We start from the raw sequence: 144179 nt of genomic DNA, 5'->3' as shown, positions 1-144179 counted from the left end.
TAAACAAAAGCTAATAAACATAGAGGCAAAATTTTTTAAAAAAATGAACAAACTAAATTGAAAATCAAGATCAAGTTGAATTTATTATCCCTGATATCTGAGGGTGCTTCAACATACACATGAATCAATCAGTGTGACACATTACATTAATAGAATAAAAGATAAAAATCACATGATCACCTCAATACATGCAGAAAAAGTATTTAACAAAATTCAAAATCCTTTCATGTTGAAAACTTTCAATAAATTAGGTGTAGAAAAAATTTACCCCAACACATACATACAAAAAAAATACTTAAGTAAAGTTCATTACTAACATAATACTCAATGGTAAGATGTTGAAAAATCCACTCTTAAATTGACAAAAAAATGCAAGGATGCCTGCTGTCTCCTCTTCTATTCAACGCAGTGGTGGATGTCTTAGCCAGAACAATTACCCAAGAAGGAGGAGGATCAGGAAGAGGAAGAGGAGAAATAAAAGACATCCATGTTTGAAAGGAAAAAATAAAACTATCTCAGTTTACAAATGTTATAATCTTATATGTAGAAAACCCTAAAGATTCCAAACACACACACACATGCACACGCACATTATTAGAACTAATAAATAAATTCAGCGAAGTTGCAAGATATAAAATCAACATACAAAAGTCAGTTGTCATCCTAAACTCTAACAACCTATCTGAAAGGATACTAGGATGGCATCAAAGATAATAAAATACTTAGGAATAAACTCAACAAAGGAGTTAAAGATCTATACAGTGAACTATAAAACATTGATGAGGGAATTTTAGGGGAAAAGGGGAAGGGTTTACAGGAACAAGTATAAAGGACACATGGACAAAACTAGGGAGGCTGGAAATAAGAGGGAGGTGGGGGGAGCACTGTGGGGTGGGCTGGGATGAAGTAAAAGACAGAAAACTGTACTTGAACAATAATTAAAATAAATGTTTTCAATAAATAAGTAAATAAACATTGATGAAAGAAATGTTAAAAGACACAAGTAAATGGAAGACATCCTGTGTTGTATTGCAAGAATTAACATTGTTAAAATGTTCATACTTCCCAAAGTAATATACAGGTTCTATGCAATCTCTATCAAAATCTCAATGACATTTCTTGAAAAAATAGAAAAACAATCCTAAAATTTATTTTATACCATGTAAGACTACACATAGTCAGAGGAATTCTGAACAAGAAAGACAAAGGTGGAGGTATCACAAGGCTTTATTTCAAAACATATTACAAAACTATAGTAATCAAAATAGTATGGCGCTAGCATTAAAAAAGGAGATAGAGACCAATGAAATGGATATAATCACTCCATGAATGGTCAACAAATCTTCAACAATATTGCCAAGAACTTACAATGGGAAAAGTAGTCTGTTCAATAAATGATGTTGGGGAAATTGGACAAACACATGTTAACCTTAAAAATCAAAAGTAGGAGGCAACAAGTGTTTCAGGCAGAAATCCAAACAGTGTTCTGTTGTAGGATAAAGGCAAGGAGTGTTTATAATAGAAAGGAAGGAGAAAAATAATTACATAGTAGAAGAAATGAAATTTTTATGAATGCTAATAAGCTGTTATTCTTTAGATATACAAGGCTATTTACTGATTCTAAAGAATGACTTTAACTACCATTCCTCACAGTCAGTTGGTATGCTTTTCTGTTAACTTTACAGTTGTTGAAAACACAATACAGCTGTGGCCCAGTCCAAAGGTTGCTTTGGCCAGTTCAAACATTCCAAAGGCTCAAGGAGTCAAGACATACGATGCAGTTGCTCTGGAACGACTGCCCAACTCTGTCTGAAAGTGGTTCATCCTATGCCAATTTTTCACACATGCAGAGGAATGAAATGAAACCTTATCTTACACTGTACACAAAAATCAGTTCAAATGACTTAAAAACTTAAATGTGAAACCTGAAATAATACAACTCTTAGAAGAAAACAAAGAAGAAAAGCTTCTAGATGCCTGACTGGGCAACGATTTCCTGGATACGACACAAAAAGCACAAACAACAAAAACAAACAGAAGAGGCAACCTGTGGAATGGGAGAAAATATTTGTGCATTCTATATATGGTGAGAGGTAAATATACAAAATATATATATGAAACTCATAAAACTCAAAAGCAAAAAAACTGCAAATAATCTGACTTTAAAATATGCAAAGGATCTGAACAGATATTTCTCAAAAAAAAAAGACATACAAATAGCCAACAGTTATACAAAAAGGTGTTCAACAGCACTAATCCTCCAGGATTAGTCTTGTTGATAGAAGATAACTAGCAGAGTCATTTTTAAAAGGCAGCGTGACAGTGCCTATACAGTTTTAAATGCTTATGTTTTGACACAGCAAAGTCACAGTATAAATTCATCCCACAAGCATTGTTATCCATGTCAATATTTACAGATTATCTTTGTAATTTATCACCAGGCACCAACCGAATGCTATTAATGTTATTGTCCCCCTCCTACATTAAGTAATTAGCTTACAAATTAGTGTTTAACTATTTCTAGTTTCTTAAAAGTCCATTTAAGTTCTGTTCTATTTTGAATCAATACTTTAAAAAATCATGAAGACTTTTGAAATGATTTTTCTTTAATTTCGTATGCCACCAATATTGATGTCTTGGCTAAAGCCCCAATCATTATGACTAGTAAAAATATTCTCTCGACTGTTTTTTCTTAACTGTTCCTTCTTTGGTACTAACAGATCTCTACTTTCCTGGTTATTGCTCCCTTTCTCTCTCTGTCCCTTCTCGTTCCATTCGGGTGACCCTGTCCATCACCTAGATACTAGTATCCCTCGGGGCTCTGCCCTGGGCTCTTTCTTTTACATCAACATATCCCACCAGGGTATTAACATCTACTTCAATAGCATCAGCTTTCTGGATAAGCTGATAAACCTTTAATCCATATAAGTAGGCCAGATCTCCTTAAACTGGTAGTGCTCACACTGCTTTAAACTTGACCTACAATAATAATTTTGTACATTCTGTAATCACATTTTCACAACGTAAATTTTGTACATTGTAACCTAGGATACTCATAGTTAAGAATATAGATAATCAAGACAGAGAAATTGATAAGGAAAGAGAAATTTTATTAGTTAAGATACAAGTTTTACTGCTTCAACAAAGAGATCTCAAAACGCAGTGGCTTAAACAAGAGAATTCCCTTTTCTCTTAAACGAAAGTCCAGTCTAGATGATTCAGGGACCGAGGCTGTGTCTTGCTCATCATTCTGCCTTCCTTGTCACATGGCTCCCATCTGATGGTCTCTGGCAGAAGCTTGCACTCAGCCATCATGTCCGCACTCCAGCCAGGGACAAGGAAGAAAGGGGGAGCACAAAATCTAACCCTTTTTAAGTCCTGAATTGAAAGTTGCATACATCACTTGTACTCACACTCCAGTCACCAGAACGTAGCCATACCCCTTCCAGAGAAAAATAAAAGACACTCTGTGCCCGGAGAAAACTCAGCAGTTCTATTATTAAAAATCGAATTGGAGAAGAGGTAAGAGGACACAACCAGCAGTTCCTGCTAAAATTATGTGAAACAGATGTTTCCAAAAGTCAGTATTTTCACTTACCCTTTTCGATACACTGTATTTTCTATTTTATTATATTCTGTTTCATTTTTTTAAATCTTGGTCATGACTCACTGATCATGATATCATAACTCGCTGTAATGCTGACCCATAATTTGAAAAACATTGCTCCAGGCTGACTATGTCAAATATAGTGACCAGTAGCCACAAGGCAATTAGGTGCTTACAATGTGGCTAGTCTAAATTGATGCGTTGTTACTACAGAATCCACACCAAATATCAAAGACTAAGTACAAAAAAAAAAGTAAAGGATCTCATTAATAACTTTTATATTAACTAAAGGTTGAAATTATAATATTTGGGTATGCTAAGTAAAAGAGAATGTTAAAATTATTGTTTCTTTTGTTTGTTTAATGTGGCTACTAGAAAAAGTTTCATAGGAGGCTCACATTTATTTCTATTAGGCAACACTGCTCTAAATTCTAGATGAAAATGATATACTCTGTATGAACATTAATTCTTGAATATTCCACAGAGATTCTAAAACAACTTTTTCTAACCATCAGCCCTCCGTCCTTCTGTTCCCATCCTGTGTTTCCTCTGCTTCGCTGACTCAGTGAAAGGCAATACAGTTCACTCCATAAACAGGCAGGAAAATTGAAAACCACGTTCTCCTTTACCCATCATGTTCATATATTCATGGTAACTATAATTTTACCTTTATATATAATATATATCTGTCAACCTATTTTCAAACTTATTATAAATACCCTAGCTCAAAATATTCTCATCACTCACCCATATAATTGTACCAATTCACATTCTATCTCCATGATTTTACACGATACCTAGCCCTACTAGGCTCTAAAATACTTATTCTAAAAACCTGGCTGATGTGGCTCAGTGGATTCAGCATTGGCCTACGGACTGAAAGGTTGCCTGTTCGTAGTCATGACACACGCCTGGGTTGCAGACCAGGTCACCAGTCGGAGGTGTGTGAGAGACAACTGATCCATGTTTCTCTCCCTCCTTCCCCTGCTCTCTAAAAATAAATAAATAAAATATTTATTATATTTAAAATATTTAAAATGAAATAAAATAAGTCCAATAGTTGGATAAAGAAATGGATGGAGAGATAGAAAAAATAGTTTATATGATTAAAGACTGGTGAGGAGCAGCATGTTTCAAAGTCAGTAACAAAATGTGTATAGTATATGGTAAAGGCCACTGGGCTCTTTGTTAGGCACAGTAGGTCAAAGCTTGTTGTTGAGGTCTGCTGCTTCTCCTCTCATCTGTTCAATTTTTTAATACAGGAAAATGTTTTCAATTATCATTCTTCAGGGACTGGCTCTTCATCTGCAATCCATTAATATCCCTAAGGTCAAAAACCTATTAGCTTAGTCCAGTATCATTTCCATAGACGACAACTGAATTCTGAAACAGCTTCAACATTTAAGGTTGGCATATCTAAGGGAAAACTTGCAGGCTCACAGTAAAATATCTATTTTGAACCTATCCAGTATTGTGTAAATTGTAGCTTCCCTTACCAACTATTCATTCGAAAGATGTAAGGAAAGCCATAAAATGTGCCATGGGGAAGTGGAAGGCAGAAGTAAGAGAGAGAAGGGGCTTAAAAGCCGGTTAGCTGCTCTATAGTAAAACCCAGAGAGAGTGAGTACTTACAGGAATGCGGATTTTATCCCTCCAGGAATTCTATTTAGCCTGACAGTTTGGCCCACCAGGAATTAACCTCCACCCGTAATTAAGCCCCTGAGAGCAATGATCTTTCCAGAGAATGTTCAGAGACCTCAACTTTGTTTAGACACCTGGTGTGGGAGGAACTTCCTGTTTGCTCAGAGAAGCAGCATAAAGCTTAGTTGCTCTCAGGAATGCTGGGTCCCAGACCAACGGCAGGGAGTCGAGTGCAACGCAGTCTGGCTTCCTCCGGCCCCTTCTCCTGCAGCATGGGGAAGAACAAACTCCATCCAAGTCTTACTCTTCTCCTGCTGGTCTTGCTGCCTACGGATGCCTCAGTCTCTGGACAACCGTAAGTTTCCCACAGAGCATAAACTTAAAGACTCCTTTCCTTACTTTTTTTTCTGCTTTGAATTGAAATATTCTGCAGAGTAACCACTTCTATATCTGTTTTAAATTTTGGCTTGCTTTTTTAAATTCATCTTTAAGGAAGAAAAAGAATCTTTTCCTTTATTTTAGATTCCTCATTATCATTCATCTCCTCTATGAAACTGCCATCTTCTTACATCTAAGGTTTCTTCCAATGGTGAAATTTCATAAATCTGGTTTATTCATTCTTTACTTATTCTTAATCATTTTTCTTAAATTCTCTGGATCTCTGAATCTCTAAACTATCTATCTGGGGATATACTAAGACTTTCTAAGGGGCATTAAAAATGATACTTTTAAAGGAATCAATTTTCAGATTCTCACATTCATACTGATCTGCTTGAGACCATGGTATTTGTCCTTTCTTACTTCCCCTGTCTTAACTGCCCATCTTCCACTTTATAAGAGAAAGAAAAATCACTGTCTCAGTCAGATGTTACCATGGAGCATTGTCTGGAGTATAAGTATCTTTTTTAAGTGTTTTATTGATTATGCTATTACAGTTTTCCCAATTTCCCCCCCTATATCCCCCCTCCACTCTGTACTCCCCAACCCTCCAGCACCCCCACCTTAGTCCATGACCATGGGTTGTACATCTAAGTTTTTTAAATTCTCTGTTTTTTATACCATTTTGACCTCTCCCCATCTATTTAATGAATGCCTACCAATTATGCTGCTTCTTCTCTGTACCTCTTCCCCCCACTCCTCTCCTCCCCCTCCCCAGTAAAAACCCTCCATGTGATCTCCATTTCTCTCATTCTGTTCCTGTTCTATTGTTTGCTTAGTTTTTGTTTTTGTTGTTTTACTTTCTTTTATTTTTTTCGGTTCATTTGTCGATAGTTGTCAGTTTGTTGTCATTTTACTGTTCACATTTTTATCTTCCTTTTCTTAGATAAGTACCTTTAACATTTCATATAATAAGGGCTTGGTGATGATGAACTCCTTGAACTTTACCTTATTTTGGAAGCACTTTATCTGTCCTTCCATTCTAAATCGTAACTTTACTGGTTAGAGTAATCTTAGATGTAGGTCCTTGCCTTTCATGACTTCAAATACTTCTTTCCAGCCCCTCCTTGTCTGTAAGGCTTCTTTTGAGAAATCAGCTGATAGCCTTATGAATACCTTTGTGGGTAACTGTCTCCTTTTCTCTTGCTGCTTCTAGAATTCTCTCCTTCATTTTAATTTTGTTTAATGTAATTATGATGTGCCTTGGTGTGTCCCTCTTTGGGTCCAATTTCCTTGGAACTCTTTGGGCTTCCCGAACTTCCTGAAAGTCTATTTCCTTTGCCAGATTGGGAAAGTTTTCCTTCATTATTTGTTCAAATAAGTTTTCAACTTCTTGCTATTATTCTTCTCCTTCTGGCACCCCTATAATTCAGATATTGGAATGTTTCATGTTGTCCCAGAGGCTTGTAAAACACTCTTCACTTTTCTGAATTCTTATTTCTTCTTTCTGTTCCAGTTGGATGTTTATTTCTTTCTTTTGTTCCAAGTTGTTGATTTGAGTCCTGGTTTCCTTCCTGTCACTGTTGGTTTTCTGAATATCTTGCTTTATTTCATTTTGAGTATCTTTCATTTGTTCTTTCATTTTTCGACCAAGCTCAATCAGTTTTGTGAGCATTTTGATTACCAGGGCTTTAAATTCATCAGATAGGTTGGCTATATCCTCCTCACTTAGGTCTCTTTCTAAGGTTTTGCTCTGTTCTTTCATTTTGGCCCTCTTTCTTTGTTTGGGGCTCCCAGTAACTTGTAAGAGGACAGGGCCCTAGGTATTCACACAAGCAGGGCAAACTTCATTGCTATGCTGCGGCACTGCCTGTTGGGGGGGACCAGAGAGTGAACAATGCAACTCCCCTGCTTGGTTCTAGACCCACTTTCCAACAGACTGTCATGTGAGAATGGGAGTTTCTCCCACTGAGGCAACTGCCATAGTCCACAGCCACCTCTGAGTCTCAGTTTCCCCTTAAGTCAGCCCCACCTGGGCAGCCTGCCACCAGCTGCCTTGAGCCCCGCCCTTACAGTCCACCGCCTCACTGAGGGTTCTCTCCATTGGCCACTTTACTGGTCTGGATGTTCTGTTTGACTTTCTTTAATTCCTTGGTTGTCAGAGTTCCATGCAGTTTGATTTTCTGGCACTTCTGCTTGTTTATTGATTTTAGATTGGTTGTTATCCTCCTTTTGGTTGTGCAAGGAAGCAAAGGGTTTCTACCTATGCTTCCATCTTGGCTGGAACTCCTGGAGTATAAATATCTTTAGAGTGCCAAAGAAAAGAACAATTTGAAATACTGATGTTGATTGTTTCATTTGTCGCTTACTTTTATGTGAATAATTTTTCATGGCACTTACATCTATACAAACCAAAAATATGACAGACCTTGTTTAATTCTTGCAATAGGGAATAACCACTAATTGATATATTAAAAAGTGCATCATTCAATTAAAGATGTGCTTAAAAACATTTTGATTTTGTATCTAATGTGTATGTATTATAATTTGAAATATGTTTATTTTGTTTTGATCAGTTGTATATGAATAAGACTTTTGAAAATAACTGAAACCAGAAGAAAATGTTCAACATTTGCAACTTTATGGTCACATTAAAAATTTTTAAAGATTTTATTTATTTATTTTTAGAGCGGGGGGAAGGGAGGGAGAAAGAGAGGGACAGAAACATCAATCAGTTGCCTCCCCAACCAGGGACTTGGCCTCCAACCTAGGCGTGTGCCCTAACCGGGAATTGAACTTGCAACCTTTTGGTTCACAGGCTAACACTCAATCCACTGAGCCACATGAGCCATGGTTATCATCATATTAAATTTAAAGGAAGAGTTAAAGTTAAATTTATATACCCTCATAGATGGAGAATAGATGACAGCTAGGGGGGCAGTGGTGAAGTTAGAGCGTAGAGGGATTGGGCAAAAAGGAAGAAGGACTTATGGACATGGACAACAGCGTGGCGATAGCCAGAGGAAAGAGAGTTGGAGGGATGCAGAAGAGGGAAAACGGGGGATAAATGGGGGTGAGAAGCAACTCCACTTTGGGCAGCGGGTGCATGATGCAGTGGCAGATGTTTTGTTGAGTTGTACACTTGAAGCCCACATGGTTTTATTAACCACTCTCACCCCAATAAACTCAATAAAAAATGTTTGAAAACTACAGGGTCAATAAAGGTTTATATAAGGGTATTGGAAATGTTCATATTTTGCTGACTAGTTACCAAGACCAAAAATTTGATCACTAGAAGACCATTTCTGAGTGGAGCCATCGTCTAGCCAGGAATTGAAAAGCAAATATTTTAAATGCAAACATACAGGGTTATGTAACACACTAAGATTTCATTAGTTGTTTACCACAACTGAGACTTTAAACCAATGACTCACTTGCCTTGAGTCTCAGATTCCACATCTGTAAAGTGGAAAGTAAGTGCTCGCCATGCCATTTTCTCAGATTTTGTGAATATATATATATATATATATATATATATATATATATGATATAGATTAAATATAGATCTAAATATTCAATGAAAGTGTTATCAATTGATTTTTCTCAGTGTCTCACCTGAGAGTTTGCATGCTTTCAACAGCAATCTTAATGTAAAAGAGATTTATAACATCACTACATATAATTAGCATACTTTTAATTTAAATTCAGGTGCTTACATTTTAGACCTTCTTTTCTATTTTTATTTTTTCTTTTAAATATTTTTATTGACAACTGTTACAGTTGTCCCATTTTCCTACCCTTTATTCCCCTCCGCCCTGCACTCCCCTTCCTACCCGAATTCCCCACCCCCTTAGTTCATGTCCATGAGTCGTACATGTAAGTTCTTTGGCTTCTCCATTTCCTATACTAGGAAAGTTTATTTTGGGGTTTCTTAGAGTAACCTCCCCCTGTCTATTTTGTACCTACCATTTATGCTTCTTATTTCCTGTACCTTTTCCCCCATTCTCCCTGCTCCAGCTCCCTGCTGATAACCCTCTGAGTGATCTCCATTTCTGATTCTGTTCCTGTTCTATTTGCTTTGTTCGTTTGTTTTGTTTTGTTTTTTAGCTTTGGTCGTTGATAGTTGTGAGTTTGTTTTCATTTTACAGTTCATATTTTTTATCTTTTTCTTTTTCTTAGATAAGTCCCTTTAATATTTCATATAATAAGGGCTTGGTGATGATGAACTCTTTTAACTTGACCTTATCTGGGAAGCATTTTATCTACTCTTTCATTCTAAATGAAAGCTTTGCTGGATAGAGTAATCTTGGAAGTAGGTCCTTGCCTTTCATGACTTGGAATACTTCTTTCCAGCTCCTTCTTGCCTGTGAGGTTTCCTTTGAAAATCAGCTGACAGCCTTATGGGTAGTCCTTTGTACGTAACTGTCTCCTTCTCTCTTGCTGCTTTTAAAATTCTCTCCTTATCTTGGATAATGTAATTATGATGTACTTTGGTGTATGCTTTCTTGGGTCCAACTTCTTTGGGACTCTGAGCTTCCTGGACTTCCTTTGCCAAAGTCTATTTCCTTCACCAGATTGGGGAAGTTCTTCTTTGTTATTTTTCCAAATAAGTTTTCAATTTCTTGCTCTTCCTCTTCTTCTTCTGGCACTCTTATGATTTGGTTATGGGAACATTTAAAGTTGTTCGATGGTTCCTAAGCCTCTCCTTCTCTTTTTGAGTTCTTGTTTCTTCATTCTATTCTGGTTAAATGTTTCCTCCTTCCTTCTGGTCCAAACTGTTGACTTGAGTCCTGGTTTCCTACCCTTCACTGTTGGTTCCCTGTGCATTTTTCTTTATTTCACTTTTCGTAGCCTTCACTTCTTCCTGTATTTTGCGACCATCCTCAACCAATTCTGTGAGCATCCTGATTACCAGTGTTTTGAACTCTGGTTCTGTTAGGTGGGCCATATTTTTTATGTCTCCACATGCTTATTACATAGTAAGGGGCGGAGCCTTAGGTATTCACCAGGGCAGGGCAACCCACATCTCTGTGTTGTGGCTCTGTGTTGAGGAGGGGTCCAAGAGGGAGCAAAACCACTTGCTCAGCTCTCTGCTGGCTTTCAGTTACCTCTGCTGCTACCCACAAGCAGATTGGGCTCTTCTGGTGTTAATTCCCAGGTGGGAGGGTTTGTGTACATTCTAGAACCCTGTGGGTCTCTAACAAACTCTCCTATGAGGCTGGGAGTTTCTCTTGCTGCTACAACACCCACAGGTTTTTTTCAGAGGTTTTGAGGCTTTATTTCTCCACACTGGAATCTTGGATTGCTCGATCTGTCTTGCTCCTCAGTTGTTCCTCCTCATTTATCTGCATGCAAATGTGGAACTGCCCACTCCACCAGCCACCACCCACCCTGGTTCTCCAAACACTGCCTTGCCAGGAGTCTTCTCTGCCTGGCTGCCCATCTCCACACCTCCTACTGGTCAGATGAGTGTTTCTTCTTTTACTCCATGGTTGTCAGACTTCCATACAGTTTAATTTTCTGGCAGTTCTGGTTGTTTTTATTTTCAAATTTGTTGTTGCCCTGCTTTTGGTTGAGCAAGGAGGCACAGTGTATCTACCTATGCCTCCATCTTGTCTGGAAGTTCATTTTGGGGTTTCTTAAAGTAAGGCAAACCTGCAGATTTTAATCTATTGAAGTCTCACTTCACGCAAAATGTGCACTGATGTGGCACTGGTGATGACAAAGAAATAATTTTCATATACACCATTCAACAGCAAAGATTAATTTCATGCTTATCAATATATCCTCTTTTGATATAGAACTAATGATAGTATAAATAGTTTTTATAGAAAATAGTGCTTCTAATAAAAATGCCTCTGCTTGTACACTCTCCTCTAACTGGACTTCCCATTTCCAGGCAGTATATGGTGCTGGTGCCCTCTCTGCTCCACACTGAGACCACTGAGAAGGGCTGTCTCCTTCTGAGCCACCTGAATGAGACAGTGACTGTAAGTGCTTCCTTGGAGTCTGTCAGGGAGAACAGGAGCCTCTTCACTGACCTGGTGGCAGAGAAGGACTTATTCCACTGTATCTCCTTCACTGTGAGTATGACTGTTTGACTTAATATACTTGGTTCTATTGGTCAGGGCCACAGGGATCCAGAATTCAGTCAAGATAAGGCTTTAGAAGCTGGCAAGGACTTTGGAAAGAAATCTAAATGTAGCAGAAATTAAGAGGCTATGCAGGAATTTCCAACCATGGGAGGCAAATATTTATAAGCATATTAAGAATTAACTTAATGATCAAAGAAAATTCCTACTAGCTTAATAAAGCAAATGAGGCCAATATTCAATATAAGCACCCAGTAGTGGGCTGACAGGAAGATATCACCCCATATTCTTTCTAAGAGTGAAAGTTGTAGAAATTACCATGAGCAAATGTCCACTACCTTTTCAGTGTCGCCCATATGTAAAACCCTTATAACCTATAGCAATAAAATGGTGTAGTTTTCTTTCTCATAGTCTAAAATGCTCCTGTGATGCCCTTTTGGTACATAACAAAAACTTGGCAAAGATCAGTGTATAATTAAATCAAGACTGTACTGACTGATCCGTAAGGTGATGTGACTCTTGATGACTTTTCTTACTGGTGTGTTCTCCTCCATCTTCTGTTCTGTCTCCCTCCTGGTAAAATGACAGAAGTAATTCCTCTCCATACCAATTTTCCATGATAAGAACTAGGGAGTGAAGTTAAGTAAAAGAGGCAAGATCTCCAGGGAGGAGTGGAACAGGGATGGGGGAGGAAACGTGGAAGACTGAATGAGCTCTTGGGATTTCTTCTGTATTTCAGATCCCAAGGTCTTCATCCTCTGAAGAGGTTATGTTTCTCACTATCCAAGTGAAAGGAGCAACCCAAGAATTCAAGAGACGGACCACAGTGATGGTTAAGAACCAAGAGAGCCTGGTCTTTGTGCAGACAGACAAACCCATCTACAAACCTGGGCAGACAGGTACAAAGAGGCCTACAGTCGGGACAACTTCAAAGAGGAAAGATCCTCCCTTACATATTCCCCAGTCTAAATCCCTGTAATTCTGGCTCCTTAATAAACTTTTCTTACTAGCCTATAAGCATGGTTTAAGATTTCTGGGACTGATGGAAAATATTTCTGTTTCAGTAATGTTTCGTATTGTCTCGTTGGATGAAAATTTTCACCCCCTGAATGAGTTGGTGAGTCTCCTAATATCTACACAGAATCATTATTTTCTGTGTTACTTGTTTTTGGTATTGGGGGAGGACCAGGGAAAGAATCTGGTGTCAATAACAGTAATTTTTAGCATTACAATAATGTAAGATCCTTATTTTATTTTTAAAATTTTGTTATTCATTATTATTATTTTTGTTGTTGTTTAAGATACTGCAGTTGTTCCCACTTTCCTCTCCTTTCCATCCCTCACCCAAACCTACCCTCTTTCTACCCCCAGCCAATCCCCACCCACATTGTTGTCCATGTCCATGAGTTGTGCATAAAGGTTCTTTGGTTAATACTTTAACCGTCTTTCATTCCTTCCCCCCATCCCATCCTTTCCCTCAGCTGTCAGTCCATTCTATGTATCTAAGCTTCTGTTATTATCTCATTCGTTAGTTTATTGTATTCATCAGATCCCACATAAGTGAGATCATGTGGTATTTTTCTTTCACCGATTGGCTTAATTCACTTAGCATAATTTTCTCCAAGTCCATCCATGCTTTTGCAAAATATGAGAGTTATATCTTTTTTTTATGCTGCATGGTATTCCGTTGTGTAAATATATCACAGCTTTTTTATCCACTCATCCACTGATGGGTGCTTAGGCTGTTTCCAAATCTTGGCTATAGTAAAAAGCACTGCTATGAATATATACTTAGTGAGTATATATATTCATAGCAATATATATAATTTTATTGGTGTTTTGGGAATGTAAGAGCCTTATGTTAAACAGTAACGCTGGTCAAGAGAACACTGAAGTCTTTCTGTCTTTGTACTGATACTCAGGCAATCGTAAGTTTAAGTCACCCACTTAAACTTACTCTTTAGAAAGTTACCAGTTAAGTAAATTAGAAAGATGTATTAAATTAACACACACCCAAATCCTCAAATAAATTAAATTCAAATAAGTCCTCAAAGATTTAGAATTTTGTCTAACATACCTACCAAAGCCTCTTCACTGGGGTGGTATACACATTTCAGTAATGTCAGTAAATCCCACTCCTAATGAATGTAGCCAATTTAATTCTTATCGTTATTTATTAACTGCTTATGATGATTAATTAAAAGTTCTATAAAACTTAACCTGTTGTCTCTGTGTGTTTTATATAAAGTAAAGTTACTTTATATAAAACTGTCTTGCTTATAAATCAAAGATGAAAACATCTGTGAACAATTCTAAACTCCTTTCTTTCTCTTTTGTCTTTCAGATTCCACTGGTATACATTAAGGTAAGCAAAATGAAACATTCCGTAATTACATGTCAAGTAATCAACTTAGGGAAAATGTTCTTATCTGAGAGATTCTTACCGTACCCCAGAAACTTATCGTTAAGGGAGAAGCCTTCAAACTCACAGAGCTCACATGGTTCTAACTCATCTCCCCTCTCCTCTCATTATCACCACCCCATTTTCCTCTCTGATCAACACAGGTTTCTGGTATTGTCGCCAGTGCTCTCAACTCTCTCGTAAGTTTCGATTACTGTATTTATAGAACCCTAAAGGAAATCGCATCGCACAGTGGCAGAAACTCAACTTAGAGAGTGGCCTCAAGCAGCTGGCCTTTCCCCTGTCATCAGAGCCGATTCAGGGTTCCTACAAGGTGGTGGTACAGAAGGAATCGGGCGAAACGACAGAGCACCCCTTCACCGTGGAGGAATTTGGTATGGATTGTGGAAAGTCACGGAACATTTTTCTTCATATTTAAATTTTCAGGGCCTAGGGTTTGAGCTTACTTGGAGTGTTTTCATTTCCCCTGGCTGAGATTGGGCTTGGAGTAGAACCAATTGTATACCAAACTCCAGTGAGGACAATGATTTGTGAATAGGACTTCCTATAACTTAATTATTTATATAGCAATTTTTAATCTCAAAAAGTGTATACTGTACTTGTTTTAGTGGAATTTTCCCTTGTTCATTAAGGTTGCAGGGGTCTGTCTTAATCCTTCAAGCAGTCTCCATTTGAGAGGAAAATAGAAATACTAGAGAAGAGAGCTGCCTGTTCAGTGGCCAAAAATATTATTAGGGAATTATTACAGATAACATGAAAATAGTAATTCCCCTAAATTTGAAACTAATCCCAAACCTTCTTCATCTCCAATCAACAGTGCTCCCTAAGTTTGAAGTGAAAGTAGCAGTGCCAAAGATCATCACTATTGTGGAAGAAGTGGTGAACGTGTCCGTGTGCGGCGTGTGAGTTTATACTTTCTTAATCTTTGGAGGGGAATCATCTTTAAAAGAATCACCATTTGGGATATTTTGGCTAGTTCCTCTAGGAAAAGTGGCAGCACAGATCCTTTAAATAAATGAGAGCATCCCATCTCTAGAACTTTCCTCTACTATTGTTTTCCTGTTTTCCCTTCTGATTTTCTTTCATAGTCTTACCAGCATTATTACAACTCATGGCACAGGCACCTGTTCCTGGAGAGACTATGCTGCTAGGATTCTGGAAGTAACAGAGTTGCATGCGTGCACACACGTGCACACACACACATAAATAGGGTGGTATCGAAGGGTAGTGGCTTTGCTTTCATTGGATTATAAAGGAAATTCAATCCGTAACAGATTATTTACCTGACCCCATGTACATGGTACAAAAATAACTTAGATTCAGAATTTGTTGTGGTAGACATACAGAAATCTCATCTAACTCATCAGTCTACCTAAGGCATGTTACATACCTCTCCCAATATGGTCCTTTTCAACTTTGAAAATTTATGTTCCCAGGAGCTTACGTTCCTATCTCCAGTAGCCCAGCAATAGCACTAGCAGAAAGAGCAGACAGTGATGTAGCCAGTCCTGCTTGGGTAATGTACTCACTATTCAACTGGGTCCCTGCCCCAGCACTGTCTCAGAGTGATAGCCACCAAGTTCCTGGTGCTACATACCTGGTGAGCCAATGCTCTTACAAAGAGAAATCTAGATGAAATTTTAAATAGGGGAAACAAATACTTTGGAAAACACAGCAATTATCGATGATATAGTTAGGGCACAATCCCTTTTTTTTTGTAAAATATAAACAAGTAAAATCCTATGTAAACTGAAATGGGTATACATGGGGAAAGGATGATGGCAGAAGAGATGCCACCATATTAATAGTTTGTATAAAATTGGGGATGTTTGTTCCTTCCCTCTGTTTGTTTTGCTGGTGTTGGTTTTTCTTATAAGAACAGGTGGGGCTTTGGTAATACAAAAGGTAGTATTTAAAGATGAAACTGAAAATTAAAAATTAAGAAAAAAAAAGACATCTTAAAAGAAGACGGGAGAATTCTAGAAGAGAAAGGCCATTCCTTACCTGTGCTCAATACTGTCTGAGCCCTGCAGATGGGAGGTGCAGGGAGTAACTACACTGTAGCTAAAAGAGGAAACATAAATACATGGAAAATGTGTATGTTCAATGTTTGTTTTGATTCATTTGTCAATGTCTTATGACAGATACACATATGGGAAACCAGTCCCAGGACATGTGACTGTGAGCATCTGCAGAAAGTATAATAATCCTTCTAGCTGCTATGGTGGGGAGTCGCAGGCAGTCTGTGAGAAATTCAGTGAGAAGGTAGGTGGAAAATGCTTCTAGACACTAACAACTAAGGTGCTGTCAATAAGCAGTGAGTTACAACATGGTGCTAACTCAGGAAGAGAGCAAGTTATAAAAGAATTCTATGCTAGCCTTAATTGTTTTAAAAATAAGTGAATTACCACAATAGGAATTATTTATTTCTTACAATTGTCCATTGTGGGTGTTCTTGGTGCACCAACCACACAGAAGGGTGGACGCTGAGCCAACTCCAATACCTGGCATCCAAGCCATCTTTGGCATCGCTTGTATGAAGGAAGGAGAAAAAACATACCTCTTAACCACCTTTGCTGGGAAGAGTGTCAGTGTTACTCTCTGAGCAAGAACTTGTCATGTGGTCTCACATAGGTGCCAGGAAGGTAGGAAACACAGTCCCCAAATGGGTTGTCATTTTCCAGCTATCACTGTCCACAATGGAAGCAGAGCCAGACTTTGATGAAAGGTTAGCTGCCTGTTATAGTAAGATTACCCCAAAATTTTTAGGACATTTCTAGCACATTCACTCAAAAACTAAGGCATATACCTGTTGCTTATAAACTAGATACAGTTGTGAAATGTGATAATAACCAATCCCTAGAGAATAAGAATTGTGTTCTTATAGGAAATACCTAGGTTTGGTTGATCCTCCAAGTTAACTGACCACCAAGTTAACTGACCACCAACCTGTCTAGTATTATGGTATTGTATTTTATTTTACCCCCTCCTAGCTAAACAGTGAGGGCTGCTTCTCCCAGCAAGTAAAAACCAAGCCCTTCCAGCTGAAGAGGGAAGGGTATAACATGGAACTTGAAGTGGAAGCCAAGATCCAAGAAGAAGGAACAGGTTTGTGTCTCACGTGGGTCTGAGAGAAAAGGCAGTGGGCACTGATGTATTCTCTTTGCCAATGTATGAGTTGAGAGGAGAGAGGTAGTATAAGAAGTTCAAGGAGGTCATCCTTCCAAAAACCTTTTTTCCTCCCTTTTTTTCAGAGGTGGAGTTTACTGGAAAAGGGACCAGTGAGATAACAAGAATCATATCCAAACTCTCATTCGTGAAAGTGGACCCACACTTTAGACAAGGGATCCCCTTCTTTGGACAGGTGAAATATTTTTCAGTTCACAAATCAACCTGTGTATCCATCACTTAATAAGCGCAACATATTTGCTAAAACTTTACCCGATTATGGTTACCTGTTGATTAATAGAAGCAAAGGTATAAAACCACATTAAAATGAATCTGCTCCTCTGTAAATTTGTATATGACATCCGTGAAGTCATTCTAGAGTACCAGCAAAATTAGAAAGGTTTTTTTTTTCATTTTTGGAAAAGCATTGTATGACATCACTGAATGTCCTTTTCATGATTTACTAGGCAATCTTATATTTTTATATTTTCTCACGAGAATCTCAAAATTCATGGTGGCCACATACATTACCTTCTAACACTAACTTCACATGGAAGTGAGTGGGTTGGTAGTTTTAATTTTGATTTTGAGGCATATGGCATTCTACCATACCTAGTATTTCCTTCATAGATAGTGTATTTGTAGTACTTCTTTATGACAGCAAGTACTTTTTCAAAACACAGTACACACAAGAGTGAAATACTGTTATTTAAGGTACTCAGCTTTAAAATATATGTTTTCTTACAGGTCTACCAAAAAAACCTTCTATTGTTATTTTTCTATTATAAACAGATGTGCAGTGGACCTTTTTGACTCTAGAAGCCCGAGGTGGTGGGTGCATGTATCTCTGTATAATTCCTGGGCATCATATTCTTAATGGAAATGCTGTAAGATTTCAGTGGTGGAAAGTGTAAAAGACAGAGGGACTAGATGCAACAAATGAGCGGTGCAGTGCATTTCAGAATGTCTTGATTATGTTATGACAGCAAACCAAAGTCAGAAACTTTGGTCACATCCTAAAATGAAAGTATATTCCATGTTTTTAAACTTCTCAGAGGTACACTGTATATTTTTGGTAATGTATTCCTGCTAAGTAAGTATTCTTTTAGTCATAAGACTCATCAAAAGAGGAAAAAGTCAGAACTTTGTGCTTATCCTTATCTTTGTATGTGCAGCCAACTGCAGTGACAAAGATCATGTTAATCAGTTACAAACCCTGACCCCAGGCTGCTGCTTTGCTTCTTCCCACTGTGAGAAGTAGCTTATCCTGAAAAAGAATCACCATCTTCATGGTCAGAACTAGACTAATTACCTGCTGAGTTTAATACTAGCAGCAATGGGACTTCAAGTTTTTATTAACACCGTGCGCTTCTCCATTTTACATTTTTTCCATGGAAAATGCCTCATGAAATCTACCTCACTTCCAAAACATTGAAAATCTGTGTTGAGAAGCAGATATCATACATAAAACAACCAGAAATTCACACCAGACAATGTACTAGTTGCTTACTTGTGCACCTATTGTACTTTAGGACACTAATCCTGAGAAAGCTAGTTGTCTGCCACACAATAAGAGAGGCTCAATTAAATCTGGCTAATGGGTTAAAATTTTTCATTCCTTTATTTTCATTCTTGTGCTCTGTGACTCCCCAAGAAAAATATATGTTACACAGCATTTCCAAAATATCCACAGAATACATTCTTCAGTACACCCTATTATGATCCTCATCACTCTCTACCTTTTTACACTGCTTTATTTTTTAAATTTTTAAATTATAGTTTACATTCAATATTACTTTAGTAGTATTTTAGTAGTGTATTGCTAATACATTTAGTAATGTATTAGTTTCAGAAGTACAGTATAGTTTTAAAGAGCAGTCTCCCTGATATTTTAAGCATCTACCTGGCCTCATACAATGTTGCTTTATTTCTCTTCTTAAGACTGATTGCTACTAAATTAGTGTATACTGTTTATGCATTTGTTTAATATCTGTCTCTCACTAACTGTAAGCTCGATGGTAGAAGGAACTTTGTTTACCGCTATAGTCGCAATGCGTGAACCATGTTCAACAGGATGCACTCCATAAATATTTCTAATAAAATGAATTTGCTTGGTGCCTGTTGGGGATTAGCCATATAACTGATGCACAGCTTTTAATCTTCAGGTGCGCCTAGTGAATGGGAAAGGTGTCCCCATGCCAAACGAACTCATCTTCATCTCAGCAAATGCTGCTAACCATTACTCCAATGCCACCACTGATGCGCATGGCCTGGTGCAGTTCTCCATCAATACCACCAACGTTAAGGATTCCTCCCTTTCTGTCAGGGTAAGCTTGTAAAGAAGTTACCAGAAACATGAAGTAGCCTCAGGAAATGTTTGCAACCTAAAAGGGATGAAATTCCCAAGTTGTGTCTAGCCCTATGGAGAGAAAGGAAAAAAAACTCTAAAAACTAGAAACCAAATCAAGATCAACTTTGAAAAAGTTTATTGAAAAGAAAGCAGTATTGTTATGTGGTTAGAAGTGTGAGTTCTTTTTGTGTACTATTGCTGGGAGTATAAAATGGTGCAAATGCTATGAAAAACAGGATGCCAGTTCTTCCAAATTAAAAACAGAACTACCATATGATCCAGTAATCCCAATTCTGTGAAGATAGCCAAAAAAAACTGAGAGTAGGGCCTCGCCAACATATCTGCACACCATGTTCATAACAGCACTGTTCACAATAGCCACGAAGTGAAAGCAACCCAAATATCTGAACAGATGGATGGATAAACAAAATGTGGTATATACATGGAATGGAAGAGTATTCAGCCTTAACAAGGAAGGAAATCCTGTCACATGCTATAACATGGGTGAACTCTGATAACATTATGTTAAATGAAATGTTCAGTCACAAAAAACCAAACAGTGTATGATTCCACTTATATGAGGTATCTAAAGCAGTTGAAGTCATAGAAATAGAAGATAGAATGGTGGCTACCTGGGGCTGGAAAGAAGGAAAAAATGAGGAATTGTTGTTTAATGGCTATAGAGTTTTAGTTTTGCAAGATGAAAAATTCTGAAAATCTGTTGCACACTACTTAACACTACCAAATTGTAGACTTACAATGGTTAAAATGATAATTTTATGCTGTGTGTTTCTTACCACAACTTTTTTAAAGATATAGCTTCCAAAATCAAATAAATTAGATTAAAATCTTGGTTCAACTCTTTTTAAGAACAAATAACTAAAAACCTCCATCCTTCAGTCTCTTATCTGTAAAATGAGTGCAGTATTGGTACCAGTTAAAGATACTATGTGTTAAAGCACCTGGTAAGCCCCCTTTAACTGCTAAATATTGTTACAGTAAAAGCCCATTTTTAACATCATTAGCATTTAGTTTTAATTATATACACTCCATAAATTATTGTTCTTACTTTATTTCTGCCCTGCAGTTCTAATTTTCTCCAGACTCTGTCCTTACCCATGCAATCTGTTTTGTATAGCATACAGTCCTCTATTCATCAATGGAGGTATAGCTATACATTTATTGATATATGGCTGCACAATAGGTATTACATAAAAGAGTAATGAAAAACCCCTGCCTCCTGGAATTTTTCATATAAATCTAAAAAAGAATAAATAATATATTTTATTGATTAATCTTCAAATAGCAGGCATAAAAGCCTATACTTCTAATAACTGAAAATTAAATAATTACTCATTTATCCCATCAAGGAGTATCTTGAATACTTTCTATGTTCTAGGCACTGTCTTGAGAAATGAAAATGCTATTTTTAAATGATCGCTCTTTTTGATGAGCATTTATATTGCTAGAACATATATTGATATACGAACAATGTAGTTTGTTGACACGGGAATTCACTCATGCCACTTGGGAGGTGAAGATGAGGGTAGGGGAAGCCTGAAAAAAAACTAATGAACAATTTTATACTGAGAAAAATTGAAATACAACCCAAATAGTGCCTATGAACCTTAAGAATCCAGAATCACAGGAAGCATGAAAAAAAACAGCCTAAGACAGCTCAGGAGAAGTGGACTTCAGCCAATTCACCAGCTCGACTCTTGAACCAGAATACAGCATATATTCTCAGACTGCTCGGGGTGCAATACTACATTTATTCATAATGCCTATTTGAAACTCATCACAAATGAGGTGCTGATTTTCTGAAATGCAAGTCTTCGGTTTTTAGAGATTATTTAGTCTCCTGAAAGAGGTTTCATAGCTCCAGTGCCCATAGTAAAGTGGCCAGAGAAATGTCAAGCAAGCTAATCAGAGCAAAGGTTTTCTCCTTTTATGCTCTTCAAAACTATGAATACCAACCCAAGGAACCCCTTTGGTGTAAAGGCATAAACCATGCCTGAAATATAGATAAACAAAGGGGAAGGGGCTTTCTCTGTCCCTTTTTACTGTGAGCAAAAGATTCCTAGGTACCAATTTAGGCAGTACAGTCAACTAATGCAGTTTTGTGACAACATGGATTCTATGTGAGATGTAACCTATAAAGTAATATTGTTTTTCTGATTCTTTAGGTCAAACACAAGGATCACAGCCCCTGTTACAGTTACCAATGGCTGTCAGGAGAATATGAAGAAGCTCATCACACTGCTCATCTTGTATTCTCTCCTAGCAAGAGCTTTGTCCACCTTGATCCCCTGTCTCGTGAATTGCCCTGCAGCCAAACTCAGACCATCCAAGCATATTACGTTCTGAATGGACAGGTTCTGCAGGAGCTAAAGGAGCTGTCATTCTATTACCTGGTGAGCAGAAGGCCACTGCATTGGCTCATCTGTAAACAAAAGCCCTCTGTAGAGCAAGGATTCCTGAAGTTCTTTAGAAAGTCTGTTTTTCTTTTGAAAGTTTGACTTCTTTTAGGCCTACTAATGCCAGCAGGGGTACTAGAAAACAAGCATATCACATGTAGGGCAAGACTTAAGAAGCTTTTCATTGCCTTTTTTTCTTTCTTTTTTTCTTTCTTCTTGCAGATAATGGCAAAGGGAGGCATTGTCCGATCTGGGACTCACGTACTGCCAGTGGAGCAAGGAGACAGTGCGTATTTCCATAATCCACATTCCCTCCCCACCCTGACACGTTCAGCCTTATGTTGCAGAAATGCCAGGACTGGTTTAGAATAAAGGGAAATTTTCCACCTAACACCAATAAAGAAGTTGAGAGGAGAAAGCAATGTTTCTTTTTTTCACCCAATATTTTTTTCCTTCTGTGTATTCTGTTCAGATTATTTAAAATGTAGATGTAGTTTTTATAATCCATGCTTATCCAAATTTTCAAACTACAAATATTTGTGGACCATCTTCACAAAATGACATTTTGAAACTGTTTTAATCAGTGTAGAGAAGGTAAAATTTTATAGTGCCTTCTGTATACTAGGTTTTCTGCAGATTGATGTATATTTGTATATTTTTCCTTTTTAAAGATAGTTATGACTCATGATGAGTCTGACTGAACTGGGCTCCCCTCATGAACAAATATGGAACAATATAAATCTCTGATGGTTTCTTCTATTCTAAGAAAGTCTAAAGTCGCACTTACTAGAAAACTGTTAGTGAATTACTCTTTTGTTGCTTTTTCACAGGAACACAGAAGCACCATAATTAGACTTACAAAGTTTAATGCAACCTCTAAAGAATCTATGTAGACTCCAAAAAATAACTTCCAAAGAAGCAGTGTTCTTAAGAAGAATATTATGTTCATAGAGGATTGGAGAAGATATAAGGATAAATGCAGTGTGTTAAACTTTTAATATTGTAACATTCAACATCAGGGTCTATTTCTCTTTCCTAATGTGAGGTCTGGATCAATGGCAGCCAAGAAGGGCTTCAAGAAGGCATTTTCCCCTAAAACTAGAGTTCTTAGGGGCAGTCATCCATTTGTTATATATTGTTTATATTACCCGTACTATTAGAAACAACCATTAACCAGACCAGGCTCCTAAAATGGCTGCGTGTAATAGAAACTTTCGTGTTAGCCCTGGGGAGGCGTCTAACCTATAATCACCTGGTCATTGTCTCTGTGCTCCAGTGAAAGGCCATTTTCCCGTGTCATTCCCTGTGGAATCAGACATCGCTCCAGTCGCTCGATTGCTCATCTATGCCATTTTACCTGATGGGGAAGTGGTTGGGGATTCCGCGAAATACGAGGTTGAAAACTGTCTGGCCAACAAGGTGGGTGCTCCATCCCATAAATCTTTTAACATTAAACTGGAAGTTACTATCATAATTAATCATTTTCTTCATTTGAGCATTGGGACCCGAGGAGTTAAGGGAACTTCGCAGAGGATTTCAGCAAGGTAATGGCAGAGTCACTCGACTCTGTCACTTGACTCCTAGTGCAAAACTCTCGTGCATCGTCTCTTCCCATATGATATGATTCAGAGGACCTTGTTCCCTTCTTCTATGATGAAATGTTGGGAAATGTGTAAGTTTTTAAGATGACTAAAGAGCCAAAAGAAAAATACAAGAGTATCTAGACTACAGCCATTTGCTTTCTACCCTGTAGTTAACGAACAACTTCATGTATCAAAGGTAAACATGGCATCTCAAATTTAATAAGTTATAAAAATAATTAGATGTCATTATAATAGCTCCACCAATTCTTGGGAAAAATCAAAATGAAGTGTAAGGGACAAAAAGCGGCAGGTCTCACACAGTCCTCACCCCCGTGAAGTCAGTGATTATGCATTGGATGTGAGCAGCACGCAGAAAATGCTGGTGCCTAGACGATTAAATCAGGAAAGTTGTTTCTCTGGTCTGTCTGATCTCACAGGTGGATTTGAGCTTCAGCCCAGCACAAAGCCTTCCCATGTCACTCGCCCACCTGCGCGTCACCGCTTCCCCTCAGTCCCTCTGTGCCCTGCGCGCAGTGGACCAGAGCGTGCTGCTCATGAAGCCAGAGGCAGAGCTGTCCCCGTCCTCGGTGAGTTCCCCCAGCCTTGGGTCAGGAGGGGCAGATAAGGGTCTCCAAGCAAGAAGAAATGCCTTTCTGAGGCGGACAGGATCTGGTACAATTATATTTACCTACAAGTGAATAGTTTTGAGCTCTTTCATATGTACTTTGAATTATATCAGTTGAAATACGGGATATCCCGAGATGAACACAATTTCTGAGGGAAAATGTTGTATTGTTTCTGATGAGTAAAAATTAAGAAAAATGAATTACTGTATGATAAATGACATTAATAAATGAATTCTTTTAACATTGGGTTAACAAGAAATAGCAAAAGGGTATGCTGGAGTGGAACTATAAGAAACTGTTAACAACGTGTTCTAATAGTCACTTGCTCATATCTTCAAATGTTCACTCTGACACCAATTGAAATAGCTTTTTACTGATGTTTTTTACCATCAAACTTTTACAAAGAGAAATTTGTATTTTTACTTTCCTAAAAGAAAACGTATAAGAAGGATTACTTTTTAGTCCTTCCAGTGGAATTTAATTGAAAGTATTAGAATACTTCTTTTTGTCACTTTTATTGTATTTTTCCATTACCATTTATTCCCCTTGTACCCCTGTTCCCACCCCCCGACTATCTAGAATACCTCTAAGGAAAGAATTGAGTGCATCTTAGTAGTGAGAGTAAGAGGATACATGGGAAAATAACACTGATGTTTTGCGTTTGTATAATAAAATTTTGTAGTCCTAAGAGGGTTTTTTTTATTATAACAACCCCAGTGGGTAAAAAAGGCAGAAAATCCCATTAACATAATAGTAATTAAGTAAAAGCTTACAGGTATTTAGTAGTAGACCTGGGTTGCCACACTAGTTCTTCTCAACCCTTGATAATGTTTTACTAACGAAACACTTTGCTCCAAATAGCATAAGCCATTCATTCAACACATTTATTTAGTGCCTACTGTGTTCTAGGTGTGCCTACTTTGTGTTGAAGTTTTGGTATCTAGTAGTGAACTACTGGAAAGACAAAAAACCCATGCTCATGTGGAACTAACATTTTCATAGATTAGAAGGACAATAATTATATAAAATGCTCTGGAGGAAAATTAGCGGCGAAGGAAGATACAGAATAGTAAGAGATAGCTGCCTTTGAGAAGCTATCTAATTTCATTACATCACTCACTTTGCTGATCTGTTCTTATCAATCAGTTTCATGTGAATAATACCTAAGAAAATACTATGCTGTTTATATGTTTAACAGGGATATATGTTTATTCATGTACCTATTTATAATGTGTCCATTAACTTTATCACATATACACTGAGTCAGGTGCCAACCTCAAGGTAGAGACAAAACCATCATATCATTCTATCATCTGAAAGCTTTGTACAATGTCTCCTAACAGTTATATTTCATTCTAGTATGGAGTCTAAGATTTGTCTCTGAACTATGTAGCAAAGTATTGTGATCCTGGCTTAGGTGGGAATATTTTAGTGTTTTTTTTCCTAAAATTGTTAAGCATTTTCAAGATTATCTTCTCTATAAAATAGGAAAGCAATGGAGACACTCTAGCACTGATGGTGATTATTCTTTTTTTTTATCCTTACACTTAAGAAAAATAAGCCACAAATAAGTGTGTCCTTTCGTCTTTGCATTCATTCAGGTTTATAACCTGTTACCAGTAAAGGACCTCACTGGTTTCCCAGCGAGTTTGAATCAGCCAGAGGAAGACAGTGGAGACTGTGTCAGCCACCAGGTCTATGTCAACGGAATCGTCTATTCCCCAGTGTCCAACACAAACGAAAAAGATATGTACAGCTTCTTGCAGGTAAGTTCCTTGTATTGTAGGTGGGGGGTCCTTAGGGTTTACACAATATTTTATATTTTTTAATTATTTTTAATGGCTTCATATCAGAGTTGCGAGTAATGGGATATAGAGAGGTAAAGTAACTCATCCAAGGTCATTAAGAATAGCAGATCTACTAACAGCAAAGAGCCAGTACTGTGACTTTCTGGGCTATTAATCAACTTTCCTTTTATTTATTTATATATATCATATATAGAAAATAATTACTGTTCAAAGTGTTTTTAAAAAGGAGTGAAATTACCTCTATAAGTATATCAATGTCCCTGCTACAGATCTGCCCATTAAAAGTTTAACATGAAACTAATTGGATTGTTTATTGATTTCAATTTTTAAAAGTATGTGCCTATATATTTTTTAAACTATTTATGTACTGAGTAGGTGATCATTTTCTTCACAGGATATGGGCTTAAAGGTATTTACCAACTCAAAGATTCATAAACCCAAGATATGCATACACCATCCAGTCTATTCAATGATGAGTTCTCCAAGATTATTATCTTATTCAGGTAAAATAATAATAATAATAATTGTCTAATATATTGAAACAAATGAAATAATTTTAAGATAAAATGTGATAAAATTGACCCCAAAAAATCTTGTGTTTAGATATATTAAGGTCTTGCTCAAAGTCACATAGCAACATAAACCCCAAAGTTCTAACTGTCAGGGGAGCAAACAAAAGTCACACTGTGAACAGTGTTAGAACACAGGGAAAGTTAATTCTGATTGAGAAGTCAGAAAAGCCAGCCATAAAGAATCCGTATCTAGTAAATAAAGATATGTGGACTTGAGAAAGTTTTAGGCATATGATCTGTGTAAACAGAATGTTCATAAGTCAAGACCACATTCTACTTCCAGGCAAGAGGGGAGGTGTAGGTAGACACGCTTTACCTCCTCAGGCAACCACAGAAAGAATTTCAACTAGATCTCAAAACAAATAACACCCAGAACCATCAGAAAATTGAGCTGTGTAGGAATCTGACAACCAAAGATTTAAAGAAACAACATTCCTTCAGAAGAGTTGGAGGGGCGGCGTCTCGCAGACAGAGAGGTGCAGAGATGCGGTGTGCTGTGGAGAAGCAGCAGCAGCCACAGAACAGATGGTCCCACACTCACATGTGGTGAATAAAAATGGGGAAGCACTGGATCCCTGGGCTGTGCGGTCTGACCTTGGAAGTGAGCGATCCCAGCTCCAGGCCAGACCACACAGCCCAGGAAGCCAGTGCCAGGAACATAAATCCCCATAACTTCTGGCCGTAAAAACCACTGTGGATTGAGGTGATGGAAGAAACGGCTAGATTTCCAAGAAACTCTATTTAAAGAGCCCACATGGACTTAGAACAAATACAAACCCTCCAACTCTGGGATTCAGCACCAGAGCAACAGCTGGAAGGGCACCAGTCATATATGGGAAGTGGGCAAAGTGACTGGACAAGGCGAGTGCCAGGCAAGCCTCCAGAAGCCAAGCAGCAGCATCGTCCCCTCTCTAGCCTTCTTGCCACACAAAGGGACAAAGCAAGGAACTGCGTTGCCCCATCCTGGCAATTACCTCATTATCAGACAATTTACAAATGCCTTTTCTACAATAGGCCATGCTACTAAAACAGGGAGCAAACGCAGTTCTATCTAATACACACAGGGAACTGCCAGATTGAGAAGACAAAGAAATCTGGCACAAATGAAAGAACAGAACAAAACTCCAGGAAAAGAACTAAACAAAATGGAGATAAGCAACCTATCAGATGCAGAATTCAAAACACTGGCGAGTGGGATGCTGAAAGAACTCATTTGGTACAGCAACAACATAAAGGAGGAAGTAAAGGTTACACTAAGTGAAATAAAGAAAAATCTACAAGGAACCAACAGAGGAGGAGAGGAAGCTGAGAACCAAATCAATGATTTGGAACTTAAGGGAAAAAATAAGCATTCACCCAAAAGAGCAAAAAGAAGAATTCAAAAAAATGAGGATAGTATAAGGATGCTCTGGGACATCCCCTTCAGTACCAACATCTGAATCATAGGGGTGCCAGAAAGCGAAGAGAAAAAGCAACAAATTGAAAATTTGTTTGAAAAAATAAGGAAAGAGAACTTCCCTAATTTGTAGAAGGATATAGACACACAAGTCCAGGAAGCACAGAGAATTCCAAACAAATTGGACCCAAAGAGGACCACATCATACTTAAAATGCCAAAAGTAAAAGATAAAGAGAGAATCTTAAAAGGAGCAAGAGAAAGGCAGAGAATTACCTACAACACAGTTCCCATAAGACTATCAGCTGATTTCTCAAAAGAAACTCTGCAGTCAAGAACAGACTGGCAAGAAGTATTCAAAGTGTTGAAAACAAGGACCTACATCCAAGGTTACTCTATCCAACAAGCTATCATTTAGAATGGAAGGACAGATAAAGTACTTCCCAGATAAGGTAAAGTTAAAGAAGTTCATCACCAAGCCATTATTATGTGAAATTTTAAAGGGACTTATTTAAGAAAAAGGAGAAAATCAAGACTATGAACATTAAAATGGCAACAAATTCACAACTATGAACAACTGAATCTAAAAAAGCAAGCTAAACAAACAACCAGAACAGGTACAAAATTGTAGTTGTGGAGATTATTTGGAGGGTTATCAGCTGGGAGAGGGAAGAGTGGGGGAAACGGTACAGAGATTAAAAAGCATAATTTGTAGGTACAAAATAGCAGAATGTTAAGAATAGTATAAGAGCCCTGGTCGGTGTAGCTCAGTGGATTGAGCACGGGCTTGCGAACCACACGATCGCGGTTCAATTCCCAGTCAGGGCACATGCCTGGGTTGAAGGCTGGTTCCCTGCAGGCCAGTTCCCAGCAGGGGACGCACAAAAGGCAACCATACATTGATGTTTCTCTCCCTCTCTCCTTCCCCCCCTTCCCCTCTAAAGATAAATAAATAATAAAATATTTTTTTAAAAAGATTTAAAAAAAAAAAGAATAGTATAAGAAATGGAGAATCCAAAGAACTTATTTATATGCATGACCCATGGGCATGAACTAAAGAGGGTCATTGCTGGAGGGAAGGGTAGAGGGGGTAAAGGGGGAAAAATATATTTGATTGATCTGTAATAGCATAATCAATCAAATATATTTTTTAAACACTACATTCTTACCAATCAAGTAAAGAAGCCCCTAATGTTCCCAAAACATTAGCCAATATTCATGTTAAAATCACACTCATTTGTCAGCGATACGGGCTACCTCTTTGATGAGTGAGTCAGATAGTAATCAAGCATTTGCTTATTGTCTGAGATTGTCAGATCATCGTTAAATACATAATACAAACTAAAGAGTTTTTCAAAAATCAAGAAAAACATTCAATGAGAATCAATTGGCTATGTGGAATTTAAACATCATTGTATATTATTATCATTATTATTATTTATAAATTATATTCTGTAACCCTTTATCACATTTATAGTTAACTTATATATGTATGTGTGTGTGTGTGTATATATATATATATATATGCACAAATATTTTTCCAGAGAGCTCGTTGTTAAATATTTACCAGCACACCATTAGCAGAAGGTAAATAAAATGAGAGATTCTAACTCTGTTCTTTTGACATATAAGGAAATAAAAAGCTTTTTAAAATATTTTATTCTTTCATTTCTATGAAATATTTTTCAAAGCCATTGTCATGATGACATGATTTTTTTTGCTCCCACAGAAAAACATACCAAATGAAAACTTTAACTCCTGCCCTCCTCCCACCCCCATGTCATAGAAATCTCCCCTTAGATAAGGTGCAGTAGCCTTTCTGCCCCATGAGCAATCCAAGCCACTTTCTGCCTCTGGGCTTCTATGTTCTCTGTGATTCTCTTTCCTCATCTCACTCTTATTCTAATCCTTATGAAGTCAGCTAAAACATTGCCTCTTCAAAGAAGCTTTTCCCTAACACCCACGTGTCCTCTCCTGGTTCCTATTTCATCGCCCTGTTTCTTTCTTTTGTAGCACTTATTACAACCTCTTATTAGCTTGATCTTTATATTTATTGTTTCTGCCTCCATCCCTCACCCACCATAGATGTAAGTGCATTGGAAAGTGGCTATGATGGTTCTGTAGTCCATGTTTCAGAGCCCCTCACAGAGACTGTGCGAAAGTACTTCCCTGAGACATGGATCTGGGACTTGGTGGTAGTAGAGTAAGTAACTGCCTTTTTATATAAGATACAATAGAGATTCCTCAAAATTTTTCCATTTGTAGCTAATTTGTCACCGTCCACGAATTTTCTTTTAGACACATTGCTGTTTTCAGGAGAAGTTGAATATAACTGCTTCTGCTATGACATCTCATTAATATAATTACATCAGTGCTAAGAAATTTTGCATAAATTTAATCCAAAGATTTCCAGAAAAATAGGCATAAGGACTAAATATAACCAAGCACTGCATAGGTTAACACTTAGAAGAGATCCTTCATGGGTCGACAATCTTGAATTAAGCACAGAATCAGTCAGACCAATGATATACAGTAGTAATAGAGCTGAAAATTATAAATCTGCCCTCAGTGGAACAGTTTTTAGAGAGGAAAATATAAGAACAATCTCAAGTTACAAATTTAGTTTATAATTATATTGTCTTTACTAGATTCAGATATAGACTGAAATGGAAAACAAGAGGTGGAAGAAAAGTAATTATATATTCCTTATTATATATTATATTAAGCCTTATTTATACTCATTATTGGCATTTCTTCTGAGTGCATACAAATTATGATAACTGAATTGTTTATAGGGTTCTGTTCCTTGAAAGGATTTACTTAAATGCTTACTTTCTGTTCTTCACATTGCTTACCGTCCTCCCCAGCTCATCAGGTGTGGCTGAAGTGGGAGTAGCAGTCCCTGATACCATCACTGAGTGGAAGGCAGGGGCCCTCTGCCTGTCCAATGACACTGGACTTGGTCTCTCTCCTCCCGCCTCTCTCCGAGCCTTCCAGCCCTTCTTTGTGGAGCTCACAATGCCCTACTCTGTGATCCGTGGAGAGGCCTTCACACTCAAGGCGACTGTTATAATGTACCTTTCCAAATGCATCCAGGTAAGAATTTCTCTCTCCTCAATTAAACACAAGGTTACTTAAATTACAAATTTCATTCCAGGAATATTAACAAACTCTTATGTATAAAATGTGCCCACCAGAGGAAGAATACTACCAGATATTTATAATATATGCATATTCATCACTATAGTTGCTGTTATCTCCAAATACCAGATTGCAACTTAAAATAAGTTTCTGACTCTTTCTTTTCTTTCAATGATTTTTAATTGAATTTATTGGGGTGACATTGGTTAATACAATTATATAGGTTTCATGTGTTTATTCCTATGATACACGATCTATATATTGCATTCTGTACCCACCACCCAAGCTCGAGTCATCTTTCCTCACCATATATTTAGCCCCCTTTACCCTTTGCTACCACCCCATCTGCCCTTCCCTCTGGAAACAACCATGCCGTTGTCTGTGTCCATGACTTTCACAAATGAGTGAGATCATATGGTTCTTAGCTTTTTCTGACTGACTTATTTCACTTAGCATACTATTCTCCAGATCCATTCATGTTGTCACAAGTTTCTGGCTCTTATCACAATCTTCTAAAGTTAGGAAGTTTGTATCTTATGAAGAGTTCTGATATCGACATCAAAATTATTAGGTTCCATTTATATGTCTTAAATTCTTCAAGGTTTCAACCTCTATATTTTCATGTATTTAACTTTTCATGTATCATTCATTAAAAATTATTTGTGAGCATTTTATTTCTGCTGAAACAATAACAATAAGATTTATAAATCTTATACACTCTGCTGGGAAAGCTTGGAGAATGGTCAAGATTCCCGGCCAAAGGAATCTCATCATCATGACATTTCCTCACCTCTGGTCCCACCATATGAAAGACCAGACTATACCAAAATACTAATATTTAGGGTTCAAATCTACCTACAAGGTCTTCAGAATTAGGCAACCTGAAATCTAACCCTGTCTCCAAAATACTTTATTACAAGCCATTCTCACTTCGGTCCCCTTCTTCCTCTGATCTCTTACCTCGGTCTCATGTGTGGTTTCAGGTCAGTATGCGCCTAAAAGCCTCTCCTGCATTCCAAGCTGTCCCTCTGGAGAAGGAAGAAGACTTTTACTGCATCTGTGACAATGGACGACAAACCATATCCTGGGCAGTAACCCCAAAGTCATTAGGTCAGAGACAGAGTCCTAGGAATTACTCAATCCTGTTCAAAGTTTGTATAGCAGAGGGATTCTTATATCCAGTTCTACTACTCTCAGGCAGGGATGCTTTTTCTCCCAGATAGTAGAGTGGTTTGCTTTGTTTCTTATTTTAGGGTGTCTAGAAGGATGTTCCTATTTCCCTCATCTCCTTACCACCTTGGATACTCAGTGTCATTATTCTCTAATTTATGCCACTTTCCATTTCTGGTCTTGTGTTTTTATATAACCCAAGAAAGGGGGGGTACAGAACATTTATCAATCTTGGAGTTTAAGGGTATGGAAGAAAGGGAAGATGGTGCTCATCTCTACTGACCTGTTTTTTTAGGGAGTGTGAATTTCACCATGAGTGCAGAGGCAGTGGAGAGCCAAGAACCGTGTGGGTCTGAGATGGCTGTGATCCCTACATATGCAATGAGAGACAAAATCATCAAGCCCCTTTTGGTTGAAGTGAGTAAGCCTACCCATCTGGTAGGTCGCAATGTGTTCATAAAAACAGCAGTGAATCCAGTTAAGGTTGTAACTGTTAGGTAAGACGGGCTAAATAATATATGATCATAAGATCTTTCATAATCTTATTTTATAAATATAGATATCTGTACATGTCTCTATCTCTGTCTTTCCATCTCTTTTTTCTCTTAATTTATTTTCTCATTTTTTCCTCACTTTTTCATCTATCAACCTTTCTCCTTCATATTTGTTTTACTTATAAAGTTTATTTATATAATACATTTGAGAAATCAGTTCCACTTCTGTTTACTGTCAAGAAGTTTGGGGTTACTCTATCAATACAATTTTTCTGCAAGTGAATCTGTTCTCACCTCTGACTTTTCTTTTTTTCCACACAAAGCCTGAAGGACTAGAGAAGGAAATAACATTCAACTCCCTGCTTTGCCCATCAGGTAAGAATCAGCCTTAATAATTAAAATAACATTGACTAAAGTTTGGGTAACATATGAAAATCAAAGAATTTTATATGTTATATCTACACATAACCCTCTAAGGCCAATAAGACTCAAAGAACTTGATGGTCCTCATTTGGCAAATGAGAAAACTGGTCTTAGCGAGGCCAGGTAATTTGATCAGGAGAATACCCCTAGCTCATCCATTATGAATCTTTTTTCTGTTACAGCATCTGTGCAACCACCAAAATGTCTTTCTGACCAGTTATGTATGATGTGGTTATAGGTAAAAAGTGGGTGGAATCAGAATATTGCCAATGGGATATTTCCTTTAATACTTAGTAATACAATATATGGATCCTAAATTCAGGTTACCCCACCACTGAGTTTTTCAGAACCTACAGTATGTTTTTTTTTTATTGACCCGCTCTCACTATAGTTAATTTTCTTTCTTGGAGAAAACTAAGAACCTTTCTCACTTCTCTCACTCTCTCTCTCTCTCTCTCTCTCTCACTCTTGTTCAAGTACAGTTGTCTCCATTTCCACCTCAACCCCAGACATCCCCACCTCCAACCCTTGATCCTACCCCGCTTTGGCTTGTCCATGTATAAGTCCCTTATACATGCAGAGCCAACAGCATTTGATAATGGGACCATGCTATTTCCCCAAACCAAAAGCTGTTGCAGCCTATACTGTTACTGTCATGTCAGTATTTGTTTGATGCCAAGCCTGTACCTAATGCTCTCTCAGTCATTTGCCAGGGACTGAAGAAGCTTACAGTAAAAGATACAACTTTACCTTGCTGAAGAATTTTTTAGTCTAAAGAGAAACTTTTATAGAAATTTAGCACACTAAGAAATTTATCAACACAATGTGTTCTTACCTCAAACCAATGTCAAAACAACATCCTATATGTGCTTCTGGCCTTTCTTTGTCTATCTACCAATTTCTGTCCAATGTCATTTTTATATTGTCAAGACTTCAAATGCATAAAGCATTTCAAACACATAACTGCCCGGTTGTTTAGTTTTCTTTCTACATTTAAGTGAACTTAGTGTTATCACCAAAGCCTTTTATCATGGTTTCTCCTCCAATTCTGAGTTCTTTGTTTTGATTTATCTCTTGTGTGTCAGAGCTAATCATCTGGCAGTTTTATTAGAATTAACTTTAATTACCTATGTGATACAGAAATGCATTCTCCTTTGAAAGTAAAACAAAACAGAACTTCCTTTTACAGGCCAGTATCATGCCCTTATATTCTTATTCAACACTTCTGTGACCTAATGTATAGATGAATTTGTGTGTTATGATTTATGTATATGGCATGAGGTTCATAAGTTTCTTTCTATAACTCCCTGTTTTTAACTCATCAACTGGTCTTGAAGGGTTTCCCATGTTAAATTGTAAGTCTATGTAATTCCTCCAAGTTCCCTTTAATTCCACACTGTCAGTATCACAGTTCTGCCTGATTTCTCAGGCACCCCTTGTGTGTGCACACAAGTACACCTAAAGCTGATACCAAACTGTGGCTTTCCTGTTAAAAGGCAGTGTATGTATATTCTTAGTTTTAATGGAATTAAAACATTCTCTCTTTTTATTACCTAAATTTATATTTCTACCACTTTACATTCCCTATGATGATCACCATCATGTTACCATAAAAGTTTTCATTTTAACCAAATATTTGGATGAAACAATATATTGATGTTTTAACATATTCCTCTAGTCACAATGAGGGTGAATTTATTTGTTCATATTTATGAATTGTTTTTATATCCTTGACCCTTCATGTTGGAGGAGTCGGTCTTTTCTCTGATTCAACTATACGACACTAAGTCTTTATCTATTGAATATCTTACCAAATATTTCCTTTCAGTTGGTAATTTGTCTTTTTACTTTATTTATGGCATCTGTTTCCTTACAGCAATGTGTTTTGGAGGGTAATAGACATATTTGATATATGAATAATATATTCATAATTAGTATAACCATGTATGTACCATATTTCACTGTGTATAACACACTCCCACATATAATGCACATCCATGTTGTTGGCCCAAACTTTCAGGAAAAAATCTTTTGTGTTAATTTTTTAATTCAATTATTTACTTAGTTATATTTAGATGCTTGTTTTTTGTGTTATAAAGGAACTTTAGTATTTATTTTTGAACATAGTATGGTACAAGAAATTTTATGTAACAAATGATTACAAAACACAAGAACAGATACAAGGTATTTCAGGTACTTCCCATGTATAACGTGCATCCTTATTTTTCCCTCAAAAACTTGGGCAAAAAAGTGCACATTATACACAGCAAAATATGGCATTTAATACATAATTATATTATATATTTAATTAAATGATTGAATTTAAATTTAATTACATAACCATATGTGATTAATATAATTTAAAAACATACAGAATTAATGTATACAACTTAATGAGTTTGGAGACTTATATATATACCATAATCTATACCATAAGCCTAACCAGCATGTCCAAAAGTTTCCTCCCACTCTCTATTTATTATTTTTTACAATACCTTATATTAAGTATAAAATCTATCCTATTAGCAAAAGTTTAAGTACAAAATGCAATATCGTTAACTGCAGGCACTATGCTGTGCAGTACATCTCTAGAACTTACTCATCCGGCATAACCAAAACTTTGTACCCTTTGACAAAAGTCATATTAATTTAATGAGCAACAGATTAGCATGAAGATAAATATAACATTTCTCTTTTCTTCATATAATTCATAAGCATTAAAATGGCAATAAATGTATGCTTATTGGCAGCAATTATTTTATTAATTTTCAATGAGACAACACTATTCTTCTTCACCCACATATCTAGAGTCTCCATAAAAATACTATCTTCATATTTGGTGAAATTTGATAGAAGTTAAGACAGCATGTATTGTAGAATATAGGAACTTGTGGGATATTTTTATTTTGCTTCTGTATACATAAGATGTTTTTTTCACACAACCGTTGAGTAAGGAGGTCGGGGATGAGCATTAAATATATCACCTTGTGATAATCATCTCACGTTAGCTGTACGATGATATCAGGGGCGCTTGAAAATGTGTAGACTTTTGGACTGAAACTTTACGCATAGGGAGAACAAAATGGTTGGGGAAGGAGAAGTTCAAGAAATCTTCGAATCCTGTTCATACACATTTAAGATATAAAAATCTGGACTATTGAGACAACTTTTCAGAAATTTAAGTATGAGGCATAATTCTGACTTCTTGGTCTTAGCCATCTTCAGGAAGGTATATAGCAGAAATAATTTTAACTGTGGCTGCTTTGTTTTTTTCTCTAGGTGCTGAGGTGCCTGATCAATTATCTCTGAAGGTGCCACCAAATGTGGTAGAAGAATCTGCCCGAGCCTCCTTCTCAGTTTTGGGTGAGTCTCTAGCCCCATAGACTACGCTGTACTGACAGTTTCTACTATGTTTTTCCATAAATACTTTCTCAAAATAACAACTGTAATTGAAATTTCTTTCTTCTCTCCCTTTTAAGGCTTATTTATTGATTCCAAACATACTTCTGTCCCTGGAAGACTTACCTTTCCTAAAAATCCTCATTTCTTTACCTCAGCTAATAATTTATCTCTTCTTAACGATTCTGATAGGTTATAATCTCTCCCACTCCCTAGGAGACATATTAGCTTCTGCCATGAGAAACACACAAAATCTCCTCCAAATGCCCTATGGATGTGGAGAACAGAATATGGTCCTCTTCGCTCCTAACATCTATGTTCTGAATTATCTAAATGAAACACAGCAACTGACTCCAGAGCTCAAGTCCAAGGCCATTGGCTACCTCAATACTGGTGGGTGATCGACTGAGTGAGTGAAAACTTCAGTGTTACTTTAACAATAGATTGGATTTCCCAATAAGCTTGCGTTACTTATCAATACTATTATACATTAGCTTGCCATACTATGATTGTTCTTATGATAAGACAGTTAATTTTACGGTAACTACCCAGCATCCAACCTCCAATAAAATATTTAGGACTCAGAACCTTCCAACGTATGAAAGCATAATTTAGGAAATATCACAAGAGAAACCAAAGCATTTCAGTATTTCTCTGGCTGCAGCATATAGGACCTTTCATGCTGTTTCATTAACCTTCCATCCCAGGTTACCAGAGACAACTGAACTACAAGCACTACGATGGTTCCTACAGCACCTTTGGGGAGAAACATGGCAGGACTGCAGGCAACACCTGGTAACAGAAAGAGAGTTTTTTGAGCTCCTATTTTTTTGTACCAGCTCATTTACATGTATTATCATAATTACATTTACCATAACCCTAACAGATGCATATTATTAAACTTATAATTGGTTATACTAGATACATACACAAAGTTAACAGTCAGAAAAGCTAAGGTCCAAATACATGTATGGTATACTTATTCCCAAAATTCATACTGTTAATGGTACATCAAGGTCTTCTTTCTAAAATGACTATTTTTTTTACTAAAATAACTCCCATTACCATGAGCATTTTAATGATATGGCCAATGAACATATCATATAACTTCTAGATAAACTATGTTCACTTCAGATTATATTATGTTTTTAGAGCATATTCAATTTAACTGAGAATTCACCAATGGGAGGAAAGACGTGAGAGGGCCCAATAATATGAAACAGTTTTAAAATCTCCAAGGCAATCCAATATTAAAGGGTATTGTTGCATGTAACAGCTGTGTGAGGAGATTCTTCCATCTACCAGAGGAAATCTGTACAGAGAAGAAAGATTTTAAAACTTAAATAATTATTTCAAGTAATAGTAGAAGTACTTAGACTCTTTGTAGCAAAGAGGAAGTGAGTCCACCAGGAAATTTTAGCTCTAGCAAATTAATCCAATAGTCCAAAGGAGATGAGAGCTGTACGTACACAAGAATTCCTGTCAGGTGATTTATATCAATGTAAGAAGTGTCCTGTGAAGCCTATGGCTGCAACGTGCTTGTAAAACCAATGATGGGACAGCACAAATACCATCATCCCTTCTTCCACCCTCAGGCTCACCGCCTTTGTACTGAAGACTTTTGCCCAGGCTCGAACTTACATCTTCGTTGATGAAGCACACATTACAGAAGCCCTCACCTGGCTGTCCCATAAGCAGAAGGACAATGGCTGTTTCAGAAGTTCGGGGTCACTGCTCAACAATGCCATTAAGGTGAAGTGTTCTCAGAGCTTTGATTCTTTGATTATGGTGTGTATGAGGGTGAGGAGAGGAGGTAACAGTGAAGAAGTTGTTTAGGGAAAGTATCAGAACAAAAATAAAACCTGGATAGCACCAAGAAAGAGGGGATGGCATTTAGGTTGATTGTGATCATTTGCCCCTGGGGATGAGTAGAAGTGAGGATATATTCCATGAAACCGCAAAAAACAAAGAGCTGATTGGGAGCCTTCTCCGAAGTAAAACTGCTCAAATCTCTCTCACACTCACATCTGCAGGGTGGAGTAGAAGATGAAGAGACCCTGTCTGCGTACATCACCATTGCCCTTCTGGAGATTCCTCTTCCCATCACTGTAGGTACCACCTCCTTCTCTGCTGAAGCATAATTCCAGGCGCAATGAAACTACTGACCTCCAGTCTGAAATGTCACTCTACTGAAGCCAAGTGTCAGCTTTCCTTCTATGCAATGCAGTGCTTCCCAGATTAATAAAGAATTTGGTCAATCCATTGCCAGGGGTGTCCAACCTTTGGTATCTCTGGGCCACACTGGAAGAAGAGTTTTCTTGGGCCACACATTAAATGCATTGCAACATGTAATCACAAAAAAAGTCTCATAATGTTTTAAGTAAATTTACGATTTTGCGTTGGGCCTCATTCGTAGCCATCCTGAGCCACATGTGGTCCATGGGCCACTTGTTGGACACCCCTTAGACTTTTCTGGTGATGCTCCTAAGCTATTGATTCCCTGACAGCAACCCCCCAAAGACCCACACACATAGTGAATTCTAAAGATATGGCTTATATTCCTGCCTCATAAGTCTGAGAATAAGAGATAAAAAATACTATTCTCTCTATAAGGATGAGAATAGATGGACAAATGCATTTGAAATCCTTTTTTATCTCCTGAGCTGCAATCTGTGTGTTCACCTGGGAATGCTAGCCTCCTGTTCACGTAACTCGGTTCCCTTCTTGTTCACCTTTCACAGCACCCTGTTGTCCGCAATGCCCTGTTCTGCCTGGAGTCAGCCTGGAATTCAGCAAAGCAAGGACGCCAGGGAAGCCATGTCTATACCAAGGCACTGTTGGCCTATGCTTTTTCCCTGGCAGGTAACCAGGAAAAAAGGAGCGAAGTACTCAGGTCACTTAATGAGGAAGCAGTGAAGGAAGGTGAGAGCAAACCTGAAACCCCCATCCCACATTCTCCGTACCAAACACTACTATTGCAAAAATCCCCTATGCCTACCTCCTGTGATCCCTTTCTTCTCCCCTCTCATGTCTATATCATTATACACTAACATTTCTCAGTCAAGTCGCATGTCAAAAGATAAGAGGCAGTATACTGTGGTAGTGAGAAGGTTGGCCTCAGGACACCAGCTCCAAAACACGCTGCCTATGTGCCCCTGAGCTAGTCATTTCACCTGTGTTTCAGTCCCTTCATCAGTAAAATGGGGATAATACCTCGTAGGGTTTTGTTGTCAGAGTGAAATGAGACAATACATGTAAAGCGGTGGCTAGAGTATATGGCACATAGTAGGTGCTATAAAAGTACGAGCTACTAAGACTAAGATATCAGTTCTTAATAGATACAGAACCCTTACCTGATGCATCATATCATCTTAAATATAAGGAAGGGTTGAAGAAAGTAACCCCATGAAAAAATTCTGGTGTTATACGCTCATTTTACAATACAGGTGATGTTGACAAATCTTTTCATATTCACACAATACTTCTATGTAAACAATAGTCTATGTGGAAGGCAGGGGTCCAAGAAAAAGAGAAATAAAATGCAAACAATAATAAGAGATCCAATGAAACATTCTGCCTTTCTCCCTTGACAGTGCCGTTAATGATTTATTCTTAAAAGTGCACTGGAAAATATTTCAGATACATAAAATTGTGTAAAGAATAATTAGCAAACATCTTTATACCTCCCTTCCCAACTAAGAAATAAAATATTACCATTGTAGGAAAAATTCCCTGTGTACCACTCCCACTACCAAAGGGAGTCATTATCCTGAATTTGTCATCACAATTTCTGTTGAGTTCTTTAATATTTTTACTGTATTTGTATCCCTAAATAATATTCCAATTTCTTACATTTTTAATCTTTAGATAAAGCAGCATCATACTTTTGAGAATTTCTGCATCTTCTTTTCTTATCTGTTTGTCTTTCGTTTTTCTGAAGTTCAGCATTATGCCACCAGAAGTCCCCTATATGGGTGCCTGTAACTCTAGTTAATTAATTCTCTCTGCCACATAATATATTACCATATGCAAAAGGTCATAATTTATCTGAAGAGTCTCTCCTTGTGGATATTGTTTCTTCCTTGTCGCTATAACAGGGCAATGCTGCAGTGACCACATACATGTCTCCTTGAGCACGCATGTGAGTTTCTCGAAGTCATACTTTGAGAAGCGTCATTGCTGAATGGTAGGCTAAGCACACCTTCCCCCTGTTGGATATTGCCATATTGCCTTCCAAAGAGAAGTTTATTTCCCACAGCAGTTAAACAGGTTCCCATTATTTCACACCCTTGTCAATATTTGGTATTTTAAGAATCACTCCATTTTTTTCCAACCTAATGAGCATGAACTCCATTATCTTAAGGGATCTGTAATCTTCACAGGAAGCCTCCAGCAGGGGTGTCCAACGTTTCAGCGTCTCTGGGCCACACCAGAAGAAAAGTTGTCTTGGGCCACACATTAAATACACAAACACTAATGAAAACTAGTGGGGAAAAAAAAAGTTTAAAATAAACTCATGGTTTTGTGTTGGGCCACATTCGTCACCATCCTGGGGCGCTCGTAGCCCAGGTTGGAAACCCGTGCAAAGGCAGGCTTTATAAAAAACTTAACAAACCTCAGAATAGGTCTGGGGAATGTCAGAAATAAGAAAGCATGACCACCAGTGGGAGCAGTTACCCTGATCTTTTGCTCTGTCACCAACCCAGCAATAGCAGCCGTTTGAAAAGTGAGGTGGCTGTGGGCTCTCTGACTCCAGCAACATCTTCTTCCTTAACCTGGCTGAAACAAGCCATGGTCATGTTTACAGAGAAGAAAATCATTTCGATAAAGTTCAAGAGGGTATCATAGGAATGCCGCCCTCATTTCAGCTCTGGCTTAGGTACTTTCCCCTTAAATTAAGTGTGAATATGTAGTCACTTATAAATCTGTCTTTCTCACCCCAGATAATTCTGTTCACTGGGCACGACCTCAGAAACCTCGGGCACCGGTGCAGTATTTTTACCAGCCCCAGGCCCCCTCCGCTGAGGTGGAGCTGACATCCTACGTGCTCCTCGCTCACCTCCTGGCCAGCCCTGCCCCGACCTCGGAGGAGCTGACTTCTGCATCCCAAATTGTAAAGTGGATCACGAAGCAACAGAACTCTCAGGGGGGCTTCTCCTCCACTCAGGTTAGTACAATAGTTTCCCAGAACCTCTTACTTCACCTTTAGATATAAGAAGGTTCGAACAAGAGAAAAACATACCCGAGAATAAAACATAAAGGTGAGAATAACTTGAAATGAGGAAAATATTATTAGAATTCAGGGAGAGTGAGAAATAAAGAAAAATAAAAGTCAAAGAGAGCTACAAAGAAAAGGCCAGAAATTCTGTGCCCATTCCTGTGTTATTATCACAGTGCCTTCTTCCCAGTAACAACTCTGCCCCCTACAGCAATAACGGGACACCTCTCTCAATAGCCATAGCAGAATGAATTTAAAGATCTGTCAATCTTTTGGAAGTTATAGGAGGTTCTTTCCAAATATTCCCAGGAATACTACTCAAAACCCAATAATCTCTCCCTGAAAATTCCTTCATTCTTAGGTCTCCTTTAACTGGTTTATTCCGTAACAGATACATTTTATGCTTCTTCTGTCTAATTATTCATGGAAGCATAAAGAAGTATCTTTGTTGATCCAACCTCCTGAGCCTAACTTTAGGTATGAATTTTATACCTAAAAAATTCATCAATATGTGGAGTTTATCTTCAGGGAGTTTAGGTGTTAGCCTATACCCCTGTGAAAAAATGGCGTTCCATCCTTTCCTCGTTGTACTTGATGTTTTGTTTCTCCATATGAATGAAAAAAACTGAACACTGTTGTTAGAATAGTTAGTATTCATTTCTTATAAATATGATATATAAAGGATGTCATACACATTCAGTGTTGATGAGAATTGAAAGTAGGAGCATAAATAGGTGAATTTAAACTTCCAGTAAAAAAGGAAAAGACAAATAAAAATGTCAACATACCAAGGAGATCATTATAATTACTGTTAATCATTATTTTCTTTGGGGAAGCCGAAACATGACCCTGACCATGGCTGCAAAAAACACTGGGCTCTTTCAGGGCACTGACCTCCACAGCAGAGCAGAATTTAATTTGAGGGCGAGAGCCTGGCTGACCTTTGGCTGGGTGGTGGCAGGTGTGACCACAGCTGTGCAGTGCTCAAGTGCTTTCGGAGTGGCAGCTGAACTTGTTTTCATTCTTTTTCTCAATATGTATATTGAAAGTGAAAAGCAAATTATATTATATAGATCATCTAGATTTTAACATGCAAAGTAATTAATACTTAGGAATCATCCAAAAGAAAAATGCACAGTTCTAACTAAGCTTTATAATATTTCTAAGCTTTATAATATTTCTAAGCTTTATAATATTATAATATTTATAATACATTTATACTATATAATATATATATCAGGCAAACAGCTATTGCCAATAAATGATTCCCATTCACATATATCTTCTACATTTATATCCCATGTATATTTATACAGAGAAAAGGACCAATTTTCTGGGAAATAAAACAAGCTTTAGGGCCTACAGCCCAAGGCAGATGTGTGAATGCTACAGCGCTATCATCTATTTAAGGATTATAACCAGTATTGAAATTAGAACTCCAATATTTAAGAAGTGAGGAAAATACAAAATAGGAACTCAAAGCCCCTCGGTGGCCACTAACATGGGCCTCTGAGGCCTCAAAGCTTTATCACACTTAAGAGGTTCTCTCACTTGTCTCTCTCAGGACACAGTGGTGGCTCTCCATGCTTTGTCTAAATATGGAGCCGCCACTTTTACCAGGACTGGGAAGGCTGTACAAGTAACCCTCCAATCTTCAGGGACGTTTTCCACAGATTTCCAAGTAGACAACAACAACCGCTTGCTACTACAGCAGATCTCGTTGCCAGAGGTGCCTGGAGAATACAGCGTGACGGCTACAGGAGAAGGGTGTGTCTACCTGCAGGTGAGACTCTCGGGGCAGAAGAGGGCAGAGGGTCAACAGTAGCCATTCTCACCCTGGCTGGTGTGGCTCAGTGGATTCAGTGCCAGCTTGCAAACGAAAGGTTGCCAGTTCGATTCCTGGTCAGGGCACATGCCTGGGTTGTGGGCCAGGTTACAAGTAGGGAGCATGTGAGAGGCAACCCTTTGATGTTTCTCTCATATATGAATGTTTCTCTCCTTTTCTTTCTCTTGCCCTTCCCCTCTCTCTAAAAACAAATAAATAAAATATCTTTAAAAAATAACCATTCTCACTGAAAAGTCCTAATTCAGGAAATGATGGAACAAACCAAAAAGAGTTGAGGAAGTTGGGAGAAATACCAGGGAAGGGAGAAACAAGATTTTTGTCTTTGATCTTCCACAGACATCCTTGAAATACAACATTCTCCCAGAAAGAGAAGAATTCCCATTTGCTTTGGAGGTGCAGACTCTGCCCCAAACTTGCGATGGACGTCGAGCCCACACCAGCTTCCAGATCTCACTGAACGTCAGGTAAGACTGGCTTAACCGAGTCACTTAATTCTGAGTATAACAACCAGTCTTCTCCTGGACCTCCTCACTAAGCAGAGCACCGAAGTGGCAAATGTTTGCACTACATTTATCAAAAAAGTGGTGTGTTCTCACGTTATTACAGGATTTCTGTGATGAGGTTTATATTCTACATCCCTTACATCCAGAATCTATTATTGTCACACCTCAGTATCTAAAGGTTATTAATTTCCCTCAATAATAACTAAAGAAAGAACATCCCCCTTGCTTTTGATCTGAATTTCTGATTTCAGTACAATGAAATGATTCATCCTAATTTTATTCTACTATAATGAAATACTATATTATTCTCGCCCTATCCAGAACAGGGATGAGGAACTTTTTTCATTTTTTTTAAAGTTCTCAGTTTGTGAATCCTCTCATGAAAAATCTGCATAATCACCACAGATCAAGTCACCGATGACCTCACTCCTTCTGTTGTCCAATCTCCAGCCAAGTGGCAACATTGGCCTTGTCATTTCCCCCTGACTTTCTTTGTCCTGGTCTTGCATTCCTTTCTCTGTCTCACGAGGTCTTCTCCTCATGCAGGCCATGTCTCACAGGTCTGTGTTTGGGTTCATTTTTCTTTGTGCAATTCAAGGAATCATAAATCAATCACGCCAAAGCCAGTTGTTTTGCCACCACGCAAATGGGTTCTGAGTCCAAGGACAAAGATGACATCTGGTGACACATTTTGGCTAGTTTTACCTGAATTTCTGTCTTAGGTAGTGTTTGCCTTCCCAGGGTGCGGGGTGTCAGTGACCATTTGTTTCCGCTGAAGTAAAATGTTGATCTGGATATTGTGTCCTTCACGATGGTGGCCAGTCTTCAAGCAGCAAGGGAAGGAAAGTGAGATGAGGAATTCTTGAAACACATAAATAGAAGGCTTTAGTTAAATCAGAATGCTTTAGTTAGAATCTAACTAAATTCTTTAGTTACAATTTCTACTGGCAATAATTAAATATCAGATTTATATGCCCAAAAATCAGCTTAGGAAAATATATATATATATACCACAATATTCAAATAGCTATAGGACTTACAAAAACTATGTCTATTTTCCCACCATCTTTTCGTGCCACCATAATGGTGTGCATGAATGTCCTGGCTGATACTCTCTGAGTATCAACAATGCTGAAAAGAGAGGCAAATGCCAGGTTCTTACTAGGCTGTGCTCCAAAGTCATTGTCTGATTTCTAACTATGATTATGAAGCATGGATACATGGACAGATAGGAAAAATTGTTGTGAACTGCCCAGGCAGGATAAACAAGTGTGGAGTAATCAGCCCCAGATCTGATGTGCAATTCAAAGATCCGGAAAAGTGGCAGAACAACCTGCTTCCATCCCATCACTTTGGTTTCGTTACACTGACAACCTCAGTGAGCATCATGGACCGTGAAGAAGGAAGACGAACACACACAGGCAGGAAAACCCTGGGATTCTGTTTGTAGGGATATAATACATACATGGAAACAAAATGCCTCAATGGACAAAAAAAGTATCTGTTCCCAAGAATATTATAACCTGGTTGGAGACAGTATTGAGGAAAAAAGTTAAGATAATGTACATGTAACAAAGAGCTGACATAGAGGAGAGGTCTCATGCACAGTTATGCATCATTTGTAGGGCTTTCATGAAACACACATCAACAGAGTCCACACATGTGAAATTCTAATTCGTCACATCTAAAGTAGGCCTGCTCTCTGTGGCTTTAACAGGGTCCCTGAAGGATCTAACACAGAGCCAGTTTTCTGAACCACTTGGGTAGGATACTTAGGAAAATTCCCATGTACCCTTCAGGGCTGCTGAGTGCTTACTGTAGAAAAATTTTTTTAAAGACTATTTAATAACAAAACCCCAATTCTCCCTTTTTTCCCTGGATCTTCAGCTACACTGGGAAGCGTCCTGCCTCCAACATGGCGATTGTTGATGTAAAGATGGTCTCTGGCTTCTTTCCCCTGAAACCAACAGTGAAAATGGTAGGTTTATTATGAGCTGAGGATTCCCTATTTTGTTTGCCGTTTTATATATCTCCAAACTAAGTAAATGTAAATATTATAATCTTATTAAATGGGCCTCTGTGAAAGACTGAGGTACTTTCCCCAAATGCAGAAATATAACAGCATGTTTTTGTTGGTGCCCACCATGTGCATAACACACTGTTAGAAGCCACGCCTACTAGGGAAAAAAATCTCAGCAGGTTCCTACTTTCATTATCTTGAAAGTAAAGCATCTACATATGAACCAGTGAAAAAATATGAAGACGACAGATTGATATAAGTATTACAGAAGTTCAGACAAAATGAGATTGCTTTAAGTTTGAGCAAGCAAAAGAAGAAAAAAAATCACCTTTATTAAGGAATAAAATGTGAATTAAACCTTGAAATAGAGGTAACTCCCAAGTTTAGAATATTTAGTTCTCTTTTCTTCAAATAGATCAACTGTACACATAGGCCGTGATTTTTACTAATATTAAACCCTGCATCCCAATTACCTTTTATTTTTAATTTTACCACATTATTGCCTTTAGTTCCAAAAATATTGGAATAAACATGACCCTCGGGTTTAATTTGGCAATAAAGTTCTTCCCTCTGGGCTTCCCCAGAGCTTCCTTCTGTTCATTCCCATCCATAACATCTTACTTTTCTTCAGCTCGAAAGCTCCAACGACGTGAGCCGGACAGAAGTCAGCAGCAGCCACGTTCTGATTTACCTGGATAAGGTGAGAGCCCTGTCACTCTAGTTGTGAAAAACAAGGAGGGGATCTGAGAAGTGAAGAAAGGCATTTTGGAGACATTACTTCCATGCTGAATACTTGAGAATTCTAATATTAATCCCCATAAATGTTCTCCTCTTCTTCTTCATATATGTTTCACCTAGGACTATGTAAAGAAATGGCTTATTATAATATCAGGGTATGAATATTTCTAGGACCCCACCAGCAAGAAATTCTCCACAAAATGTGCTTACTATGTCCTCAAGTTATCTTGAAGACAATGAGTAATATAAGACAGTAACATGGGATTAGTCAATTATTATATCAATAACATCAACAATATAAAAGGGGAAAGTACTGTCAATCTCAACAAGGACTTAAGTCATAAAGTAGTAAGACCAGTCTACCATTAAGGTAATGTAATTTTATAGTTATGTGCTGTAGTACAGTTTATTCTTTTAGAGATTGATGAATATGTCATAGTTTATAACTTTATGAAATTTAAACAAGGCTACAATGATTGACCTTTTATATTACTTTTTGAGTCAACACAAGTATTTCTACAAGATAAAGAAATGAAACTACGCCAAATCTCTGGAAATTCAAAAATGAACATAGCTATTCAACCAATAAAAATCATATATCATTCACCCCTATGAACAAAGTCATATAGTAGCTTCAATGGGAGTATATGAATTGTTTTAGTTATTTAAGAAGCAATTTTTAAAAAAAGAAGCAATTTTAGGGGGGTTCTTTTACTCTGGGAGCTCTCTAAAAATTTAAGGACCCTGCTAGTTGATTTGTAAACAGTTTTTTTTTCCTCAAAAAGCAAATGAATACTTAAAACTCATTCCAAGAAAAGACAAGAAAGCTCATTTATTTCCCTTTTGCTTTCTAGGTGACAAATCAGACACTGAGCTTGTCCTTCAGAGTTCAGCAAGATATCCCAGTAAGAGATCTGAAACCAGCCATAGTGAAAGTCTATGATTACTATGAGACAGGTGAGTGTGAGCAACTTGCACATAAAAATTAAATCCTGATCACAAAAATTTAGATTTCAGAAATCTGTAGGGGCAATTTATTGTATTAACAGGTCTCATAGCTTTATTTTGCTTCTATCAAGTCTGATTCTCCTCTCTTTGTCCTCTCTCCATACATTGTAGAAACTGCCTATAGTATAAATATATCAACTAATAAGAAACATCTATAGGATATTTAGTGCCCTTTTCTTAAACTAAATCAACTATACAACTAATCTAATATTAGATTTAAATAAGCACAACACTGGACTGTTCTTCAGAAGTGTAAGGTAAAAGAAAACATACATAACTATATTTGAAAAGTTGGCAATATAAGGCAGCTAGCAATATAGCAAGTGAATGATGCTGATGTTTCTGACACAATACAATTTTCCCCACAATATCCTGTGACTGCTCTGTGACCCATAAATGTTTGCTAGCCCTCTTACTTCACCCAGTGATTTTCTTTTTATTCAGGTGAATTTGCAATTGCTGAGTACAATGCTCCTTGCAGCAAAGGTAAGCAATTCACACTCCTCCCTAATGCAGTAGGAACCCCTTTGTCTTGTCCCTCAAACCTCCTCCATAAAATTCTAGCTCAATATACTTCATAGGCATGATTTTGCTCCTAATGCAACTTATTATAGAAAAATGCATTTGTTTGCAGAGGGCCACCATCAAACCTCTGAAAGTTCACAGGATTGCTCATTTGATAATCATAAGTAATGGATCTTGTTTCCCACTATACTGATTGGTTTCATAGGTGCACTGTACTACCCAGATCTAAGAAAAGGAATCATCCCTGCTCAGGAAACCAAGTCCATCTTAATTTTCTATTCTTTCCACTATCACAGATCAAGGAAACGCTTGAAGATGACATCAATGATGACTGATTTGCTGGAGCCCCTGATCCTCAAACTCAGGTCTCCATGGAAGAAAATAGTTTTGGTATCTCCAAAGTCTTAAAGAATAAACCTTTTTTTCTAGTCGATTTCTATCACTGTATCCATAGCCATTCAATAAACACTTATAACATTTCCATGTGAAACAGAGTTCATGAAATAAAATCCTGAAAGAGAGTTTCATAGCACTCAAGGGCTGAGAGACTTCAGAACTGGAAATGTTACAGTGAGGTTGCTCTGAGTGGGCTTCATGTGGGAGTTGTAGGGAAAAGAAGAAAAGATTAAATTGTGTACTAAAAGTGTGTAAAATGTGTTTGGTTATGGGAATACCCTAAAAAAAGTCAAAGAGTGGATTTTATAGGAAAATGAAAGACTGACTGAACTACAAAAGACTTTCCACACTAAAGGGAAGTAATGAACTACAAAATGGAATTGGTTACATTGGGACACAGCATAATTAACTGGGACATGATCCAAATAGGGAATTGTGTGTCCTCAGTTAGAACCAAAGCTACCATTGACTAATATATATAGTCGGTTAACCTTGGGTTTCAGATTCAATAAAGGATGATAGATTGAGAATGTCAAAGGGGCGATACATACAGAAGAGAGTTTTCTTAGAAGAAAATATGTGGTATTCAAAGCCCAAAGTGGAGTATCTTTTACACTGGAGCATCTTTTTTCTGAGAAGACATGTCTCAGAGCTGAATAAACATAATCCATGTCAATTAAGCATCAATACAGAACATGAAATAAAGAAATTAGGGGTAAGGCTAAAGGAAATAAGCCAAAGGATTATAGTAAAATCTGTTACTTTTTTTCTGTGTTCATATGGAAATCATGACTACAAAGGGTATAGTTGCTGCAAATCATTAGTTGTGTCTCCCAAACCAAGATTTATTCCCAAGACATTTATGTTTTATGCTATGATACAAAATTGAATAATGTAGGAATCCTCCCTTAGAGAAACTCATGCAGAGTAAAAAAAAAAAAAAGGTAATGGATAATTATAATATTACATGATAAGTACAACTATCTATTACCACCCTGAACCAGAGATAAAATGACCTCAAGTTTTGAGGTACCATCCTCGTTCTGATATGACCCTGGAGAAGGGGCCTAATTATAATTTAAAATGGGTGCGCCACCAACCTGGTGGCATGGGAATTTTGTAACTAAAATTAGGCAGGATTATAAAGGGTGATGTGTCTTGATAAAATCTAATTTTTTGAATTTATGCAAATTCTTCCTATAAAAGTACATGGAAGCAAGACTGGGAATAAGAGATATGTGGGGGTCAGTTTATCAAAAATTTTATGTTTTATTTTTATTTTTATTTTGAAATATAATCATCTCTTGCATTTACTTATATGTGGCTTCTCATCAAATTTAACTTTCCCCACTGGGCCAGTTGGTCAGAGGCATCCATTTGCCTCAAGGAAGTTTGGTGGTTATGATAGAAATTCAAAGAGGAAAAAAGTAGAACACTTGAATCTACCTTGGAAGAATAAATGACTTAAATTTACTTAGCTCCAACTGATAAATCAAAAGTTATTGCACAGATTACGGCATAACAATTTACTGTATGAAAGGGGTGGCAAGAATTCAGGATACGATATTAGGAAACATCTAAACAATAGCGAAATCTGTAGTTGAAACAGAATGAGAAAGCATAGTATATACCAATACAGAAATATATCTAAGATTATGTTATGAGAAAACTGTACAGCACATAACAGGGTACAAACTATGGACTCTTTTATGCAATAAAGGGGTGGAGGCAGAAATAACCTGTCCATGTGTTTATATTTACATAAAGTAGGGCTGGAAGGCTACCTACCCAGAAAAAAGGCTACTGAAAAGTGTTTACTCCCCTCTAGGAACAGGGAAAAGTAAGTGGAAGTTTTCAGTGGTGAGAAGAATGCTATTTCCTAAATACCATTTTAAATTATTTAACTACTGAGACATATGAACATATTTACTATCCTGAAAATTAAACTAAAATCCAATTTAAAAGCTTTAGACTAAGAAATATTGAATTCGGTACCTTCCAATTTGTACAAGGAGAAAGAATACTTACTCTATAAAGTACATTTAAAGATAATCTTACCTCATAATCTTCACTTCATCTTCAATCCCAAACTCTTCATGTTTTGTTTTGTGAAAAGTATTTTTCTCCTCTTGCTTCTCTTTTTCCTTCTCTGATTCTCTTTTGAGTCTTCTTTGACCCTCCTCCTTTTCCCAACTATCTCTTCTTCCTCATCCTTCGTCCAATAAGTTCTTTAAAATCAAATAGCACACATTTACTCTGATCCGTCAAATATTTCTACAAAGAAAATAAGACATCCAAGAGATGATGGCAGACTTTCATAATTCACTTCTTTACATATTAATTAAATAACAATAACACTATTAAGTCAACATCCTGAGACATAGGTTAAGACATCTTCTTAAGATCTCACAGTCTTGTTATGATAGCTGTCGTTTACTTTAAATAATTCAGCATAGACAGTGTGATATTAGTAGGTATGTTTAATCAGTAGAAGCTAGTGCTCTGGAATGTGGGCCTCAGATACTTTTAAAGCACGGCCAAGTTTCAACCATTCCTTAAGCCAGTTCTCAGAGAGTGATCTCCAGATAAGCAGCATCAGCGTCACCTGGGAACCTGACAGAACAGCTCATCGTGGGAGCCCATCCCAAACCTACTGAATGAGAAACTTTATGGGCAGAACTGAGCAATCTAATTTCATTAGCTCTTCCTGCGCCCCGCATGCACCTTAGGAGAACCAATGAGCTACGCGTTAGGCCCGAGTGTCACAGCGCTGACTGAGCATCGGAATCACCTGAGGAGGTTTTGGTTTGTTTCATTTCACTAACCCCATGGTTCCATGCCCAGACACTCTTCTTTAATTGGTTTACTTGGCCTGATATGGCATCTAAGCAGCACCCTTTATTTTGAAATTGATTCTAATGCACAGACAGATTGGTTGGGACTGGTTCACCATGGGTCTTCAAACAAGTCTGCATATTACCCTATAAGTCACAGGAATCCAATGTTTTATTTCCAATTTTTGTAATATTTTTTACCTGATTTTTTAAATTAAATGTATTGGCGTAATATTGATTAATAAAACTGTATACGTCTCAGGTGTACAATGTATCATAGGACAATCATCTGTACATTGCATCGTGTGCCCACCATCCAAAGTCAAGTCTTCTTCCATCCCCCATATATTCCACCCCCTTTCCTCTTTACTCCCCCCACCCCCTTTCCCTGTGGTAACCACCATACCATTGTCTGTATCCATGAGTTTTCGTTGGTTTGTTTTTCTTGTGTATCTACCAAAAAAATGAAAACATTTATTTACAAATATATAAACACTCCTATGTTCACGGCAGCACTTACTCACTGTGGCAGAGACATGGAAACAACCAAAGCATCCTCTGATGGGTGGGTGGGTGATGGAGATGGGGCACACACAGACAATGGCACACCGCTCAGCCACAGAGGGGGAAACACTGCCGGTCGGACGGCGCGGATGGAGCTGGGACTATCGTGCTAAGTGAAATAAGTCAGGCAGAAAAAGTTTAGAACCATATGACTTCACTCATGTGTTGTATATAAAACTGAGAGTGACAAATGATCGATGAAACTATTTAAAAAGGAAATAGTGGAATGATCAGATTTGATTCAAGATGGAAACAAGTAACAGAAAAGGGCTAGAATGGTAGAGACAGGTGTCAAGGAGACTATTACACATATTTCTCACCAAAAAATAAGGCCCTGTAAATAGGCCGTGAGTATATTACACCTCTTAAAGCTGTATTCTTTCATTCTTACCGCTAAGGAAAAGCCAAAATGCTTTGCACCAATATGACAAGTTCTAAGCCAAAATGAAATTCTACAGAGAACTTTAAGCTACAAGCCTGCTGCAGACAGGCTCAGTGTCCGAAGCACCTTTGATTCTGGAGTCCACTGAACGCCCTAATGGACTCTAACTGGCAAGTCAGGTGAACATTAATGTGCGCATCTGAGCTGGAAGTAGGATGAGAAATGAGAAACTACTAAAATAAGCTGAGACACAGACTGGTAAGATTTCAAAGCATAAACACTGATGCATTAGAGAAACCTAGCATGTACTAGATTCGTGTTTAAGATCCTAAGCACCATTTTGGATGTTGTGCAACTTTTTTTAACGTGCTTTCCCTACACTTGCCCCTGCTTTGATGACCTAGCAGGAGTTCTGAGACGCCTTTTTCATGTGCAATAATGACAGATAGCCAGAGGACGGCAGCAAAGGCTAAAAATAAGAGTACTGCTGTTTTATTATTTTTTTTAACTTGTAAAAATTTTAAAAGTTAGGCAAAGGAAAGAATGAGAGGAATAAAATAATCATGGAAACTTAAAAGAAGAAGGAGATAACAGAATACAGTACCTAGTACCAATTGTCCTTAGCTGTGGGCAGAGTAGTACTCACAATTCTGGGAATAGTTAGCTGACGAGGGTGAGGGTGAAGCTGTTTTGTTTTGTTATTTTGTTTTAGAATCAGTGTGTTCTGTAAGAAATAATCCATTCTTTGTTTTCTACAAACAAACTGTGACTCTAAACCACAGCACCATGGGACTAGAGGAAATTCATCTGATATCCTGGGGTTTTCCTATCTGGTGACCTAATAGGGGATCAGGGTGCTTCATCCCACCCCACTGCCATCACCTGTCTGTAGTCCACAGGACCCTTTCAGATCCTCCACTCCGTGGCCTGCTTGTCACTCTTGGTGACAGGAACCTTTGAGCCCACACAAGTGGCTGGGCCTGGCATCTAGCCTCCCGGATGCTCTGGGCAGACCTTCCCTCTGAAGTCCCCAGGGAATCCACTGATCTCCTGCCCAGCCTGCACACACTGTCTTAGCCCAAGTACACATTTGAATCTTTTAGCCAGTGTAATCATAAGCCTTAGTCTCTTATTTGGCTTTTTTCCTTCTCAAATTCTGTTATTCCCCTGTTTGTTTGTTTTTTATTAAAAACCAGGAACTCTGCCTCAAACTTCCCTTGAGGTTCATTTCTTTTGGATTTTCTTCATAGACAATCACGTAATCTGTAAACAAAGCCAGTTTTATTTCTTCTTTACTGTTGGGTATATGTTCTATTTGTGTTAGCTAGGACTTTCAAGATGATGTTGAATAGCAATAGTTAGAGAAAGGATATCTTTGTCTTGTTCCATATTTTATGAGGAAGTGTCTAGTCTCTCACCAGTAATATAATGTTAGCTGTAGGCTTTTTCTGTAGATGTTCTTCGTCAAGTGGAGGAAGTTCTCCTGTATTTCTAGTTGGGTGAAAGTTTTGATCCAACTTTTGAATAAAAGTTGGATTTTATTCAAATGCTTTTTCTGCATTTTCTGTACTTATCCTGCTTGGTGTGCTCTGAACTTTCTAAATCTGTGGGTCAGCGTCTGTTAATACCTGGAAAATTCTTAGTCATTATTACTTCAAGTACTTTTACTCTTCCTTTCTGTCTTTCTTCTCTTTCCAGTATTCTTAGAACATGCATGTTACACCTTTTGTAATTGTCCCATAGTTGTTGGATATCCTGTTCTATTTTTTTTTTTCAGTCTTTCTTCTCTTTCAGTTTGGGAAATGTTCTGAGTACCCTGACACATGCCATTGAATGACTTCAATCTCTCCATGTTTCAGTCACCGAATCATTTAATAACATGAAATTGGAATTGGAACTCTGATTATCACTTGAAACCCTCAATTGACAACTTCTGGTAAGAGCAAAAGAGTGTTAGCATGAAGCTCTGCGCAGTGTTGTCGGCTTGGCCGGCAATCCTAGAGGCCATAGCGAGGCCCTTCTAGGACACGCGGTCTCACCAACAGCCTCATGATGTCACACACCACGAAACTGTGTATGAGAACACAGAGTCTGAAAGTGACTCAGAAGAATTTCACTCTACATGGAAATAAGTTTTGGCAACACTGAGTACCAGAGGGGAGCGTGGGAGGCAGACACAGAACAGAAAAGCTAACTGACCTTCTAAATAGATCATGACTATTCAATGACAGGACAAGAACTATTTAGGTTGAACCATATAAAAGTACCATTTTTGTAGATCCAAAACAGTCAAACAGTGAAAAATCTCCCAATTTCCAATCTAATGCTTTCTACAGACCACCAAGGAAAGATTTCCTTACATGTGTAACCTAAAATGGGGGGCATTTAAAGAAATAGAAAAAAATGCCCTGGCTGGTGTAGCTCAGTGGATTGAGTGCGGGCCTATTATGAACCAAAAATAGAAAAAATGGATAGCATGGCATTTGTCTGTCCACTAGTGTGGGGGGATTTCAGTCACATGTTATTCTTTAAAGACACAAATAACCTGGGAACCTAGCACTGTGTCTGGGACTCTGTGCCGTGTACTGAACATATGTATCTGTGATCATGAACCATTCCAGAATGATGAGATTATCACTAGATTCTTATTACTAGAATCTATCACTAGATTCTAGAAAAATTAGATTTCTAATTTTTCTCCTTTCTCTCCTACTTTCCAAAAAGTTCAATTCCCTGTAATCAAATGTCACCTTTTTATTAAGAATATGATACGTTTCTGTTTTATCTTTTTTTGCTCTTTTCTTCACTAATGAGGCTCCTACTACTGATATTTCCACTTTCCTTCTTACCCAGTGTTAACAGGTTCTCTTCTTTCTCACCCACCCACTATCATTCTAAAACTAGTGTGCATAACTGGCAGTGACCTTGAATATGGTGCCTTGGAAATTTTGCTAATTAAATGATCATATGTCTCTATCTTGAAAAAGTAGTGACCAAAGGAATGACAGGCCAGAAATGAACTATTCATATCTAAGATACAAATAATGCATGAATTTTTCTAGAGTCAAAATAATAAGAAAATGTTCTTTCCTCTAGTGATTGAATAGAGGGTTCTCTACCCTTCGGTGGCTCTTTAGGAAAAGACTGAAGAATGTCTTTAACTCAGTAACCTCGGAAACAGCCTGGGGAGGAGTGTTTGACCTGTGACATTATCCCTGCAATCACTGGCTTTGACCACAAGATGAAAGTTAAATCCAGTAAGTAGATTATTACTCGTCAGTTCTTAAAGTGATGACTCAAAGAAAGAGAAGAACCAGAAGAAAAGTTAGTGTGATAGGGGGAAAATGCTTAACTTTTTTTAAAAAAAACATAAAGTTATACATGTGCAGAAACCAAAAAAGGCCACTTGGTTAATTCTCAATTTCTTTGAATACAAATTGATACCAGAAAACCTTCATCCAATCCAAAATGTCCATCTTTCTTTGTTGTGTCTTTATCTGCTTTTGGGATTAAGATGATGCTGGCCTCATAAAAAAGAGTTTGGGAGTCTGTCCTCATCTTGGATTTTTTGGAATAGTTTGAAAAGGATGGGGGTTAGATCTTCCTTAAATGTTTTGCAAAATTCTCCTGTGAAACCGTCTGGTCCAGGGCCTTTATGTGCTGAGAGTTTTTTTTTATTGCTGCTTCAATTTCACTGGCTGTGATTGGTCTGTTCAGGCTTTGTGCTTCTTCTTGATTCAGTTTTGGAAGTTTATATGTTTCTAGAAATTTGTCCATTTCACCCAGGTCTTCAAATTTCTTGGCACATAGTTGTTTATAGAAATTTCTTACCATCCTTTGTATTTCTGTGGTATCAGCTGTAATCTCTCCTCTTTCAATGAGATACCACTTCCCACAGGTGAGAATAGCCATCATAAACAAATTGACAAAAAACAAGTGCTGGAGAGGATGCGGAGAAAAGGAACCCTAGTGCACTGTTGGTGGGATTGCAGACTGGGGCAGCCACTGTGGAAAACAGTGGGATTTCCTCAGAAAACTAAAGATGGAACTGCACTTTGACCCAGCAATTCCACAGCTGGCACTATACCCTAAGAACCCTGAAACACCAATTCAAAAGAACCTATGCACCCCAATGTTCATAGCACCACAATTTACAGTAGTCAAGTGTTGTAAGCAACCTAAGTGCCCATCAGTAAATGAGTGGATCAAAAAACTGTGGTACATTTACACAATGGAATACTATGCAGCAGAAAGAAAGAAGGAGCTCCTGCCTTTAATGGCAGCATGGATAGCACTAGAGAGCATTATGCTAAGTGAAATAAGCCTGGTGGTAAAAGACAAATACAATATGATGTCACCTATAAGTGGAACCTGATCTACAAAACAAACAAGTGAGCAACATTGAACCAGAGACATGGAAATAAAGAACAAACTGACAGTGACCAGAGGGGAGAGGGGAGGAGGTAGTAGGGGAAAGAAGGGGAAAAGCCAAGTCAAGGAACATGTATAAGGGACCCATGGACAAAGACAATGGGGCAGGGGGTGGGGTTGAAAGTGGGAGGTCAGGGCGGGTAGAGCAGAGGAGAGCAATGGGGGGAAATGGGGACAGTTGTCATTGAAAACTGTAAAAAAATAAAATAAAATGTGTAAACTCCAAAAAATGTCAATCTTACAACCAATTCAAAGTTTCTTCCTATAGTTCCCTTAATTCTGATTCTCGTTTCCACAGACCAGCAGGTGGACAGTAAGGCAGCCCTCCAACCTCAGAAGACAGCGGATTTGAAGACAAGGAGCAAGCCTATCGACCATTGTTATCTGGCTATTATTTTGTTTGTCAACTTGACTAGGGAACAGTCCTGCTATTCAAACACTAATCTAGATGTTGCTTTAAAGGTATTTTGTAGATGTGAATAAAATCTATAAGCAGTTGACTTTACGTAAGAGAGATTATCATAGAAAATGTGGGTGGGCTTGATTCAATCAGTTGAAAGGTCAGAAGAGCAAACTTGTTGCTTCAGTGATAAAAGTACACTTCCACCTGTGGACAGCAGCTTCCGCCCCTGCTGGAGAGTTCTAACCTGGCCTTCCTGACAGCCTGCCCTCTGGATTTGGGACTTACCTAATGAACTCCACAACTGCATAAGCCAACGCCTTGCAATAAATTTCATACTATATATACCACCTACTGATTCTGCCTCTCTTGTTGAACTTTGACTGATAGAATATTCGATACTAATTATCTCTCATGAGGCACTTCTGTGGGTTTTAGGAGATCCCACACTCAGATACAGCACTGAGAAATTTCTGTACAGCATCATTTCCTGACACAGTTGATGTTCTCTCTGAAAGGCCTCTTAACGGTACCTTAACTCTCAATTTATGGTGGAATATTTCACACCTGACTTCTTCCTTCTAGGATCTCCTCTCCCACTGGAAGTGATGTTGGATGAAGCCCTTTGTCGATCATTCAAACCCCATTAACTCCTGCTGCTTTGGGGTCAGGAGAGCTCATATACCTATTCAGCAATAACAAAAAGGCAGCTAACACTCACCGCTGCTACACCTTTTTACTCCATCTTTAGGGGCAATTTCTACTAGCTTCCCACAATTAGACCTCTCTAAGCAACATTTGGAAAGAAAGTTTTATGCCTTCCACAGTCAGGGACTTAGGTCAAGTTCTTCTAAGCACTCTCTTGTTCTCCGGTCAGCCTCAAATCTACGAGTTCCTATAGGAGAGTCACACAGAGACAGGGAGTAAGATTCTGGGTCCACCTCCAGCAATCAGTGTCCCGAGTCTCCCAGGTGCCTGCCCTCTGGCTGCACCTCTCACTTGGCCTGGCTGGGGGTGGGCGGGTGGGACACCCCAGCCAGCTCATCTCCCACAGTCCTTCACAGCATTTGCCTGTCATCAGTCTTTATTTTGTCCTTCTTTGGGCTGTTGGTAATTGTCCCTAAATCAGCTTGGAAAGGCCTGTGTAGTATGTATAAGGACTCTCTTTAGAATATAAGACTTCTCATCATCACCCACTATTTTCAGCTTTAGGTCTCAGGGGAAAGTTTGCGACCACAGAAGTCAAGTCTGTCTCACAGTCTCTCACTGTCACCCCTGGTTAGGTTTTGTCCTCTCACAAAGTTGGTCATTCACAAGAAAGCTTCCATCCAGAATTTTGTATCTTTAAAGAGCACCCCCGGCTGTTTTAGTCTCCTGACGATGTTTCTCGTGTGGCTCTGCTTCTTGAATCCAGGGAGACTTGGTGAGTCAGAGCCTGTCACTGCCGTGCACGGCTCCCGAAGCCTCCTGGACCGGCCCTCCTAGAAGTGAGCACTGCACGCATTTCAGTGTTTCACCAGCAGAGGCGCCGATTTTCATCTTTCCTCCCACAACAATGCCAGTTCCAGGTAGTGCCTGATGCTTCTACGCTTATGCCTTTCACTAAGGTCAGTTGTCTTATACGCACCCCCACCCAGCTAATTTAATTTTAGAATGGAGAATGAAGAATTTTAAGTGACATAAAACCAAGAATTCATAAAAGAAACGATAGTGAATTTGACATGAAAAATCCAAAATTTCTGACTAGAAAAAAAATCATCATACACAAGTACGCTGAAGAGAAAAATGACAAACTAAGACAATGTGTTTGCAGCTTGTATCACACTCAAATGGCTATGTATTTAATGCATAAAGAACTTTTTTCTTATGAATTATTTAGGAAAAGATTAATCACCCATTTTTTAAAAAAGAGAAAGGCTATGAATTGTCGGTTCACAAAAAAGGAAATACAAATTGTTCCTAAGCATGTGAAAAGATGCTTGCTATAATTCTTCATAGGAAAAATACAAATTGAAATCACAATGAGAAAACAATTTTTACCTCTAAAAACAGCAGAGATCACAATGTTTGATGAAGAACTGCATTTGGTGAAGATGTAGAGAAAATGAAATACCAGATGGTGCTGAATGGAGTGCAAATCTGGAGATTAATGCAGAGCAAACTGATATGTCTACGAACATTCAGAAAGCACAAAATTAGGCCTGTGGAGATAAACAGTGCATCATTATTTGTAAACACAAAAGAGAGGAGTTATCTAAACTTGCATTAACAGATGACTAGCTAAATAAATCCTAAATCCACAAACTAGGATTCTACTCATCCAGCTAAAAGAATGTGGCAGTTCTAATGAGTGTAAACAGAAAGATTCAAGGTGCACTATTCTCTGAAGGAAAAAAGTAACATTCAGAACAGTGCAAACTTGAGTTAAGTGTGCGCGTGTGTGTGTGTGCTCATGTACCTAACTGTTTGTGTTATGAACAGATTATGTCTGGGAAATAACACAAGAAGTCAACAGTATTTTTCCCTAGGAATGTGACTGGGTAAGCCAGCAATCGGAGGACAGAACAGAAACTCTGTTTTCACTGGCATATCCCTTTATAACTTTATAATTTTATACTGTGAGCATGCATGTCTTCAGGACATAGCAAATACTAATTTTAAGGGAGCAGCCCATGAAGAAGAGAACCACAGACTATGACAAGAGTTTCCAAGGAACCAAACAGGTAGATGTCACCAGAGTAAGGAGACTGGCTACAGTACGTAGAATGGTCATAGAGTAGGGCTGAACTTCGGCTCAGAGAAGTTAAGCATTTTGCCTGAAGTCACACAGCGATAATTAGAAAAATGATTTGAATACAGATTTGTCTTACTGACTCCAGCACTGGTCCTGCCACTACATCTCCATTGCTCTCAAGTGGGCAAAATATTTTGTAAGAAAAAATATGTATAACATGTGACCATCCTAGGAACCAGTGTAACTACTCTTTCAGGAAAGTGAGCATTCTATTCCTGTCACAGCAAGGCAGCATTTAGTTGGTTACAAGGCATGCAGGATCTCGCAGTCAGGGAAAATTACTTAAACAAAAATCAGAAAGAACTAAAAAAAAAAAAGTACTTTGTGCTGGCCCTTACAAGAAAGAGATCTATAGAATACATTCTAGCCAATCCGTGGAGAAATGTCACATATATAAGTGTTTGGGACCAAATTGGTGAGGGCAGCTCCAGGCCACCACAGCCATTGTGTTAGCTAAAAAAAAGGCCAAAACTTTAGATCATTCTTAGCATCCAATAGTGAATTTGGAATGTATTTGGAATATAGGGTCAGTGACCTCACTGACCCTATAGCCATGCAACCAAACAGGTGACCTTTTTGAAGACAGAACCTGTTTTTAGGGCAAAAAACAAAAATGCCACTTTTGAGAGCAGATTTTAACAGACAGGACGGGAGAAAGGAAAAGAGGGCACATCAGATAACCAAGGCACCGATGGACCACCACAACTGCAGCCCACTCCCATCCCATGGCAGCCAAACCGGACCGCCCTCCAGCTGGGCAGGCGCCCCCGGAGAAGCCCACAGCGCATGTGCAGACTCTCACAGCACTGCCAGCCCGGAAGAACTCCTCACTGACATTCCAGCTGGAGAGTTTGGTCGGAGAGTGCAGATTGAATTCTTTTTTTTTTTGTCTTTATTGTTTTCTAGTTACACAGGTAAAGGATAACAACATTGTCATTTTTTAATTTTTATTTGTTTGTTTTTTTAGAGACGGGGAAGGGAGAGAGAAAGAAACATCGACGTGCAAGAGATACATTAATTGATTATCAATTGGATGTCAGTTGGTTGCCTCTCACACGCCCCCAACCAGGGACCTGGCCTGCAACCCAGGCATGTGCCCTGACTGGGAATCAAACCAGCAACCTTTTGGCTCACAGGCTGGCACTCAATCCACTGAGCCACGCCAGCTAGGGCAAAAGATTTTCATTTTAAAATGTTTGTTCCACAAGGAAGGAAAAAAAAGAAGAAAGAAAGCAAACAGTGAATTAATTTACTCAATTATTTCAATATTGATAGATATTTGAACTGTTCCTAGTTTTTCCTATTGTGGAAGTATACCAAAGTCCTTTGTACATGAATCTTTGTGCACTTGTACAAACGTTCTTTAGAACTGATTGCTGGCAGTAACAGGTGTGTACACCAACCAGGCCAAAAGCAGTGCCCAGCCTGAGTCAGCAGGACGCGCTCCTGCCTGGCCGTGCCCCCGGGCCACACTCTTGTGAGGAGCACGGTCTGACCCATCTCTCACTGCCCTGTCGGGACAGCCTACGTGGTGTGCTCAGGGAATCCTTTTACACTGGTATTATTAACCTTTGTGTAGAATATTTTCACACCTCTTTGCATTAACTGAAACCCAACTTTCCCCCCCCCAAATGTAATGGTTATCACGTTTGCCTAACCCAATTATTTTTTCAAAAAATGACGTCCTCTTAAAATGTGGCTGCTAAATTTCCCACAAAGTGGAAAGGGAAGTGGAAGTGGTGAGAAGAGGAAAGTCTGCATCTGTGCTCCTGCGTTCTTGTTGTTCCCTTTGCTGATTTCAGACCGTTCTTTCTTCAGCATAGAAAAATGGCTTCTTAATGCCCCAGCTGGTGAGGCTCAGTGGACCGAGTGCTGGCCTGTGAACCACAGGGTCACCAGTTTGATTCCCAGTCAGATCACACGCTTGGCTTGCACGTTGGGTCCCCAGTAGGGGGCACGCAAGAGGCAACCACACATTGCTGATTCTCTGCCTCTCTTCCTCCCTTCCCCTGTCTGAAAATAAAGTAAAATCTTTAAAAAACCTTCTATAAAGTATGGCTCCTTAAGTAGATAGTTATGAGGGTTTCAAAACATTATGAGTATAATTAATGCCACTGAATCGTACACCTAAACATGGCTAAAATGATCAATTTTATGTCATGTATTTTAGGCTCCTCCGAGGCCTGTGCCATCTGCCCACCCCAGATCTGCTCCTGCTTGCCACTGTCATCCTCACACCTGCTTCTTCCTTCAAAATGATCCAGGACTCCGGTCCAGAGCTCAGTTATCTTCTCAACTCCAAGCTAGACCCACACTCAAAACAGCAACAACAAATCCATGATTAAAATGTGAAACAAAATAGTAACAATGTAAACATTAGACAAAGCATGAAAGATGTGTGTGATCCCAGGTAGGAGATTCTGTGGGGAGCACCAGAACCCACAATTGGGGAGGGAATGAGAGATTTGACTTTATTAAAACTTGAAATGTGTGAATAGAAAGAAGAATATGTAATGTCTAAAAACAAATGATAGAGGGAAAATGCTTGCAAAAACAGATATTTCAGAGGAAAATAGAGATAACTGAGAAGATACTCAAACACACCAGAAGTTAAGAAAATACAGACTATAACTGGGATATGCCATTTCTCCCCACCCTCGTGTAATAACAAGAAGCCAAACTTTAAAACCTTGAGAACATGTGGAACTGAGAAGAGGAGCGGAGGGGGTCCAATATTCTTATCCATTGCTAGTGGAGGTAAAATTGCTGGGTCTTTTTGTAAATAATCAGGTAGCATCTGGTAACATTTTCGTTGTAGTTGTTGTTGCTTCCATTCAACCCCCACCAGTCTCCCCACCCCAACCACTCACACCTCCCACCCTCAATCCTACCCCCCTTTGACCTTGGGTCAACACGTGACCTTGTCCATGTGTCCTTTATACATGTTCCTTGACAAATCTACCTCTTCTTTCCCCCGTTATCCTGCCACCCCACCTCCCACCCCTCTGGTTACTGTCAGTTCATTCTTTATTTCAATGTCTCCAGTTATGTTTTGCTCACTCATTTGTTTTGTTGATTAGGTCCAATTATGGGTGAGATGATATGGTATTTGTCTTTCACCACCTGGCTTATTTCACTCAGCATAATGCTTTCCAGTTCCATCCATGCTGTCCTGAAGGGTAGGAGCTCCTTCTTTCTTCCTGCAGCATAGCATTCCATTGTGTAAATGTACCATAGTTTTTTGATCCACTTATTTATTGATGGGCACATAGGTTGCTTCCAGCACTTGGCTATTGTAAATTGTGTTGCTATGAATATTGAGGTGCACAGGTTATTTTGAATTGGTGTTTTGGGATTCTTAAGGTATAGTCCCAGCTGGGAATTGCCAGGTCAAAATGCAGTGCCATTTTTGGTTTTCTGAGGAAATTCCATATTGTTCTCCACAGCAGCTGCACCAATCTGCATTCCCGCCAACAGTGCACTAGGGTTCCCTTTTCTCCAGCACTTGTTGTTTATTAATTTGCTTATGATGGCCATTCTGACAGGAGTGAAATGGTATTTCATTGTGGTTTTAATGTGCATCTCTCTGATGGCTAGTGATGCTGAGCATCCTTTCATATGTCTCTGGGCCCTCTGTCTGTCCTCCTTGGAGAAGTGTCTGTTCAGGTCTTTTGCCCATTTTTTAATTGGATTGTTTGTCTTCCTGCAGTAGAGTTTTGTGACTCCTTTATATATTTTGGAGATCAAACCCTTTTCCAAGGTATCATTGGCAAATATATTTTCCCATATAGTTGGTTCCCTTTTCATTTTGCTGTTGTTTTCTTTTGCCATGCAGAAGCTTTTTATTTTTATGATATCCTGTTTGCTTATTCTTTCCTTTATGTCCCTTGTGGTAGCATTTTTAATTTGGCATACGTTTCAGCTCATGACTCTCACTTTTAGGGATATACTAGAGAAATAGGCTACATGAATAAAAATGCCCATCCCCTACACTGTTACTCCCAAATCTTTTTCTACCCAGCATGTTCCTCACTTCAGGATCCCCTTCTCTTTGGGTTCTTGTTTACCTCTGGCTAATTTTACTTCCTGACGTGTTTTTTCTCCCCTGAAACCACCCTGTAAAATGTCCTTCCTTGACCTGGCTGGTGTGGCTCAGTGGATTGAGTACTGGCCTGCAAACCAAAGGGTCACCAGTCCAATTCCCAGTCAGGGCACATGCCTGGGTGCAGGCCAGGTCTCTGGTGGGGGTTGGGGGTGCATGAGAGGCAACCATGTGGGGGAGCTCCATCCTGCAGAGTCCTCCCAGCTGCCATGGATGAGAATAAAGAGTTGTCCTGGACGCAGTCTTCTTGTCCCGGCGGGAAAAGGGGTGGCAATTCCCTCTAGTGGAGAATGCCCCAAGCTCTTCTCTGAAACGTCTTTTATTAGGGTTGGGAAGTACAGGGGGATATAGCATGCATGTACAGTTTATAATCAATGTCCAAAAGGCTATAGTCATAAAAAGCTGACACTATCTATAGATAACAACTAAAGGAACAGAAATCTTTTCAGGTCGGGATCACGGGAGACATGCAGATACCCGATGGCTGTAAAGGCATATACCATGAAGTAGGGAGTTTCACTGCTTATGCCTTGAATTCAGACATCTGGGTTATACCAACAGGGCTTACTGCTGGGCAGAACAGGCTTCAAAGGACCCAATGTACATCTCAGGCCTGATTCCCACAGGAACCCTCAGTGTTAGAGTCAGATCGTGCCTGGCACCTGCGTTTTTACCCAGTTTTCCAGGGAGACTTACCAGCCCCTTTCAGAGCTTGCCCTCACAGGGCTGCAATTTCTGAATGGTCCCCAACACAACGACACATCAATGTTTCCCTTTCTTCCCCTCTCTCTAAAAATAAATAAATGAATTTTTTTTCCAGTGTCTTTCTTATTAAAGAAAAAAATACCCACCCATCACCATTCCTGCCATTTGACTTCACTGTTACTGCAACTAATCTGACACAGGCTGCTGCCAATAATCATGCAACTGCACAGACCGAAATCAGTAAAACACAGAGGCCTCCTGCCGCACCTGAGCTCTCCGTGCTGACCAGCAACACTGTCTCCAAGCAGAGGTGTCTCTTCTCCCTTTCTAAAACTTCCAAAATTCTGACCTTCGTACATCCCAAACTTATCACTTCCTCCTTCATTCGTAGCATGTGCCTTTGTCTTTTATTTCACTGAGAAAATGGAGTTTGCCAGGTAAGAGCAGTCTACATGTTCTTCCCTCTTACTTTCAAATATAGCAGGATCTTTACCCATCCTCCCCTCTTCCCTGGGAAGGCGACGCTCTTTCTACCCAGGTTAGTTATTCCGTGTCTGCTTTGGTCTCACATTCATTCGTCCACTGCCTCAAGGGTCTTGGTCTTGTGTTCATTTTTAATCTCTCCCTTTCAATTGAACCTTTTACCTCAAGTTATAAACATGAGCTATTTTCTCATATATATGTGAAAATATATTGACCCTGAGTATAACCCTCTATTTAGATATTATCTCTTTCCTTCCTGCTATAACAAAATTCTTAAAAAAGACTTCAAAGCTCATTTTTTCCACTTCCTTACCTCCTATTGATTTCACATCTGTCACCAGCATACTGATGAGAGCTGATGAACGGCGACCTCTCTATGGTTAATTTTACTGAATACTCCTCTCATTATGTTACTTTACCTCTCTTTAGCATTTTATATTGATGAATGCTCCCTTCACCCTGAAAATCACTCCCTCCTCAGCTTTCATCCCATCATTTTTTTACCCCTTTATTTCTTTCACCATCTCAGTATCAATATGGAAATGGAGACTTTATCATCATCCAAGGTTTGCCTTGAGAGAAGAGTGTCACTAACCAGCAAGGGAAGGATCTGTGTTCTAGCTGATTCACTGTGAAGAATCTGAAAGACCTTCCCCTGAGTAAAATCTCACCATCACCCTTCAAGGGCAGAGCCAGGTGTGGAAAGTCTTCATGAACATCAGAAGCATGTGGTTCACTTCACCTTTATTTGATGAGAGTTAGAGAAATTGGCACTTTAAATCATATATTGCTAGAGAGTTCAAATTAGTAGGCCTACTTGAAAGTACCCACTGACCTAGAAATTCCCACAGATATATTCATAAATGTACAAAATAACATATAAATATTTATCTAAAATCTACTGAAAAAAATGATAGGACCTATGGTGTAGACCCCAGCCAGTGGTGTCCACAGTGTTCTGGATGCAACAAATAAATTCACACGGACTGCAGATGTCCTGCAGAGAAAAGGGAAAATGTGACCACCCTCTGAGTGAGAGAGGCCCTGACCCCAGCCTGGACAGGCTTTTATTGCTTTTCTGGGAGCATTACACCAAGGAAAGTCCTCATTCAAAGATTAAATGAGGTCCTCATATGCAAAGATTTGCTTTCGGTGATTACCTTTTGCAGATAATAAAGAAAAGGATGTTGCAAATGCAAGGGAAAAAGTAGCTGAACTGGTTACACTCTGTCCTTGGGAGGTTTAGCACAGACTTTAAGAAGTTACTTCAAAAATATGCATTAAACATTTCCTGCCTTAATTCAGGGTGATGGAGTTTTAGCAAAAGCAAGCCTTAAAGCAGCTTAGATATAGTGCAGGCCTGGTTCCCCATGGGAAAGCCAATCTGTGGGCCTGGCTCCTGTGTGCCACCTCACACCCGTCAGTTTTCCGAATCAGGGCTGAGCTACATTCACCATTGCCATGTGGATTGGTCCCCTGTAGACCTAGAACAGCTCAAACAATTTTGAAAAATAAAAAACAAACTTGGAGGACTATGTTACTGGATTTCAAGACTCACTATAAAGCACTGAGGTAGAAGTGAAAAGACAGGCCACATAAATAAATAAAACAGAAAATGCATAAATAGACCTACATATATATTGTTATTAATTTTCAACAAAGCTTATAAGGAAATTCAATGAAGAGGGGGTAATTATATCCATAAATGGTGCTGGAACAATTAGACATCTGTAAGAAGAAAAAAATAACCTCAAACTATAACTTATGCCATATATAAAAGTTAGATCAAAGTAGATCACAGACCTAAAACTGTAAATGTCTAGAAGACAAAGGCAATATTTGTGACCTTGGACTAAGCAAAGATTTCTTAGGCAATATACAGAAAAGTACAAACTATAATACAAAAATTGATAAACTAGACTTCATAAAAAATAACAATTTCTGTTCTTTGAAATACATTGTTAAGAGAACAAGAAGACAAGCCACAGACTGGGAAAAATATTTTCAATGTGTATATATCTGACAAGAACTTGTATACAGCATATATAAAGAACACTGAAAATTCAAATGAATAAGCAAACAAATAAATGGGCAAGATATTTTAACAATCTTTCATCAAAGAAAAATATATAGATGGTGTATAAGCACATGAAAAGATGCTCAACATCATTAATCATTAAGGAAATGGTAATTAAAATCACAATAAGATATTGCTATATGCGTAATAGAATGGCTAAAATTAAAAAGTCTCACTATACAAAGTATTGTTGAGAATGTGAAGGAAATGGAACTCTCACACACTTCTGGTTGGAATATAAAATGGTGTAGGGGACCAGTTTGCTTTAGGCAAATGTGACTCAGCTCTGTATGGAAAACCTACAGAAGCAAAGTGGTGGGCAGGAGCCAGACCTTCAAACCAGGTTTTCCCATGGAAATCAGGCCTAAAAGATGCATACAGACTGTTATGGCTTGCTCTTGCTAAAACTCCATCACCCTGGTCTAAAACAACAAATGTGTATTGTCTATCTTCAAGATAATATCCAAAGCCTGTATGAGTTCTCCCAAGAACAGAGCTAATCAGCTCATCACCATTCTCCTCTGCATGTTATTTTCATTTCCTTGATTGCACCTAAAATGTAGATGATATTCTATGTAATAGGTAATAAATCTTTCTCTGATGTAAGACCCAAGGAAAATAATAAAAGCCTGTCTAGGCAGGAGTTGAGGGCTCTCCTCATGAGGGAGTGGCTGAGGCATCCATAGGTGCTCTCCCCTTGAGAGAGTGGCCGTGCTGTTCCCTTTTTCTCCACAGGATTGCAGTCGCCTGTGCATTCGTTCTTGCCATCAGCCACAACAGGTGGACTCTGGTGGCCGGAGTCCGCCACAAAATGATACAAACACTTTGGAAAAGAGCTTGGTAGTTTCTTATAAAGTTAAACATACAACTACCATATGATCCCATCATTCTACCTCGTAAGTATTTACTCAAGAGAAAAGAAAGCCTATGCCCATACAAAGGTTTGTACCCAAATGTTCATAACAACTTTATTTTTAGTAGGCAAAAACTGGAAACAACCTAAATGTCCATCAAAAAGTGAATGGATAAACAGATTGTGACATTCCCATATAATGGAATATTAGCAATAAAAAGGAGTAAGCTACTGATGCACACAGCTACATGGATGAATCTCAAAACAATGATCCTCATGACTCTGTAAAACCATGTACTCTAAAGCTCTAGAAGATGTAATCTGCTCTATAGTGACAGAAAGTAAATCAGAGGTTGCCTGGGGGTAGGAGGAGTATTGGGCAAAGGGAAGAGAGAGAGAAAGAAGAATTACCAAATGCATAGAAAACCTTTTCAGAAGAATTGACATGCTAACTATCTTCACAGTGTTCACAGGTGACATATATACATACATCAAAACTTAACAAATTTTATTCTTTAAACATATTTAGTTCACTGCACATCAATTGCACCTCAGTAAAAGAAGTTGTCACAATGAGCTAGGTGAACAACAGTGCCTTGGATTAGAGTTAAAGGTGAAGATGGAGAGAAGTGGTGAGCTTTAGAATGTTTTGGTAGTAGAAATGAAAAAAACGGTTGATGTAGTGACTGAAAAACAGAGACATCAGAGCATCAGGGGCATCAGAGCATCAGTTGTTCAGTTTGGAATCTGAACAACTGAGTGGATGGTGGGGCCATTGCCTGAGATGGGGAAGGCTCAGAGGTAGGAACACAGAAGGTAATATTCATCCATCACTGTTTGTGAGAGTGGGAAACAAAGGCCAACTAGGTGTCCATTATCAAGAGAATGGACGCATAAAACAGAGACTACACAGCAGCTAAAAGAATGAGTGCATATACATAGTACAACACAGACAGATCTCAAAAACATAATGCTAGTAGAAAAAGTAAAACAGTGAGATCTATAGAAAAGGCATTTAATTAAATATGAAACAAATAAAGAAGAAAACTACTTATATTATAAGGATACAAACAAACTCAAGTTATATATCAAACACTGAAGTATGTTTCTGTAGAGCAGGGTGTCAAACTCATTTTCACCGGGGGCCACATCAGCCTCACAGTTGCCTGCAAAGGGCTGAATGTAATTTCAACTCCTTAACAGGTAAGGAGCAGATACATTTACACAGTCCTAAAATGACTTCAGCCCTTTGAAGGCGACTGCGAGGCTGATGTGGCCCCTGGTGAAAATGAGCCCGACACCCTTGCTGTAGAGGGAAGGGCAATGGACGTAGGGAAACAGGAAGAGAAAATACGCATGAAGGAGGCATTCGTGGATCACAGAGACAGTGACCCCATGACCTGAGTCCGATTCACTCCAGTCTCTGTACCTGAGGTCCAGATATTGTTGATTAAAGTACAATAAAATAGCAAAAACAAAATGGATAAGAGGCCAAGAATTTGCCATAGCACAAGGATTAACCAATCATCTTATTTTCACTTTTCCGGCTGAGCCCTCAGATACTACAGAGCTTGTAAGCTCCAAGGAGATTTTTCCCTCTCTGGATTTTCTTCATTCTGCTTTGGTTACTGCTTTTTTATTATCTTTAATAAATGTCTTATTCCAAACACTGCACACTCTAAATAAGTTTAGGGTATAAGGTTCACCAAAGGGTCAGCTGTGGAGTACAAGGGCTGATAGAAAAAGTTTAGTTGTCAGTTCAACCAAACTTTCTGTCATGAGGCAAGAGTAAATGAATTGAGTCAATTACTGATCCTAGCCCCTAATAAATAAATCTAAAAAAATAAATAAATTACTAGGAAACAAGCTATGTCTAATGCCACATCCTTAAAGAGGCAAAGCATTGAAGAACTTGATCTGATTCTGATGACAGGTGGTGAAAACCCTTGCAAAAGGACTGAGCCTAGTCACAGAGAAGAGCTGCACATACACGGTCTGCTCAGAGGAGAACTTGGGAGGCTACTGCACGCCTTTATTTGTCTTTGAATAAGTAAAGATGACTGTATACCCGGTATCATCCAAGCCATGATCCAAGTGGAATCACTATCATTACATCCTTAACCAAGTGAGAGTCACTACCATCACATCCATAACCCCATTACCAAGAGATATCCCTTGGCCCTGGAACCAAAGGTAAGAGTTCATAAGGAAATGGGAGTTAGTTTCCATTACTTCCTTCTATGAACATTGTAGCTGGATTGAACTGATGCTTTGCCTTTGTAGAGTCAGCTATTGAATGTTCACATGGGTGGGGCTAGGGAAGATTAGGATAGATAGTGGAACCTCGGTTCTCCAAATTAATTCATTCCAGAAGGCTGTTGAGAAATGATTTGTTCAAAAATCGAATGTCTTTTGTCACCTGAGAGACACATTACTGACCATACAGGTATCAGCATGAAAGAGTTGTCAGGTTGAAAACCGAAGTTTTGATCAGCAACTGAGACATTATCCCTGTGAGCAACTTGGTTGTGAACTGAATTGTCTGGGATGGGAGACATTCAAGAACTGAGGTTTGACTGTATTATGTTTCTTGTCCTTAATCCCTCTAATTAATTCACGTACTAACAGAAACAACTAGAGTTCAATTTTTTTTAATTTTTAAATTTGATAATACAGTCCTGGCCAAGATGGAGGCACAGGTAGATACACTTCAGTTCCTTGCACAACCAAAAGAGGGAGAACAACCTATTTAAAAAAAAAAAAAACAACCAGAACCACCAGAAAATCAAACCGCGTAGAAATCCAAAACCAAGGAGTTAAAGAAGAGACCTTCATCTAGGCTGGTAGGACAGGTGGAGTCAGGAAGCCAGGGTGGAGAGGACACATAGCAAGGCTGCAGCTGGTGAACTGGGCCATCCTGCATTCACAGGCAGATAAGCCGGGAGGAACAACAGAGGAGCAAGACAGACTACGTGACCCAGGGTTCCAGCAGGGAAATAAAGCCTCAAAACCTCTGGCTGTAAAAACCTGTGGGGGTTGAGGTGGTGGGAGAAACTCCCAGCCTCACAAGAGACTTAGTTGGAGAAACCCACAAGGTCCTAGAACATATACAAAACCACCCACCTGGGAATTAGCACCTGAAAGGACACAATCTGCTTGTGGGAAGCAAGGGAAATGACAGAAAGTGGGGTGAGGACCAAGCAACCCAGCAAGTGATATTGTTCTAACCCCTCCCCCACAAACAACACCACAACACAGCAAAGTGTGTTGCCCCACACCAGCAAATACCTAAGGCTCTGCCCCTTACAACATAACAGGTGCAACAAGACACAGAAATATGGCGCAAATGAAACAACAGATCAAAACTCCAGAAAAAGAACTAATTGGTGAGGAGACAGACAACCTACCAGGTGCAGAGTTCAAAACACTGGTAATCAGGATGCTCACAGAAATGATTGAGTAAAATAATGGTCGCAAAAATGATGCTCACAAAATAAAGGAAGAAATGAAGGCTATACAAAGCAAAATAAAGGGAAATATACAGGGAACGAACAGTGAAGGGAAAAAAACCAGGACTCAAATCAATAATTAGGAACAAAAGGAAGAAATGAACATTCAACTGGAACAGAATGAAGAAACAAGAATTCAAAAAAATCAGGAGAGGCTTAGGAACCTCTGGGACAACTTTAAATGTCCCAACACCCAAATCATAGGGGTGCCAGAAGAAAAAGAGGAAGAGCAAGAAAATGAAAACTTATTTGAACATATGATGAAGGAATACTTCCCCAATCTGGTGAAGGAACTAGATATGTAAGTCCAGGACACTCGGAGAGTCCCAAACAAGTTGGATCCAAGAATAAACACACCAAGACACAAAATAATTAAGTTACCCAAGATTAAAGATAAGGAGAAAATCTTAAAAGCAACAAGAGGAAAGGGCAGAGTTACCTACAAAGGACTATCAGCTGCTTTCTCAAAAGAAACCTTACAGTCCAGGCAAGAAGGGGCTGGAAAGAAGTATTCAAAGTCATGAAAGGCAAGGAACTACATCCAAGATTACTCTATCTAGGAAAGCTATCATTTAGAATGGAAGGGCAGATAAAGTGCTTCCCAGATAAGGTCAAGTTAAAGGAGTTCATCATCACCAAGCCCTTATTATATGAAATGTTAAAGGGATTTATCTAAGAAAAAGGAGATCAAAACTATGAACTTTAATATGACAACAAACTCACAATTATCAACAACTAAACCCAAAAAACAAAAAATAAGCAAACAGCTGGAACAAGAACAAAATCACATAAATGGAAATCACATAAAGGGTTAAAAGTGGGGGTGGGGTGAGGGAGAATGAGGGGAAAGGTACAGGGAATAAGAAGCATAATTGGTAAGCAAAAAATAGACAGTGGGATGTTAAGAATAGTATAGGAAATAGAGAAGCCAAAGAACTTATATGTATAACCCTTGGACATGAACTAAGGATGGGGGGGATGATGGATGGAGGGGGGATGAAGGCAGAGGGGGATAAAGGGGAGAAAAAATTGGAAAAACTATAATAGCATAATCAATAAAATATACTTAAATTTTTACGTTTTAACCAGGGATATTTTTTATTGATTTTAGAGAGAGAAAAAGACAGAGAGAGAGATAAACATCTATTGGTTGCCTCCCACAGGTGCCTGACTAGGGACTAAACACGCAACTCTTGGTGTACAGGACAACGCTCCAACTAACTAAGCCACTAGGCCACAGTGAATAAGAATTTTTTAATTTCTCTTTATTTTAAAATTAATTTCTTTATTTAAATATTCACTGATACAAACGCTGTTGTAGGTGTTTGGGATACAATGGTGGATAAGATAGAGTCCACATCCTAAAAAACTACAAAGAGAAAGACAAGTAAGCAGATTACAATACAGTGTCATCAGCAGTACAGGGTTGTGGTCTCCCTCCTTACTCACTTCTATATCTTTAAACAGCATCTTCTCACTTATTTATGTCTAAATCCTACTAAGAAAAAAATAATAACTTTTTTCTCAATTTTGAGGCACCTGTGCATAAAATGATTCAAGAATCAACCACCTAAACTGCTTCTATAAATTTTCTTCTATAAAAATGGCTTATCATATAGACCACTGTGGTAAATTAACATACAAATCATATACTTACAGCATGGAAAATATAGTCACATATTGGTTTATGCATACTCAACAAGACTAAATTAGGTCAAGGTGGGTCTTTAAGTAAGTGTGAAGAAAGCCCCACCCTGTTCTCATCCTCTTTAGCATTATTCTTTAGAATAAAGCTTTATCTGCAAAAGGCCACTCTTGACATAAAAATATATTACCAGGGAAAAGTAACATGTCAACCCACTAGCACACATAAAAACTCTCTAGAACATTAGCTATAGTACATATTTGCACAGATTTCATCAGATCAGCTCAGAAAATAACATACACAAGAGATAAATTTTTGACAAAATGGTGGATGTGGAGATGAAGAAAGCAGCATTAGTCACCTGAATGAGAAATATTAAAAACAAACTGTATGCATTTGCTAAGATAATATCTAACTACTCTCAAAGAGCACACAGCAATAAACCATTAATCCCAGGAAGTTGCATTAATCTTACATCTAGTGGCATATCCTAGAAGGTTCAGCATTCACTAAATATACACTCATGGCCATCCATGGGTCTCCCAGAGGTGGCTCCCTCTTTTTAGTGACAGATCTGAGACTCTATCAAAGTCTGACCTTCTTACAGGCCCACTGTAAAGAAACTTCACAGCTAGAGGCCTGGAGACCATCTTTGCCAATGGTACCACACTTCTGTATCAGGCTGTTTGAAAGAATCCTGTAAGAAATCAGAAAAATCAATCAAGGTGACATACAAAGTAAAGGAGTTGGAAGGCATGAAAGAATAAAACAATAAGCAAATTCTCTCTCCCTATTCAGACCCCATTTCTCTGAGCAACCAAAAGACAGCAGAATAAAAAAAAAATGCTCATTAGCCCCTTTTTAAAATGTCATCTTTTGCCCTGACTGGTGTAGCTCAGTGGATTGAGCATGGCCCTGCAAACCGAAGGGTCACTGGTTCAATTCTCAGTCAGTGCACATGCCTGGGTTGCAGGCCAGATCCCCAGAGAGGGGCCCGCAACAGCCAACTGCACATCGGTGTTTCTCTCACTCTTTCTCCTTCCCTCTCTCTCTCTAAAAATTAATAAATAACACTTTTTTAAATAAATGTCATCTTTTTTTGTCCTTATCCACACTGTTCATTTCCTTTTCTGCTCCCTGTTTTCTTTCCTCTCTTCTTGGTCTACTATTTGTGATCTAATTCACATAATCTCTCTCTCTCTCTCTCTCTCTCTCTCTCTCTCCCTCTCTCTCCTTTGAAGCCCCTTACCTTGAGAAGTTTAAGGCTGATCCATCTTCCCACCTCCAGCCAGAATTGTTCCTGAGACCAATCCAGTAAAAGTCTTTATCCAAGAAACTTTGGAACAGGTTCTAAGAAAGAGATTGAAGATGAAAAAAGCGAGAAAGATGCAAAAAACAAAGAAGAAACCCAACGTCACAGTTAAACATTTATTCCTTTGCTTCACAGGCCCGTGCTCAATCCACTGAGCTACACCAGCCAGGGCCATACATTTATTCCTTACACCCTCTCTATCATCATCATTATGAAATGAATGTTTGTGTCCCCCACCCAGATTTTTTGTTCAAGCTCCAACCTCCACTTTGATGGAATTTGGGGATGGGGCCTCTTGGAGGTAATTAAGTGTAGATGAAGTCATTAGGGTGTGCCCTCACTAAGGAAGGAATCGGTGTCTTTTAAAGATGAGGCCAGAGCTCAATCTTCCTCTACCATGCGAGGACAAAATGCGAAGGTGGCTGTCTATAAGCCATTAAGAAGGTTCTCTCACCAGGAACTGAATCTTCCATCACGTTGATCTTGAACTTCCCAGCCTCGAGAACTGTGAAACATAAATGTCTGTGGTTTAAGTACCCCAGTCTATGGTACTTTGTTACAACAGTCCAAGCTGACTAAAACAATCATGTACTTCAGATGAACTACTCTCTTTTCTAAATTCTAATCCTAGAGATTTGTTGCTTGCAGAATGGATCACTTCCTATAACTGACCTGTATGTCTGTAATCGCATTTTTAATATAATAGATAAGATAAATATTACATCTCTACCTTCTCTTGCAGCTTCCTCCTTGATTGGATGGGGCACCTGGTAGGTATTCAGATACCTCTAAAAGAAAAAAAAGGCTAAATACTGCTGGGGAAACAGTCACCTTTTTCATTATCATTTAATACATAAACTATTATTAAGCCTATAGCAAATTTATTTTCTTTTTCTACTAAACTCCCATTTTCTAAGTTCTCAGCAAATGTACATAAGAAAAGGGGGAAAAAAACAGATCTTAAGGAAACAGCTTACGGTAAAGTTAAGTTGTTTGCAGCCTTTATATAGCCCAGACTACCTATTAGAAAGGAAAAAAAAAAGATTCTTTCCTCTGTAGACTCTGACATTGAAATAGAATTTATATCATAAGGAAATTGCCACTATAAATGAAATAAGATAAAGGATAAACCCCAGAAGATCAATTTTGTTATAGGATTTGGTGTTAGTGTAGTGAATATATTTTACAACAAATGATCACCTTGAATTTTGTTACAGACTTTTGTTATGATGTTTAATTTCCCCCTATGTGATATTAATGTGAGCAGCATTGTGTTTGTTCATGAGAGAGGAGCTAACACTCTAAGTCTGAAGACCAAAAAAAGTGGAAAACCATGAAAGTAAGATAAGAACCTCGGTGTTTGTATATGTTTTAGAGTGTCGGTGAATATTCAAAAGCACTCATATGTGCCTTAACACAGCAAAATCTCCTGGTTATGTGTTGTGGGCAAGCATGTATATATGCATTCGTGGGTGTTGATAACTGAAGTCTCTGTGTGTCCAGCAAATACTGTAAATATAATTAATGAGATAATTGCCTGGATCTTCTCTTTACTTCTTATTCTAATTCCCTGAAGTCACTGCAAATCCCTTGTGAAAGAAAATAGAGAACTAATAGGAAAGCATTTAAATTTTTTCCAGTTTCTCCTATTTCCCAGCAAATTTGTTTTTTGGTGTTTTTGTTCAGTGACTTAGTTGGTTTAGTTTCCACTGAGCTGCAGTTTGATCTGATAGATGTTAGAGAAAAAGACCATAACTTGTTCCCATGATCATTTCCTGACTGATCGTTTGCCTCCCGCCTCCTTCCTGTACCAGTGCTTTGAGATAATCTTCCATGTCATCTGGCAGTAGCCATTACACAGAAAATTGTGTTCTCATATTCAATGAACTTGATCCCTCTCTCCGCTCTGTAAACTCCTCTCCTTCAGGGAAATAGAGGCTCAAAAGAGGCAATGAGACAGGTTGTTTCACAGTAATTTAGGGGTAGGAGGACTTGGCCGTAGAAGCCAAGGTCTCAGCATGTCTTCTACTGATACAGTCCATCTCACTGTATCTCATCTCTCTCTTTAAACCACACTCTCACTAGACCTAAAAACAGTGTGAGACCCATTGGAGGTGCCAAGAATCACACACACTCATCCAGCTAAGACACTGCACATCCTCTTTGATGAAACAAGCCAAGATGACAACTTAAGCTTTTATTACAACATTAAATTCTAATATTCGTTACTTCCTGAGGGTTTTGATGTTGCTACAAAACAGGATGATGTATGAATAAAAATGTTTATTAAAGCTAATCCATTTTGTTTTTCATTACACCCAAGGTCAAATATCCTAAAACCTGGGCTAGAAGAGGGAGACCCAAGATGGCAGGGCATTCCTGGACTTCCGTCAGGCCTTCTGAAAAACCTCCTCTAGAAGGTTTTTAAAAATCAAAGAAAAAAAAAGAAGAAAAATTTTCTTCTTTAAGTTTCAGGAAAAAGTATTTTTAAACTTCTTCATTTTGATCCAAATATATACATTTTTGATCATTTAAACATATCAGTATTTTCTACTGACAGTTTACTTAGTTGAATACCTTTGGAAGAAAATACTCTTTTTTACCCAGAAGCTACAAAGAAATCGGTGAGATTTCAACCCTCTAGGATTATTACAATGCCACTAGAAGCCCCTTTGTGATGCCCTTTTCATTCTACTCCAGGAAGATGCTTACTAAAAGGTAAGAATGCTAGGACAGTGCTCTCAATGTTGTCTCTAGACTATAGCTTCCTTTCCCTACTTGGAAACTTTTGCTAGCATAATTAAATGATAAAAGAGTTTCTCTTCTAATGTCGAGAAGAGCATAAAGCCTCTTGGCACTCCTAGTAAAGACACTAAAGGAGAATGTCTTAGCTTGGGCTGCTCTGACAAATTACCATAAACTGGGGGATCAAAACAATGGACATTTATTTCTCACAGTCTGGAGACTTGGGTAGTCCAAGATCAAGGTGCCGGTAGATCTGATGTCTGGTGAGAACCTGCTCTCTGGTTTACAGGCAGCTGTCTTCTCACTGTATCCGCTCCCGTGGTAGAGAACAGAGAGAAAGGCACTCTCTCACTCTCTTCCTATAGGAACACTGATTCCATCATGAGTGCCCCACCCTCGTGATCTAACTACCTCCCAAAGGCCCATCTCCAAATGCCAACACATTGGGGATCAGGGATTCAATAGATGAATTTTAGAGGGTCACAAATATGCAGTACATAACAAAGAACAAAATCTTTCGTGCTATTCACCATTTTCACAATAACTTCTATTTTCTCTTCACTGGATTTCAATTCTAATTTCCACTGAAGACATGTGGTTGATGCGTTAGAAAAACCAGCACAACTTGTTTACTAGAACTTCCTTCCTAAATAAACAATCTCCTATGACAGCTTGTCTTCCCAGGGTAAAGTGAAAACAATTATGTCTCATATCATTACGTTTGGTACTTGAACATTTACAAAATCCCTTTCCATTCTGTTGCTAACTTCACTTGACATGCTGAATATGCAGTATGGCATCGAGGAAAACAAAACAAAAACAATATACCAGCACTTACCACCAGCTCTGTCCCTGCCATCCGAAGATGAACAAGCTGCTTAACCTGGCTGAGCCTCAGTTGCCTTATGAGGATTTATTTATCTTAGAGATTTACTAGGATTTCTTTCCAATTATAAAATTCTTGACAACCTGGAAGGTACGCAAATATTCTCATCCTCACCTTTATAGATGAGGAAACTGGTTTTTATGAGGGAAAGTATCTACTACCCAAAGCTCCTTATTAAATAAGTATCAAATTTTCTCTCCCAGTGTTAAATGTTTGCATTATATAAGGCTCTCCCTTTCTACTAATAAATAAAATCAAGCCCTGGCTGGTGTAGCTCAGTGGATTGAGTGTGGGCCTGCAAACCACACGATCACGGTTCGACTCCCAGTCAGGGTACATGCCTAGGATGCAGGCCAGTTCCCAGCAGGGGACTCATGAGAGGCAACCATACATTGATATTTCTCTCCTTCTCTCCTTCCCTTCCTCTCTAAAGATAAATAAATAAAATATTTTTTAAAAATGAAAAATGGAAATTAAAAAATAAATCACATTGTGCCTCTGATTAATGCTCTCCAATAATTTCCGTTTTCACTTAAAATAAAATCTAAAATCCTTGCTATATATTACAAGATCCTACATGACCTGGCCCCTTCCAACAATTTATTCACCCATAGCTTCCAGTCACGTGAGCCTTCTTCCTGTTCTCTTAACACGCCAAGGTCATTTTTACTTTAGGGTCTTTACCGAGCTTTCCCCTCTGCCTGGAATACCCTTCCCCTAGATTTTTATAGGGCTCTCACTCAGATCTAGGCATCAGCTCAAAAATTACCCTTAAAAACACCCTCCTTAATTGGTCAATCTAGAATAGTACCTACATTCACTATTATAACATACTGTTTCATTTTCTTGAAAGCACATAGCAACATCTTTATTTGTTTACTGGTTGTCTGTCTTTCCTCTGACTAATAACAACACCTCTTGGTTATTACTATATCCCCAGCACCTAGAAAAAATACATGAAATTATGTCCAATATATTTATAGAATTCAAGAATATAGAATCTAGTCTTATGCTGCAAGAGATTAAAACCTTTTGAATGCAAGCTCTCTGCATTTTCTACTTTACCCTCATTGAGCGCTTAATCGTGTCTGTTGGGGGCAGAGGAGTAAGCTGAAGAATACAGGAAGGATAAGAGAGATGAAATAATATCTTAATTTTTAGAATAGCATGGAACCTTTTATGCATTTCTTAAACAATTTCCTACAAAGGATTATTTAAATTAGGGGGAAATGAGTTTTTCCTCATTTCTTCAATGGAATTGTAGGGAAAAAAACAGTGCAATTCTTTCTTCCTCTCCTCACAATAAAAGGAATGACAACTGTAATGACAGAGCACACAAATGCATAAAGATTTGCTCAGACACCCTAGTTAGCGTCTGAAGATCTCAGCCTAGAGAATGCCGCCCACCAGTTCCAATCCTGCACTGAGTACTCTGAAGAGCAGGACCAGATTCTAAGTCACCACTTGTCACTGGTGAGAGTGGACAGTAAAATCTTACTGAAGCGCTTTCACTTGAACACCTTCCCCCTGGAAGAAGCTTTTAAAACTTGAGTGTAATTCTTATATTCTGTGTATTCATGGATAATGTGTGTGTGTGTGTGTGTGTGTGTGTGTGTGCATGTGTACAGAACAGCATAGAGGTATAAACAAGGACTTAACTCAACTTTTGACCTCTAGAGAAGGTGTGAACTAAAGAAGTTAGGTGTTAAGTGACTGTAGAGTTTGTAACATTTGGTTATATTGCAGAAGGGGAAAAAATGCAAAACCTAAATGCAAGATGAAGACAGGACCCAAACATATAAAATTAAGTACATTTGTCTGTCCTTTTTCTTTTTTTAGGCCAATATTTATACCTTACACACACACAAACTTTTGCAGATAATATTTTTAAATTGTAATTAATGTATTTTAATGTGCAGAATATATTCCTTAAACATCCAAAATTAATGTGATTTATGGGGTACATTTATATTTTCAACACATAAAGACGTAAACTACCAATATATCAAAGCTTCTAAATTGGCCATATCTTTTTTGACTAGCTAACTTAATTTCAGGGACCATATTCTAAAGAAATGACCTCCAGGAAAAGAATTTATATAAACATGCTTATAGCTATGTAAAAATTGAAAATAAAAATTTTGCCTTAGAATATGAAAATAGACATAACCAAAATAATACAGGGGGGCTGGGCTGGGAGAAATAGACAAAAAACTGTACTTGAAAAATAACTAAATAAAAACAAACAAACAAAAAATAATAATACAGAATTTAAAAAAATAAACACCTAGAATAACATATCATTTGAAAACAACAAGAATGAAACAATGCTATGTGATTTTTTTAAAAAGCAGAACATAATTACAGGGTGACCAAAAAGCCTAGAAACATAGGATAAACATATTTTCAAACAATATGTCTGATGTATTTTTAAATAACAGCATTAAGATGTTTTTCTTCAATCTCCAGACCCTTTTCAGACAAAGTGGTTAAAGCAATGAACATAGTTAAGAATTTGAAAATAGTACAATACAGAGCACCCATAAAGTCTAAACTCAATTTAACCTATTGCTTAAATTTAGAGTTATTTCAGCTGAAAATGTGTCTGGAGGTTAAATAAAAACACATTGAGCATATTACTTGCACATATAACTAACATATTATTTTTAAATAAGTTTTTCCTGTTTCCAGACTTTTTAGATATCCTTTAGTAAGTAAACATGGATTACTTCCTAATAATAAACTGTTAGTAATAAATAATTTATTACTTACTGATAAAACATGTATTATTCACATCAAAATATGCAGAAAATTATGCTAAGTGAAATAAGCCAGTCAGAGAAAGACAAATACTGTATGATTTCACTCAAATGTGGAATCTAACGAACAAACTGCACTAACAAGGAAAATGGGGCCAAACTCATACATGGAAAGCAGGGTGACAGCTGGCTGGGGGGGAGTTTAGGGGGTGTAAGATTGGAGAAAAAACAAAGGACTCATGGACATGGACAGCAGTGTGGTGATTGCTGGGGGGTGGGGGTCTACAGGGGCTAAATGGTAATGAAAAAAATACAATAAAAAATTTTTTGAAATCAAAATGTGCAGATACGTTAAGAGATTTCAAAAAATTGACAGGCTACCCATTATGAGTTTTATATTGATAAGCATTTTTCCTATCATTTTGTGTATGTACATAATACTTAAATAAGCCTTGTTCTATAAACCAGAGCACGTTAAAAGATCGCAAAAAAAAACTGTCCATCAACAAACAAATGGATAAACAAAATGTGACATACTTATATAATGAAATATTATTCAGCCATACAAAGGACTAAAACCCTGGTAAATGCTACCGCATGAATGAACCTTGAAATAATCCAGGTATAAAAAGGTATAATAGGCAAACTCAGAGAGACAAAAAGTAGAAAGGTGGTCACCAGGGGCTGGGGGAAGGAGAAAATATGGAGTTACTGTTTAATGGGGACCAAGTTTCTGTTGGGGACAACGAAAACATTCTGGAGCTAAACTGCGGTGGTGGCTGCACAATAAAGGAGATGTACTTAATGTCACTTAACTCTACACTTGAAAATGGCTAAATGTTAAATTTTATACTATACATTTTTTTAAGTTTAAAAAAAAAAGATAGAAAGAGATATCTTAACCTATCTACCACTCCTATGCTTGGTGTAAAACTCACGCTGGTTGCTTGATCTGTTTGTAAAGACAGGATGACCGAGGACACACAAGTTACCAGACCAGGAAGACCTCCACAGTGGAACAGTTGCTTTATAATCTGCCCTGTGTGTCCAGTCACTTCTTTCAATCTCCCAACATACCATTTCAGGTTTCCTCATAAGGGACATACTCAGTTAAACAAGCCATGGTTTACTCTGCGATGCATATTTTACCACAATTTCATGTCTTAAGAAATAGAAGAGAAAAAGAAAAATTATTCTGGCTCTGGGGTTTATCTGGAGTGACAAGGAGAATTAAAGTAGAAAAGAAATACTATGATTAATTCCTACTGTGTTAAAGAAAATTCCATATAGCTTTTTCTCGCTTAATATTTATAACAATTCCTGAAAATTCTTTCTTCACTTGGTACATGAGGAAATGGAAAGTTAAAGAGGTTAAGAAAACTGCTTGAGTTCACATAGTAAGTAGTGTAGTAAAACAGACTCATAACTGTCTGAAAGAAAATAAGCTCTTCCAATTACCTGATTCAACTTTAAAATATGGGGGAAATTGACCAATTTGCCATAGTGTTTGTATTGCAATCTCCAAAGAAGGGAAACATGCATATAATTAGATGTGAACCCTAAATACAAGAAAATCCAGGGAGAAAACACAGATGATCCCAAAGTCACAAATTCTAATGGGAAAGAGAGTTGAAGTGACTAGGTTGTTAGAAGAGTAAACTCCGGTTAAATCATCTCGAGTTATGGTAATGAAGAAGGAAGATACTGTGAGGTTGGGAGTGTCAGGACAAATTTTAAGCAACAAAAATATTCCCACAAGAAACTCTCTACTAAACGTGTACTTTTTGAATAATACTTCAACAACTCTAAGGAAAAAATGCTACCAACCAAAATAAACTGAGCTTTGTGGGGGTAAAATGACAACAAAAATCAAGGATGTGAATATATCTAAAACCTAAAGATAAATGCAAAAAGCAGGAAGAACAAGAAAGGCCAGATACCATATGTGGACAGAAACCTGAGGAAATAACAGAGTAATTCCAATTTCAGTTTTGTTTTATTTTCTTAAAAAATAAAATAAATCTTTATCTTTTTATTATATGTCTGGTATATTTTTAAATAATAGCATTAATATGTTTTTCTTCAATCTCCAGACCCTTTTCAGGTAAAGCAGTTAAAGCAATGACTTTATTTTAAAGTAAAACAAATCTTTATTTATTTTATTTTTTCCATTACCATTTATCCCCCTTATACTCTCTTCCGCTTCCACCCAAATCTTCAAGTCCAAGAGAGAAGACAGAGATAAGTGAGCACTTGACCATTTTAAAAACATTTAAATCCCAGGGACCATATCATGTACATTCCAGATTTCAAATTCAAATAATTTTTTAAATGTATAGAAAAGAAAAGGCAACAGAAGGCAATTAATAGGAAAATTTTATCTCATTTTTCAGCATATACAAGATAGATTCTAGAAGTTGTCCAATACAATATTTCTGTAAGGGACTTAAAAGGGTGGGCTAAAGTGGAGTTTAAAATCTAGCTCTGCAAGAAGAAAGAGGAGGAGGAGAATGGGGAGAGGAACTGGCTTTGTCAGATTTGTGACCTTGGATTTGAACTCATCAGTGAAAGGGAGGTGTTGAATTCTACTTTGCTGTGAAGATTAAGAATAATATACATAAAATACCTGGCACATAGCAAGTGCTCAATACCTGTCAGTTTCTATTATTGTTTTTATACTCTGCTATAGCTGAGTATAAAAGGTGGGGTTATGTCCTATAGCTTCCAGCACATAGCAATGTAATTCCCTAGCAGTACTCCACCAGGAGAAGGGCAATGTGAAAAACTTCCATTTTAATACACCCATATGCTCTTTTGGTTGCTGTTCAGACCTAAGTATGGTACTAGGAATATCAAGTAAACCTTAACATAATATGTAAATCTTGCCTTTGAAACAAAATAATAACACTAGTACAAGAGGCTTATCAAATCAAATATAAGTCAAGTTGGTCCTATAGAATCTGACAAAAGCTGGGGCAGAGACAAAGAATTAGGCCAGAAGAACCAAAGGAATGTCAGAAGCAAAACTTATCTGTGGTTGCTATTAAAACTCTTAGGGACACTCTACCTTCCGCAGTACCCATTTGAACCAAGGGGCCTTGAGAGAAAATAAACCAGTTTTGGAAATGCAGCCAATTTAACTCTGTTCCACTTACACAACAGCAGAGACAAGATCCAGGGAAAGCAAAGAAAGAAAAGAAATACGAAACTCCTCTAACAGCTGCTGCATTCCACCGGGGACCTTGGGGAAACCGAAATATCCGCAGCTCCGCTCACTCTCTGCGCCTCGGCCCTTCCCCTCTGCATCTCACTCTCAGTGGTGTAATCTACAGCAGCTGCCGCACCACGACGCTCTGTGGCAGGGCCTTGTGTTATGACTCGCTATTCTGTTTATTGGTAGTTGCCCAGCGTTATTTCAAGCTCTTTGCTCACTTCTGCTATTGATTTCAGTCAGTTCAAGTCCTCAGGAGCAGCTTCATCAGACTGAGAATAAAAGTTACTGCGAAAAGGTCCAGAAAGCAAGGTTACTGTTACCAGATGCTATAAAATAAAATTTTATATCCCAAATACATTCTGCCACCTAGTTTAGAAAAAGTATGTTAAAAAAATAAGTCACAGGGGTGGACTGCTTTGGAGTTAGATTCTATGTAAAATTTCGGAGGAATGAGCATTTCTTTGATAGAAAACAAGAATGTAGATGCTTTAATCTTTTTTTAATGGGGGGTTATAAAATCTAGAAACTATATGTTCTCTCTTAGAGTAATTATCTTTCTGAATTGCCCCTAGGGAGGTTAATATCATTGAATTTTTAATAAGCTGTTTTCTGTATCTTGATTCTTTCCTCCCCAAAATATAGAAAGCAATGGTAATACACAAAAATCATGTGTATGATTTTGCACTAAAAGCCATTCTAGGATTTCTTATTCTCTTTGTATATGTTATTTACATTAAGTTGGAATTTGATTGAGTTTTGTACCAGGTTTCCACAGGATGTCACTCCTTATATTACCTTGAGGTGCTGTAGGATTAATAAAGAGCTCTCCTCCAGCAGGCTAGACAGAAAGAATCCAAGAGCCCTGGAGGAAGTGAAGTCCACCAGCTTAACTCTGAAAGGAGCTTGTGATCTCTCTCTCTCTCTTTCTCTCTCTCTCTCACACACACACACACACACACACACACACAGGTTTCCTTCCTTCTTTCCCAACTTTCTGTAACTGCTTTCTCTGTATACACCCTAACCCACCCCCAACTGTTTCCTAGCCCGGAACTGACTAGATTCCAATGAAGGAAGGAAAAATATTAAAAAGAAGGCATTTAAGCCCTTGCCATAGTCTCTTAGTCCCCGTGCTGTCTCTCTTCACCCCCAAGTCCCACGAGCTCTCACATAGGAACCTGCTGCCTCCTTGTTGTTGGACCCGCATGTTTCTGGACCCGATGAGCCTTGTCAGACCTGCACTTCAGGTTTAATTTCTCTCTGTAACATACTACTTGTCATTCTTCCACCTTCAACGTGCACACACGCAGGCCTATGCAAACATCTAGGTTTCTATAACTGAGGGTTGTTGGGTCAGGCCAGAGAAAGGATAAGGAGTGAGAGCGGAGGAAAGAAGAGAGAGAAAGATACTCCTTTTGTTCATTGAAAGAGGATACGTGATAGATTTAAACAGCATTCACCAAGAAAACAACCTACATTCACTAAATGTTTGCATTTACCATTTCCTGGTTGTCTGTAAACATAAGGAGTTGTGAGCCTTTGGCTAGGCAGAATTCCAGACTAGAATTCCAGTCCTTTTTCTCCATTGAGAAGTAATAACAATGGTCACCATACCCCATCCAGAAGTCTGGGCAGCTAGGACAGCTGGCACAAGTGGTGTGCTTGGAACCTAGAAAGGAAGAGGACCTGGTTCACAATCTTTATGCATCACTCTGTGTTGGAAATGAAATGGGAGATAAAATGGAATGTGACAGTCACAAGTGTCTTCCCTGCCCCACCCCCTTCCAAGTTAAGGTTTAGAGAAATGCACAAGAACGTGTTAGGTAGGACAGATAGTAAACCAAGGCAGGGAGGAGGAGGGAGACATGTCTCACCCACTAACTCAGCAGTCCTGAGCCTGGTCCAATAATATTGCCAGGGGTTCCAACATCACCAGAAACACTACGTTAGTGGGAGGAGGGAAGCCCTTGAAATTGTATGTATCATTCCCACTATCTGGGAGAGAAAGCCTTGAAACTGTGTATTCATTCCACGGCCTGCCGACAGAGCCCAAAGAAGAAACCCATAACACTACTTCAGTTAATTGCCTACCTCTGGTTACTATTTCCTTTACAAGGGAGTCCCTAAAGCTTACAGAAAGAGCCCATAAATAACTTTGGGTAACTGCCCCAAATTTAATTAACTGCCTCCAGTTACATACCTGTTTTACAACAAAATTAACAAATAGAGTCTAGAGTCGGGCTGACAGACCCCTACACATAGCTAAATTTGGATAGTCAAGTCCCCCCACAGGAAAGCTGGCACCACTTTTACCCATCAATCAATATGTACCTTCTTCACCCCTGTCCCACGAACTATGTAAGTCCTCAGAACAAAGGACCTGTGGCTCTTGCCACCCTTGCTCTGACTACCCTTGCCCTTGCCTAATACCACCCTTACCTTGCCATGCCCTGAACCTATGTCTTTCACCTTCACCTCGGCAAGGCCTGTTGTCTTCCAGGCCTTCACTGATAACCCTGCTTGCACACTAAAAGACTTGCTGATCTGTAATTCTTTACTGTGTCTGTAAGAATAAGCAAGTTTCTCCAGCAACAAATGCACGGCCTCAAGTTAAATACCTCACTATGTCCAGCTCCAGCACTACTACCGTACGTTCCTCTAAGCAAGGATGGGACTGTGACTGAAGGGGCGGGGCAGGAAATGGGAACAATCTGGCTCAGGACTGGGAAGAGAGTAGCTACTTGTGCTAGAGATAGTTCTGCACATGTGACAAACCCATCAGATAAGATTACTGCATCTGCACGTGTGTCAGTGTACTATCTATATAGGCTCAGTGTATACACTGTGTAACTGCAGAACACACATTGCTTCTATGAGGCAGAATCTTCAGAAGGCCCAACCTGACACTTCATAATAGTGAGAAAGAAAAGGGCAGAAACCAGAAAGAGCAAATGTAACTAAACTAAACTAAAATGTAGTTTGATTTTTGTATCAGAAATATGATTGTCTATCATCATTTGGAAATTGAATAAAAGACATTTTAGAAAAAAATTTACTTCATATGTTGAAAAAAATGTTCTGAAAGGGATGAGTATCAGATACTAAAGAAATTACAGAGCATTCTCATTCTTTTAAAATGGTTGGATTATAAGGCCTGTGAAAGTAAAAGGGAACTAAATAAACTTTCAAGATAATTCTAACCAAAATTCCACAATTTTATTAATTTTTTACTTCCATGAAACATATTTATATAAACTCACCATAAGCAGAGCGGGCAAAGATAAGCCATTACATCAGGTGAACACATGTGTAGGTACGTAAGTGAAAACTGACTGTGCACTGTGGACGAAAAAGGAGTTCTAGGAACAATAACCTCGCAGGGTGGTCTGATCATAAATTCCTACCTGGGCAGGTCATGGTAGGTACTCACATCCCAGGCCTGTAAGATCTTTAGTGAAAGGTTTTCAAGTAAACCCTGTCCATTTTTCCTGTGCATCAGGTTAACACACCTTCCAAATGCTGAAAAAAAAATACCCCTCAAAGGCCTAACCACCCTCCAGCGAGCACAAAATCTTCACTAGCCTATAATCCAATCTCCACCTTGCTGTTGTCTCCCACCTTCATGTAATCTTCTTCATTTTAAATGCATTAAAGAAACTGAAAACCCTGGCTGGTGTGGCTCAGCAGATTGAGTGCTGCTCTGTGAACCGAAAGGTTGCCAGTTCGATCTCTGGTCAGGGCACATGCCTGGGTTGCAGGCCAGGTACCCAGTTGGGGGTGTATGAGAAGCAACCTATTGATGTTTCTCTCTCTCTCTTCCTTATTTCCCCTCTCTCTAAAAATAAATAAGATCTTCTAAAAAATAAAAAAAGAAACCGGAAAAATGTTACTCTCTGAAGCATTTGGATCTTGGCTCCTGGCAATTGTCAATTTTGGCTCAAATAAACTTTTATAAGAATTCTCTACAGATTTGGCTGTTTCTTATGTGGACAGTATCTATTCCAGATCTGAGAATTAAAAAGTGGGAAAGCCATCCTTTTTAATGGAAAGATTAGACAACTTCTCTATGGATGGCTCTGGCATTGGGACCAATATAGGGTTCTAGAGGTTAAGCTTAAAGTTATATATTTGTGCTTTTTTCCATGCAGCTGTGACATTACCCAGCCTGAATGAGAACTTCCCAGGCTCCGTGGGAATCTCCTTCTGTCAAAGATAGGACTTGGATCTGAGGTGCTGACTGGTCCTGGGGCTGAACCTTAGAATCCTAATGAATAGTGTGTAAAATATGTCCCTAACACTCATCCCCAGATAATATAAATCTAAATTAAGACTCTGGATTGTGAAACAATAAATGAAGGGCTCTCTGGATTATTATACTTAAGGACCTACAAAAACTAAATCTAGAAAAGGTCATTTTATAAAATGTGAATGCTCTCTAATTGGAAATATATATATATGTTTAATTAAATTATGACATATTTATAATGTGAAAAGTTAAACAACATTGACTATCATGATAAACATGACAGTATGTAGGAAAATGTTTATGACATAATATAGAATTATAAAGCAATATATAAAATTGTTAGCATACTTTGATTACAACTATACCCAGCCTTACTTGAAAAAAATAAAAAGAAGGTGGGGAGATTTTAGAGAACTTAATTGAAATTCTATGAAGACAATAAATACTTGCATGAAAACATGTAGTCAAACACTAGGAGGCTACACCCAGAAAATGTTGTTTACAAGAGGTGATCTATTTTGTTGAAATTATTTTTCATTATTCAAGTTTTCCACTATGTTATAGTGCTTTTATAACACAAAATGGATACATGGGTACAATGAAAGATTGACTTTAGTTTAAGTGAACACTTACTCCGGCACAGAGTCCACATGCACAGCAGCCCACTCACAACAACGGCACTCAGAAGCCCCGAAGCTATTGTCGTACGGTGGCGAAAGAAAGAGCACCTGGAAGAAGAAGCTGCAAGAACAGAATCCTAAGCAAAATCCTGAGTCATAATAAAAAATGAAGGACAAGAAAAGGTCAGGGAAGGATATCTGGGATCGTGAAGCAATTTGGCCCGGTAGGAACTGAGACCCGTGCCCTAAAGATCTTGGGTCTGTCAAGAACTTGTCCTGAAGTCTAGAGTAACCATCTTTATCAAGTTACATGCTATATTTATCAAGTTAAGAACACTTTTTTTCTGTCCCGACCAGTGTGGCTCAGTTGGTTGGGTGTTGTCCCGCAAAGTGAAAGGTTAGCAGTTTGATTCCCTTGATTTCCTGTCAGGGGAGAGGCAACCAGTGTTTCTCTCCTTCTTTCTCCCTCCCTTCCCCTCTCTCTAAAAATAATTTTTTAATCTAAAAAAAAAGTTTAGAAAATGTTTTTTCAGGATAACTTTTTTTTTTAAAGTGAGTACTTTTTCCTTTTAAATTTTGGCTTATACAGACTCCTGTTCAATGGTGAGCATATAAATTGGTGCAAACCACTTGGAGGACAATTTGGCAATGTCCACCAGAATTGCAAAGGCATTTATCCTTTTCTTAACAATTTCTTGTTGAGAAATTTTTCATACAGATACTCACCAATGTGCAAAATGTTTTTGTAAGGCTATTCATGGCAACAATATTCATAGGAGAAAAAGATCGAATTCAATTGCAATGTCTATCAATAAGACATCAAATATATTTTAATATATTCATAACATAAATATGCAGCTTCTAACAAAGGAATAAAGACATGTTTTTAATGGATTTGGAATGACTATCAAGATATATAGTTGAGCCCTGGCCTGTGTGGCTAAGTTTGTTGGAGTGTTGTATGCATTCAATTACAAGTCAGGTCACATACCTATCTTTTGGGTTCAACCAATTGATGTTTCTCTCTCACATCAATATATAAATTTATATTCTCTTACTTAATACGCAAGTCAGTTTCTTTTCTGCCGAAGTCTTATTATTAACCAGTAGCAAAATTATTGCTATACTTCTCATCTCACAGAAAACAGAACTACCTGAAATTTAAACAGCTGGTTTACTCAAAACTTTATTAAAGAGATAAGTACCCACCACACACACACACACACACACAGAGTTCTTGCTTTAAGTTCAAGAGCAATAAAGAATAACAGAACTGCCCTAGCTGGGGTCTCATAGATGAGATCACAGAAGTGAACAGTTAGAAAAGATTTACCTGAGATCTAAGATTTGATCCTTGACCATATACCAAATTTTCGCATTCCAATTCTGGACTTCAAACTGAAACTAACATATGCCCTCAAATTACCCTCAATTTTTCTGCATCCTCTACTCAAAACTTATTCTACCTCCCATTCATCCCTTAGCCTATGGTAACTACGCACAGTTTTCCAGACTAATTTGAGTTACTTACCATTTTGCTGTGGTCTGTAGTCATTCTGGGCTTGGGGTACAGCAGACAATTCTAATGCAGAATAAAGAGCATTGTCAATCATCTCCATCTAGGACCTTTCACTTCAGCCGAGAAAGTCAAATTAGAGAAGTATGAGGAGGTGTGCGCCAATGAGGAAATGGCCGATCTGTAAACTGCTAGCAGGAAACTTGCAGGGTTTTTGTATAAGGTACAGGTGACAAAAAAAAGTCATTTTTCAGGAAATGACCAAATTCTGGGGCTGCCTATAGAAATGAATATTGTAAACTGTGATGATTTCGGGGCCTCACCGTTCTCTCTAGATGCTTAGTAAATATAAAGGTTGAGGGAAAGAAGGCTTACAGTTGTCATTATGCAAAAGTTCATTATTTTATTATTACTTATTAATTATTGTTTTGCTTTCCATACAAACAACTGTAAGCCTACTTTTCTCCATCCTGTATATTAAATTGACTGCCCATCTCATCTGATTCTATGGAGCAAGGACAAGTTGCTCTTCAACCAGCAATTTCATCTGTGGAAACTGAAATAAAAAGGAGAGTGGTTCCCAGCTAGGAGTTATCCCAGATTTTGTAGTTGCTTTTTTCCCTTTTGAGAAAATACATGCATGCTGAATGGGACTGATTCATGGTGTCTTGCAGCTTTTGGGTAGTTATATGTGATAGAGAAATGGACTATTGGCTAAGTGTGCCTGGAATTATGGAAAAAATGGACTATTGCCCAATTGTATTTTGTGAATATTCTGCTTCCCTATAGTCCCCAAATCAGTTTCCCAAGTGTGTTCTAATATTTACCCTTCACAGTCTCAGAAATTCCATTAAATTTGTCTCCCATTCTCTTGTTTTTGTATGCAAAGACAACTATAAAAGGAAATGCATTAATAATACATACCAAAGCGGTTTATTTTTAATACGTGAATGGTTAATAAAAAGTTAACATAAGAAAAACAGAAAGGAAATTGAAACTCTAAGAACAGATAAGGTCAGCAAGACAGAATATATTGATATAAATATAGAAAGGAGGAGAAACAGGAAGAGCCTATTAATAAAAACTACTATAGTTCTGTTTTCTGCCACAACAGAGTGCTACTAGACTTGACTTCCAACCAAAAAACTACACATGACAAAATACATGAGGCAACTGTTTCCAGGTAAAGAAGACAGGCAGGACTGTGATCATTGAGAGAAGAGAATCCTATGACCACCCTAGGATTCCACCAAGGCCACTTCCTGGCATAAGGCAGAAAACACATTCTAAACAGAGCAGCAGTCTCACCAAGCTGAGGAGACAGAGATTAAGTCTTGAGCTGCTTCTATGGCTGGAATTTGAAGGGCAGGGTAACTAATAAGAGAGACCGGCATAAAGAGAGGTGTGCAGAAGACTGCCTGGGTGCTCAGGATAGATTTTTGGCTAGGAGCTAGGCTGCACAGATTCTGCAAGTCCTAGCTGAGAGGGCCTCCTGAAGGGCTGGCACCTAAATAAGTGAGACCAGAGGTGGTGCAGTGCTAACCAGAATGAACAAACAAACAAAACAAAGCTTGACAACCAAAAAGATCCACCAGCAGTTTAACTATCTGTAAGAATAAGTTTTGAGAGCATTTGTGATCTTACTTCCTGGTATATGACATCAGTTCGGCTCAAATAAACTCATACAAAAATTCTCAAAAAAACCCACAAGTTTTGATGCTCTTAAGAGGAAGACAACGAAAACAAAATGTGGGCTACACATACAATGGGATATTTATTGTTTGGCCTTAAAGAGGAAAAAGATCCTGTCGTATCCTACAACATGGATTAACCTTGAAGACATTATGATAAATGAAATAGGCCAATCACAAAAAGATAAATTATCTCTGATTCCACCTACATGAGGTATGTAAAGTAGTCAAATTCATAAAAACAGAAGATAGGATGGTGGTTGTCAGGGGCTGGAGAAATGGAGAGTTGTTTAATGGTATTGAGTTTCAGATGTGCAAGATGTGAAAACTTCTGGAGGTCTGTTGCACAAGTGTGAATACACTTGTCTTAGTCTGCTTAGGCTGCCATAACAAAGTGCATTAGACTGGGTGGATCAAACAAGATTAATTTATTCTCACAATCTCAACCTGGAAGTCTAAGATTAAAGTGACTGGTGAGAACTCCCTCCTGCAGCAGCTACCTCCTCACTATGGTCTCACGTGGTCTTTCTGCATCATGTGTGCGCATGAAGAGAGAGTGAGCTCTCTGGTATCTCTTACAAGAACACCAATCCTATCAGATCAGCAGCCACCATAACAAGTTCATTCAACTTTAATTATTTCCTTAGAGGCCCCATTTCTAAACACAGCCACACTGTAGGTTAAATGTCCATGTAGGTCTTCGACATATGAATATGGAGGTGGAAAGGAACACAAATGTTCAGTCCACAACACTTAAAATGGTTACTATGGTTTTTTAAAAAAAGGAAGACAACACAGGAACCAGGGCTCCTTGAGGAAATGACTAATTCTAGGGTCAGGGCAGGAAAAATACAAGATGAGCCTGGAGCATCTATTAGTCTTTTTAGCACTAGAAAATAAGGAACTATTCAAAACCATAAATAAAAAAGAGAAGGGCACCCGGCTACTGTGGCTCAGTGAATTGAGTGCTGGCCTGGGAACCACAGGCTCACCAACTTGAATCCCAGTCAGGGCATATACCTGGATTGTGGGCCAGGTCCCCAGTAGGGGGTGCACAAGAGGCAACCACACGTTGATGTTTCTCTCCCTCTCTTTCTCCCTCCTTTCCCCTCTCTAAAAATAAATAAACAAAAAAATCTTAAAAAAAAAAAAAAGATCAGGGCATATCAGAAAAGCCCAGAAACCAAACCAAAAAGGTCCCAGTGACCAAATATGAAATAATTACAGCAAAAAAACATAGTGTTGTATTATAAATCAGGAATTAAAAAATCTGATTCCATACTGACTTGTACTTATTTTTGATACATAAAAATTGTACAGATCACCCCTAACTTACAATGGTTCGACTTTTTTTTCCCTACATTGCAAAAGTAATATACATTTAGTAGAAACTTACCTCAAATTTTGATACTTCCCCTGGCTGGCAATGTGCATTATGATACTCTCCCATAATGCTGGATAGTAGCATCTCTGAGCCTCAGACCCCAGCCGGGCATGCAGTCAGGAGGGTAAGCAATCAATACAGCATATTCATTGTGTGAAATGATTTTATCCAACTGCAGGCTAATGTAAGTGTTCTCAGCACCTTTAAATTTGTATTGGGTTTATTTCACTTAGATCAGAGGTCCCATCCCCACAAGCCACCAACTGCTACTGCCCCTGGCCCAGGATCTAAGCTCCCCTGAACTCTGTCTCCTCTCCCCCTCCCCCACACCATCTTACAGGAAACCAGTCCCTGCTACCAAAAAGAATGGGGACCACTAACATAGATAATGGCCCCCAGGCTTATATATATTGTTCTAAAGGGCAGGATTTCTTTTTTGGGAGGGAGGGGGACTGAATAATTTTCTATTTTATATAGGCACATTTTTTTCACATTTTAACTTTCTTATTGTTGTTCGAGTGCAGTTGTCTCCATTTTCCCATCATGTTCCCACTGCCCCACCCACCCCCACCTTCCACTCTCAATTCTACCCCCCTTTGGCTTTGTCCATGTGTCCTTTAAACATGTTCCTTGATGATCCTTCCCTTTTTCCCCCCGATTATCCCCATCCCCACTCCCCTCTGGTTACTGTCAGATTGTTCTTCATTTCAGTGTCTCTGGTTATATTTTGCTTGCTTGTTTTGTTGATTAAGTTCTATTTATAGGTGAGAGCATATGGTATTTGTCTTTTATCACCTGGCTTATTTCACTTAGCATAATGCTCTCCAGTTCCATCTGTGCACCCATGAGGGGTAGGAGTTTCTTTTTTCTTTCTGCTATGTAGTATTCCATTGTGTAAATGTACCACAGTTTATTGATCTGCTCACTTACTAATGGGCACTTTGGTTGCTTCTAGCAGTTGGTTTTTGTAAATTGTGCTATGAACATTAGGGTGCATAGGTTCTCTTGAATTGGTGTTTCAGGTTTCTTATGCTATAATTCCAGCAGTGGAAATGCCAGGTCAAAAGGCAGTTCCATTTTTAGTTTTCTGAGGAAATTCCATACTGTTTTCTGCAGTGGCTGTAGCAGTCTGCACTCCCACCAACAGTGCAATAGGATTCCCTTTTCTCCACAAACTTGCCAGAATTTGTTCTTTGTTGATTCATTTATGATAGCCATTCTGACAGGTATGAGGTAATATTTCATTGTGGTTTTAATTTGCATCTCTCTGATGGCTGGTAATGCTGAGGGTCCTTTCATAGTCCCTGAGCCCTCTGTGAGTTCTCCTTGGAGAAGTATCTTTTCAGGTCTTTTGACCATTTTTTAATTGGATTGTTTGTCTTCCTGGAGTGGAGTCATGTGAGTTCTTGATAAATTTTGGAGATCTAACCCTTGTCCATGATATCATTGGCAAATATGTTTTCCCATATGGTTGGTTCCCTTTTCATTTTGCTAATGTTTTCTTTAGCTGTGCAGAAGCTTTTTACTTTGATGAGGTCCCATGTGTTTATTCTTTCCTTTATGCCCCTTGCTCTAGGGGACATATCGGTGAAAATATTGCTGTGTGGAATATCTGAGATTCCCCTGCCTATGTTCTCCTCTAGGACTTTTATGGTGTTGCAACTTATATCTAAGTCTTTTACATTGATAAAATGTCATACATATGTGACATTTCCTTCAATCATTTATCTTCTGATGGACACTGAGGTTGTTTCCATATTATGGTTACTACCAATAATGCCGCAGTGAACATGGCAGTGCAGATAGCTCTTTGAAATAGTATTAATTTTATTTCCTTTAAATATATACCCAAAAGTGGAATTGCTATATGTTTATTCTATTCTCAATATTTTGAGGACATCCATACTGTCTTATATACAGACTGTACCAATTTACAGTGGCACTTATTTTATTGACTGGTTTCTTTCACTGTATAGAAATAATTAATTTATTATATACCACTTTATTTTTGCTTTCGTTGTCTGTGCTTTGGGTGGACATTCCAAAAAATCATTGACAAGACTGATGTCAGGGAGCTTTTCCCCCATATTTTCTAATAGGACTTTTATGTTTACAGGTCTTACTTTTAAGTTTTTCATCCATTTTGAGTTGTTTTTGTACATGCTGTATTAAAAGAGACCCATTTTGTTCTTTTTCATATGGATATCTCATTTTCCCAAAATCATTTATTTGAAATCATCTTTTCCCCATTGTATTATGTGTGATGCTTTTGTCAGGAATGAGTTTACTGTATATAGGTGGGGAATGGGATGATGCAGGCAAAAATGAAACTGTTCTTTCTATCTTTTGATGGGGTTGTCCTCAGGTTTTTTGCTCCACTGCATTGCTAATGCTTCCTAACTGGACTCCTGAGATCTCCTAGAACTGTTTTCATTAGTGGACAGTTGTCTATTCATTGTTCTTTGTGGAAGAACAGACCTGGGGTACCCTACTCTGACATCATGAGAATGTTATTCCCCTGAATCCATGCTGACTGAAATAAATGATTGAGTCCTGGCTGGTATGGCTCTGTGGATTGAGTGCCAGCTGTGATCCAGAGGGTCGCTGGTTTGATTCACAGTCAGGGCATATGCCTGGGTTGTGGGCCAGGTCCCCAGTGGGGGCCACGTAAGAGGCAACCACACACTGATGTTTCTCTCCCTCTCTCCCTCCCTTCCTTCCCCTCTCTCTAGAAATAAAAAAAAATCTTTAAAAAAGAGAGAGAAAAAGAAATGATTGAATAAATAAGTGGGAGAGAAGTGATAAATCTTCCTTACAGAGATTCCAAATAATATATGCAGGTACTCACCCCATGTGGTGAGCAATTTAATTCTCCTCCCCTTGAGTGTTGGCAAGACTTAGCAACTTACTATCAAAGAATAATGTATAGACAGGAAAAAAGAGTAACTTTGCAGCAGAGATACCTGGCCAACACAACCACAACCACCTAAACAGGGTTAACCATGCAAACCACCAGTAGTGTCTTATTGATACCATCCACCTCCAATATCGTGCCATGAGAAAGGCAGCTAACCACTATGGTATGTTTTGCCAAACCCGATAACCTCAATCTACATGTGAATAAAAATTAGATAATTTCAAATTGAGAGATATTCTACTAACATCTAGTTCTTCCAATATATCAAGGTCATGAAAAAATAAGGATATATTAAGAAACTCTAATAGAGCTGGAGAACACTAATATGAAGATTAAATGCAATACTGTATCCTGGATTAGATTCAGGAACAGAAAAAGGACATTAGTGAAAATCTGGTAAAATTTAAAAAAAAAAACCCTGGAGTTCATTGATAATAACATAGCAGTGTTTATTTCTTATTTTTGACAAATGTACCATGATTATTTAAGAATTTAACATTAGGGGAAATGTGATGAACGATATAAAGGAATCTTTAAAACTTTTTAAATTATTCCCAAATAAAATTGTAATTTAAAAAAACAACATACAGCAGACTCTCTATGATGTAACATATTAATGTTCACTACGAAGTAAAAAGTTATTACAATGCAAAGAAATAAGAAAATGTGGGTCACAATCCAGAGAAGAATCAGCAAGTAGAAAAGAAATTTAGGATGACATACACATTGGAATTAGCGAACAAGGACTTTATATATAATTATATGACTATTTGTATAGATATGTGCAAAGATATAGAAAGAAATGTGGACATAATGAATAAAAAAGATGAAGAATCTATGCAGGGAAATAGACACTATTTTTAAAACACAACTGAGACTTCCACTAAGATGGAGGCATAGGTGGAAACACTTTGCTTCTTCCCACAACCAAATCTTAAAACAACAAAGTTTTAACAACAATAAACGCAACCAAACCACACAGAAAATCAACAATATGGAGTCTGAAAATAATGAACCACTCAGCTAAACCGGTGAGAGGGGCAAAGCCAGCAGTGGAGCCTGTAGGGCAAAAAAGATCTCCAACCCGGGCGGTGCACATGCAGCCGAGGACTTGGATCCCAGGTGTGGGCTAGATATGGGCGGAACCCAAGGAAGGCACAGGGCAGCTGACTGTCTGTGGTCAGTCGAGCATTTGCATGCAGATAAACCAGTGAAGAGGCAAGCATTGAGACCACATGGCACAGGTCAGCAGGCTCGCACATTTGCGCTCAGATAAACAGGCGGGGGCAAGTGGTGAGGCGGACTGGGAGAGCGGAGAGGACATCCATTGCTCCCTCTCTGACCCTGCCCGCACAAACAGCATCACAAACCAGCGACCGGGGTGGCCCCGCCCTGGTGAACATCTAAGGCGCCTCTCCTCATACGTAATAGGCACAAACAGATAAAAACATGGCTCAAGAACAACTCAGAGCCCCAGAGCCAATAAATCTAAGTGACCAAGAGATAGCTAACCTTTCAGATGCACAGTTCAAAGCATTGGTCATCAGGATCCTCACAGAACTGATTGATTTTAGTCACAAATTAGAGAAACATATGAAGACTAAACTAATTGAAATGAAGGGAAATGCACAGGAAACCAATAGTAATGGAAAGGAAACTGGGACTGAAATCAAGGGAGTAGACCAGAAGGAAGGAAAAAATTACCAAACAGAAAAATATGAAGAAACAAGAATTCAAAAAAATGAGGAGAGGCTTAGGAACCTCCAGGACATCTTTAAACATTCCAACATACGAATTATAGGGGCACTAGAGGGAAAGAGGAAGAGCAACAAGAAGAAAACTTATTTGAACAAATAATAAAGGAGAACTTCCCCAATCTGGCAAAGGCAATAGACTTCCAGGAAATCCAGGAAGCTCGGAGAGTCCCAAAGAAGTTGGACCCAAGAAGAAACACACCAAGGCACATCAGCATTACATTAGCCAAGATTAAAATGAAGGAGAGAATCCTAGAAGCAGCAAGAGATAAGGGGACAGTCACCTACAAAGGAGTTCCCATCAGACTGTCAGCCGATTTCTCAAAAGAGATCTTACAGGCAAGAAGGGGCTGGAAAGAAGTATTCTGAGTCATGAAATCCAAAGACCTACATCCAAGATTGCTCTACCCAGCAAAGCTTTCATTTAGAATGGAAGGACAGATAAAGTGCTTCTCAGATAAGATCAAATTCAAGGAGTTCATCATCACCAAGCCCTTATTATATGAAATGTTAAAGGGACTTATCTAAGAAAAAGAAGATAAAAAGATGAACAGTGAAAGGACAGCAAACTCACAGTTATCAACAACCACATCTAAAACAAAAGCAAATGAAGAGGACAGCTAGATCAGGAGTGAACCATAGAAATGAAGATCACATGAAGGGTTAGCAACAGGGGAGTGGGAGAAGGAGAAGGGGGGAGAAGGTACAGAAAATAAGTAGCATAGACAGTAGATAGAAAATAGATAGGGTGGAGGGTAAGAATAGTAGGGGAAATATAGAATCTAAAGAACTTGAGACACAGGTTCATGAACTAAAGGGGGAAATGGTGGGGGAGGGGTATGCAGGGTGGAGGGGAACGGAGGGGGGAATAGAACAAATGTAATGGCATAATCAATAAAATAAAAAATATATATTTTTTAAATGGCCAATAGACATATGAAAAGATGCTCAATATCACAAATCATCAGAGAAATGCAAATTAAAATTGCAATGAGATACCACCTCACACCCATGAGAATGGCTATCATCAATAAATTTAAAAACAGGTGCTGGTGAGGATGTGGAGGATGTGGAGAAAGGGGAACCCTTTGCACTCTTGGTGGGAATGCAGGCTAAGGCAGCCACTCTGGAAAGCAGTATAGACATACCTCAAAAAAGCAAAAATGGATCTATCTGCCTTTGGACCCAGCAATCCTATATCTGGGACTATATCCGAAGGAACTAAAAACACTAATGTGAAAGAACATACCCTATGTTCATTGCAGCATTATTTATAGTTGCCAAGATAGGGAAACAGCCCAAATGTCCATCAGTAGATGAGTGCATAAAACAACTATGGGACATTTTCACGATGGAATACTACTCAGCTGTAAAAAAGAAAATTTTACTGTTTGTGAAAGTATGGATGGACCTGAATAACACTATGCTAAGTGAAATAAGCCAGTCAGAGAAAGACAAATACTATATGATCTCATTCATATGTGCAATCTAATAAAAATACTGAACTAACAAGGAAAATGGAGAGAGACTCATAGATGGAAAGCAGGAGAACAACTATTGGTAGGGGAGGTTAGGGGATGGAGGAGTCGAGCAAAAAGGAAAAAGGACTCATGGACATGGATAACAGTGTAGTGATTGTAGGGGGCAGGAGGGTATAATGGGACTAAATGATAATGGAAATATTACAATAAAGATTATATTTAAAAAATAAAATAAAACACAACTGAATATTCTAAAGCAAAAAAAAACAACCAATATTCATCATTTTTTAAAATAACTGAATGGGAGCCCTGGCTGATTAGTTCAGTTGGTTAGAGCACTGTCCTAATACACCAAGGTTGCAGGTTCAATTCCCAGTAAGGGCACATACAAGGATCAACCAATGAATGCATAAATAAGTAAAACAATAAAGTGATGTTTCTCTTCTCTTCTCTTCTCTTCTCTTCTCTTCTCTTCTCTTCTCTTCTCTCTCTATCTCTCCCCCTTCCTTACTATCTCTAAAATCAATCAATCAGTAAATTAATATAATTAACAGCAAATTGGAGCCGAAAAAATAAAAGGTCAGTAAATGTGAAGATAGATTGCTAGAAATTATCTGATATGAAGAACATGAAAAAAAGAACAAGAGTCTCAGTGACCTGTAAGACAACACCAAGCAGTGTAACACAAGTGCTATTGAAATCCCAGAAATATAATGGAGCAGAGAAAAGATCTGAAGAAGTAATGGTTGAATATTTCCCAAATTTAGTATAAAGCTTATACACATAAAAATAAACAAATGAAACTACATCAAACTAAAAATCTTTTGCACAGCAAAGGAAACCACCAACAAAATAAAAAGACAACCTACCTAATGGGAGAAGGTATTTATAAATGATTTATATGAAAAGGGATCAATATTCAAAATATATAAGGAACTCATAAAACTCAACATCAAAAAAAACACCAATAATTCAATTTTTAAAAAGGAGAGAGAATCTGAACAGACATTTCTGTAAAAAAAACACACAAAAAAACAAAAACAGATGGCCAAGAGACACATAACTAATAATTAGGAAAATGCAAATCAAAATCACAGTGAAATATACCTCACACACATAATGATTATTATCAAAAAGACAAGAAATCTGTTGGCAAGAATGTGGAGAAAAGAGAATACTTAAGCACTGTGGGTGGGATTGTAAATTGGTGCAACCACTGTGGAAAACAGTATGGAGATTCCTCAAAAAATTAAGAAGTGAACTACCATATGACCCAGCATTCCCACTTCCGGGTATCAATCAGAAAAAAACTCCAACACTAACTTAAAAGATATATGCACCCCTGTGTTTACTGAAGGATTACTGACAAAAACCAACATTTGAAAATAACCCAGGTGTCATTTGCAGCATCATGGATGTACCCAGAGAGCACTGTGCTAAGTGAAAGTCAAAGACAAATACCATATTATTTCTCTTAGATGAACCTTTTTTAAAAAGTAAACATACTTGTTATGCTACTATATATTTTCTTCTTCTGGCTGCTTTTAATATGTTTTTTTTTCTTTTAATCATCACCTGAGGAAATGCGTATTGATTTTAGAGAGGGGAAGGGAGAGAAGGAATGAGAATGAAAGAGAGGGAGAGAGAGAGAGAAACATTGACATGAGAGAGAAAAACATCAGTTGCCTCTCATCCGTGTCCTAACTGGGGATCCTACCTGCAACTTAGGTATGAGCCCCGTCTAGGAATCAAACCCACAACCTTTTGGTTTACACGACGATGCTGCAACCAAGTGAGCCATATCGGCCAGGGCAAGATGTTCTCTTTATCACTTCTTTTCAGTAGCTTTTTGATCATGTATCTTGGTGTACTTTTCTTCATATTTCTCCTGATTCATGTCCATTGAGCATCTTTGATGTGTGAATTTATATTTTCATCCACTCTAGAAAATTTTTGAACATATTTTGTCCACTTTCTGAAACCTTAATCATAAATATATTATATTGTTTGATATTGTATCCTATCTAACAAGTTCTGGGGTTTCTTGGGGGCAAGAAGGGCATCTTTGTGTTTGTTTTGGATATTTTCTAGTAATATGTCTTCAAGTAAATTGATCTGTCCTTTGGCAGTTCCTCATCTACTCTTGATTCCATCCAGTGTATTTTCATTGCATCATTTCAGTTATTGTTATTTCTCATGCCAAGAGAATGATTTTGGTTATATTTAAAATACCCTGCATTATTCTCTTCATCATGTTCAATTTCCTTCTATCTTTGGAACATATGATGTATATTGATAATAGCTGTTTTAACATCTTTCCTGTGAATTTTCTCATTTTTGTCATTTCTGGGTCATTTTCAAAATAAATTTTTCACAATAATTTCACTTATAAAAACATGGAAACATATAAGTACTTGGGAGTAAATGTAAAAAGGGCATGTACGATCTCTTACTGAAAACTATAAAACAGACTTCTGGCCAAGATGGAGGCGTAGGTAGACACACTGTGCCTCCTCACACAACCAAAATTAAAGACAACAAAAATTTAGAAACAAAAAACAACCAGATCTGACAGAAAATTGAACTGTATGGAAGTCCAACAACCATTCATCCAGACCAGTAAGAGGGGCGGAGTTGCATCAGGAAAAAAGCAGTGGTTGGTATCCTGGGCATGCAGGCAGCGGCTGGGAGACCCCACGTGCACAGGGGCAACTGGGAGCTCCTGGGCGTGGGGTAGCAACAAACAGACCCAGTGAGGCACACAAGGCAGCTGGCTGACCACAGTCACACATTCGCGTTCAGATAAACCAGGCAAAAACAGGCAGCAAAACAGACTGTGCAACCCAGAGCCATAGCACCAGGAAATAAAGCCTAAAAGCACCGATTGAAAATATTTGTGGGAGTTGAGGTGCAGGGAGAGACTCCCAGCCTCACAGGAGAGTTCATTGGAGAGACCCACAAGGTCCTAGAACATATACAAGCCCACCCACCCAAGAACTAGCACCAGAAGGGCCCAGTTTGCTTGTGGGAAGCAGCAGTCCCTCCAGAAGGGACTGAAATCTGAAAGTGGAGCAAGCACCATTATTCCCTCTCTGACCCACTCCCACATACAGCATCACAACCCAGTTACTGGGTTGCCCTGCCCTGCTGAACACCTGAGGCTCTGACCCTCATTACATAACAGGGGTGACCAACCCCCCCCCCAAAAAATGGCTCAAACAGAAAAACAGATCAAAGCCCCAGAGCCAATACTTTTAAGCGACCAAGAGATAGCCAACCTATCAGATGCACAGTTCAGAGCACTGGTGATCAAGATGCTCATAGAACTGATTGATTTTGGTTGCAAATTAGATGGAAATGAAAGCTACACTAAGTGAAATGAAGGAAAATGCACAGGGAACCAATAGTGATGGGAAGAATATGGGGACTCGAATCAATGGAGTAGACCAGAAGGAAGAAAGAAACAATCAAACAGAAAAGAAAGAAGAAACAAGAATTCGAAAAAATAAGGAGAGGCTTAGGAACCTCCAGGACATCTTTAAACATTCCAACATACGAATTATAGGGGCACTAGAGGGAAAGAGGAAGAGCAACAAGAAGAAAACTTATTTGAACAAATAATAAAGGAGAACTTCCCCAATCTGGCAAAGGATATAGACTTCCAGGAAGTCCAAGAAGCACAGAGAGTCCCAAAGAAGTTGTACCCAAGAAGAAACACACCAAGGCACACCATAATTACATTAGCCAAGGTTAAAATGAAGGAGAGAATCCTAGAAGCAACAAGAGATAAGGGGACAGTCACCTACAAAGGAGTTCCCATCAGACTGTCAGCCAATTTCTCAAAAGAGACCTTACAGGCAAGAAGGAGCTGGGAAAAAAAAGTATTTTTTTTAATTTTTAATTGAATTATTTTTCAACTACAGTATTCTGTCTTTTACTCCCATCCCAGCCCACCCCACCACCCCCCATGAGGAAAGAAGTATTTGAACTCATGAAAGGCAAGGACCTACATCCAAGATTTTTTCTACCCAGCAAAGCTTTCATTTAGAATGGAAAGGCAGATAAAGCACTTCTCAGATAAGGCCAAGTTAAAGGAGTGCATCATCCCCAAGCCCTTATTATATGACATGTTAAAGGGATTTATCTAAGAAAAAGAAGATTAAAAATATGAACAGTAAAAAGACAGGAAACTCACAGTTATTAACAACCACACCTAAAACAAAAGCAAACTAAGCAAACAACTAGACCAGGAACAGAACCACAGAAATGGAGATCACATGGAGGATTAGCAACAGGGGAGTGGGAGGAGGAGGAGAGAGAGGAAAAGGTACAGAGAATAAGTAATATAAATGGTAGGTAGAAAATAGACAGGGGGAGGGTCAGAATGGTATGGGAAATGTAGAAGCTAAAGAACTTAAGACACATGGACATAAACTAAAGGCGGGGAATGTGGGTGGGAGAGGGTGTGCAGGGTGGAGGGGAATGAAGGGGGAAATGGAACAACTGTAATGGCATAATCAATAAAATATAGTAAAAATAAAAAAGAAAACTATAAAACATGGCTGAAAAAAATTAGATAAGATCTAAATAGAGAGTTATATCTTGTCCATGGATTATAAACCTCAACATTGTTAAAATGTCAGCTTTCCTCAAATTTATGTTTACATTCACATTAATCTCAATTATAATTGCAGCAAGATTTTGAAATAGAAATTGACAGGCTTATTCTAAAATATATGTGAAATGCAAAGGACCTAGAATAGCCAAAACAATCCTGAAGAAAACAAGAAAGACTTATACTGTCTTAATTCAAGATTTACTATAAAACTACAGGAATCAAAACAGTGTGTTATTGGCATAATAATTAACAAAGAGATCAATGAAACAGAATTAAGTCAAGAAATAGAGCCGTATTTATGCAGTCAACTGATTTTCAACAAATCTGCAAACAATTGAAAAGAGAAGTCAACAACTGTTACTGAAAGACCATACCCATGTAGAAAAAAAACTGACATCAACCCTATCTTACTTAATCACATACAAAAATTAATTCAATATTGATTATAGACATAAGCATAAAAGCTAAAATTGTAAAGCTTCTTAGAAAATGGACACACAACCCAAATGCCCATCAAAAGAACATATAAACAAGTTGTGAAATAGTCATAAATATAATATTATTCAGCCAATAAGAAACCTGCTACTGATACGCCACAGATAATCTCACATATATTACATCGAGTGAAAGAGACAAAACATTGTATATGCGTAAGTTTTATATAAAATTCCAGAACAGGCAAAACTAATCTATGGCGAAACTTTCAGAGCCACAGTTACCTCTGGCACTAGAAGATGTGACTTGAAATAGGCATGAGGAAGTTTTCTTGGGTGATGAAAATCTACTAAATCTTGATTACAGGGTGGTCACAGTTATAACACATTTGTCCAGATACATTGAACTGTATATTTAAGAGTTGTACACTTTATGATTTATAAATTTTACTTCAACAACAAAAAATGGAACTTTAAATACTGAACTCTAGTTAAGTAGGCTTGCTTTACACAATGGTATGACTTAGTTATAAAACTACTTCCTGTGTTTTCTTATGTGTGAACAAATGTGTAAGTAGATTGAGGATAATGGGAGCCTGGTTTCTCACTCTGAGAAAGATTTATAGATTTCCTAACTCTACTGATAAGGACTTAAGTAAGGACTTAAGTAAGGACACACAGCAGCAATAAATACACTTTGTAATCAAATCTTGGTTTCCCAACATTATTCTCTACTGAAAGAACCCATTCCCCTTTGAGAAATACTGATTCTAGAGTAAGAAAAGTACAAGATAAACAAGGAACACTTACGTGTCCAAAAGTTAAAAATTAGTCAAAAAATAATAGGGAAATATCCAAAGAAGCCACCATCACAGTCTTCACACTGGTAGTTCAACCCACACCCTCCAGTAATTTTTCTGTTAACTCATTAGTAGACTGCATGTTCCTGTGGCAGGAACCACACCCTCTTCAAAGTTCTAAATTGCTACCCTGTGGTTTGGAGAGTAGGCTTTCAAGTTACTTTCTTGTTATCACTTCTTCAGTCCTGGAGATCATAGCTGCATTCTGTAGTTGCTACTGCTGTATAACTTCCATATACCTTAGATTTCTCTCTTACCCCCTTTAGTAGGAATCAAATGCTGAGGATGCCTGCTGTGGCATCCTCATTTGACTCCTTTTTACTAGAACATAATTCTTTATATTGTTTTTTCTTAAAGTCACTGGTGTGGTATCTGTTTTCTGATTGAATCCTGACACAAAATACATCACTTATTTCTTAAGCCCATCAAGAAATGCACACCTGCCCTGCCCAGGTAGCTCAGTTGGAGCATCGTCCCATGCACCAAAAAGTTGCGGGATTGATACCCTGTCGGGGCACATACCTAGGGTTGCAGGTTCAATACCCAGTTACAGGGCATAAGAGGGGAAACCAATCGATGTTTTTCTCTTAGATCAATGTTTCTCTTTCCCTTTCTCTCTCTTCCTCCCTCTCCCCACTTTCCTTTCTCTTAAATCAATAAAACATATCCTTGGGTGAGAATTAAAATAAAAATAAAATAATGCATACCAGATGTGATCATGAAGAAACATCAGATGAACCCCAAATAAGAGATATTCCACAAAACAAGTGACCTGTTTTCAAAATTTCAAGGTCAAATAAGGTTTTCTTAAATGACAACTAATTGCAATGTGTGACTCTGACTTGGCCTCTGTGGTGGCGAGTGAGAAGTCATTGTAAAGAGCATTCGCCCTGACCAGGGTGGCTCAGTTGGTTGGATGTCCCGCACGGCAAAAGGTCTCTCTGGTGGATTCTGGTCAGGGCACATGCTTGAGTGACAGGTTCGGTCCTGGTCAGAGTGTCCAAGAAGCAACCAATCAATGTTTCTCACCCTCTTTCTCGCCCTGATCCCTCCTCTCTAAATATAAATAAATAAAACATTTTTTTAATTGTAAAGAATATGTATTGGGACAATTGAAGAAATTTTAAATATGAATTATGGACTAGATAATGATATTGTATCTGTTACAGTTCTTAATTTTCATAATTATACTGTGCTAATGTAAGAGAATGTCCTTATTCTTAGGAAATATACAATGTATTTAGCAGAAATACAGAACTTACTCTCAAATTGTTCAAAATAATTGTGTGTATGGGTGTGTGCAGGGAGGAGAGAAAAACAAATGGGCAACATGTGAACAATTGGTGGATCTAGATAAAGTATATATGAAAGTTCTCTGTACTATGCTTGCACCTTTTCTAAAAATGTTAAATTATATTAAAATTGAAAATTACCAAAAACAAAAATATATCCATTCCTTTTAAAAATTATTTCATTTTATTTTAATGTGATCACTTTAAAAGGAAGACAACAATAAAAGTTCAAAATTGAAATCTGATTCAAGAGCTCAAATTAAATATATGAATAACAGGACAGAGAAACTAATGTAAGAGAGGATCAAATTTTCCTTCTACCCTTCTAGCTTCTTTTACTGGTCTGATAATTAAGTTGGCCTAAGACAGATTAAAAGGAACAAATCCTGTAACACAAAATAAAGCTCCTAACAAAGCCCCCAACTCAGTCAACCAAACAACAACAACAACAAAACAGATCTAGGACAATTACCAAAACAATTCATTGAAGAAAGAATTTGGAATACCTAGATCATTCAAGCATCTTCCTCTGTACCTTCCCCTCTTCTGCTTATACTAAACAGAAGGCATCCTCAGCATTTAATTCTAGGACAAACTTCCTAGCATTGTTTTCTAAATGAAGTGAACAATTTATCTTGTGTGTAGAAGAGTGTGGGCATAGGTGTGGTGTGGGGGGGGGGGTGTCCTTGTTAATGAGGCTAGAGAGAAGCAAAGCAGAAAGGCAAAAAAGAACTGCTAATTTCAACTTTTGCCTCGGCAAGAACCTTGAGGTTGGTTCTGACACAGATAGCTCCCAGAATGGGCACTGAAGCCTGAAAAGCGGGGAGTAAACTCAAGTTATTTGCAACTGGATGGAGAGGGGAGCTCTCCCTTGCTCCCACTCCCTCACAAGGCAGGTTATTCTATTCAATTGCATTTCTGGAAATTTCCCCACTTCCATTATGCACACTTTCCTCCTTCCGGCCCTATGGTGTTCCAACTGGTGAATGAAAGGCAAGATCTCTAAAATCAAAACTAAATTCAAGTTGATAAATTAAGATCAATTCTAGAATGAAAACTCATTGCAAAAGAGTTGTCTTTTTTTTTTCTCTGCTGTATCCCCAAAACCTGTCACAGTGTGACAGCACAGTAAATATCTGTTAAATGAACTGATAAAGACAAGTCAGTAGAAATAATTTAAATGCCCAACACTAATGGAATTGCTTAAGTACAAATCCATACAGCTAAATATTACTGAGCCATTAAAAAGTGTACTTGTAGGCCATTTCTTGGACTCTGGGCAGGGGACAGTATCTGCAGGAGCCAGGCAGAGGGGCAGGGAAGAGCTGTCAATGAATTGCATTAGAATTCCTGTCCATTGGATTGTAGGGTTTATGTAGGTAATCTTGGAAACAACTGTAACAAGACTGAATTGGAATGAGCTTTTGGAAATTATGGACCACTCCAAAGTGTGTGGGTTGCTAGAAACCCAGCTTTGCTTTTGTTGAATTTGAAGATCCCCAAGATGTATCAGATGCTGTCCAAGGGCTAGAAGACTGAACACTGTGTGGCTGCCAAGTAAGAATAGACCTGTCAAATGGTGAAAAGAGAAGTCAAAATCATGGCCCACCTCCCTCTTGGAATCATTGCCCTCAAAGTGATTATTAGAGAAGGAGTTCTCTACCTTGTCACCGATCTCCAAAATGGAGAACTTTCACCCACAGTCGCAGCAGGTCCCATTCTAGAGATAGAAGAGAGAGGGCACTGTCTCAGAGAGAAATCCCAAGCAGTCCAATCTTTAAACTCTAGGTCTTGGAGCCGATCTAGGTCAACTGAAAGAAAACAGACCAGTTTGCAAGAGGAGTGGGGTACAGGAAATAACTTCATTTGACAGGACTATGTACAGAAAATTAGTTTTGTTTGAGATTTCATAAGCTTGGTGCACGTTTAAGATGTTTTAGCTGTTCACCTTTGTTTTCTTGGGACAGTGACATAAACATATAATTCTCTATTGTTTGAATGGATCACATGAGGCATACAACATCAAGAATCATTACTTTACAATGTTCCCGTAAGCAAAATTGGTTTTGCTTTGAACTTTAATAGACTGAGAATAAACCTCTTAATGCCTCCCAGCTAAAGTGTGTTTAGTATTATGGAAACTAAAATGGCAAAGATTGAATTTAAGATTTTCCATAGCTGGGCTGTGATATGCAGCTGTAAGTTGAACAAACAGCCTTTGAAAGCTGCTGTGAACGAAAGCCAGCAGGTAAAAATTAGACCTGCACCATTAAACTAGATTAGAGGTTTAAAACAATCCAACTCATCTTAACACTGGACAGAGGTTGTCCAGTTAGTGTAGAATCTAAGAAGTTTCAAGAAAGTTATTTTGCTTTTGATTTAAATCATAAGTTTCTTGCGTGATTGCTATATATATGAATACATAGCTCTTTGTAACATTATTCATTTGGAAATTTGAGACTTCAAGATACAGGTGTCCTGCCAGTTTAAGTTCAGTAGAGCTGAACTTTGAGTTACTGGGCAAAAGATTTTTTCATGCTGTCATTTGTAATATGTTTTATGAGAACCCTTGGGATTATAGTTTTGGTTATAAATTGTTTTTTTAAGTTTATTTGTAAAGTTAGTGATATGGAAAAATATTTGATATTAACTTTTTTAGAAAGGAATTAACACTCATTAAGGAAATATATAACCTCTTGGTCAGTTTATGGACTTTTCCTTTGTTCTCTGTGTTACGAATTACTATGAGAAACCCCTCCTTTAATTTTTTTTTGAGGACACATCCAAACCCAACCCAGATATGATTACCACCTAGCCCGACTTGAATGTATGAATTAATAAATGCAGGATCGTACAGTCAGTATAATGTAATGTGTATGCTAAAATTCTAGAGCCTAAATACTGACTCCATAACTTAATAGTTGTGGGACCCTGGGTTAGTAACTGAGCCTCTATCAGCTTTAATTTAGTCATTTCTAAAACTGTGGTAAGATCCTTCATTAAGGTTATTGTGAAGATCAAGTGAACTAACAACTTTTAAAGCTCTTACAACATTGGTGGTCACCACAGAGCTGTGCAAGTCTTGGCTTTTATTATTGGATTCAAAACACTGTACTAACTCTGGTGAGAATGAAGAATCAAAATCCATGGCAAGGTTGTGGAGAAAAGGGAGCCCTAGTGCACTGTTAGTGAGAATGCAGACTGGTGCGGCCATGGTGGAAAACAGTATGGAATTTCCTCTAAAAACTAAAAACAGAGCTGCCTTTTGACCCAGCAATTCCACTGCTGGGGTTATACCCTAAGAACCCTGAAACAGCAATTCAAAGAACCTATGCAGTCCAATGTTCATAGCAGCACAATTTACAATAGCTAAGTGCTAGAAACAACCTAAGTACCCATCAATAAATGAGTGGATCATTTATTTAGTAAAACTATGGTACATTTACACAATGGAATACTATGCAGCAGAAAGAAAGGAGCTCCTACCCTTCAAGACAGCATGGATGGATCTGGAGAGCACTATGCTGAGTGAAATAAAACAGGCAGTGAAAGACAAATACCATATGATTTCACCTATAACAGGAACCTAGTCAGCAAAACACAACCAGAAACTTTGAAATAAAGAACAAACTGACAGTAACCGGCAGGGTGGGAAGAGGAGAAGGGAAAAGGTCATCAAGAACCGCATATAAAGGACCCATGGACAAAGCCAAAGGTGCGTAGGGTTGAGGATAGGAGGTGGGGGTGGGTGATGCAGGGGAGTGGAGGAGGTGGAGGAAAGGAAACAACTGTACTTGAACAATTTTTTTAAAAAATCAAAATTCGGTCCCTATCTTCCAAAAGAGAGGAGACACACTCAAAAGCAACGTCTTAGTCAACGCAGAGTGAAATCAGCTTACCGCCAAGTACAAGCTAACACCGGGCATTCAGGAATGAAGGATTCTGAACAGAGTAAATCCAGGAAGGCACAGGAGCCACAGCACTTCAACTGAGCTCTAAGAATCAGTGGGACTTCAACGGGCAGCTAATAAGGCATACCGCAAAGGATCTTAGCAAAGGCGCTAACACTGAAATTGAGTTGCTCCTTCTCCAGGACAATGGAAACGCGCAAAGAATAGACAAATAACAGCACACCCCAAGGTACTCAAATGTAGAAGGGAAAGAACAAAGGTGTCGTTAAGAAACCCGACGACCAGGACCCAATCACTAGCCACTATCCTCTAGGCACCAAGGTTGATCACAGTGAGACTCCAGGCTGGCACACGGCGAAACAGCGCCTCTCTCAGGCACTGAACTATCTTAGGCGGGGGAATCACCGCGAGCAGGAGACCGTGCATGAGAACTACAACTCCCGCTGAGGCCTGGAGTGCAGGCCCCCAGCCCGTATTTCCGCTTCCGCCGCCTGCCCTCACCAGCCTTCAATACCACCCACTCAGAGCTGGTCCGGCGTGTGACCGCGCGTGACCTCGCGTGACGGGCGCCCCCTAGCCAACAAGCCCGGAAGCGGGACTCTGGGACCCATTGGTAGAAGAGCAAGTCAAAAAGGTGGAACTAAAGTTGAAAATCTCGATAGTGATTGGAGTCCATAGGACAAGGACGCCCACAATACTGCCCAATCAGCGTCCAGGATGACCCGGAAACCGGGAATGGAAAGCGGGTGAGATGGTTAGTGGTCACATGCCGCAGGATGTAGTGGGAGGAGCAGTTGCCCAGCGCCGCTTGGCGCTTCCTGTTTCCGGTTCCCGGAGTGGAGCACTGCAAGGCGCAGGAGGGAAGTCTGGCTGTGACACGAGCTCTGGGACCGGGGTCTGCGGCTGGCCCCTCGCTGGCCCTGTCTCCCGGCCCCAGACAGGTACTCACCCGGGGAGTCTGAACTTTGGCTGCTTCCTTTGCCCACGACACGTGAGTATGAGGGGCTGGAGAGCACTCACACCTCCGCGACTGTGACAGGGGCCGGATCGTTAAGTCTCCCTTACCCAGAGTTCCAGCCAAAATCAAGCTAAGGAGCCCTAGAGCAGAATGGAGGCATAGGCGTGAGGGTAGGAGCTACAGAATCCGAAGGGAGTTGAGAAGAAAGGACCCCCGAGACCAGAGGGAACTTACATGTATTTGGAAGGCAGGCGAAGGAAGGTCCCTTGGTATAGAGTGCATTTGATGTGTTACTGGATGCATTAGAAGGACTTTTTGCCTGTATCGTGGAGAGAGGTAAAGTAGCATCATTTGGAGAAGGTCTAAGCAGTTGGAAAGTTAGGAGATTAGAATTTCGAGAACCCTGGGAGAAGTTTGAGGGGAATGAGTGTGTGGCATGGAGAAGAGCAGCCAGTAGAGGGATTCTTGTCTTTCTCTCTGTAGGGAGCTGCTGTCCTCGGGACAGGGACCTTCTCCTCTTAAGCTTCTCGACACTGAACCTTTTAGCTAATTAGGGTTGCTCTTCTAAAAGTATAGGTTGCTAGAGGGAGGAAAGAAGGGCTGCTATATCAGAAACGGTCAGAGAGGAGACAGTGGAAATTCCATTGAAAAATGGAAAGTACTCATGGCTGCTCTTGAGTGGGGAAGAGAGTGATGAAGAGACCTAGTGATATAAACTGCTTCCCAGTTCCTGGCATAATTATTGGGCATCCCTCTGAAGGAGGATTTTTTAGCATTATCAAATAGCTCTGTCATACAATAAGAAAATTGAAGAGTATTTCTCAAAATGTACAGCCCTCCCCTGTATTTCCAAAGTACCCAGATAAACTCTTGCGCCTTGAGAATCTAACTGTAGCACTTTAAAAAGAGACTACCCAGCCCTTGGATTTCCTCCTCTTCCTAATACACAATTGCACCCTTGTATTTATCAGAAAATTTCGAGCAACTCTCTTTATGCCATGAGTCATCCAAGTTACCCCAGTCCTTTAGTCCATATTTAATACTTATATAATGTAAGGCCAGGAACTTAACCTCTGTAAGCTTGAGTTTCCTCATTTATAAAATGGGAGAGATTACATCTACTTTTCTGGGCTGTGAACATATTCTAGATAAAGCACTTGGAGCACGTGCCACTGAATCAGAAGCAGCTCAGCATATAGTCAAACCTTACTAAGCAAGAAAGAGAGAAGACTATGAATTGGTCCTCATCCTCTACTCTTTGAACCAGTAAGCTAAATGAAAGCCAGTGCAGTTCAACCAGTGCTGACTGTAAGGTGTTACCTTTCGGGTTTTTTCCCCAGTTTTAGAGATTCTTTGTTTTAATCTGGCAAAAGAAGTGATCAACTGTTAACAGATAAGGGACTGATTTTGAGGCCAAAAAACACATGTGTATTTGAATATCCCTATAGAAAAACTGGTCCTGGGAAAACATATCTGGAAAGCCTAGAATGTTGAAATTTTAAATTAGGTCTTTAGAGAATGGAAGGAAAATGTCATGATAAGTAGATCTAATAAAAGGAATCTCTTACTTCTCTTTAGTAACTCAGCTGGTCACATTGTGTGTTGAGCAATGAGTTAATTTGGGGAAGGTTGAAGTTTGAGGTCTGAGTTCTTTATTCCACCTCGTACTCAGTGAATTGTGTGAGGCGTCGCTTCCCCTTCTTTGTGAAAAAGAAAGCAAAGCTTTGGCTGCCTACTCTGATCCCACAAAAACCGTTGTGAAAGGAAGTAGATGTACATGTAGTGGTTAAGTACAGGCCATGAGCTCTGAGGCCAGGCTGACCTTGTTCACTCTAGTAGCTCTGTCTCAGTTTTCTCATCTATAAAATAAGGACAATGGTTGTATTTACTCAATAGAATTGTTGTAGGATTAACAAAAGTGCTTCAAACAGTGCCCGAAAGAAGATAGGCACTCAAGAGTGTTTTCTTTTGGTGTTTTAAATGTGTTGATGGGGGCCTCAGACTTTCTGGCTGACTATAAATATTCTGTGGAAATAGCTTATTAGTATTACCATAGTGAATTAATGTTTGGAATACAGAAAGTCGGGGAGACAACTTTCCAAGCATTCGTGGTTCCAATGGAGTGTGGGAAACAGCAGGTCAGATTATAAGTGAGAAAAATTGGAAAGAATTAAATCTTTGTATCAGAAAAATTAGCGATATGGATATGAAATTAACAAGCAGCAGTGGCCTGAAGAGTCATTAGTGATCCCAGAGTGAAGTCTTCAGGAAGGGCAACGCAGTGTGTCTTGGGTGTGAGGATGGATTAGAGAAGAAAATGAGTTTGGGAACCAGGGCCCTGTGATTTTGTTCCTGGAGGTCAGGAACACAAGTTGCAGATCAGTTGGATTTACTAGATTGTGAAGTGACTTGGTGACTGGCCCCCAAGGATTGTCAGCAGTTCAGGGTGTAGACAGACAACCGTACTCACTGGAAATCTAAAAACTCTTGAGACTTGTGGCTTGTAGAGCCAGTGGTGAGTTGTGGAGGACTTCTTCAAACCACTGGTTTTGGCCTAGTGAATTTCCTTCTCCCTCTGATTTAAATGGGTGAGTGATTTTTCAGAGATGAGACATTAGACAATGCAAGCTTTAGGTACTGTGGCTGTGTTTATCTCCCTCCATCATTCTCCTGGCAAATACGAATGAAGACTGTAGGATGCTTCTGAATGTCGGATTGAGTCAGAGCCCAACATATTTGTCTCTGTTTTTATTGTACATCTTTCTTAATAACTTCCAAAGAGATCCTGTCAAGTATCAAATTTGAGTGTTGTTGCAGGAAGGGCCACTGGTTTAAGCAGTATTTTTGAACTCCAGCCCCTGCACATACCTCTCAGTCGTTCATCTCCTGTGTTTATGGCAAGTCCAAGCAAAGCCCCCAGCCCTGTGGCCTCAGCTTCTTTTCTTTAGGTACGAGATCTGCAAAGTAAGAAAAATAAGCACAAAGACTTGGTTGGTCCTTCCAGTAGCATGTGCGTGTGTCAGAGATTAAACCATGCATGTCTAATTACACATGGCTTTAACTAGTGAGATAATGCAATCTTACTTCTCGCCAAACAGTAAAGAGGCAAGGCTGTCTCCACTCAGGCTGTCAATTCTTCTTTATTCTTTCCCTTTTCTCACCCCCATGGTGTGTTCTGAAGGACTCAACTAGGAATTAGACCGAAAGTTCATATGTATGTATGAGTTTCCTGACACAGGTGATTTGGGGACAGAGATATTAAAATGTACTGCATATGCTGAAGAATCTGACACTTTCTGCATAATCAAAATACCATTTATTGGTAGTACCTATGTATCCCTACATTGGTTGGTCCTTCTGACAGTTTCTAAGAAAAAAATTCCAGTAGAGCTGTGGAGTTGGTAAACTGCTTTGGAAGTCGAGATAGTCTTTTTTTAAGCACCTTTGCAGAAATGACCAACAGCCTGTAGACACTAACTCTTCACCAAGGCCAGGGCCATCCTCTTGTCGAATACACACTGCGCCCCCACACTGAGGGGGGACAGCAGGGGCGCAGGGGTGGTGGGCAGTGGAGTCAGCTAGGAAAAGGCTTTCAACATAAGTTTGACGGAGAAAAGGAGAAACCTAGAGACCTAAGAGTCCAACTCAGAATATTAAGGGACAGGAAAAAAAGAACTTGGATGAAAGCTAAACGCTTGAAATAAACAAGTACAAGAAACAAAAACCAACTTCATAATGAAGAAAACTGTTTAGTATAAAATAAGAGGTGATAGGTGGATGATAAAAAGCTCTTTGTTGTTTTTTTTTTAAGATTTTATTTATTTTTAGAGAAAGCGGGGGAGAGAGAAAGGAAAACATGAATGTGTGGTTGCCTCACATGTATCCCCTACTGGGGACCTGGCCCACAACCCAGGCATGGGCCCTGACTGGGAATCGAACCAGCGACTCTTTGCTTTGCAGGCTCATGCTCAATCCACTGAACCACACCAGCCAGGGGTAAAAAGTTTATTTAGAAAACCTTTTTTTTTTCCCCTTCACATGCTTTATCTTTTTCCCTTCTCTTCTGACCCTTCCTCCACCCCCAACACACACACTTTCTCCCAGAAGGATGCTCCCCCTCGGCAGCTGCTGGGGGGCTGGACTGCTGCTGCTGCTCCTGGCCATCACAGCCAGAGAATCCTGGCAGGCAGAAGAAAAAACCTGCGACCTGGTAGGAGAAAAGGGTAGAGAGTCAGAGAGAGAGCTGGCTGTACTGAAGAGGCTGGCGCCGCTGTTCAACAAAAGGTAAAAATGAGAAGAACCTTAAAGGGCTAGAAAACAACTGTTTTTTACTCAGCCTCTCCAGACGACCTCTGGTACTCCCCCCACCCCCAGAGACCCCTGATTTCATGACATTCTTGGCCCCTGGTATCACCCAGACTTCCAGAACCACTGGTTTCCAGACTGTGAAACCCCTAGGACCCCTTGCCCCGGGAGCCTCGTGGAGGGAGATGATTGTGGGTGATGCTTACCAGAGAACAGCTTTTTTAGGAGGATCTTTTGCAACTCTTACTGATTTTATTTTGATGCTACTATTGAATATGGAAGGGGTACATATGTAATAACCTCCTCTCTTTACCTGGAATAGCTGGTGCTATCATGCTTTCTTTATGATGCAGAGCAAATTCTCAACAAGTTTTTAGTAGCAATGTGCGGTTCTCTAATGTAGAAGAGGAGCTGTTGCTAAGACTGGATCCAAGAGGCCAGCTTATAGGAATTTGAAAAGCATTAGATACTTTCATATAATAGGTCTTTAGAAGTATCAGATAAGCATATTTAGGCCTGTACATGTCATCAGAAGTGTCAAGAATCTTCAGATATAGAAGATGATCTTCAAGGAACAAGGGAGTATCCCATAAACACAGACCCTCATTTACAGGGAGATAATAGCTAGCACTTGAGCGTAGTCTAGAGCAGATATTTGAGGAATATCTAGCTGCTGGGTGGTGTATTTTAGTCGGTCATCATCAACAATTAGGATGGTCTGTCAGGGTCACAGATACCATGATTCAACAAATATTACTATTACATTCAGCCGTGACACCATATAAATAAATTGAGTGCACCTTTTTTGGAGTCAGAGGTTGGGGGGGTAAGAGGAAGAAAGGCTGCTCTTCCTAAGGCTGCTAGCCACTAACTCTCCCCCTCCTCATTTCTCCTCCCTTCCTGACAGCTTCGAGAGCACTGTGGGCCAGGGCTCAGAAATGTATATGTACATATTCAGGGTATGCCGGGAAGCTGGCAACCACTCCTCGGGGGCAGGCCTGGTGCAGATCAACAAGAGTAACGGGAAGGAGACAGTGGTGGGGAGAATCAATGAGACTCACATCTTCAACGGAAGTAAGACCCTTTCTGTTGATTTAATTCATTGATCCCAAGTCATTCCCATGGACAGTCCTCTATGCCTTTTTCCCAGTCTATTCAGGGTATCATATGTGTAGTTCAGCACATGTGAGACTATAAGCCATAGGACACTTAGTTCTACAGCTCCTCAGGAGCCAAGGCTCAGGACACTGGTATTTCCCAGAGTTAGTGAAAAGCTTATGCAGAAAAAGAAGAATGTGGCTGGAATTGTATGGACTGGAGTCCTTTTAATACTTAAATCAGTTTTTCATGCTAGGCTTGAAAATATTAACCATGACTGCTTCCCATCGTATGAATCAAACTTTGCCAGTTAAGTAATAAGAGATCAAGTTTTGCAAACCAGTCTACAAAAATTTCTGTACCAAATTGTGATAATGATGGTGATAATGTTTCTTAGAAGTCATAATGCTGGAAAAGACTACATGAGCACCTGTAATGCAATTTCTTCCCTTAGGCAGCTAAATAAATTATACCCCCAGTGTTATTTGCTTGTATAAATAATATAATAAAAGTAACATAAAGAATTTAAGGCTATGGGTCAAAAGATCCATATTGTATTTACTTTGTCCTGTAGTTTTGAAAAGTCATTTCACCTTTTTATTTGACATGTACAAAATTGGAAACAGAGTCCGTCCTTATTGCCCTCACATGACTGTTGAGTAAAATATTTCACAAAAGAAGTTTGAACACACTGAATACTAAAGAAAAAGAAATACCCCCCAATCTTAAAAATCATCCACTTTGAACTTATCTGTGGCTACTTTAAATCTAGGCTTTCCCCTGCTACCTAGTAATTACATGGAACCTCCTCTTTTGATATTAGCAGGTGTTCGGCGCATGTGAGCCATTGTGAAGGTCTGGCCCATTATTGGTAGTTTGGCACTATCAGCTGCCTGCCTTTAATGTGTAAAATCAAGATTCTCATGAGTATTTGATACTTAACAAGGGAACGTAAAGCTGTAGTAAAACAAAAAAAGTTTTAGGTTGGCATTTCCAGGATACAGAACTCATACTGATGAGGCTCATGTTAATTAAAACCCATTTGTCTGAACTTTACAATTCCACTCCCCCCCCCAAAAACTCATTTTCCTTTCCCTCAGGTAATTGGATCATGCTGATCTATAAAGGGGGTGACGAGTATGACAACCACTGTGGCAAGGAGCAGCGACGTGCAGTGGTGATGATCTCCTGCAATCGACACACCCTAGCGGTGAGGCGCCCTGGGGCCTCGAGCCTGGAGGGGAGTGGGGTGAAGGGACTGGCCTGAGGCCGGAGAGACTTCCCAAAAGACACAGGAAACCTTGGGGGGGATGAGAGAGAAATAGAAGTGGTTTTTCTTTTCCTGTGTAACAGACATCCATCTTCCAATGTACATAGACAAATAGGTTATTGAACCGGGAAAAAAACGAATGGTTTTTGGGTTTTGTAGAGAGTTTTTGTAAGATGCAGTCCAGAGAAAATGTTTTAAATATGTGTTCTGTCCTTTCATCATCAGGACAATTTTAACCCTGTGTCGGAGGAGCGAGGCAAAGTCCAGGACTGTTTCTACCTCTTTGAGATGGACAGTAGCCTGGCCTGTTCCCCGGAGGTCTCGCACCTCAGCGTGGGGTCTATCTTACTTATCACGTGAGTCTTCTTTCTCCCTTGTCATTCCCAGCCTTCCCTTTTTTTTTTTTTAACTTATAAAATTCTTGGATGTACATGGGCATAAATTGTGTGTGTGAAATAATTGGAGGGGAAAGAACTTTGTGTGAAAATCCTCATTAAACTCGTGACTATACAAACTTTTGAAGAATGAGATTTGTTACGTCCTCAGTACTCACATTTGAAGGCGCTTTTTACCCCTACTGGAGAGTTGGACAGTTTTTAATTCTATCCTATTAGATCGGCGATTTTTAACTGGTGTGCTGCCACAGGAATTTCTGAAATGTGCAATACCTGAATATATAGTCAGAGGCACTGACCAACCCCTTTTCCCTTAGATTGTCAATTTTTTTTTAATGGTAATGGCCAGTACAATAGCTCTCTGTTGTGAATGAATCGAAATTATACCCATTTTTTGTCAGATGGGCAGAAATATTTTTTGGTGTGCTGAAGGATTTTAGTAGTTTATTTATATATGCCATGATATGAAAATGGTTGAAAATCGCTGCGTTAGATTATTAGAACTTTTGGACAAACAGAACTGTGTGTCTAATGGTGACTGTTGGCAGAAGGCAGTCTTATTTCTTTTCTGAGCACTTTGCTGTTCTCAGACTGATGGTGCTCTAACTGGCTTTCTAAGGGACTTACCAGCTCCCCTGTTTTTGTTTAGCATCACCACCCTTTTACCCCCAGCTTTACAGCACACAGCTTACAGAACAGCTGACAATAAGTGTAGAGACTGTCCTTGGTGTCTGAGTTCTACTGCTTCCTGGTTTTGAACTGTAGCTCTCTCTTCGGCAGGTCTGCGTCACTGATTGCTGTGTATATCATCGGGGGATTCCTGTACCAGCGACTGGTGGTGGGAGCCAAGGGGATAGAGCAGTTTCCCCACATAGCCTTCTGGCAGGATGTCGGCAACCTGATAGCAGTAAGTGACAGGGCAGCTGGCTGGGCCTGTGGCCTGCATACAAGCTCGGGTGACCAACCACCCTGGTTTGCCCAGACTGAGAGGTTTCCTGACACAGGGCTTGGGCACTAAAGTCACAGAAGGGCCAGCAAAAAGCAAGACAGATGGTTGCCCTCATGCTAGGTATGATGTCATCTTACCTGAGCATCTTGCTTAAGATTTGACTGGAAGAACAATGCTGTTGCTTAGATTTAGGAATCTAATACAGCTATTCAGAGGCCTATGTAGGAAGGTGAGACCTAATGATTAGACTTTTTCTCCTAAAGTCAATTTAGGCTGATCCTTGGAGCTTTAGGGGTTTTTCTTCCTTATTTCTGGAGAAATTAGTTCTTGCCACATTCTCAGACTACATATATACTTTGCCTTATTCTAAATTGGCTATTCCAAATTATCATTTATTTCCTTTGTTTCTTTCCCTGCAGGATGGTTGTGACTTTGTGTGCCGTTCTAAACCCCGAAATGTGCCTGCTACATACCGTGGTGTGGGGGATGATCAGCTGGGGGAGGATTCAGAAGAAAGGGATGATCATTTACTACCAATGTGAATGCACTTTATATGCCCTGGCTTTTCCAGTCCCTAAACCAAAGTGTACTCAGCCAGATTTCTTAAGCAGCCTCTCCCCAGTCTCTCATCTGACCTTTAATGTTGCTCTTGCTCTCCAGTTTGCATTCTCTTCTCTCTAGTAAAAATGCCTCCCCATTGTTACCTATTTGGGGTTTTTTTCTCTAGGAGGTCAAGTTGTAGGTCAGAGAGAATATAATAAGGCCTGTGACAAAAGGCACTATCTCCATATAGGAAGGTACAAGTGGGCTAGTTTTGAGCAAAAGCATATGGCAGGCTAGCTGATCTTTTTAAACACATTTTCACAACTTTTTGAGACACTGGGATTCTTTAATTAAAAAAAAAAACATTATTTATGCAAGGTTTGATTGCTTTCATGCTTACTCTGCCCTACAGTCTTCTCTACAAGAAGCTGCATGTAACTTCTTGCTGCTTTGAACTACTTTGCAGTGGTTACTTGGTTGCAGTCCAAGTACTGCTATTTGGTCTGAGCCTGGAGATGACCTAGACCTGTTTCTCCCACCTCTGGGGTTAGGATGGGAAAGATGTGAAGTTTCCTAATTAGAGGACTGTAAGGTGGCATCACATCATTCGTTGGCACCGGAATGCCTTTGCAGCTGGAATCGGGCCCCGGGCCCGGATTGTGGTGTTGAAGCTGTCAGTCCATGTGCAGACACATGCCTCGTCCACAGTTCCGGTCTGTCAGGAAGGGAGGCTGAAAGGGACCGCTGTGCTGCAGGAGTTCAGGAAAGGGACGTCTGTTTACCCTGTCATGGGATCCCTCTGATGGCTTTTTTTTCCCTCCCACTTGTAGTACAAGTTGGCATAGCTTCTTTTACCAGTGTTTCTAAACATGTATTTTCTTCACAGACATGTTATTTTGACTTTTTTCCCCAGTCCTCTGGAAAGGGAACGGAGGCCGAAGTGGGACATCTAAGGCTCTGCCATCCTCCACTCTGGGTGTGGGATTCCCCTCCACCTGCCCCTGCTTCTGGCTTAGGGAAATACCTTCTTGCCGCTTTTCTGTGCGGAGGTTTTTAATGCTCTGATGCGTCCACCTTTCTTTGTAAGCCATGTGCCCAGGAATGTGGCCCGATCTTTATTTAATAGTGAAGCTGTGCCACTGAAGAGGAACATGGCTCCACTGGACACAAGAAGATGGAGCAGACGGGGCCTTTTATAGCCTTAGAGGAGAAAATGAAATTATTTCATCCTTGGACTTTTCAATATTATTGGAATGATTTTTTTTCTTTCTAAACAGGGAAAATAATGTTTCAAAAACATCCTTTTGTTACTTGTTTGCATCTCTTCCCCACTGGTGTTTTAAAAAAAGGGAAAAAACTATATCATTTTTTGTACAAAAGAAACACTTGAAAGATTAAAAAAAGAAAAAACATGTTGGCCTAGTCATTTGTGTGAAAGAGGGTAGATACTGGTTTGGAGTAAGAAACAAACAGACCAACTTTTATCCTTTTACTGAGGAGAAAAAAATATTTAATATTTTTGTTGTATAAGGAATAGCACCTAAGGCAGGTGTTTATACTCCTGACCTCAGCCCCAGGCACCCCCGTTTTACAATGCTGCAGGACGCAGCAGAGTTGGAACTGAAAAGGTAGCAGACAACAGACTGGAGGGGAACAGGGGATGCAGAAAGAAGGACAACAGTCACATGTGTGCCAAACACTTTTAGTCCCTGTAGCAAACACGATGATGCCAACCAAGTCGCTACACCGGCTGGTGAGCCTGCCATGGATGCAGGAGAAAATGTTCAACAGGAAGGGAGCGAGCGACAACGAAGAAAACGGGCCACAGCTACAGGCACACGATCCACAGGGTGCACTGGATTTTGCTGCTTGCATCACACCCCCCAGCAGGACCTGAGCTCTCCCACGGGGAGGCACAGCTCCACTCCACCCATTTCCTCGTCTTACGTACTGTGGACCCTCTGGGAGAACCGAGACTGGCTACACATTCCGCTCCAGGATAAGGCTGAGCAGTACTAGTTCTCTAGACGACTTCTTTTATAAAGATCGGTTTAGGGAAGGTGAAAAATTTTTAATTGTTAAAAATAAAGTAGAACCCAGAGAAAATGTCAAAGCTCCACCACGGAGCACCAGCACCCAATTCCTGCGCTTTCCTTCCCTGCTTCAATAATCCCCTCCACAGATTTACATAACGGGAACAGTTCATTCCCTGTCAAGTCTGCTGGTACCAGGTTATAACCTGGACAGTGGGGAGTGTCTGTCTGCCTTAGGCTGCTTTGTGCAAGACGGCCACCTTAGGTCTCCTTGAGGACGTTAATCTTGGCGCAGATCTTGAGGGCTGGGCCCAGCTTGATATTCATGGCGCTCATAAGATGTTCCTCTTTAAGCAATAAAAGGGCCTGTCCATCAATCTCCTGGGAACGAAACTCCTCTGCAATCTCTTGGCAGCCTGAAAAGAGATGATGGGAATATACATGAGAAAGTTCACAACAGCACCAGAGGATAGCAGGGGAAACCCTAAAGAAAAAGTGGAGACCCAGCAATGGTTAATCCCAAAGTACATGTGCTCAACTCAGAAATGAAGGTTTGAGATGACAAGCTTGGGAAGCAGAAGGAAATCAGAGCAACCAGCTATTTAAAAGAGCCAAGAGAATGAAAGAACTAAGTTGTTCAACCACAGAAATAACCTCATTCAAACAGCTTGAAGAGGGGGAGAGGGTAGGGGCAAAGATACATGCGTGTTTTCTTTTACACTGGTAAGAAAAGTTACGGCTTTGCGACACTTGTCTAAGAGCACAGAATTCAGACATAGCTGATTCCGCAAGAATGGGTGACTTTCTTCCCTGGAGAAAACAATCCCTTCGTGAAGAATAGTTCATAAACATTCTTGCTTTGAAAAATGTGGGGCAACAATGTTCCCTTATTTTCTAATCCCCTTCTCCATTGAAAAAAAGTCTTCTATCCATGGTGGCTATCACAATCACACATGAAAATATACTTAATCCAAAAATTATTGGTAAGAAATATAGCTGAACCATAAGAGATGAAAATCAAAAACTGAAAGCGCTAGCAACAGAGGGTGGAAACCCAGGAGTAAATCAGTAAGTAATCCAGGCTGTGGGCAAGTAAAAAAAATATCAAGAGTATAGACCTTGAGCCCTGGCCAGGTAGCTCAGTTGATTAGAGCTCTGTCCCAATACACAGATGTTGGGGGTTCAATCCCCAGTCAAGACACGCACAGGAGTCAACCAATGAATGCACAAATAAGTGAAACAACAAATCAGTGTTTTTCTCCTTTCCTCTCTAAAACTCAGAGTCAACCAATGAATGTATAAGTGAAATTGATGTTTCTTTCCTCTCTAAAACTCAGTGAAAAAAATTATTTTTAGTGCAGCCTTCAAGCCTCTACTGCTTAAAATTCAGTTATGTTCCTTGTCACCAAGGGCAGTGCAAAGACCTAAGGAAAACTGCACATATGTGACCTGGGTGCTGCTGGTACCTTGTAGAGAAGCGATAAACTCATAAACTTCCTCTACACTCCAACGGCTAGGGTTACTGGACAGGAACACAGGGTTGATGCCATGTAATTCTGGTGTAGGTGGAGCAGTATTGGGGTTCCCCAAGTCTCGTTCTCCATGCCCAGCTCTCACTGACAAAGGCCCAGGAGATGTTGGAGAGAGTGCTTCATCATAACTGGAATTATCTGAACCCCGGCTAGAGTCTTCTTGACCCTAGAAAGAAAACCAAAAAACAGTGAGGTCATGAGTAAGTTTCCTCTCCCCTCCCCAACCACCCTGGGCATAGAGGAAAAACAAATCTTAACACAAGTGAAATAATTTGTACTTCATTTACAAATGTCCAAAGTCACCGGTCTACTCTCAAGTGCCTTTCAAGTATAAACTATCACTTTTCTTGATTCTCCCTTTCTACCAATGATTGTTCTAGATTTTCACTACACAAATATAGCTCAAGGATTAATAAACACATGAACCAGTAGTCAGAGGAGAGGAGAAGAGATAAAATAAGTCAGGATCTTGGGATTTTGAGTAATGCAATCAACGCAAAACCAGAGTTCAGACCTTATACAACTCAGGCCCATTTTAAAGGTGGCTCTGGGACAACAGCTCACCCGGTGGCGCTTGCCCTGGATCTTGGCCCGGGCGATGTCGGAGGAGCTACGGCGGGGTCCACGCCGACGAACACGAGCATAGTTGGCTTCCTGGAACTCTTTCATTTTTTTCCTCTTCAGCCGAAACTGGTGGCTACAGCTCACGTTATACCTACAGATCACGCACATGTAGGATATCAACGGTGTTACAGAAAACTACCTTGCTACCTACACTAAAGGTGCATTGGTATTTTAAGAGCTGATTTGGAAATTACGAAAGCAAAGAAGGAGACATTAAATAACAGCTGTGAGATGATCCTAGGGAGGGGATACAATATTCAATGAAAGAGCCAGTGCTAAGGTGAGGAGGGGGGCGCCTCCAGTACCTCTTAGCACAAGTCATGGAGCAGAATCTCTTGGAGCCACGAAACTGCTCTGCAGGGGCGTACTTTCCACAGTACTCGCACTTCAGGAGATTCGCCTTCTTATCTAACTCTGAAAAATAAGGCATCACTTGCAAGCTGCCATCAGCTTCTGCTGCCGCTCAAACCATCATTGGTCCCAGAGCTGGACTCTTAATCACTCTCAGTTTGCCCCCAAAGGCGTGCACCATAAAGTGTACACCCTAAAACATAAAGTTCAAATTCCAAAACCATAAAGGTATGTCCGTCACAGTCTTCCTAACCTTAAGCCAGACTATTTCCATTCTGATGACTAATTTTATCCTAATTCATAGTCTCAGATTTCATGTAAGACAGCATTTCTGAACAGGGGAGAGGAACTAATCACTAATGCTTAGAAAGATATCCATCCCTCTTTTAAAAAAAAAATGAAAGATATCCCTCTTCCGCAGTTTCCAAAAGCAGAAGGGAAATGTAAATAAGGGTCTTTAATATAGATTATAAAATCTAGAGGAGAACTAGAAATGAAGATCATCTTTTGAAAAATATATCCTTATAGTAAATAATTTAACAACTTACTTTGGCTTGATAAAATTCCCACTGATCCTATGGAATTCCTTTTGTGTGATTCTGTATGTTCTAACGCACAGGGGGCAAACAGAAGGCCTGAGGCCGGGCCCTCCACCCTGTTTTATCCAGCCCGGCACCTCGTCTCTACCTGGGGGCAGCGCCAAGCTCTTTGCCCCTAGTTAAGGAGTAGTTACAGTTATACAGTCCTAAATTACATTCGGCCCTTTGAAGGCTGATAACTTGTTGAAAATGAGTTTGACACACCTGCTCCAATATATCTCATAGTTTCTGTCTGGATGGACATCATGTAATACCTACTTTAAAGAGACGATTACTATTTTATAGGAAGTCCTCAAACACAACAGCCACATAAGCCTCCTTCCCCAGATGAGTCTGTAAATAAATACTTACCGGCAGATGGGCTGTCCCCGCCCAAGGGACCACCCGACTGATTCTCATTCAGTCCTGTCAGGAGGCCAGTCTGTAGTGACTTCTCAGACTCTTTCAGTAACTGAGAACAACCCACCTGTCCCAGAAAAAGTCTACAGTTAAGTTCGCCTGATTCCTTTCTGCGCCTCCACAGCTTTCCCCAGCATTTCTCAGCAGCATGTCTTTGCCTGGATCTCTGAGTCTGGTTCACAGTCACTTTCCACATGGCAGTCAGAGTCTCTAACTGGCTTTTCTCAGATAAGCCACGGGACAGCAGGTTCCTAACCTGGCTCCCTGTTTTGTCCTTTGGCCTCCTAAGTCCAGGGAACGCACTAGGAGTCAGGACAGCTATGTTCCAGTTTTGCAACTGGTGGTACCTAGAAAGTCCATTATGGTAACTTCTCTACCTCAATTTCCTTCATTATGAACCAACCTCGTTTGTCTAACTAAACACTGCAGTTTGAAAGGTGACTTCCTGCCTTCTCCTCCCCTCTTCCCAACATTTTCATTCTCTGGTCCACATACTCTTTCCTCTTCTCTTCCCTTCCTTCTTTACCACTCACCAAATAAATGGCAGAACTGATCCATTCTCTGGAAATAAACAGTCCTGAGCCTTCTGGTTTTAGCAGCATTTGGAAAGACTAGAGTCAGACCAAGCCCCCACTTGGAAGTCACACCCTGCCCTCACCGGGAAAGGTTCTGCTCCTTCCTGGATAACGAAGCCTTCGATGATGTGGGTGAGGATCTGGGGCTTCACAATGGCCTGTGGGGGCTTTGAGTCACCCATCTGTCTAGACACCATGGCTAGTGTAGGAGGTGGTACTGATGGGGCAGGAGCCAAGGACACTAGTTCACTGCTTGGGGTATTAACATTCACATTGGTCACTGAGTCAACTTTCTCTGGAAAATAAACACAAATTAAAACACAGATACAAGGTAACATAATCGACCCATCTAGTAACCAAGCCAGTCTGATCTTCCACAATACATGTTCATCTTTGCTCATTCACCTGGATTCTATTTTCCAATCTACTCATTTGTCCACCAAGTTCAACCCCATATTCTGCTGAACCAGACTTATCTCTCAGCGCAGGCACTCGGACCACCAACCTCTGCGCACTCTGAGAGCACTGCGAGGTTGGGCTCTCACCTCCGAGGCTGCTCTTCTCCTCCATGGCCTTTGGGCTCTCTGCTCCTGGAGCCGCCTTCGCAGGAAGCATTGAACCCAAAGTGGAGGCATCATCTCTGTCATCCTCAGACTCAGCCTTGCGTTTGCCACCCAATGCTTGGGGTTTTCCCTACAAAGAAAACAACAGGAAAGAAATCAAGAGTTATGAATGAAGGATAATGAGGAACCACAAATATTCCTATATGTTTCGAGAAAATTTTCTTTGTTCCAGCTTCCCCAATCTGTATACTTCTCATGGTACATTAAAATTCCTGGTCATTCCCAAGAAGTGTAACTTCCAATCAGGACAAAAGAAAATGCAACCAACATTCGTTAGTCCTGACCTAGACCTCAAGACCCTGGACTCATTATGGTCTAAGAACTGTTGTTTTTCTAAAGATAACGTAAGTGGTAAAGGCTATCTAGATTTCATTTAGTACAGATCCAAAGACCCAGAATGACTTTAGTAGCAAATTTAGGAGTACAACGTTCAGACATTATATGCATTAACATTGTTCTCTTTCAAAAATAACAAATACCAGTATCTTTTCCTTCCATTAACCTCTCACACAAAACGAACAGATAAACAAACACCTTCTAGACTTTTCATTCCCCTGCTAAAAGTCCACTTCTACTCAGCCCCAGGTCCACTCTCAAGAGTGACAGCACTGTCAAACCATTGGACCCCACTCACCGGCAGGTGCACAGACTGCATGTAGAAGGCAGCAGGGACCTGGGCTGCAACAGGTGAAGAGGTGGTACCCCCACCCTTTACCACATGTGCTGTCCCCTGAACAGGAGCAAGGCTCATCCCAGAGGCCAACGTGGGAGGGCACTCCTGTAGCGCACCAGGAGCCTGGGATGAAGGTGGTGAGGAGGCCAAGTGGGCCTGCCCAGGCTGCATTGTACCTGGCATCCCCCGGGAAGTAGGCACAGCAGCTGCCAGCTGTGCCAACCCTAGAGCCTGGGCCTGGGCTGAACCCGGCTGTCGGGTGCCCACAACTTGCACAGGGATATGGGGTGGTGGTTGCTGAGTAGCTGACATCTTAGCAGCCCCTAACTGAGGAGGCTTGATTGGTGCTACAGGTGGTTTGGATTGGAGAGAGATGGGTGGCTTGGGAGTTGGGTCAGGTGGGAGGGACAAAGGTGAAGACTGAAGCATGGGTTGAACAACCAGGGTTTGAGCTTGCTGCTGGGACTGGGAAGGTGGGACCTGCTGAGTAGGAGGGACCTGTGGGGGCTGAGGGGCAGAGAGAGCTGTGGCTTGCTGCTGTTGCTGCTGCTGCTGTTGCTGCTGCTGCTGCTGCTGCTGTTGGGCCAGCTGGAGGTGTGTGGCTGTGTGGAGGAGCTGAGACTGACGGTGCTGGAACTGCTGCTGGTGGTGGATGGCAATCTGCTGCTGGATTACCACCTGTTTCTGCTGGAGGTGAATCTGTTGCTGTTGCTGAATCAGGGAATGGGGCTGGATCTGTGTGTAGGTGGCTAGAGGAACCAGCCCAAGTGGAACAACAAGGAAGAAGAACAAAGAATAATCATCATTATAAAATTAAAAGTAAAACTGTCTTTCCAAGTTGTACCCAGTTTTGGAGTCAGAGGGAATGAAAATCTAACCTACGAGGATCTGACAGAGCCCCTCCCACATACTCCTGCCTCCAAGTCAGACATTACCAGATATCACCAACTAGCCTTGAAAATCTCAAGGAAAGAACTCCCTTGCTCAATTATTTAATAATCTCCAGTAATTTCTTACATGTATTTAACTTTTATTTTCTTTGTTATACTTAAATCCTGTTACTTTGAACACAGCAAAGTAAGCTGGCCCATCTTCTCTGAGTTCCTCAAGGCTGAGTCCATATTTTACTCATTTTTACATCCCTAGAATCCAGCAGGCACATTAGAAACACTTAACAGTCACTGGAAGAATAAATGTCTCCAGAGGTAAAATCCCAACATCTTCCCCCACAACTGTCACAGTTTTTAAGACTCATCAGTTTAGGTCCCCACCTACGAGAAGTCGCAGGAGCCGGCAGCTGCAGACTGCCTCTACCCAGTTCCCACCACTGGAAATGAGTTCACTACCTCACCCCACCCCCATCCCCCCACCAGATGGTCAAGAAAACACATGTGGTATAAAAGCACTTTGGAAAAAGGACTGTAGTATGTGAATACTAGATTATTAGCAATACAACTGATAATTAACTCTTACTTTCTGTGAGTAAATTATCCAAATGGAGCAACAACTAAAGTTCTAGAAACAAGAAAGGCAAAAGTACACATTACCAAGTAAGGTAGACATATCTACCTGTATCTACCATAGTCTGACAGCAAGTAAACTATTCTGGCTATTTTATTATTTATTCTCTTTTTGCCCTATCTTTGACACATGATGACAAGGTGCTATATTAGATCATGGCTGCCTCTCCTAAGTATTCTAAGGCACTTGTGTATGGTCGGTCCTGCTCTACACTGGGTCGCCTAACCACCATTTAACAACCAGCAGACACTACTCATCCCTTAAGCTAGACTGTAAGCTCCATCAGGACAGGGAATCTGCTTTCCAAAGATGTATCCCTAGCACCTCCTAGCACAGAGTGGGCAACTGAACAAGAACTGGGTAAACAACTGGGTAGAGTGACTACACTGAAGAACTCGGGGTGGGGCCTAAGGCAGCTTGTAAACTGCCAGCTGCCTGGTGGACACAGAGAAGAGCTAGCTCTCTCATCTGTCCTCCTGTCTCCCTGGACTAACATGATCAGGGTGATGTGACAAAGAGAAGCAGGAAAAAAGGCAAAGGAGTGTACTCTGAGTTATTTCAAACAGTTCTGAGAGAATGATGACACTGTGAGAAGCAGCCATTTACCTGAGCTAATAAGGGTCTGGCTGGGAGCAGGTGTGGCTGTCCGGGTCAGGTTCATGCCCACGCTCTGCTGACCAGTGCCCTCCGCTTCTGCCTTCTTGGCTGCTGCACTTTCTGCCTCGGTCTGGCTGCCCTGACTCACAGTCACTGTTTGGGCTGCAGGCAAAGGCTGCACCACTCCTGTGCCCTTTCTGGGACAGCTCCCACCACCACCTATTCCTGAGGAAGGTAACGGACCCAAGCCCCCGGGTGCCTGGCCACTTCCACCAGGGCCCATGGCCCCTGGGATGCTATTCCCACTGCCTCCACCAGCCTGACTAAGGTTGAGGGACTGGCCTGAGGCCCCAGAGGAAGCCTGAGCCACAGCTAAGGCCTGGCTAGAAGCCTGGGAGAGGCTAGAGACAGGGGATGCCCCAGGAGGAATGGCCTTCTGAGTAGAGCCTTGCATCTGAGGTCCTTGGGCTGAGGCCTGTTGGTTCCTCACTGCCAAGTTCTGCACCTGAAAGATAAGAAGAAAGAGACTGAGGAAAGGAGAACAAGAGATACTAGGGTCAAAGATTTCAGTGACAAATTCAGAACAGCAAAGATAGCTACAGATATTCTACAGCCTACCTCAACTTGTACGCTCACACCTTCACAATTACGTATGCTAAAGGCTTTCCAGTCACCCAGGGAAGAACTCGTATTAAATTTTATTTTCAGTCTCCTTCATTCAGTATCAAATGTATCATCAAGTTTGGTCATTTATCCTTCAGAATGTCTCAGATTTTCCCTTTCCTCTCCATTCTTTCATTCATTCATTCACCCAACATCTACCAAGTACCTACCCACTATGCTTCAGATATTACATTGGATACTAGATATGCAGGGCTAAAAGAAAGTCCCTGCTCTTGATGAGTACTTTCCACTAGAGAAGGAAGACAAGAAAATCACCAGTAACCACATTACACTACGCACAGATATGCCTGAAGTGCTCTGGGAGCACAGAACAGGAAGAGTAACTCGGACTGTAAAGATTAGGGGAGATTTCCTACAACAGATGATGTTTGACCTGAGGCCCAATACAGGTGACAGTGAAGGTGAGGGTTTGAAGACACAGGTAACAACATTTGCAAAACCATCGAGCCAAGAAAAAGGATAGCATTTTTGGAAATTAGAACTATTTCATTATGTTTGGAGCAAGTTAGAAGGAATGGCAAGAAATAAAATTAGGAAGGTAGGCTGAGGCTAGGGAAGTAGACAGGTACCAGATCCTAAGGGCCTGAATGTGCTAAAATAAGGAGAGTCTGAATTTCAGTTTGGAAGGAGAAACTGTATCTATTGTCTGCATTATTATACTCCCAACACCTAGCACAGTGCCTGCCACACAGTAATACATAAGTACTCCAAAACATGAACAGAGAAGGAATGGTGAGTACTTAATTGATTACAGGAAGCCACTGAGGAATATTAATCAAAATAAACATGATCCAATCTATAGTTGAAGCCATGCTTTTAAACATTGCTGATGGAAATGTAAATCAGTGCAACCGCTTTGGGAAACAGTTCGGCATCATATCCTAAACTGACCATTCTCACACCTTCTGGCCCAGGAATTCCACAAGAGAAACTTCTGTGTACAAATAGAGGCATGTATAAAATATTCATAGTAGCAATATTCATAGTAACAAAAGCCTCAGTACAACCCAAATGGCCATTATTAGAAGCCCTGGCTAGTGTGACTCAGCTGGCTAGAACATCATCCCACTGCCAAAAGTCACCAGTTTATTTTTGGGTTTTTTTTCCATTAAACCCGTGTGTGTTGAGCGTGGGCCTGTGAACCACACAATCACAGTTCGATTCCCAGTCAGGACACATGCCTGGGTTGCAGGCCAGTTCCCAGCAGGGGACTCAGGCAGGGGACTCACGAGAGGCAACCATACATTGATATTTCTCTCCTTCCCTTCCTCTCTAATGATAAATAAGTAAAATCTTTTAAAAAAAAAACTAAAAAAAAGAAATTTAATAAAGTACAATGACATGTAACACTATGGATGGATCTTGGTAATAAGTTGTTAAGAAAGTATTCTCAAAGACTGCATATAGCAGACTACCTTTTAATCATAAATACAGATAAAATGCATATTTTTCATACATTATTTATATATTATATAATGATACGGTATCTGAGATTTGCTTTTAAATAATCCACAAGGGAAAGGCCTGGAAAGACTGGCCTTGTGTTCATCAATGGTGAAGCTAGATAAGTACATTGGGCCTCATATATTTTTCTGCTGTTCTGTATGTTTTAGGTTTTCCATAATATAAAGTACTTTATTATTTGTAAATGCACTAAAACTATACAAAAAGAGAAACAAACAAAAGATAAACCTGGGAACCAAAATGTCCTCACCGTGGGCGGAGGCTGGCAGTACATGGAACTAGGACAGCTTGTTATGGTATAAAAACGCACTGAGGAAGTGGAAGTGGGGCATGAATGGACCATTAATGAGAGGATGTCATGAACGAAGGATTATGACTTATCAAATTCTGTATATCAGAAGTACAGTTCAACATAATTTTAGTAATGAAAAAAGAGAAAGAACTCATGGCCACAGACAACGGGGTGGCGACTGTGCGAGGGAGGGAGGGGGTGGAGGTAGAAGAGCCTATGGGGGGGATACATGATCATGAAAAACACAATCAAAATAACGTAAAAATATTTTCTAAATAAAAATAAAACACTTTAGGAGACTAAAAAAATGTTAGTAACAACATAGGTTCTAAAAAAACCTATTCTGATAGTAATGTGGAAGAGGATTAGCAGTCGATATGGCTAAAATCGAGACCAGTTAGGAAACCAGAACATTAATTCACGTGAAAATGGAAAGAACCTGGATTCAGGTAACAACAGTAAAGAAGAGGCAATAGCTTTTGAGAATGATTTACATTAAGAATGATCAGGATTGGGTGCTGGGGACTTAATACCTGGCAATTACACAGCTTTATTTCTAGTCAGCTTCCTCTCCACAATGGCTACTTAAAATTATCCCACTTTCCCTGTACCAGCTCCTCTTTCCCCTGCAGAAACAATAAAACCATTACACAAGCATGATCCTTCCGAATCCTTCTACCATCCTTCTACCGAATCTACAGTCAGCTGCATAAGCACCCATCACTTAATTCTCCCTTCTCTTCCTCTACCCTGCCTCCTTTTTAATCCTTTTCTTTCTCTTCAACCTCTCCTCTGCTGGCTCCATTCTATCACCACCCTGGAACCTCACTTCCCTTCCCCTGGTTTCACCCTGTTACTGCTAAACTCTTAATAATTTTTTACATTCCCAGCATCTATTCCCACTAGCCAGTCATTTCCCTACCTCTGTGACTCCACTGAAATGGCTCTCTATCCATATCAGTAACTCCCATCTTTTTTGCCCTCTACTGCATCTGAAGATTCTTGCCCTTTCTTGTCCCATTCTTATATTCATGACACCACACAATCCACATTTTCCTTTCTGTCACTCTTTCCTGCTCCCCTTCGTCAGCCCATCACCCTTTACTCAACCTTGAACTGCTCTATTTTCTAAGGGCTCATCGTAAACCTCAGGGCTCCATCTTAAAGGCTTTTTTCTCTTCTCAACCTGTACCCTACCCCTATGAAATCTCAAACACTCCCTTGATTTCAATTTTCATCTACGTGCCTACTACTCTTGAATGTTCGTCTCCAACTCAGAGCCCAGGAACCACATAAATAAAACTGCTGACCCAGTATCTCCTTCTGGACTGGATGGCTAATAAGCATGCCTAAGCCACCACATCCAAAAGTGAACTACACCCCAAATCTACTTCTCCAACATTTTTCATCTCATAAATGTCACTGCCAGCCATCTCGCTGCTGGGCCACATACATCTCACTTCTGGCATCTCCCTCAACTCCCTATCACTGCATCAGTCCTCCTTTGTCAATGATCTCCTAAGTTTTTCTAAAATCTACTCATTTCTATTCATCTCCACTGCTACTGCCTAATCCAAGCACCATCTTCCCCCTAAACCGTTAGTTATGATGGCATTCTCCCATATTCACTCACACCATTTCCATTTATCATTTATAGAAAAGCCAAGTCTCTGAAATTCAAATTTTATTAAAAACCCTCAAATCTCTCATGTCATTTCCATGTTCAAAATCCTTCCATAGTTTCCCACTGCCTTTCACATAAAGCCCCAAATCCTAAACACAGGCCTAAGGTCCCGCCAGGTAAGGTTTCTCCTCTCCCCAGCACCAGCTCCACTCCCCTTTGCCACACTCCAAGAACACAGGTCTTCTTCTTTCAGTTCCTCAATTACGTAACAGTCCTTCCCTCCTCACATCTTCGGACACAAAGTTCTCCTGTACTCACCACTCCTTCCATGTCTTCACCTGACCAACTCCTACAGACCCAATTTAACTGTCACCTCCTCTGGGAGGCCATCTTGACTTCTACCCCCACCCAAGACGAAATTAACTCACTTTCTATGTTTTCAGAGCCCTCTGTACTTTCTAGTGAAGAAACTATTACACCATTCAGGTGATTATTTGTTTAATGTCCGGTGGTTCAGTGATCTATAATCTCTATCAGTCTAGGGATTATGACTCTTGGACATTCACAGCTAAAGAATGTCTGATATATAATGATGACAGCTAACACCCATTATGTCCAGGCACTGTTCGAACACTTACACATATCAGTTCGTTTAGCCCTCACAACACACCCTGAGTAGGTATTTTATAATAGGTGTTTTATAGATGAAGAAACTGTGCCCAAAAGATGTTAGGTCATTTGCCTAGGTCACACAGGGAGTCATGGAGTTGGAATGGGAGACATCAGATTTACATTTTTAACCACTACAGTCCACTCCAGATGTTGACGCTCAGTAAGTGACTGATACAAGTAGCCACGGAAGCAGTCTCAGCCACCTTCTCCGGTCCCACTGTGACCACCACAGTCTAAAACAGTCTTACGTCACTACTAGATGACCCCAAGCACTCCTCAGTAGGTTCCCTAATTTCTTTCTTCTCCAGGCACATGGCCCTAAATAATTCTAAAGAACCTCGCTTATCCTATTAATCTGCTGTTCAATGGCCAGCAATGCCCCTGCTACCTCTGGAGTTACTTGGCTCTCGACTTCTCCCTAACAATGAGCTTGTCTACCATCAGGCCTGCTGCCTCCTCTTTGTCGACTCACCCTCAACTCACAGTCATATACATGAATTATGCCTTCACACATTCTGCTGTCTCCAGTTTTTTTCTTATTCCAGACAAAATCATACCCATCCTCCAAGAATTTACTCAAGTAACCCAACCGTCACTAAGAAATAATGTAGCCAACTCTTCTCTAAACTTGTGTCACTTAAAGTTAGTACAATTTACTTTTGTACTTCTTTGCTCTCTAAGCTCTTCATAAAGACTTGACTCATATTTTCACTCCCCCAAAGTTTCTAGTATACATCTGAACACAAAGCTCAATACAAAGCTCAATATTTACTTGCTAACTGATAAACTAAAAAAAATAAGTATTATGAGATCCCAGTTTATTTCCCATTCATGAGATAAAATATTCAGGCTCAAAATACAAGGTCTGTCTGGAAAAAGCCCAGCCATTGTTAATATACTGAGAATGGTTTGCACGATATCGATGTAACCTGGCAGCCAAGTGGACTAAAATACATATGCATGAACAATAGTAACTCCACTGTACTAGTCAGTGGGCACGGTAGACACCATTGAGTGAGCATGTGTACTGTGTGATCACTGCATTCAAAATGACTGAGCGAGTAGAGCAATGAATTTGCATCAAATTTTGCATTAGGCTTGAACATCCCTCTGCAGAAACTATCCGGATGACTCTGAAGGCCGCAACTGTGGGCAATTGGTGATTAGCAGCTTCATCACGACAATGCGCCTGCACATGCATCGTATCTCGCGCAGTTTTCTGACATCAAATTATGCAGCTGACTTGGCCCCCTACAGCCCAGATTTGGCACCCTGCAACTTCTGGCTTTTCCCAAAACTAAAATCACCTTTGAAAGGGAAGAGATTTCAGACTGTCTGATGAGATTCAGGAAAATACAACAGGGCAGATGATAGTGACTGGGAAAACTGTGTGAGGTCCCAAGGTGCCTACTTTGAAGGGGTCTGAGGCACCACTGTCCTATGTACAATGTCTCTTGTATCTTGTATCTTCTTCAATAAATGTTACTATTTTTCATATTACATGGCTGCATACCTTCTGAACAGACCTCGCATATACACAAACCTAACACTGTATATATTTTCTATTTCAGGGCGTGAGAAGCAATGGTGAGAAAGATTTCACTGGGACTACAGAGAGAAGAAACAAACTAATGAAAGCTGAGAGCTACAGAAACTCATAGAGAGAAAGAATCATACATTCTTCCCACAACTCATCCAGGTCAGCTTAACATCTCTGTAACAGTACAATTTCCTGCACCATCCCTCATCTTCCAGAGACAGTACTGCAAGGAGAGAGAATTAAAGACTTCCTGAATAAACTGAGCCACAGAGGGCTAAAAAAAATGGTAAGGAAATCTGCCCTGTGTTAAGAATGTCTCCCGGATCCAGAGGGCTATTTTCAATCAAATCCACTTCCCTTCCTAACTCAAATAACTCAAAAGTTGTAAGGGATTCAAGTCCTATAGAAATTAAAGGCAAAAAAAAAATAAGAATTCTGAAAAGCAGTAACGAGGTAGAAGGGTGGGCCCTAGCCTGCTCATTCCCTCCATGCTCCCCGGTGCCCGTGCACAGGTCAATGGTTGCCACTGACCTGGTCTGCATCGGTATGAACTCCCGGAGACTGCGCAGACGGCACCTCCTGCTGGACTGCAGCCACTGCCCCGTTAGGCATCAGGATAAGTTGGGAGGCTAGAGGCACATTCCGGCCCAGGGTCCGGTTTACCTGCAATAGGTTTCCCAGCTGTGGCTGGCAAGGAGAGGAAGAAGAGCAGAAGAAAGAGAGCAAGAGAAAAGAAGACAGAAGAAATGGAAAGGAAGGACCACAAGACAAAATAAACAGAAGATACGAAACAGCAAAGCCCTGCCCCTTCCGCACCAACCCGGCAGACCCTTATTCTCCACGTGACGATTCATCCAGAAGAAAACCTAGAATGTGTATACAACTACAGATTGATAACAAAGAGTCAAACATGAAAGAGGTCGAGACAATGAGCATTTTAGAACAAGTATTTATGTACAGTAAGTAGATAGGCTAAGAGAACAGTTAGAATTTATGTACCTGAGCCACAGGGACAAAGATTGGAGTATCTGATGCTGATTTAGTCAAATGCTAAGGTGAACATGTTCTAAGTTAGGATCTCAATGTAACCTGCAGGCTACCTGTGAATACTAAGCATTACTTCAAGGTAAGTAAGGCACAAGTAGATAAGCTTGTCTTCTAACAGCTGGGTAACTATGATCAAATAAAATAGCCTTCACTCAAGTCCTAGCCAGGGACAGAACAATTATGCCCCTGGGACAATGGCAGCTGTGTCTGTGGCTTACCCGTAGATACATCTGAGCCTGGGACTGGTTGAGGGGTGGGGAGGTGGTGTTCCCCAGTAGCACAGATTGGGTCAAAGTGGTAGCACTGGGAGAGCTCACACTCTGGGATCGGCTGATGAGCTGGGCGGCCGACGTGGTGGCCAGATTGATCTGTGTGTACAGAAAAGAGCCAGGACTAAGGATTTAGGAGAGGTAGGAGGAAAGGTAAATGACTGACAAATTCAGAGTGACATGGGCAAGAACAGAGTATCTCACTTTCACAGAGTCAGGGGGAAATGAATAATACCTTCCTGTCCACAACTGTCATCCTGGACACTACGGAGTATTACCAAAGTAAACGAACCACTGCCTAGCTACTAGTGTAACAGTTGAGAAGGCAAAGGAAGCAAATGGAACAGATTTCACATCTCACTGAAGGGTCTGAGATTAGTCCCTTCCCTGTATCATGTCCTCTTCTTCCCCAGGATTTTCTTTTTCCCTTCTTAGACCTCCTCAATAAGACTCCTATATAGACCCAAGCTGGTGATTTTTCATTTCACAAATTCTCTCTATGAGGGCAGTAAATACCACTGGTGGCTCAATAAACACTCCCAGATCAGCTGCACAAAGTTTAACCCAGAAACAAAGGTGCAGAGAGAGAAGCCTCTCGGTGGGGAGAAGCAGCACTCACTGAGGCCTGCGTGGTGGCAGTCTGCTGCTGTGCAGTGCTGGTGTTTGGGGAGCTGGCCTGCCGACTCGCAGCAATGGTGGCCTGTTAGAGGAAAGAAAATAAGGAAGAGCAGAGACAACGAAAGGAAAGGCTGTGAATCTTCCAGTAATAAATTGGAGGCACAACACATAATGGAGAGTTCAGGTAAGAACTGAGAGACTCTATTATGGAGCAAGGACAAGTTTATTCACTGTGCCAATAACCCTCACATTACCACATGTGCTAACCCAACAACTCCCACAAAACCCTCGGGGGCAGCCAGGCAACCGGTCCTCCTCCCACTTTGTTTTAGGTGGAAGAACCTTTGGTCAGGTTACATCACGAGTCACTGACGCATCTAACCCAGAGCTGTCCAATACAAATGTAATGCGAGCCATATGTAATCTTCCAGTGTGTACACTTTTTTAAAAGGGAAAAAAACTGAAGTACACTTTTTAAATTGAATTTATTGGGGTGACATTGGTTACTACAATTATACAGGTTTCAGGTGTACGGTTCTATAACAGATCATTCATGTATTATATTGTGTGTTCACTACCCCAAGTCAAGTCCCCTTCCATCACCAATTACTCCCCCATACCCTCTTCTACTTTATTTAAGCTACTATGCCTCATTTCAACATGTAACCAATGTAAAATACTGACATATTTGACATATTTTACTTTTTTTTTCTTAGTAAGTGTTTGAAATCCAAAATCTTACTGCACATCTCAATTTGGACTGGCCGCATCTTAAGCACTCAACAGCTATATGTGGCCAGTGGCTACCATACTGCACAGTGCAGGTCTAGACATAGCCATTCCACTTCTAATAGGGAGTCTCCCACAGTTCTTACTGCAACCCTGGAAGCTAAGATCCACTCATCCTCCTACAGGAGGACAGTAGAAGAGGAGACTATGTCTTCCAGCCTGGCTCAGTGGAGGATGTGGGATACCCCTACCCACCTGTAGCATCTTTCCCCTCCCCCTCTTGGGCCAGCTGGCTGCTGACCTCTCACCTGCTGGACGGCAGCCAGGCTATGCAGCTGGGCATTGCTGAGCTGCTGCTGGAGCATGAACTGGTGGAAATACTGAGCTGCATTAGGCTGACGCTGCAGTGCCTGCAGAGCCTAGGAAGAGATAGAGAGGATCAGCCCAGAATGAATGAATCCCTCCCAACTCCTATTCTCTACAAATCACTGTGATCCTGTGAAAGGGCTCATGGTAAGGAAACAAAGGAAGATGGGAGTCTGGCTAAATCATCGACTTCTGATTTGTCCAGTTCATAGTCCTCAAAAAGTAGAGACGCGATTAATTCTGCCATACTCTACTCTATTCTCGTATATAAAGAAAAGTAAAGCAGTGAAACTCACATGAATGCTTATTTCCCCAAATGGAATCTGGAAATACATGGTACAGCAAGGAAAAGAATTGGGACTAGACAGGATAAAAATCAATGAAATGTTAATTAATGAAAAGAAAAGAAAAGGCAAGACAAGACCATATTCTAGGGATACAATAGAAAAGAGACCTAAGGGGTTAAAAACAGTGAAAAAATAAGAATAAGTAGTGGCTCATGAAAGAGAGTCTAACAGGTAAAATTTTCAAACAGCATTTTCAAACAGTTAGGGGTGTCCAACCCACGGCCCATGGGCCACATGCAACCCAGGATGGCTACAAATGTGGCCCAGCACAAAATCATAAAGTTACTTAAAACATGAGATTTTTTTGTGTGCGTGAGTACATGTCATAGTGTATTTAATGTGTGGCCCAAGACAACTCTTCTTCCAGTGTGGCCCAGAGACACCAAAAGTTTGGACACCTCTGATACAGTATAATGCTAAAGGATGTTTATAAAGATGATGCTGATGATTCAGTTTCAGTGTCAGCTAATATTCTTTAGTAATTAGAACTATTTCTATGATGTACATAGTTATTCTAGTAACCAGAATATTTTAAGTAAAAGGCCTATTTCCAGATTTTTAAAAACATGCAATTTACTATTTGTCTAAAAATGAAACTTTAGTCTAAAGACTTTTACATTTCCATTACTCAGAGTGATTTATACAAAAGACCTGACAATCCATGAAGAGAAAATGGTTAGAATCTAGCTACATGAACTGAATGGTATAAAAAATCATCTTAAAGACTGAATCTCATTGTGTTTTCTCGCTCAAACTGTAAATTCCTAAGATTCTCAGAGCTAGAAGGGACCACAGTCATCACCTAAGCCAACTGCCCCAGTTTCCTGGAAAGGAACTAAGGGCCATTATCTTCTGGCACCCTTGCATACACCCAGCCGGCACTCACAGATCACGGCCCCTCAGAGCTGAGCCTCACCTGCACTGCTTGCCGTTCGTACAGCGACATTTGAGCTATCTGGGGCCGAGAGCTGCCCCCGGAGCTGGAACTCCCATTGGTGGAGTTGGAGTTCTGCTCACTCTCAGTCTCCATGATACTGGTCCAGGGTCCCCAAGGCTGGTGCTCAAACTCAAGACCTGGATGGAAGGAGTAAAGGATTAAAATTTATACCTGATCTCAAACTATTATTTCATATTACTCAAATCAGTTCTAAGAACTTTCCTCGTCTTCCACAATCCATGATTTCTAGGTTTTATAACTACCAAATATGCAATATACTCTTCCCCACACCATTTTTTGAAGCTATGCAGTATCTCAAAAGAAACAACCATTACAAATTTCATCATAGCTGTCATTAAATACAAAATAGCCAGAATGCTAAGAGCTAAGACAGTTCATAACACTAAGACCACACTACATTCCCATGACACTGTGGAACAATTTAAGATCTTCCCATTTAAAACTTATGGTTATCTCATTTTCATCTGCGTCTACAACATCCTCCTCAGCATCATCCTAACAACGGTCACCATTTACTGAGGAGCCACTAGGTGCCTCCTCTCACTGGACCAGGCTCTTCACCTCCATTATCTCGCCCAGTGCTTTTAGGTAAATGATAATATTGCCACTTTACAACTGTGGAAATGGGGTTCTCTGAGATTAAAAAAAGTTGTCCAATTAAGTTTCAAGTCTTTACACTAGCACATGCTTCTTCAAACCAGAAAATGAATCTGTCACTCAGTTTGAGTACTCACTGTCCTCATTTTATGGAGGAAGGACCGAAGACAGAGATGTTAAGTGCATCATGGAAACTCATAAAACTAGGAGGCAGAAGAGCCAGGCTACAGCCCATACAGCCCAAATAGCTGCCTGGTTCCAGCTCAGACTATTACTAATAACACCTCTGGTACATCTCTTTCCCTTCTTCACAAATGAATACATCATTTTAACTAATGATTCCTAGATATTAAACATTACATATACAGCAATGAAAATCTTCAAGAGTCAACCTTTTGATCTACCCTCTGGGGTCTACACTAACATTCATTCGTAGGTAAGAACCAAGCAAAGAAACAGAAGAGAAGGAAGGCCGCATGTACCGCCAAAGCAGCACTAAATGACAATAAGGGGTTTTTTGTTCATTCTTATTTCTTCTCTTTTGTTAAACCTAGACACTATATTCTGTACTTCTGAGGCACAGGGCCACTAGAAATATTAGGTCAGCAAAGCATTATTTGGTTTAGGAATGTAAACATCAAACCAGAATTTCTGCTAAGAGATGTCAACAGTTTTATTATGATGGATTTATCTTAATGACTGCACCTAAAACAAGCAAACAAAGTAAATAAAATCGAACCGCTTGGCCAACCACACAGAACTGCGGAGATTCGTTGTTATTCCATTCCCAGCATCACCTGATCACATCATTCTCCCCCCAAGAACTGCCTATCTCTGTAGTTTCATTTAGGATTGGCAAATGTCACTGAAAACATAGATATAACCCAAGAAGTACACAGGAGAAATGTTATCAGCTTCAACTCTAATCTATCTTCTCCCCACATCTTTTGCCAAAATATCAAAGCACTAAATAGATACAGACCCATGAATCCTCATTATCAGCATGTGAAGAAAAAAAGTGGGTAAGGATTAGAGGAAGCACGCACAGTTGTACAGATCAACGGACTTAGTTCACTGGACTCAGAGACAGGAGATCCCATACTATTAGAGGAGACATTAACTCCTACAGGTGAAAATGCTAATAAACCATACCACCCCTCATCTTCCCCCCAAATAAAAGCTTTATTAATCATTTTTTCAGACTGTGAAGTAGATACAGAGATGGAAAGGGACCAGCTTAAAGTCTTTAATAAAATAAAGGAAAACTGTTATCAAAACCAGGATTCCTGGATCCCAGGCACATTATTCATTTGTGATCAACATTGGAATTGTAAAATTAAGTACAGAAAATGAAGACAACAAAAAGTTAGGAGGCACAGCGAATTTGAGTTTTTGGACTTAAAAAGAGAGTGAAGCTGATCCATAGAGGTCCCCAGAACAGCTAGCCCACGGTTATCCTAAAACGCAGTATTTGGATGTGTATGGGTTGGGTGCATAGGAGCACAGACCGCCGTGGAAGGGCGCTAGAAAAGGATGTTGCAGTGGACCTGGTACGGGGCAGACTGAGCCAAGAGTTGGAGGAAATCAACTTCACTAAGCATAAAACTGTCTTGGAGAGGATGGAAAAATTTTACCAAAGACATGGAAGTAATCTGGAGAATAAGGACAGCAGACGCCCAAGGGTCACTGTTGTATATAGAACCTTGATGAAAACGAGGTTCCAAAGAGGAGTCAAATACACTGGGGGAAGGGGACAAATAGAGTGGTACCAGAAGTGAACTGACCCAAGTGAGCAGCGAAATGTGCTTACTGATAGCGGGAACACAGGCAGGAGGGAGACAGACAGAAATCAAGAAATTGGAGGCTGAGGAACCCAGCGGACCATAAAAAGCAGAGAGATAACTATACAGCAAGCATGCTTGGATGGGAGGACCAAAGTCAGAGAAGGAAAAATGAATGAGAAAAGGAGCAGTCAGAAGCAACGAGGGTGACGGGCAGACAGCATTAAGCACAGCGAACTGAATGGCAGGAAGACCAGGACGGGCAGAGCAAAAAGACTGCAGAGCTGAGCGCAAAAGGTAGGCAGGGAAAGAAACTAGGGGAGGTACCTGGGGCGTTACACAGACCGAGGTGGCTGGAGAAACCTCCCCGCGCAGCCAAGCCCCCAGAGGTCCTGCCCCTCCCCAGCCCACGGTCTCCGGGTTACCTTCGCGCCTGTCTCCGCACCCAAGTGCTCCCGGGGGGCGTCCACCTCATGTGCCAGGGACCCCAGTCGCCGGGCTGGGCGGGGGGCTCGCTTGGCCTCCGCGGCGGGCTCCCCTCGCCTCCTCCCCTTCCTGGAGGGGCGGGGGCGCCGAGAGCGGGGTGGGAGGTGCCCGGCGCGGCCGCGGCTCCCCGCCCCTCCCGCCGCTCCGGGTACGGACCCGGCCGCGGCTCTGCCAGGCCTCGGGGATCGCTCCGGGCCTGTCACTTCCTGCCCGGCCGAGAGGGTGGGGGCTGCAGGCCGGGGGCTGCGGGCCGGGCTGGAGGAGGGGGCTGGCGGGGAGGTGCTTCCGGGGCAGCCGGACC

At 39.7% G+C, this 144179-nt stretch overlaps 4 protein-coding genes and 2 pseudogenes across 16 annotated transcripts; 4 read left to right on the top strand and 2 right to left on the bottom strand.

Moving 5' to 3' along the window:
* Positions 1-5436: 5436 nt before the first annotated feature.
* Positions 5437-49025, top strand: LOC119065752 (alpha-2-macroglobulin-like). Its single transcript, XM_037167907.2, has 36 exons — positions 5437-5603; positions 11526-11709; positions 12458-12617; positions 12783-12835; positions 14063-14083; positions 14346-14514; positions 14958-15042; positions 16285-16405; positions 17134-17248; positions 17395-17504; positions 19474-19635; positions 21845-22072; positions 22298-22361; positions 23352-23494; positions 24096-24245; positions 25886-26050; positions 26487-26595; positions 30145-30262; positions 30927-31155; positions 32184-32310; positions 32666-32787; positions 33188-33239; positions 36567-36650; positions 36903-37079; positions 37394-37481; positions 38282-38438; positions 38720-38794; positions 39428-39608; positions 41630-41853; positions 43469-43687; positions 44087-44214; positions 46141-46231; positions 46905-46973; positions 47866-47968; positions 48464-48505; positions 48841-49025. The coding sequence occupies exons 1-36, from the start codon at positions 5446-5448 to the stop codon at positions 48855-48857; spliced, it is 4500 nt and encodes a 1499-aa protein (XP_037023802.2). The 5' UTR covers positions 5437-5445; the 3' UTR covers positions 48858-49025.
* Positions 44221-46134, top strand: LOC119065755 (40S ribosomal protein S15a-like; annotated as a pseudogene).
* A 22371-nt stretch (positions 49026-71396) lies between the features above and the next one.
* Positions 71397-106197, bottom strand: KLRG1 (killer cell lectin like receptor G1). 5 transcript variants are annotated; one of them, XM_053662250.1, is made up of 6 exons: positions 106107-106197; positions 91033-91083; positions 89515-89622; positions 86135-86304; positions 74969-75069; positions 71398-74416 (listed from the first exon to the last, which is right to left on the bottom strand). In XM_053662250.1, exons 3-6 carry the CDS (start codon positions 89531-89533, stop codon positions 74305-74307), a joined length of 402 nt encoding a protein of 133 aa, XP_053518225.1. In that variant the 5' UTR covers positions 89534-89622; positions 91033-91083; positions 106107-106197; the 3' UTR covers positions 71398-74304. The 5 variants fall into 5 exon arrangements, with proteins under 5 accessions (XP_053518226.1, XP_053518227.1, XP_053518224.1 ...); XM_053662251.1 differs by lacking the exons at positions 91033-91083; positions 106107-106197 and adding an exon at positions 88040-88154 and having other exon boundaries at positions 71397-74416; positions 89515-89588; XM_053662252.1 differs by lacking the exons at positions 91033-91083; positions 106107-106197 and adding an exon at positions 88066-88154 and having other exon boundaries at positions 71397-74416; positions 89515-89588.
* LOC119065703 (serine/arginine-rich splicing factor 3-like) lies at positions 102024-109318 on the top strand (annotated as a pseudogene).
* A 2821-nt stretch (positions 109319-112139) lies between these two features.
* M6PR (mannose-6-phosphate receptor, cation dependent) lies at positions 112140-122289 on the top strand. 4 transcript variants are annotated; one of them, XM_037167799.2, is made up of 7 exons: positions 112140-112350; positions 116422-116601; positions 117530-117696; positions 118821-118930; positions 119216-119346; positions 120166-120292; positions 120754-122289. In XM_037167799.2, exons 2-7 carry the CDS (start codon positions 116426-116428, stop codon positions 120874-120876), a joined length of 834 nt encoding a protein of 277 aa, XP_037023694.2. In that variant the 5' UTR covers positions 112140-112350; positions 116422-116425; the 3' UTR covers positions 120877-122289. The 4 variants fall into 4 exon arrangements, with proteins under 4 accessions (XP_037023694.2, XP_037023692.2, XP_053517627.1 ...); XM_037167797.2 differs by having other exon boundaries at positions 112141-112350; positions 116425-116601; XM_053661652.1 differs by lacking the exons at positions 116422-116601; positions 117530-117696 and having other exon boundaries at positions 112143-112350.
* A 67-nt stretch (positions 122290-122356) lies between these two features.
* On the bottom strand, positions 122357-143905 carry PHC1 (polyhomeotic homolog 1). Of its 6 annotated transcripts, none has more exons than XM_037167793.2 (15): positions 143818-143905; positions 140973-141130; positions 139652-139762; positions 138616-138696; positions 137946-138095; positions 137212-137367; positions 130414-130909; positions 128248-129035; positions 127536-127683; positions 127074-127285; positions 126368-126482; positions 125372-125480; positions 125007-125157; positions 124377-124608; positions 122357-123326 (listed from the first exon to the last, which is right to left on the bottom strand). In XM_037167793.2, the coding sequence occupies exons 2-15, from the start codon at positions 141084-141086 to the stop codon at positions 123172-123174; spliced, it is 3018 nt and encodes a 1005-aa protein (XP_037023688.2). In that variant the 5' UTR covers positions 141087-141130; positions 143818-143905; the 3' UTR covers positions 122357-123171. The 6 variants fall into 6 exon arrangements, with proteins under 6 accessions (XP_037023688.2, XP_037023686.2, XP_037023687.2 ...); XM_037167791.2 differs by lacking the exon at positions 143818-143905 and adding an exon at positions 142594-142738; XM_037167792.2 differs by lacking the exon at positions 143818-143905 and adding an exon at positions 142594-142738 and having other exon boundaries at positions 137212-137343.
* Positions 143906-144179: the final 274 nt, after the last annotated feature.

The sequence above is a fragment of the Artibeus jamaicensis genome, unplaced genomic scaffold (assembly GCF_021234435.1).
Source record: "Artibeus jamaicensis isolate MK-2021 breed Jamaican fruit bat unplaced genomic scaffold, CSHL_Jam_final contig_233, whole genome shotgun sequence".
NCBI lineage: Eukaryota > Metazoa > Chordata > Mammalia > Chiroptera > Phyllostomidae > Artibeus > Artibeus jamaicensis.
The sequence above is the reverse complement of the archived record's forward strand: the minus strand, read 5'-3'. Positions and strand labels throughout refer to the sequence as shown.

Coding starts and splice junctions, on each gene's coding strand:
- KLRG1 (XM_053662248.1), bottom strand. CDS start 91,120: ATGGAGATGATTGACAATGCTCTTTATTCTGCATTAGAATTGTCTGCT. Junction 75,070..86,134: donor TTACAGACAACCAGGAAATG/GTAAATGCAAAC, acceptor TCTCTTTCTTAG/AACCTGTTCCAAAGTTTCTT. Junction 74,417..74,968: donor TCAGCCTTAAACTTCTCAAG/GTAAGGGGCTTC, acceptor GATTTCTTACAG/GATTCTTTCAAACAGCCTGA.
- PHC1 (XM_037167791.2), bottom strand. Junction 130,910..137,211: donor TTCATACCGATGCAGACCAG/GTCAGTGGCAAC, acceptor CTTATCTTTCAG/GTGCAGAACTTGGCAGTGAG. Junction 126,483..127,073: donor AAGGAGCAGAACCTTTCCCG/GTGAGGGCAGGG, acceptor TTTCTGGGACAG/GTGGGTTGTTCTCAGTTACT.
- LOC119065752 (XM_037167907.2), top strand. CDS start 5,446: ATGCTGGGTCCCAGACCAACGGCAGGGAGTCGAGTGCAACGCAGTCTG. Junction 16,406..17,133: donor GTGAGAAATTCAGTGAGAAG/GTAGGTGGAAAA, acceptor ACCCCCTCCTAG/CTAAACAGTGAGGGCTGCTT. Junction 41,854..43,468: donor GGGGCTTCTCCTCCACTCAG/GTTAGTACAATA, acceptor TGTCTCTCTCAG/GACACAGTGGTGGCTCTCCA.
- M6PR (XM_037167799.2), top strand. CDS start 116,426: ATGCTCCCCCTCGGCAGCTGCTGGGGGGCTGGACTGCTGCTGCTGCTC. Junction 116,602..117,529: donor GCGCCGCTGTTCAACAAAAG/GTAAAAATGAGA, acceptor CCTTCCTGACAG/CTTCGAGAGCACTGTGGGCC. Junction 117,697..118,820: donor GACTCACATCTTCAACGGAA/GTAAGACCCTTT, acceptor CCTTTCCCTCAG/GTAATTGGATCATGCTGATC.